Source organism: Arachis hypogaea, chromosome 7 (genome assembly GCF_003086295.3).
Source record: "Arachis hypogaea cultivar Tifrunner chromosome 7, arahy.Tifrunner.gnm2.J5K5, whole genome shotgun sequence".
NCBI lineage: Eukaryota > Viridiplantae > Streptophyta > Magnoliopsida > Fabales > Fabaceae > Arachis > Arachis hypogaea.
In genome coordinates this window covers 53,436,683-53,560,568 of record NC_092042.1, presented here as the reverse complement: position 1 = coordinate 53,560,568, position 123,886 = coordinate 53,436,683, and the positions used below count along the sequence as shown (strand labels likewise).

The window sequence follows — 123,886 nt, the reverse complement described above, 5'->3', positions numbered from 1 at the left end:
TAATTCAATGTGAAAAATGAGTAAAAAATAATTTAAATATGATTAAAATAGTTTAAATCATAAGCATGGATAATTATCTTATCCATAAGCAAAATAAACATTTTGGAACTTAAATTCAAATACCTAAGTTAATAACTATATGATAGAAATATTTTTGCACTCAAATTTAAATATCTAGTTAATTTTTTGCCACAACTGCATTCCACCATCGATCTGTGCTTATTTGAACGTCTCGCTTCCTTTCGTTGCTCTCAGATAATACAAGCTTCAAGGTGCTACTCATGCGGACCTTCTCATCCTTGAACTACATATTCACCAAATTGGCACTTTAATAATACGATGATTATAAGTAGAGCTAAGACAACTCAAGGTGTGTACCCTTACCACTCCGAGGACAGATGGGGTGAAGTGAGATTCCATATTCAGCCATTGCATAACCCAACAAGCAGAATTTTTACTGTGTCAGATTGTTAAAGTTTGATTAAAACCTGAATGGAAGGATGTGCATTGACAAGAGAAGCGAAAACATACTAATAAATGGTCTACCTTGATTCCAGTTGCGGTAATCCATATCCTCTGAGTATATCCCATTTTTCAAAATGGTTCTTACTTGGCATTCCATGTTTGACATAATCCTCTGATAATATTATTTGAACAAGCACTTGTCCCTGTAACCATGGCTTTATGAGACACAATGGACCTTGTTTTAGCATATCATGTTACTTGCTATATTGAGATACTTACTATTACTTTCATGTCTTGGAGCCTTTGTTCCTCGCCATGTTTTGGTGATAACACATCGAAATAATAGGTTACCTTGTCTATGATGCTAAAGACTATAAGATACCAATGACCAACCTTCTCCTTAACTGGTATATATACCTAAAATTTGAAAATTTCTTTGATTTAAATATCATGTACACAACAAATGATATATATACCTAAATTAGTTTTGTCCTCTAATTTTAAATATTTAAATTAGTTAAGGTCAGTGGACATACCCACTTAATATTCTTGTTGGGTTGCATAAAATCTTTTCCATAGTCTCTGAGCAAGTCATCCAGTGTTTTATCTCTAAAGATGTCCTCCTGGAATTTGATAAATAATGTATAGCATAACACACAAAATATGAGACTAGTCAATTCAAATTGTATTAAATCCAGTTAATCATTCACACAATTGTACAAGTTTCTAGACATAACACTCATATTAGACTTACTATATGCTACATTGTTACACATATTTAGAATTGTTATACTTAATAATTGAGATTACCGCAAATAATGGTGGTAAGCTCCACAGTATCCTTTTGTTACTCTGTTCATGTGTTGTTCTAATAGCCATCAGTGTAAACACCTGCAGTTTTAAGGTAATTTATATTATTGTTTCGATATGTAAATCACCGAAGAATTAATGAGTTAGTGTTGTTAATTTTATGAAATTTTAATTCTTAAATGCAAACCTCTTCTGAAATCTCATGCCCCGGGCACATGCATGTTAGCTGCGCTCTAGAGATTCTGCAGTCCCCATGCTTAATGATCTCCTCTCTGCAATAGAGTTCAGTGAATTGGATAAACAAATTTTAGTTCAATGTCATCTTCATGTAAGGTTTCTCATGGAGACACTTAAAAAGCAACAACTTACTCCCCATCAAGTGATGAACAAAAGATATATGCTCCGATTTTCTCATGTTCTTTTCTTAAATTCATCTCAGGGACTGGTTTGAAAGTGAATGATAACCCCGCTAACGATGCAACATCATGATTGACTTTTTTCCCTGATAGGATTTTCCCTCTTGGTGCAGCAGCTTGGAGATGCAGTTACGTACTTAGTGTTTCACCGAGGGTGCTGCGATGGTTATTCTTTGGTGGGACAGTGCTTGAGGCATTTTCATTTGACAGCATATGCTATGTTTTCCCCATCCATCAACATTAGTAATGGAACCATATCACAAGATAAAAAATGATATTACAAATCAGAAAATTCATGAGATGCAAAGTGTTACCGGTGTTCGAAATCTTGCCGTGCTACCTATTGCCACTAAATTCCCTTAGAATTGTTGCCAGCGGGAGCTTTCTGGGTTGGCTTAATCCTATGCGGTGGCTGAGACATGGTTGTAATCACGTGACTCCTTGGAGTTACCACCCTGTTAATGGATTTTGGAGGTGGCATATCAACTGTATTGACTTCAAAAACTTCCTTTGGGTCCTCATCGACATCAGTAAGCAAGGTAATCAGGTCCGTTTCTTTATCCGTGAGCTTAAAATTTTTTTCCTGTGCATTGAGTTTGGTAGTAGATGCTGATTTTAGTTGTTGTTGGACCCTCTCAGTGACACCTTCACTGAACACACCTGGATGAGGTGACCTCATTCTCTGTTTCTTCCTCTGCCCTCCTTTGATCCCACTACTTGAGTCACCGTTGGCAAGAAGGATAGACTCAACGTGAGCCAGGGCGTTTATCTGTGTATCAATTTTTTTTTCAATGTCGTCAACTTTTTCCCGGAGTAGTCGTATCTCAGACAGCAGAATATCCATCAATGTGTTATTCCCCTCCATATTGAAAATGGCTGAATCGATGATCCTTGCATTCTATTGCGTACGCATTCTTTTGTGGGGGTGATTTACTACTGAGGAGTGTATGTGTCTTTTTGACTTCAGCCACCTTATTTGCTTACACATGGCTACACAAATTCGCCAAATTAGAAAAGCACATATGTAGACACTAATGTCCTACCACTGCCAACGAGTGTGACATAATTTTGTCTCTTTTGTGAGTCTTAGCAAATAGTACTGCATGCTCTCTCTTTTTAAAGTGTGTTTGTTGAAGTTGTACCTGTATACCAGTCGCCCAGGCTGTATTGGCAAAGTTGTGGACATATATGTGGTCTGGTTTGTCCTTGACATATAAGCTTTGGGTGGTGATGATATGAATTTTTGATTAAAAATCATGCCTTTTCTTAGAAATTTATTCTAATAACTGTGTATGGTAGTGAAATTAAAGAATTTAAATGACCTAAAAAAGCTTATGTGGAAGTGTATAAACTAAGGTGTCGTTAGCTTAATTAATAGTAAGTTTAGACATTAGATAAAATTACATTAAAATAAGACAATAAAATTAGATTAATTAACAGTAAACAATTTGGCAAGAGGTGAACCCTTTCAAAAATACTAAATGACAATCAAAATTTACCATTTTAAACAAATATTTAACCAATTATAAATCTTAAATACTAAATTTTAAATTATAAACTTATAAAATAAATTCTTGTATGATATTATTTTATTAGTAAGAAAGATTTAGCAAACTTTTTCTATATTACTTTATTTGATCTTCATTTAATACTCCCTCAATTAAAGACAGGATCAGATGTGTGGGATACTGGTATCACATAGGCTGTATAGTAATCCGATAGTAAGTAACTATTATAATCAAACAATAGGCTATTTTCATTATGTAATCATATACTATGACAACCATAACTCATGCGACCATCTCTCGCATTTGTCCTCCCAACTGCATTGCTCGATATTCGTACATGATCGTGCCTTGTCCAGAAATTTTCTGCACAACCATATTTTGGCGCCAATATGAGTCCATACAACTTCCTATATCCCATATTATTCCCTATATAACATATGTTTCACAATTCAGTATTACACACAGAAGGAAAATCAGTCACAGAAAAAACTCTTCAATGGAATTCCTGAACTTGGAGGCATTTGACATCACCGGCTCTGTTTCACAAGTTTACGGCAGGTAACAACATTAAGATTGCAACTTCAGTGTGTATTTTAATATAAGTTTTCATTTGTTGGGTCCAGGTATACTAACTTACCTAACTATATTGTTCACCATATGCTTGTAGTGATGCTTTTGCCAAGGTTGAAAGCAACCATGACCATGCTGTCCCAGAAAAATTGGTGGACGTTGGACAAGTTGACAACACCAATGGAACAGAGTCTTTGCGTGGAGAGTCTAAAGAAGGGACACATGCAAACTTCAATTCTAATGGAGTTTCGATTGAGATCCCGCATGATGCACAACAATTGAATGAAGTAGTTGGAGGTGGACAAAACATGCTCTTCGTAGGCTCGCAACAGCTGGATCCTTCCCAACACGGCTTTCAGATGTTTAAGGAGAGTTTGGCCACTGGGACGTGCCAACAAGTGGATATGGAGACAAGGCAATTCATGCGACAGCTGATAAGACTCTTTGAGGTAAAAAATTCAAAATAAGATTATTATTATTATTATTATTATTATTATTATTATTATTATTATTATTTAATGGCCTGTCATTCACAATGCTCTCTGAAGTTTTTTAAACATTTATATCAAGCCAAATGCTTCATTGTCTTGTAGGAGCAACAAGTTCAAATTAAAGAGCTGAAGGGATCAGTTGAGAAATTACAGGCTGAAAAAGAACCAAAAAATGATCTTATTGAGAAGCCTGCAGAGGATTTAATATATATTGATTCTGATGACAATTTGGTTTACACAAACAAGGAAGAGAAAACCCCAACTAACTTAGTTCCTTCTGGAATTCATAACATCTCTCCTATAGCTCCCAATACTGAAGAGAATTTAGTGCAAGCTCCAGCCTACACCAATATCATAAGGAATAGATTGTTCAGGACCCCTTTTACTAGAAAACTAAAAAATGATAAGGGAACAGGTTTAGCTACAGTTAACAGTGCAGGTAATCAGGGGCCAACCAGGAAAAGCCCTCCATTGAAGAGGTGTTGTGTAGGCCAAGGCTCTCGTCGGACCAATGCTACCACAAAGGTACCTTGTTTAATTTTGTGCTAAACTCAATCACAGTCAATAATATAGTTGCATTACTTTGTCTCCATAACTTGTATTAAATATATTTTTTGTGCAGAGCGGGAGAAACAAGTTCAAGGTAACACCTGCAATGGACTTCAATGATGTGCAAGCTAGGATATTTGCATACATCTTCAACAGCGGAGTGTATCAAGAGTAAAAATCTAAACTTTATGTGTTTGCAATATCATAAAAAAAGACAATAACCACATAGTCAAATTATAATTATTGATTAATCCATGTGTTCTTGTTGACTCTACAAAGGGAGTATCTGGTGAAGATGGGCGAAATGACAGCTACAAGAAAAATCATGCATAGCCTTCTTCCTGAAAATGATATAGACGAATTGGTCGTGCAAATGCTATGCAAAAATGTGACACTCGCTCAATTTGCTTACCCTGACCCCTACATTTGGTGTCTTCCTCCCACTTTTGCGGTTAGTTAGTCCAATTGCATGAAATATTATGAATATTGTGATCATAACAGCATATTTTAATAGAGTTTATCAACTATACTCCAATAATTTATTTAACATGAATTTTGATTGATAGGAGGATGTGCATGAGAAAAAGAGTCAAGCACTCATGCAGATGGAGTATATGGACACTTGGATCAAAGCATCAACACAACTGCAATATGTAAAATGATCCTCTCCTTTAAATTCTACAAAATCTTTAATTTGGATACAGTATTGTTTATTGTTACCTTTAAGTTTAAAGGCCCTGTGTATTAAGAGTAATTATGATATGTGAATATTCTATATGCTATCTAATTAATCCAAATTTCAAGATCTATGTGCCAATTGAGGATCTCGGTGCCAATTGGTTTGCGATGGTAATTGGAATGCACCAAGAGGCTTTATATTACCTTGACTCTAATCCACAACCGTACTTGGTTAGAGATAGAAAGGCTCGGATGTGCGATGTTGTAAGGCTTCTTTTCATAAGATCAAAAATTACAAATTAGGTGTTTGCTATCAAATAATTTAACCACTCAAAAATTCTTGGTAATTTGTAGGCCAAAATGTTGTTCAAAATAACAACTGAATGCTTTGACACGGATGAGAAATTTCTACCCCATGGCTTACCGGATTGGCCAATTATTGATGGAAAGGGCATACCAAATTGTCGCAGCGGGTAGTTGTTAAGCCACCAAAAAATATTTAGCTGATAGTATAATTAAATAACATTGTATAGTAATTGTTTGTTATTATTGCAGTACCAATTCTGCTAGCTGGGTTATTTCATGGATCAACATGGAAAATCAGTTTGATTATGATCTCCCAGGCATGGTGAGCTACTTGGCTTTGATTACTAATTCTTATCACTATATTAATCAAGGAAATTTCTTTTATTATTTTATTTAAAAAGATAATTGAGTTTCTCGTGTAAAGAAAAACATTATTCATTGGATTGCAATGGGGAGGACATTAAGAATGTTAGAAATTATCCTATCATTTATCCAATCAAATATATATACTAATAGATAACCAAACTCTAACAAAATATAAATTTCATGAAACAGTTGGAACACAACTTGCTTCGTGCTAAGTTAGCGGTGGACTTGGTTACTAGTCCCTTCAATCAGTTGAAGAATGAGATTCTTAAAGATGCAATTGAGTGGGAGAAGCACCAGGTGGGAGCATGAAGGACCAATACCTAAGCATTTTCTTTGTGGCATATGTAGCCCGTATTATGTAGTTTGCTTTAATTATAAACTAGATTTATTTTCAAGCTTTAATTATCATCTAATTTTATTTTATTTGTGCCAGTTTGAATATTATGGGTGTACTTACAAAGGCCTTAACTTTAATTATTATCTATATTATGGATGAATCACTTATTTATCTTTTTCTTTTATTTTATGGCAGTCAAAATATTGGTTGCTCAACATTCATTATTCTTAGAAATTCTTTCATAAAAATGTTATTAAATGCATGCTTTTAATTTTGTAGTTTTATTATATGACATTTCTCCAAATTTATATCTATTTACTGACTAAAAGACTTGTATGTGAAGTCCTGACACTATTTATTTTTAGAGTTCATGAACATACTTTTACAAAACTAAACATGTATTGATTGTCAACTATTTATGTTACTCAGTGACACAATCATATAATTATAAAAGCATTAAGTATTAATTTATGCACAATAGTACATAACATGATATTACATCACAATCCAAGAGTATTAGCAACATGAAATTGTGGTCTTTAAGTTGGACATAAAGTGAAAGATACTAATTATTGAGTCTTAATTGGCTGCATAACAATGTCAGTTACACAGAATTATGAAATTAAATTAAATAGCATAACATAACTAATCAAGCTCTAATTAATGGTCCTTTATTTTGAGACTCATAACTAGTAGAAGAAATGGATATCTACATTAGTGATCCAAAATTTCAAACTGTGCAACCTGGGAAAGAAGATAAAGAAAAAGATTTTAGAAACATAAATCTAAGTCACAAAGAACAATGTAACAGTTTCAAATCAGATGTTATATAACTTCAGTGTTGATAATCTATATTATAGCATTAAGAAAAATATAATATTTATTTAAATTGATTTATTTATATTAAAAGGAAGCTCATTTAAGCTTTACATATTATGCAATTCAAAAGAATTTTACCAAAGCCCTTCAATTTGTCTTTAACACAATGAATGTTAAGTATTATGAGCGAAATTTACTTCATCAATTCACTAAACTCAGAATCATTTACCTTCAAAGAAGAATGCATTAATTAATGTAAAGTACTTCAGCGAAGCTGATAATTATATGCACAAGGAGATTTGAAGCCAACCCCTCCTCAAGATTTGTATAAGTTCAAAAACAATTGAAGATATATATGAATGCATAATGTATTCTTAGTTAGGTTTTTCGATAAAGTGGAACTAATTTTCAATTTGCAGCATAATAAGCAACACACAATCTTTATCCTTTTCAACACATTATTGCAGAAAGTTAAGTTGCAGTAGTTACTTTAAAATCAAAACCAGTTTCAGTTGAAGTCACAATTACAAATAGAATAATCAATAAAAATCATAAGTTAAACATGAAGTGACAAAATGAAAAATACAAAGAACAGGGTTAATGTTATCTCATAGAGGTGAAGCTTTTTTTGGTCTACTGCTAAGTCATGGAGATAGAGGAGTTTGCTAGATTTGGTCCACCACTGCAATGTAGCAAAACTATCTTCTCGTCCACCACAACAAAAACTACAAAATTAAAAAATTTTGTGCCAAAATCGAACAGGGGACATTCAGATAATGGGATCGGGTAGTGCAAAAGAGAGCATTTCTAGAACAATCAATGAGTCAACAATACTCGTCGCCACTATCGTCCCCATATAGGTGACTGTCTTCCACCGATGCTATGCACCCAACAAGAATACAGTTTCGACAGTTTTCTCCTTATCTAAAGTCGTTAATAATTTAACATTGCTTGCAGTTGATAAATAATAATCTAATTAAATAAGTAAATAATGCTAGAAATAACCTAATTTTAGGCTAGGTATTTGATGGTATGATGCAAGAAATCTATCAAAATTAATCCTAAGAGTGTGACTTAGGGTTTCAGATTATCCCATTGTGCTTTCGCGTCTTACTTTTTCGACCACTAAATCCCTTTGACTTGGCAAATGCATTGTAGAAATCAAAAGCCACTCCTAGATCACTGAAATGATATCTTTTTATATCAACATCTACAATATTCAAGAACTCAGTCTTTCCTATGTCCTCCCACCCGTCAATCTTATAAGATTCATCCAATTGATCAAAATGGGTACCTTCATTGGATTCAGAAGCACCAACTTCTGCATTTGCCAAGTTAGCATCCATGAAGATATCGTCGTCCAGGAGCTCATCACTGTTTCTCAAGGGATTCTCCAAATTCCCGTGAAACCCGTCAACATTATTGGTGTCATCTACATAATCCTACATGAACAAATTAATTTAGGCTAGGTATTTGATGGCATGATGCAAGAAATCTATCAAAATTAATCCTAAGAGTGTGACTTAGGGTTTCAGATTGATGAAAAACCTACCTCATTAGACATTGGGATTCAGATTACTTCCTCGCAGGGATTGAGAGATAAGATATACGCTGTAAATTTGATAAAGAAAAAAGATTGTAAGGGTGTAAAATATGAAACTTAGGAGATGTATAGTTGAACATCAACAGAATTAATATTAGAGTGAAGAAGATAATGATGTTGATGTTGACGAAGGAGACAATTGTGTGTTTAACTAGTTGGAAATTATGAAATTCAATTTTGTGTGTGGGTGAAATTTAGGATTCAGTAAAATTTTTTATGGAAATAACAAATTCTATTGGGCCGTAGTTCATATACCACTAATTGCAAAAAAAAAAATTGATTATAATTGACAAAATATAACCCACCGTTGGATCAAATTTAATAATGATCTAACCGTTGATTTAAGTTTTCACCACACTTGGTGAAAAAACAAGTGAGGACCACTGAATCATTCACCTAAAAAGATTGAATTAGAAACATGGTTTTATTTTTGGGATACTCTTTTAAGAGAGGTAGTGAATATTTTGGTTGAAGATGAACAAGAAGTTACTCCTGACCAAAAAAAAAAAAAACACAAGTTACTCTATCCTGTATACTTCGCATGTAGGTCTCTTCTTGGGACTTCAAACCCCGTTTATATACGGAAAAAATAGGTTAATCTAATTGTTAATTATACTAATTTACTTAAGTAAGTATTGAAGATTTAAATTCCGTCTATAATAAAAAATTATTAAATAGAATTCAAATTTACAAGAAATTAATTTTTAGTCTATAAAATTTAAAAATATCATGAAAAAGAACAAAAAAAAAAAAAAAGGCGATAATGACTAGCTGACTACTCTCATTGTGGTAAGCCATTTACTGAAGAACAAATAATTAGTCATTTAGCTATGAAATCACAGCCACATGTGATTTAATCACCATGTTTTATTTGTATGCACCACATATATACACGCAAAAGTGTGACTTTGTTGCAATATATCATCGTCAAAGGCAAAAGTCCAATTGTTTGACAATTCCCTACTTCACATTAAATTCCCTGATTTATAGTATTATACATGCATATATACCCTTTTTCTTTCTCTTTGGTTCGATGTACATTACGCGTGTTCTATATACGATGATGATGTAAGTTTAACATTCTCAATAACTGAATAAACAACACAAAACAAGGTATGGTGATGATCAGAGATTATCATCATGTAAGTACTAATAGTGTTCACCACAAAATTGAGACACGTGTGATGCCAAAGTTGAGTTCTAATTATTCATGAATTTTGAGGTCATTAGAAGAAAAACTAAAAAAAAATAATAATAATAGCTAAAAAATTTTGTTCACACAAGTATATATATGAATAATGATTATAACAGTCTAATTAATCAACTTATATTAGAATTGAGATATATGGAGTTAACTCAACTCAAAAAAATTAACTGATAGTGCAAAAAATATCTCAGTCTCATATTTATAGATTATTTAAAATTTTTTTGTTTAAGAGATGTGAGACTTGTAATAAATTATCTTAAATTTTTAGGTTTTACTTGAAATTAAAAAAACTTATTATTATTTGAGTATTGTATTTTACGTATACCTGGAATCAAATAACAAGTCTTATTTCTAATTTAAGATTTGGACTTTTATTTTTTATTGTTATTATACGTGTTGGATGTTAATAAAGTGAATAAACACTTTACTTCTACTTGTTTAAATTTCAAATAACATCTCTTTCTAAAATAAAGACAATGATGCAGCTCTTTCATCCGATCCCTTTGAATAATATGCATGCAAATTATTAAGGAGCAATTACTCATCCTCTACCCTCTAAGGTCAAAATAAACTCATTTATTTTTCTATTGTATGATTAAATAATAAATATTTATCTTTTAATTTTAGCAATTATTTTTAATAAAAAATAATATACATAAAAATGGTGCATATAGTTGTTAAAATATTAATGTACCTTATTCGAAGCTAGTGTACATTTCTATTTGTTCTAATGTGATAGTTCACTATTGTTATTTGGTTTCATATTATATTATTATATCTATAATTGTTATTTGGTACATGATGAGGTAGCTAAACAACTTCAATATCAAACAATAATAAATAAAACAGATATGGATGGACTGCTAACAAATTAATTACATGCAAGTAGGTTGGAGATTTTGAAGAAACGATCAAAATATTAAACAGCCGAACGACTGCACAATTTTTTATTTAAAAAAATAAAAAATCAAGTTTGATTATAAATATAAATTTAATTTTATTATAAATCAAACCATCAGACCATTTCCATATTTTTATATTAATAGTTGGTTGTTTCTGATAAAAAAAAAAGTTCTATTTCTACCAAATTATATTAGTAACTAAATAAAAAAAAATTCACAAATATTATGAACGGATGAAAAATCTATATATATAAGATATCTTAATTGGAATTTTTTTAAAAAAATAAATCATATCAATACTAATTCATTTTGAAGTTTAAACCAAGATAAATAATATACATGCAAAATTATCCAAAAAAGATTACATATTAAAATATATGAAATATTAGTCTCATAAACTAATATTAACTAATTTTTTAACAATAAAAATGTTAATCTTCTAGTATTTTTTAATACATTAATAATTTTTTTTTTCAGTTTTACAAGGACAACAAGGAGAGAAAATCCCTAATAATGTACTCCTAAGTCCTTAGTCTTAGCTTAGTCAAACTTATTGCTTAATCATTCATAGATTCCTCTAAGCTGAAGTATCTTCTTTGGAATCATAATTTCTATGAAGAGTTTAATTTTGATAGTGTAAAATATTTTACACAATCGTATAATTACATTCGCTTTTTTATGATCATATACGTAATTAATGTAAAAGATAATTATTTTTATTAATGTGACTTTACTTAATTAAATATAGAGTAAAGCTAGGGAACCAAAAGCATATCAGCCAAAACCCAGCCAAATACTTTTGGATGAATTCAAAATCTCTACGAGTTAATATATATGGATGTTTCTTCTACTAAATATCAGAATGTTTTTTTTATATTAAATGGATGTTCTTTTATATATTTTTTGAATTTGTGATTGTTAGAAGTTGATAAGTTAATGTGAGAGAAAAGAGGAAAGTTTTTATAGATTTTAATTAGGTTTACTTAATCAATTTAAATTTTTTTTAAATTTTGAATTTAAAAAATTAAAATTAATTAATTATTAATATAAATTAATGTAGTTTTGTTTAGTTTTTAGTTGATAAGCTTTTGGTTCTTTATACTTTTCCTTAAATATATGTGTAAAACTACTTTATACTACTGATAATGTATCAAAATTAAATTTTTTTTATGAAATTAAAACTTCTCTGCCTTGGGGTCTTGGCCAATTGGCCATTCTTGCTTTGCATTTGACCAATTCTTCCCATAAACCATCCATCCAAACAAAACAAATCATACAAAACAAATTCTACCAACATCACACGACACTTTCCATGTTTAAGTTTTAAAATTGATCTGTTCTCTATGTATATACAAAGCTACAAGAAAAGTTATAAGTATCTAAACATATTTAACAACAATCAAAACCTAAGCATGCCTCTTCTAACGAATTGGTCAATTACCAAGCTTGTAATTTCACTATTATTATTAAAGGATATTTATTACATTTTAAAAAATCGTTTATCTTAATTTATAATGATGAAGAGAATTTGTAAAAGTTAAAAAATTTAAGTGATTATTTTAAAAAAGTATTAAATGTGTTTTTAAATCATATAATAATACTTGATCGCCTCGGTGTTCCCTCTCTTTCTTTTCCTATCAATTCATCACTTTTGTATGCATCTATAATTTATTTATTATAAATAAATATTCATTAAGACTTTGAGTCCAAGTCGTTTGTCATTTGAAGTTGTTTGTGAAAACAGAAAAAGCATGAGAAAGAAAATAAGAGGCAACACATTCTCTAAGAAGGAAGTACTGTTTCAAACTAGAAAAGGCCACACATAACTTTTCTAGTTTCCAACTCTAACAAACTAAACCTTCCCTATATTAACCACACAAGACATTACTTCTCTATCTCCTTCTTGTCTTCTCTTATTCCAATTCAAAGTATGTATTCTCACTATAAATCTTCCTATTCTGTTATTTAGTTATGCTTGTTTTGATGTGAATCATGAATAAAGTAGTTTTTATTGTTATGTATATATAGGTTCTATACTTCAACTCTGTTTTCCCCTGCTTCAAAACAGGGGAAGAAACAGGACAACTCTGTTTTAGGACACTAACTCTGTTTTTGCTGTCTTCCATATCGAGTTAAGAGGGAAAGGAAGCAAAATGGAGGGGAAGTTAACAAGAACCATAAGCAGGAACTTGAGTAAAACAAGTTGGAGAATGGAGGAAGTGTTTGCGAGCGGCCGATATTCGCGAAGGAGCTCGAATGTTGATGAAGATGAAGAGGCTCTCAAATGGGCTGCCATAGAGAAATTGCCAACCTATGATAGGCTTAGAACAAGTATCATCCAAACTGCTTTGGAAGAGAATGATGATGCCAAAATGTGGCACAGGGAAGTTGATGTTCGGAAGCTTGATATGAATGAGAGGCAACAAATCATTGACAAGATTTTCAGGGTTGCTGAAGAAGATAATGAGAAGTTCTTAACAAAGTTCAGAAACAGAATTCAAAAGTAAGCTCTGTTGCTATCTTTTACGTTTAATGTTCAATATAAAATTATTTAATTTGTATGTAGTCCATATAAAAGAGTTTTAGATGTATAATTAATAGTAAAAATTTGATAGTTGAAGTCATTAAATGATAATTTAGTCAAACCTATTAAATTATTTATCAACTCTCATCTATCAATTTCACATCAAGTTAACTGTATTTGTATTTATACCATAATCAATATCATATATTATTAGATAATATAAATAATTAACTTTTAAATTTATTATTTAAAAAATTATTTAAACTATGATTATTGTTAAATAATTATATTGTCAATAAACCAAAATTAAATTCATTAAAATATTAATAATCTTAAAATACTTATTCTTAACTAGAGAAGTTTTTCAACGAAGTACACATGAACATTGAGTTTCGTGGCAAGCTTACAATCTTACACCATTAAAAGTCTTAAGAATTATAGTTTGAGACTTAAAATTTCAAACTTATGGGAACAAAATCCACATAGATGACCGTGAAGTCGTGTGAACTCTTTTCAACTAGTTTCTGACTTGCAGAAATATAATACGAGTTATTAAATTTTCAAAATTTTACCTTTTTTTACCACGTGTAAAGAAAGACAACAACATTGAAGATTTGTTTATGATTTAGATTTGACTTTGAGTGTGCACGTGACTTGACTTATTAGTTATTACCAGATAGATGTCAATTGCATGTGCATGATTTTTTCAACATGAATGGAACATAAAAGAATATGTTTTCAAGAAAGATATATATCTTTATTCATATGATCGAAAATAAGAATTATTAAATAATTTAATATAACTGATTAAATATATCAATATCTTAATTACTAATGGCAGGGTTGGAATCAGACTTCCAACAGTGGAAGTGAGGTTTCAGAATTTGACAATTGAGGCTGATTGCTATGTTGGAAGCAGAGCCCTCCCAACACTACCAAATGTTGCATTAAACATTTTGGAATCTGGCCTAAGTTTATGTGGGATTAGAACCACAAAGAGAACAAAGCTCACTATTCTTAAGAACGCTTCTGGCATTATTAAACCTTCTAGGTATGATCACATCATTATTTTTGTTTTGGAATTATATCATCTAGAATTTTTTTCAAGTTAATATTTTTGTTGTTATTGTGTGTAGGATGGCCCTTTTGCTTGGTCCCCCTTCTTCAGGGAAAACGACTCTATTACTTGCATTGGCCGGAAAATTGGACACTCACCTCAGGGTACCTTCTTATCCCATCATTTTCATTACCACACAATATAACTTTATATATATTTTTCATAAAAATGCTTCTTATACACTAAAAATCACAATATATTTATGTATATTTATACATATTAATGAATATAATTTTCTAATTAAATAAATAATTACCAAAATAATTAAATATTTTATAAAAGAATAATTAAATCTGCAAAGCTGCCTTTGGTTTTGAAAATAGAACAAGACAAACACTGAAAACAAGACATTAAAGATAGAGCTATGAAAATTTAGCGTTCTTATATTTTGTTTGGTGATAAATTAGAACAAATTATGAAAATCTAATTTATTCTTATTTTTTTATTTAAAAAATTTGGAAAGAAAAATATAATAATAAAAAATATAATTATAAAAAATTAACAAGAATAATAAAAAAAAAATTAAAACATAAGTTGTGCCTCTTGTTAGTGTTTTTGTATCTTTTTTGTTAAAATAGACACAAAATACACTAATTCAGTAGTTATAGACACAATATCTCTGTCCATGTCTCATTTGTCAAATACGATTTTATGTTTCTATATCTTTGTCTTAGTGTCTCATGCCTGTAAACAAGCACAACTCAATATATAAACAATTAAACTTGTTTACAATATAGTATACTGATTTTTTAGAAGATGTCAAATATATATCTTTATACATAGTGACTGATTTTTCATGTAAAATAGCATAATTGAAGTGATGTTCGTAACATGATTTTATTGCCCTAAAAAATACTATTTTTTTAACATGAGGAATTGAAGAAGAGTGATGTTTGTATTGGTTTGGATGAAATAGGTAGAAGGTGAAATCAGTTACAATGGACACAAGCTTAATGAGTTTGTTCCTAGAAAGACTTCAGCATACATTAGCCAAAATGATGTGCATGTGGGTGAAATGACCGTTAAAGAAACCTTGGACTTCTCAGCTAGATGCCAAGGGGTTGGAACTCGTTATGGTAACTTAATTAACTAACAAACAATTTCATATTAAAACATGGGTTAATAATGTTCTTTTGTATTAACAAATTTAGCTTTATTGTTTAATTGTTAACATAGACTTGTTATCCGAGCTTGCTCGAAGGGAAAAGGAAGCTGGCATATTTCCAGAGGCAGAAATTGACCTTTTCATGAAGGTGCCATTAATTTGAGTTATGTACTAATTAAATATTCATAGTTATAAATAATTTCATGCATTGTTTCTTACTATATGGAATATATTTTTCATGCTTATGTATTTAGGCTACGGCACTAGAAGGAACAGAAAGCAGTCTCATTACTGATTACACCCTCAAAGTAAGTGAATTCTACTATGACAAATTACATTAAATTCTACCATGCATGATTAAGGATTTGATCATGTTATGCAGATATTAGGCCTTGATATTTGCAAAGATACTATTGTGGGTGATGAAATGCAGAGAGGTGTTTCCGGTGGCCAAAAGAAGCGTGTAACAACAGGTTTTTCTTTTTTTTTTTTAATTTAAAAAGTCAAAATAATATTTTTTATTTTCCGGTTCAACAATTTTCTAGTCATATTTTAGTCTTCTCTCTCTCTGCTATTTTATTTTTATTTTTATTTTTAATCCAAAAGCTTGCCTCTATCCACGTTTGAATAGGTTTAGCTTAATTTTATACACTCATCATCAGATGTAATTATTAATTAAGAAAGAAAACCAAAAGAATTCTTCTTTATTGAAAGGAAGAAAGAACCATTCAAAGGTAATTAGAGCTTGTTGCAATAACTTATATATTAAGAAAATGAGTCCGGCCAAATAATACCTTGATTATGCCATACATTACCTAATCTCTGCTACATTCTAATAATATAAAACAACATTGGCCTGCATGCATTATAATAAGATGCATTTGTGCTTCTAAAATATATATATATATATATATATATATATATATATATATATATATATATATATATATATATATATATGAGAAGGTCTCTGGTGACTAAAATTATAGTGACTAAAGATGACTTTTTGTTGACCAACAAATGCTTTGTTGACATTTGGTGGTGTTGGGTAATGTAATAAGAGAAGTGTTAGGGTCAATTACAAAAGAATAAATGCATGCTCAAAAATTGTTTTTTGTTTATGTGGGTCATTAATTCATTATTGAATCTTCGCTCTTGTTTTGATTAATTTTGTTTATTTTTTTAAAATTGTATAATGATATGTAATTCATGTTTATTTAAAAATAATATAAAAAACTATTTAAAATTATATTTAAATTAAAGTTTAATTATTTTGTTGGTCTTTATAGTTTCACGAAATTTTTAATTAGACCATGTACTTTTTTCTTTTAATTGAGTTTTTGTACCAAAACTTTTTTTTAATTGGATCCCTACATTTTTTTTCTTTTATTTAGGTCCCTGTACCAATTTTTTTTAGTTGGATCTTATAAAATTAAGTCACTTGCTATCAAGAGAGATCTAATTAAAAAAATTGGTACAGAAACTTAATTAAAAAAAATATAGAGAGCTAATTAAAAATTTTGCAAAACTATAAAGACTAACAGAGTAATTAAATCTTAAATTAAATATTATTTTAAAATTTTAAATTTATTTTAAATATAATCAGTTAGATATAGTTTGAACATATATAATTTAAATTTTACATTTATATTTAAAATTATATTTATTAATTTAAATTAAATAGTGTATAATTTTAAATTATAAGTTAGTATATATAAATTATATTAATTAGTTTATTATTAATTTTAAGGATAACTCATTAAAATTAAACTTTGAAAAAATTATTTCTATTAAACATGAAAATTCTACCATAATTTTTTATGAAATATTCAAAATGTAACCTAAACCATAGGAGGTTTTTTTAAATATTTTCTATATAATTAAACTAAAAAACCAAAAAAAAAGTTTATTTTTAAAAGTTTATTAAATTAATAGATTAAAAGTTCTAACGCCGTTAACAACAAAAATAATAAAAAAATAATATAACTAACTTACAATCTTTTAAAAACGAATTTAATTAAAAAAATATTTTATAAACTAATTTAAAAAATAATAAATTTTCAAAACTAATTTGATTATTTTATAAGTTGTTCTTGAGATGTCTTTTAATATGTTACAGGAGAAATGATCGTTGGGCCCACAAAAACACTATTCATGGATGAAATATCAACAGGTCTTGATAGTTCAACAACATATCAGATAGTAAAATGTTTGCAGCAGATTGTACACATAACTGAAGCAACCATATTCATGTCTCTCTTACAACCTGCTCCTGAGACATTCGATCTCTTTGATGATATCTTCTTAATATCAGAGGGTCAAATTGTTTATCAGGGCCCACGTGAGCATATAGTTGACTTCTTTGAATCATGTGGATTCAAATGTCCTGACAGAAAAGGAACTGCCGATTTCTTACAAGAGGTAATATATCAATTATTATCATAATATAACATTCGAAAACTTTTAAATATATCGTTATATTGTTTCAGTAATTTTTAATCATTAATTTTAGGATAAATGATTTGATTAAACCCAATGCATTTTAATATGTCTTAAATGTTCTAAACCAAAAAATACAACATTAAAATTCCAAATTATATTTCTATATAAATTAAATTGAGTGAATTTGATTTAGCATACGTAGTAAATCGAATCTAATTAATTCGAATTAAGTAAAAAACGTAATTCAACTAAAATCGAATTAAATCAATTTGATTTAACGTTCTCCTACTAAATCGAAACAAATGGGTTCAATTTATAAATGAACGTCGATTTACACATGCACCAACATTAGGGTAAATTGAAACTAAATGTTATAAAAACGAGCTCATACATAAAATTTTGTAGAAGAGTGAGATTCAAAATGGTTAGTGATGAGAGTTTTGTAGCTCTTGTGCACTATAGAGGGTCAATTAAGAAGAAAACGCGATCAGGAATTAAATTCACTAACAAAGACCCGCTGAGTATTTTTTTCAAACCTTCGACCAGAGACTAGGACTGCATGGCGTGAAACAGGTGGAGAAGTTATTCTATAGAATTCCGATTTCCGTGTTACGCGATAATGTAAAGTATGATTCATTTGTTATTAGGAGTGACGAAGATATGCAGGTGTTGTTTCATTGTCGCCATCAGTTTCCTGAGATTAGGACTCCGGAGTTGTTGGCAAAGCTTGTGGATGTGACATCTAGTTCTGGAGGTTCGAATAGGAATCTGCACTCCACAGGACATCTAGCCAGCTCTAGTGCCATGCCTGTTAGATCCTCGTCAGCAGTGCCAGTGATTGCACCCGAGCCAGATTTAGTGGCTTCACCATTTTTTGCCGTTAATCTGAATCATAGTTGTGATGATTAGTTGGTGAGGCTAGACCGTTGGGAAAGAGTGCTTTCGCGGCGCCCACTTCTCCTCCGTTTGTTTCGGTTTTCGGAGAGGTTAGAGCACCTGATGGGGTTGAGGATGCATTGCATGATGATGATGATGATGATGATGATGTGGAACCCGCAACGATTGCTGATGATAGCAACAAGGAGACACCACGTACGACTCCACCTGTGGGTGGGGGAGCATCTAGTTTAGGTACTAATCAGTACCCCCCGCACTTCTCCACGACTGGAGGAGCTGCAGTGGACCAGCCAACTTGACGACATTTCTGTTCGTCACACGGCACATGCACCTGTATAGCCATGACAACGTAGCAGAACCCCAATTGTACTGACCCATGTCCTCCAACCTGGCGACGTACGACAGCCATCGGATGTGGAGGCGGGCACCTGACTTGTCCCCAAACAGCTGCATCGATAGGAATATCATGATGTAAGCACGGACATACCTCCTAACTGTCCCCTCATTTGCCCCTGTGGAAGCTCATTAAACGTCTCCTCAAACCATGTGCACTTTACTGTGAACTTGTCGATGCAGTTTGCATGAGGCAATACCCCGAGCAGCTCCTCAAACCACACCCATGGTGGTCGGCCACCCTCTATATATTGTGGAAAGTCTGTCAGGCATCTGCTAACATATTGACCATCGATCGGGAGACCAAGGTGGTACGCTACATCCTGTAGGGTTATCGTGCACTCTCCAAATGGCATGTGGAATGTATGCGTCTCAGCGCGCCACTCTCTACGAAGGCGCTGACCAACGGCTCGTCCAACCGAAACCAACTCTCGGTCAATCTTGCAAGATGGTACAGACCAGTCATCTGCAAGTAAGGAACGATCCTATCATCCAACGTCATACCGTGCTGCCGTCTCATGCTGTTGATGCATCGATGGAGCTGCATAAGAATAGAAGATGACTTCTCACATTCGTCACAAAAAAAACCTCTCAATGAATCAAAATTTCTAGTTATCACAGACATTGCATGCCATCACTTTGCAAACATTTTTTCAATGAATCCCTACCAATCTTTTATAGATAAAAACACTAACCACTACATTATTCACGATCCAATTCTTCGAATTAACAAAAAAAATTACTAATATGAGATAAAAACATGTTTTTTTTATTAACAAATATAAAAACCTGTACTAAATCCTCTTCATGACTCCACAATTAAACTCTATTCTATAGTTAATGACTCACTAAGTCTAACATGAACTAAATTCAAATATCTATTTATGAATTTATTTTAAAAATTCCACACTAACAGTTCTAACTAACTACTAATTTATTTTTTTAAATAAATATTAAAAAACACTAACTTCGAGGTGGACGGCTCCAGCAATATGCGCGACTCCATCTACTCGATACAGACGATTTGGGTCGTCCTCTATGCATGCAGATTCGGTTGTTTCCGGGTTGCTTTCAGAGAATTTTGGAATTGGGTGGTGGGGTTGGGCGTGGGGTATGATGTTTCTAGATTCAAATCAACTGATTTCGATTTGTTTATATAGCAACGATCCAAGAAAATTGAATCAATTAGATTCGAATTATGCTCAACGCCAAGTACATGTAAATCGAAACAAGTAACTTCAATTTACAAAACCATCAAATCGAATCAAGTGGTTTCGATTTGTGTCGGACTTGAAATCCGTTGGCTAAATCGAATCGTATTAATTCGATTTATTCAATTTCTTACCATAAACGTAATTCGAATTGATTTAATTCAATTTTCATTCAAATTCCTTTTTCACTTAATTCGAATCGATTGGATTCGATTTACTACGTGTTAGGCTAAATTGAATTCACTCAATTCGATTTATATAGAAATCATCTTTAGGACTTTAAAGTTGCTTTTTTAGTTTGGAACATTCAAAACATATTAAAATGCATTGAGTTTAATCAAGTCATTTACCTTTAATTTTAATTATAAAAATATATATAATATATATAATTAAGTTTAAATTAACAGATACAACAACCATAAGAATCTGGTATATAAATCAAACAATGTAATTGTGTCTTATACTCTTATCATATTCATATTTAGTGCAAGACTATTTTTGATAAATATTAAATATGTGAAAGTTATTCAAATAGGTGACATCAAGGAAGGACCAAGAACAATACTGGGTAGACAGAAGCAAAGCATATAGATACGTGACAGTAAGCGAATTCGCAAACAAATTCAAGAACTTCCACGTGGGCATGCAACTGCAGAGTGAGCTGTCTGTTCCGTACGACAAGTCAAAGGGACACAGAGCAGCTCTTGTTTTCAAGAAATACTCTGTTCCAAAAATGAAACTGCTGAAAGCATGTTGGGACAAGGAGTGCCTTCTCATCAAGAGGAACTCTTTCGTTTACGTCTTCAAGACGACGCAGATTGTCATCGTTGCTGTCATATCCGCAACTCTCTTCTTGAAGACCACAATGCACCGAAGGAATGTGGACGATGCTGTTCTTTACATTGGTGGAATCTTGTTCACCATGACTATGAACATGTTCAATGGCTTTGCTGAGCTTTCACTCACCATTAAGAGGCAACCTGTGTTCTATAAGCACAGAGATCATCTTTTCCATCCTGCATGGACTTATACTCTCCCTAACTTCCTCTTAGGGATCCCCATTTCTCTCTTTGAATCTGTTGTTTGGGTTCTTATTACTTACTACACTATTGGCTTTGCACCACAAGCTACTAGGTATACTCACTCTCACCTCTCTATGTCATGCATTATGGAGTTTTGAATGTTATAAAATATTTTCTTGTAGGTTCTTCAAGCACTTGTTGTTGGTATTTCTAGTCCAACAAATGGCAGCTGGAATGTTTAGAGTAATTTCTGGAGTTTGTAGAACAATGATTATTGCCAACACTGGTGGAGCCCTCATGCTGCTTCTTGTATTTTTACTTGGTGGTTTCCTCATCCCAAAACGTGGGTAACTTATTATCCAAACTTTAACATAAATGTATGTTATGTGTTTGAAGAAAGTACTCACACACTTATCATATTATCATTAATCTTTAACAGGTGACATTCCAAAATGGTGGATATGGGGCTACTGGATTTCTCCACTGACATATGCTTTCAATGCATTTTCTGTGAATGAAATGCTTGCTCCAAGGTGGAATCATCCGGTAATTAATTAAGTTTCCCCAAAAACTATGAACATTATTTGGTGTAGCACAAATTGTTTCTGACTTTACTTTCACTGCTTTACAGTCCTCAGATGGTTCTCCCACATTAGGTGCAAAAACATTAGATACATTTGATGTTCCAGATGAGAAAAGATGGTATTGGATAGGTGCAGGGGCTCTTATTGGTTTTGTAATTTTCTACAACATTCTCTTCACTATTTCACTAATGTACCTGAATCGTAAGAACTCACATATCCTCATCAATATTTCTAGCGATTCTTTCATTTTACTCACTAACTATTCTTATTGGTATCATTTGGCTCACTAGCTATTGGAAACAAACAAGCAACTATATCTGAAGAAGAAGCAAGTGAAATGCGGGTTGGAGGAGACTCCAAGGAAGAACCAAGACTTGCAAGGCCTGATCCCAACAAAGAACCATTGTTTGTTGCTGATGGGAATAACACAAGTAATAAAACATCAAATTATAATATAACTTTTAACTTGTTAATTATGATTTACCTGATAAGCATGCTTGATCATACTTAATTGTCAGGAGAAGTGGCAATGCAAAGAATGAGAAGCCAAAGTGATCCTGGTGGATTGAAAAAGGTTGATTCATCATCAGTTGAGTTAGCAACTGGAGTTGCTGCAAAAAGAGGAATGGTTTTACCTTTTCAGCCACTTGCTATGTCTTTTGATAGTGTTAACTATTATGTGGACATGCCTGCTGTAAGAATCCCCATTAAACATGTTCATTTATTTTAATAACAAATTTTTCATGGGAATCATGAAGCCAGATTTGATCATAATTGTGATAGGAAATGAAAGATCAAGGAGTAACAGACCATAGGCTACAACTGCTTAGGGAGGTAACCGGTGCCTTTAGGCCTGGAGTTCTAACTACTCTTATGGGAGTTAGTGGAGCTGGAAAGACAACTTTGATGGATGTCTTAGCTGGAAGAAAGACAGGTGGATACATTGAAGGAGATGTCCGAATCTCTGGATTCCCTAAGAATCAAGAAACCTTTGCAAGAATTTCAGGGTACTGTGAACAAACTGATATCCATTCACCCCAAGTTACAGTCAGAGAGTCTTTGATTTTCTCAGCCTTCCTTCGGTTACCTAAACAAGTTAGCAACCAAGAAAAGATAGTAAGAACACAAAGCATTATATCTATTTTGTTATTCTCTTAATAAAGATATTCTTACAATGGTTTAAAATCTTTGTAGACATTTGTGGATGAAGTAATGGATTTGGTTGAGTTGAATAATCTCAAGGATGCAATAGTTGGGCTTCCAGGAGTTACAGGGTTATCAACAGAACAGAGAAAGAGGCTAACAATAGCAGTTGAGCTTGTTGCTAATCCTTCAATCATTTTCATGGATGAGCCTACATCAGGTCTTGATGCAAGAGCAGCAGCCATTGTTATGAGAACTGTCAGAAACACTGTTGACACAGGAAGAACAGTAGTTTGCACAATTCACCAGCCTAGCATTGATATCTTTGAAGCCTTTGATGAGGTACTAATCAACTTCAAATTTTTCACATCTCTTGTGTTTCTCCTTATCTATGTATGTTACTGACATTTATACATATTTCCTATTCCATAAGTTGCTATTGATGAAGAGGGGAGGACAAGTGATCTATGCAGGACCATTAGGAAGAAATTCCCACAAGATTATTGAATATTTTGAGGTATCACCATAATTAGATAGTATATAAAAACATATCTTGTTAAAAAAGGGGCTCAATATCTGATTTCATGTTTAAACATTTCTCAAAGGCAATTGAAGGGGTCCCAAAAATTAAGGATAAGTATAACCCAGCAACATGGATGCTAGAAGTAAGTTCCATAGCAGCTGAAGTTCGTCTCAGAGTGGACTTTGCTGAATACTACAAATCATCATCCTTGTATCAGTAAGTATACAGATTAAATAGCTAAATTATTAGCAACTTGACAGTTGCATATACATTTTTGGAGCGAACATTTATATATATCCTTTATGAGTAGGAGAAACAAAGCTCTTGTAAAGGAGCTAAGTACACCTCCTCCTGGAGCAAAAGATTTATATTTCCCAACTCAGTATTCTCAATCCATATGGGGACAATTTAAGTCCTGTCTTTGGAAGCAATGGGTTACTTATTGGAGGAGTCCAGATTATAACCTTGTCAGATATTTCTTCACCTTGCTTGCAGCTCTCATGATTGGAACAATATTTTGGAGAGTTGGAAAGAAAAGGTTGGAGATGCCTTTTTGTGTTGAACTCTTCACTCATATGTCTTTCATTTCAATTAATATGATTATTATATTTTGCTTGTCATCTATGCAGAGAGACCTCTGGTGACTTGACTAAGATTATTGGAGCATTGTATGGTGCTGTTATTTTTGTTGGTATCAACAACTGTCAAACTGTTCAACCTATAGTAGCTATTGAAAGAACAGTGTTCTACAGAGAAAAAGCGGCTGGAATGTACTCAGCTTTACCTTATGCTATTGCACAGGTCAGAAGATGAATTATTTACATTAAAGAACCATATTGTTATTTATTTATTTTAAGGTAAATACTCAAATACATACAATTATTTTCATATAAAGTTGATAGTTGGAAACCGGTAGTTGAACATGTCAAATTGTTTAATAGTTTTGAACTATCAAGTTCATACTTATTTGAATGTAGTATCTGTTACTTATTATGGTGATATTGATCTCTCATTATTGTAGGTGTTTGCTGAAATACCATATATACTTTTTCAAACTATATACTACTCACTCATAGTGTATGCTATGGTGAGCTTTGAATGGAAAGTGGAAAAGTTCTTGTGGTTCTTCTTTGTGAGCTTCTTCACCTTGTTGTACTTCACATACTACGGCATGATGACTGTTTCCATCACACCAAACCACCAAGTAGCAGCAGTATTTGCAGCAGCTTTCTATGGAGTCTTCAATCTCTTCTCAGGCTTCTTCATTCCAAGACCAGTAAGTATATACCTTTTTCCAATTCGGTAATTCTTCAAAGCATGTTATAATCTTCTTGCTAATCTAACAACTGTGGCATTACAGAGAATTCCTAAATGGTGGATTTGGTATTATTGGATATGTCCAGTGGCATGGACAGTGTATGGATTAATTGTGTCTCAATATAGAGATGTAACAAAAGAAATTCTTGTGCTTGGGACAAATAATCACACTGCTATCAAAGACTATATTGAAGACCATTATGGATTTAAATCAGATTTCATGGGACCTGTTGCTGTTGTTTTGGTTGCATTCACTCTCTTTTTTGCCTTTATATTTGCCTACTGCATCAGAGCACTCAACTTCCAAACTAGATAAGAGAAAAGGATTGATGGAACAATCTAGAATTCTTTTAAATCATTGGCTGATTTCTCTAGCTTTTCTTGCAGAATCAAAATGAAAAATTTAGTTGTCATCTTGTCTAGTGGTATAAATGTAAATCATGTGGACATATGTGTAATTTTGTTGTATTGGTTTGGTTTGCTACACCTATATATATAGAAATATTATGATAAACATGCTTATCTTATATCATAATTGATCAGGAGATGAAAAGTTTGATATATAAAGTGAAGGGGTTACATACAATCATTCTTTTTCTCTTTTATTTAATGAAAATGTGTCATTGTATGCAAACAAAGTCAAACTCTTTTGAGAGAGAGTCTTATAATGTGATCTTCTTCTCTATTTTTCAAAAGGCAATCATAATTCTTGGCTTGAAATTAGTGTGTAGAGCCAAGTCAACAAGACATGTTTTACTGGGCAAGGGTGATGATTTATTATTAATTATTATAAAATGAAATTCTAGATGAATTGTAATAGCAAACGGTTTAATTTGTCAAGGTCAAATTCTAGATGAATTATGCTGATCTGTTGTATCATGCATAGACAAAATAAAAATATCTAATAAAGAGGCTACAATTTTCTTTGGTCAAAGTTTTGAACCTTCAACACTAGTAGTGTATGCAACTGTTCCCTCTTGATACCAACACCGTTTTTAGTATTTATGAACTGTCAAATGGAATATATATATTTGTTTATTGTCGCTGTTCCGTTGTCATAACGCATTTCCACGTTTTGACTTAACAATATTATATCACGAAATGGCAAAAACGTCAGACCATATAATTAATATAGTGAAAATGAAGTACGTAACTGACAATTAATGTGAATTTGACCAACTTGTATATTGCGGTGCTAATCTAAATCATAGGTACTTTAGAACGGGCTACTAGTACTTCATGCTTCATTGAAATTCCTTTAAAGTGGAATTTTCGTTGAGTTCAATTAATAATATCCATATCAAATCCAAACTAAATAGCGGAAACATTCAAGTCATTAATTCCTTAGTCTCTTATCCTTTAATTTGATGAAATATTCATAAATTTTTCTCTTCTTCAAGTTCAACCCACGCCAAAACTACTTAGGGTGTCATTAGGGTATAATATTCCCCTCATCACATGATTCATGATTCATGATGAATATAAAAAGCTATATCTTATCTTATTAATATATAAAAAAAAATTAAATATACACATATTGAATTTATAAAATTGCTACATGTCCACTAACTAGGAAGACCGATGAAGAGGAATTAGTCATGTAGAGACATTCAATGTTCATGACCGAAAACATAAAAATAATTATTATTTAAACAACTATATACCTTAATACTTTAAATTACCTTTTATTATATATAAAATTAGATGATCATAATATCTAAACTAACACTAAATAATTTCATAATTTTAATTAAAAATATTATTAGTCTCTTAACCATTTTTTGGTTCCAACCCACTTGTTGTGTATTATATTCATCCGAACGAAGACCGATATAATATAATAGATAAAATGGGTCCAAGTTTTGCATTTGAATAATATAATATAATAATACACATAAGTTACGGCTTAAGACTATTCTGTGGCACCTCGCTCGGTGTCCTCTCTAATAATATATATTCATATCTATCTTCACAACATGAATGAGTAGAAGAAGAAAACCATGAGAATAACAAAGAGTAGTTAGTGAAGAAGAAAAGGATTGGAGAGAAATTAAAGAAAAGATGGAGGGGGACATAGCAAACTTACCGAGAAGCATAAGCAGGAGCAGGAGCAGGGCGAGTTGGAGGGATGAAGTGTTTGCGAGCGGCCGCTACTCGCGGCGGACCATGAGCGTCAACCAAGACGAAGAGGCTCTCATTTGGGCCGCCATAGAGAGGCTGCCCACCTATGACAGGCTAAGGACAAGTATTTTCCAGACTGCTTTAGACACCTCCGCCGATGACGCTGCCGCTGCCGCCGCTGCCGCAAGGTTGGAGCGCAGGGAGGTTGATGTGAGGAAGCTTGATATGAATGAGAGACAACAGATCGTTGACAAGATCTTCAAGGTTGCTGAAGAAGATAACGAGAAGTATTTGATCAAGTTCAGAAACAGACTTGAAAAGTTAGTTCTACCACTTCATTCATCCTTTTAATTATTTTTTTTATTTTTATAAATATTAACTAATTTTTATTTTAAGGATATATTTTAAAAATATAATAATAATATTTTTAAAAAATTTAATTTTTACCATTTTTATAAAATATTTTTTTTTTATGATATACTTAATATCTGTCTTTAAGGTAGAAGTTAACTTTTCTTAACTTTAATTTGAGTTGGACCTTATTGTTCTTTTCTACACATTATTTTTTACTAACTAGCATGGTTATTTATTACTAAGAGAGCAAAGCTAATTCCTTTCAACTAGCTAGGGTAGAATTTGTATACATGTCATATTCTAACAACAATATAATAATTATTACTAATAAAATAGAGAAACGTAGTTTTATAAAAAAGAAAATAGAAAAAAATTTCACAAATAATAACCGGTGATTATCATAATTCATGGTATTGAACTGCCATCTTCTCTTCCTTCTATATATAATTACAGAACTTAAAAAAATTGCGCTCGCTAAAATAAGTTGTTGTTTTTATTGTTTATAAAGATACCTTTCTTGTAGTCACCAAAAAAAGATACCTTTCTTCTAAAAAGAGAATTTTCTAATATTTAACTAAAAAATAAATGTTACTTGTTCAAAAAAAATTCAGAAAATCTATAAACAACAAAAATGAAAGATTTGGATATCATTACGATTTTGACTTTGGGTTTGGACACAACAAAGCTAAGTTAAAGGTATTCTCATACCAGCGGCTGTTTTTGTCATTTCTTCCTTAATTAATGAACCCTGATAGTGTGCTTAATCGAAGGATCATTAGCCAGCAAAGCAATTATGATTAGATTAAGCATTGACCCTGATTGTTACCTTTGATATAAGTTATTATTTACAACTGTAAAAGTAATGATAGTAGGCTGGTAAAGAAGTTGTCTAAGCAAGAAACGTTATTGCAGGGTTGGAATCAGGCTTCCAACAGTGGAAGTGAGGTTTCAGAATTTGACAATTGAGGCTGATTGCTATGTTGGAAGCAGAGCCCTCCCAACACTACCAAATGTTGCATTGAACATTCTGGAAGCTGGCCTCGGTATCTTTGGGGTTAGTACTACAAAAAGAAGAAGGCTCACTATTCTTAAAAATGTCAATGGCATTGTTAAACCTTCCAGGTATTAATTTAACTAGTATGCTAAGCTTCTCAAGTTTTGTTTCTTATATATATACTTAACCATTATGATGTGTTTGTGCAGGATGGCCCTTTTGCTTGGCCCACCTTCTTCAGGGAAAACCACTCTTTTACTTGCATTGGCTGCAAAATTGGACCCTGAGTTGAAGGTATATTTTTCACTCCTATCATATCATGCCATGACTCATGATGCTACTATATATTATGCTGATCATCAATTAACTATTTGGCTTGATGTGAATGAAATAGGTGGAAGGAGAAGTTACTTACAATGGATACAAGACTAAAGAGTTTGTACCAAGAAAGACTTCAGCGTACATCAGCCAAAATGATGTACATTTGGGTGAAATGACTGTCAAAGAAACTTTCGATTTCTCGGCTAGATGCCAGGGGGTTGGAACTCGATATGGTAACTCGAATCAACTTGGTTTAATGTTTGTATAGATCAGGATCAATGTGCTCATACTTTTGGCTTTCTTTCTCTAACAATGTTATTACAGACTTATTAGCCGAGCTTGCTAGAAGGGAAAAGGATGCTGGCATATTTCCAGAGGCAGAACTTGATCTTTTCATGAAGGTACTATAATTTATATATCAATCATGTTATGTACTCAACACATATATTAACTATTCTTGCTTGTTTTTGTAGGCTACAGCAATGGAAGGAATGAAAAGTAATCTAATTACTGACTACACTCTCAAAGTAAGTGATTTTTTTTGTTAAAGAAAGATGGTTAAATTTCACTTTGATAATTGTGGTGCTTAACAACTTGATCATGTTATTATATATAGATACTGGGGCTTGATATTTGCAAAGATACCGTTGTTGGTGACGATATGCGCAGAGGTATATCTGGTGGACAAAGGAAGCGTGTAACAACAGGTAATAAGATCAAGAATCTATGCTATATATCCTTTGAAAACTTTGCAATCAAGTTAACATGTGTATATATGTGTATATGGAACAGGAGAAATGATTGTTGGGCCAACAAAAACACTTTTCATGGATGAAATATCAACTGGTCTTGATAGTTCTACAACATATCAGATAGTGAAATGCTTGCAGCAAGTTGTGCATATCACTGAAGCAACCATCCTCATGTCCCTCCTTCAACCTGCTCCAGAGACATTCGAACTCTTTGATGATATCTTCTTAATTGCAGAGGGTCAAGTTGTTTATCAAGGTCCACGTGAGCATATTGTTGAATTCTTTGAGTCATGTGGGTTTAGATGCCCTGAGAGAAAAGGAACTGCTGATTTCTTACAAGAGGTATATATATTGGTAACATTTGGATAATGCTTTTAAGAAAGATTGGATCATAGTGTGGTTAATTGTAGTATAATTTGTACAGGTTACCTCAAAGAAGGATCAAGAACAATATTGGGCAGACAAACACAGACCATATAGATATGTAACAGTGACTGAGTTTGCAAACAAGTTCAAGCAATTCCATGTCGGAATGCAACTCGAGCGAGAACTAGCTGTTCCATTCGACAAGTCAGCAGGGCATAGAGCAGCTCTTGTTTTCAAGAAGTACACAGTTCCAAGAATGAAGCTTCTCAAGGCATGTTGGGACAAGGAGTGGCTATTGATCAAGAGGAATGCTTTTGTCTATATCTTCAAAACCGGTCAAATAGTCATTCTTTCAATCATATCTGCAACTGTCTTCTTAAGAACACATATGCACCAGAGGAATGTAACTGATGGAACTCTTTACATTGGTGGAATCTTGTTCACATTGATCATGAACATGTTCAATGGATTTGCTGAGCTGTCACTCACCATTGCAAGGCTACCAACCTTCTACAAGCACAGAGACCACCTTTTTCATCCTACTTGGGCTTATACACTCCCTAATTTCCTCCTAAGACTCCCCATTTCTATTGTTGAGACTGTTGTTTGGGTTGGTATTACATACTACACCATAGGATTTGCACCTGAAGCTAGCAGGTATTGTTCATTTACCTAAAAATGAAGTAATGTTATGTTTTATATAACTGATTGATATATATAATATTTGATGCTAACTGCTAAGTATGCTTTTTCAGGTTCTTCAAGCACTTGCTATTGACCTTTGTTGTTCAACAAATGGCAGCTGGGTTGTTCAGGCTCATCTCAGGAGTGTGTAGAACAATGATTATTGCTTTTACTGGTGGACCTATGATGTTGCTTATTCTATTTTTACTTGGTGGTTTTATCCTTCCCAAACGTGAGTAACTAATCTAAACTAGTTCAACTAACTAGTTAAGTTGAAAGGATTATGCTTCCCAAATTAAATAACTCTTGATTTTAACAGGTGACATTCCCAATTGGTGGGTATGGGGATACTGGATTTCACCTCTGGCATATGCTTTCAATGCATATTCTGCAAATGAAATGCTTGCTCCAAGGTGGAATCATCCAGTAAGTAGTGTAAACACACTATCACTAATATGAACATTTTTCATTAGAAATAATGCAAGAACTATTGTGACTAAAACTTAATTGCCTGCAGACTCCAGATGGTTCTCCCACAATTGGTGAAGCCGTATTAAACACCTTTGATGCTCCTAAACACGCATATTGGTATTGGATTGGTTTAGGAGCTCTTCTTGGTTTCACAGTTTTGTTCAATTTTCTCTTCACCCTTTCACTAATTTACCTTGATCGTAAGACCTCACACTCTAATCAATCTTAATTTCTATTTGATTACTTCTATCACTCACTCACTAACTAACTATCCATTTTTCAAATCTTTTGTTAGCCATTGGAAAGAAACAAGGAATCATAGAAGATGAAAGTGAAATGGAGGTTGGGGGAGACTCTAGAGAAGAACCAAGACTCGCCACGAGGCCTGATCCTAGAAGTAAATACCAAATTAGAAAGCTTTAACTGCACTTTTTTTTTTATGTAAAATGGAGTAATATGCTAAATAACCATGCTTGTCTTGTTTGGCATGAATCATTTTAGGAGAAGTGGCAATGCAGCGAATGATGAGCAGCCAAAGCGATGCTAGTGCTTCTGGAAACATTGAGTCAGCCACTGGAGTTGCCCCAAAGAGAGGAATGGTTCTACCTTTTCAACCACTTGCTATGTCTTTTGATAGTGTGAACTACTTTGTAGACATGCCACTAGTAAGAACCCTGTAACATATTCTGGTTTCTGATATAGCTTTAGTGTCCAGTAATGTAGGCACTTACAATGGCAATTTAACTCTGACAGGAAATGAGAGACCAAGGAGCAACCGAAGATCGGCTGCAACTGCTTAGGGAGGTAACTGGTGCCTTTAGGCCAGGTGTTCTAACTGCTCTGATGGGAGTTAGTGGAGCTGGAAAAACAACTTTGATGGATGTCTTAGCCGGAAGAAAGACTGGTGGATATGTTGAAGGAGATATTCGAATCTCCGGATTCCCTAAGAATCAAGAAACCTTTGCTAGAATTTCTGGCTACTGTGAACAAACTGATATCCATTCACCTCAAGTTACTATCCATGAATCTTTGATTTACTCAGCCTTCCTTCGGTTACCTAAAGAAGTCAGTCATGACGAAAAGATGGTAAACACTAAGCACTATATCACTTTTGTTATTTCCTTAATATTAGTGAAAGATCTTTCTTTAAATGGATTTTATCTTTGTAGAAATTTGTGGAGGAAGTAATGGACTTGGTGGAGCTGAATAGTCTCAAGGATGCAATAGTTGGGCTTCCAGGAGTTACAGGGTTGTCAACTGAACAGAGAAAGAGGCTAACAATAGCAGTTGAACTTGTTGCTAATCCTTCAATCATTTTCATGGATGAGCCTACATCAGGTCTCGACGCAAGAGCGGCCGCCATTGTTATGCGAACCGTGAGAAACACAGTTGACACAGGAAGAACAGTTGTGTGCACAATTCACCAGCCTAGCATTGATATCTTTGAAGCCTTTGATGAGGTACTAATCAACTTCAAATTTTTAATCTCTCATGTTTCTCCTTATCTATCTATGTTACAATATTTTTGACATCTATATACTTCCTATTCCATCAGTTGCTATTGATGAAAAGAGGAGGACAAGTGATCTATGCAGGACCATTAGGAAGAAATTCCCACAAGATTATTGAATATTTTGAGGTATTACAACAAATTAGATATATGTTTTTTTATTGCATTAATTCTTGCTTATTAAAAAGAGGTTTCAATATCTGATTCTTGTTTATACATTGATCAAAGGCAATTGAAGGGGTACCAAAGATTAAGGAAATGTACAACCCTGCAACATGGATGTTGGAAGTAAGCTCCATAGCAGCCGAAGTTCGCCTTGGAATGGATTTTGCTGATTACTACAAATCATCTTCCTTGTATCAGTAAGTTTGCAATACAAGTAATCTAAATTACCAATGTAACAATGTTGTTGTTAAGGGGATTAATTAAGTTATGTGTGTTCTTATGATCGAGTAGGCGAAACAAAGCTCTTGTAAATGAGTTAAGCACACCTCCTCCCGGAGCAAATGATCTATACTTCCCAACTCAGTATTCTCAATCAATATGGGGGCAATTCACATCTTGTGTATGGAAGCAGTGGATCACTTACTGGAGGAGTCCAGATTATAACCTTGTCAGATTCTTCTTCACATTGGTCACAGCTCTCATGGTGGGGACAATATTTTGGAGAGTTGGCACAAAAAGGTTGGAGCTTTTTTCACTTCTGGAGTGAAATCCAATTTTTTCTTAGCTTCTGTTTCAAATAATTTTCTTTTTCTATTGGCATGTTTTCACAGAAATTCATCTGGTGACTTGAGCAAGATTCTTGGAGCAATGTTTGGTGCTGTTATGTTTGTTGGTATCAACAACTGTCAAACTGTTCAGCCTGTAGTAGCTGTCGAAAGAACAGTGTTTTATAGAGAAAGAGCTGCTGGAATGTACTCAGCTTTGCCTTATGCCATTGCACAGGTTAGACTAATGAATTATACATAAATTTTTCAATGTACATTCTTAATAATCTAGTAGAGATTATTATGCTTATGTTGCTATTTCTTGTTTCAGATGCTTTGTGAAATACCATATGTGTTTGTTCAAACTTCATACTATGTAGTGCTAGTGTATGCTATGGTGAGCTTTGAATGGAAAGTAGAGAAGTTCTTTTGGTTCTTCTTCATCAGCTTCTTCTCCTTTTTGTACTTCACATATTATGGCATGATGACTGTCTCCATCACACCAAACCAACAAGTTGCATCAATCTTCGCCGCCGCGTTCTATGGCATCTTCAATCTCTTCTCTGGTTTCTTCATTCCTAGACCAGTGAGTACCCTTTTCAAATTTGGTTACATTTAATACACTGTTAGTATATCAGCAAAAATAACTACTTGATGTGTATATATTTCAGAAAATTCCAAAATGGTGGGTATGGTACTATTGGATTTGCCCAGTGGCATGGACAGTGTATGGATTAATTGTGTCACAATATAGAGATGTAACAAAAGTTATCAATATTGTTGGAACGGGGACTAATGTTACTATTAAACAGTACATTGAAGACGAATATGGATTCAAGTCAGATTTTTTGGGGCCAGTTGCTGGAGTTTTAGTTGCCTTCACTCTCTTCTTTGCCTTTATATTTGCCTTCTGCATCAAAACATTGAACTTCCAAAACAGATAGAAATGCCAGGTTTTGGAGGATCATTAGTAATAGAGATACAGTGTAAATCATGTTGTAATTCTTGTAATAATGTTTGTTTGTTTGCTACCACTTCAAACAATAAATTACTCGCTTTTTATTTTGCAGTTGTAAGCAAATTTAGTTTCGTCAAACTATTTTTTTCTCTTCTTTTTGGTCAACTTTATAATTAATTTATTCATAATATTTGACAAACTATTATTACTTATAAAAAATGTCTTGTATATTTTTCAACTCTAGTCCACAACCTCACTACATTTACACACATAATACTTAGAATTCTATCCACTGTTTAGTCCTCGAATACATTCATTATAAGACAGAAAATAACCACTAGACCAAAGCCTTGTGTGTTTGTATGATAGGAGATTAAATTTTCTAATTCAAGTTTTTTTTTTTTTTGTGGCTTGCTAAAGTTGGAAAAAATCAACCAAAAATACAAAAAAGATTTAGTTAAAATCAGCAAAAATTTGTTTTATTTAACATTTATTAATTACTGTAGCAATTAATAAATCATAAATAAAGTAAATTCTCACTATTCTTTTTGTCTCTTTAATATTACCGAAAATCAACCCACACCAAAAAAAAATCATAGAACAGAGCGGGGAGTGAAGAAGAAACGAATCTCACATACTCTCTAATACCTACAGCTACCCCTAATGCACCAATTAATTATTGGGTTACGCTAGTTCATCTGGCTTGCTGAAATTGGGCCTAACTGACTACCAAATTAAGCCCAATCAGGCCCAAAAGAAGAGAAATGATAATTGACACCTCCTAATTGATATATTTTTTTGTCTACGGTATCTCTTAATCTGACAGTTTGTTCTGAATTTCATTTAAGGGTCTGCCGCCAATCAATAGATTACTGTATGTATAAGAGCAGAATTTAGAATTCCAACACTTGTTTAAATAGACAAATAAATTGATTACTTAACCAACTCAAATTGATTCGAAACTAATATATCTAATATCTAAAATGTTTCACTCATATATATTTATTGAATATGTTTTAGAAATTGAGTTAAATATGATAAGAGAATTGTTAAGTCTATATCTAGCATTGACTAATAGAGAGTTATGAATTAGTTGAAGATGAAAGGAGTGAGGAGCACTAAAATGAAGAATGTGAATTGATAATTGAATGAAGAAAGAAAAGCGTGTGGTGTGCATTTGAATTGGCAATTGGCATGGCTCAGGAATGATGAGTGAATCAGTGAACATTGATGACCCACTTTTTCTGACGTTGCTTTTTAGGACGCAGCCACTTGAACGTGGTTTCTCACTGCCCACAAATCTTTTTCTATTAATATTAATGGATTTATTAAAAATATTTTTATAAAAATATATAACATTTAAATTTTTAACATATTACTTATTAAAAAATTAAAATTCATGTTAATAACAACCTTAACATATATATATATATATATATATATATATATATATATATATATATATATTATAAATACATATATTAGATAAATTCTAATATTAAATTATTTTACAATTTTAAAATAGATCAAGTTCTTTAAATTATTAAAGTAGAAAAGTAAGGGTGTGGTTGCTTTTAAATTAATATATTGCTTTTCATTTTATCAAGTTCTTACTTTAAAACATCTTATTTTTCTTTGCAATTAAGCGCAGCATTTTATTCATGGACTTTTGCAATTGCTTGCTTCGCTTTTCAATTAAGAAATATCATTTTGTTTTAGACAACACGTGATGGGAATTTTTACTTCTTTACTTTCAAATTTCAAGAAATCAGTCAAAACCTCCACCGGATGCACCTTTTAATTAACATAACTTTGTATACATTATATTTGAAATTAAAAATATTAATAAAAAACAAAAAAAAAAAGATTGTACAAATATAATTTCACTTTTTATTTTTAATATTAAAGAAGAAGGTGTATTTTGTTATATCGTAAAAATGACGGATATATTACAAAATTTTAAAAGAGAAATAAAAAAATTTTAAAGGTCAAATTTGAACATAAAAAATATGAAGATTAGTATTTGCATTTATAATTTTTTTATTTTTAAAATCACAAATCTAAAAATTAGAATTTGTATTTAAATTTTTTTTTATTATTTTAAAATTACAAATCTAAAAACCAAATTTGTATACTTATAAAATCTCATCATAAAATTTCATTATTAAATTTTTTATCTTCATATTAAAAAAAAAACACTCAACAACGAGCCATTTTAAATAAAATTAGCCCTATAATTTATCCTGATTTAGCTGAGACACAATTTTTAGTAAAGTAGAATATTGTCATTAATTTGTACTAATTTGTACTATTTGTTAGTTAAAAGGTTTGTGTTAATGATTCAATACTCTCACTGTTTTCTTTTAATAACTTTTATTCAAATTTCTTTATAAGGATTCAATAGAAGACATTCATCAGATGTTGAATGAATATGTTAATTTAATTTTTATATATAAACATTCATGTACTGCCTTCATTCATTAGTAAAGGAGGGGAGGAAAGAAATAAACAATTGTATTGAAAAATAATCATGCCATTATTCAGATTTTTCTTATTCTTATGAAATTAATTAAGTCATGTTCATTAGTAGTTATGTTAGTGTGCCCCCTTTAAAAAGAGAGAAACCTCCACCAGATACATCTTCTAATGGATTGACAATAAAACCCTTGGACACTAGTACCAATCTATCATTGCAAATAATAATAATAATAATAATAATAATAATAATAATAATAATAAATTTCAGTGCATTATTAATATAAAATAATTTTATACGTATATCTAATTATATATCTAATATTATATTTATAAAAATAATTATTTTTTTATATTAATAACATAAATAATAATTATTTAAAAAATAAATAGAATAAAATTATTATTTTACACTATAAATACATGATTCCAATAATAATGCAATCATTATTAAAGCAAAGAAGGGTGGGTATTAATAGCATTGTGGATAGGAGTGTTTAAATTTAAACCAATCTAAATTAAACCACTCGTTCAATCCGATTTAAATTGAAAATGAATTAAAATTGCATTAATTTTGATTTGATTGGATTCTATTTTTTATAAATCGTTGGGTTAAATCGGATTTTGCATCTATTTTTTATAACCGATCCAATCTAATTCAAACCACACCACACATAATATTATTATTTTATTATTATATTTACAATTATACTTATAACATGTTCAATTTGTTATATATTTTTTTATTATTCATGTATTATTATTATTTAATAAATATTTTATGTTCAAAATATTATTTATTTATTTTAACTAACTTATAAATTTATTTTTATTGTTATATTATCGTTGGCTTTTTAAAATATTGTTAAGACTTGTTATATCATTGTTGATTATTTAAAATTTGGTGTTGAAACTTGTTATATGTATTTAATTTTTTTATTTAAAAAACCGCAAATCACCGATCCAAACCGCTTGTAATCGGATCGGATCGGATCGGATCGGATTTCAAAAAAAAATTTATCCAATTCAAACCGCACCGCACATAAATTAAGCATTCGAATCGGATGACTTTTTCTTTTAAAATCGAACCAAACCGTATCGCGAACACCCCTAATTGTGGATGTGATTAGCCATGTTAAATACATAACATACATGCATGATGCATGTGTTGATTAGGTCGCTTTCAGCCATATATCTGGTTCTGAATAATGAATAAATAGCATGAGGTTTTGGTTGGAAGTTGGAACATGAATTCAAAAGTGAGTCATTAGTAGCAATAAAATATGGTAGCCTCGATTGAATGGCCTACAAAAGTGGCCAAACTCCTCTGTTTAACGCTAATTTTAGAATTACTTGTCAAATTGCTATGAATTGAATTAAAATATCTCTAATAGTTGTATTCTTAATGACCACGTAAATCTCTGTACTTAAAACGTTAAAAGTTAATCCTATAAAAATATTAAAGGTGTTTGATTTTTTCTAAATAATGGTTGTTAATATCAATTTTAATTTGTGGGAAATTTGCATGTGATAAATGTTATTACCGCAAGCTGAAAATTGCACTTTCATTAGAGAAACATGGTGCTAAAATAATGAGGCTAATTAACTCATCGAAGGAAAGGATGACATTTACGAATAAAAGACAGTGTGACATATATATGAGTTACGACATACAATGTTTTAGGATTATACTCATAAAACAAGGTGAACCACTTTCAACCACCATTGTTATCACCTACAATTATATTTGGTCATGCTCATCTCTCACCTACCCAATTTTATGCCACAACATTATTCTCTCCTCTATTTCTCAGTCTTGGATTTTAATTCCAGGATGATTCTTTCCTCTAACCTTTCCTTTCGGGTTAAATTATGCTTAGACAAATCTTAGTATTTTGAAATGTTTAATGTTTAAACCCACTTGTTAGCAATAATATTCCATTACATATTCTATTCTCAAAAATTTAGAAGTGCATATATGCATTCCCCATATAGTAAATAACAATTTTTTTGCTCATTTTAGGAATAGCTTTAATAATATTAAAAGTAATTTTCACATTAGCACGCATATTGTCCATTATTAAAGATTAAATTATTGACAGGTCCGCTAGGGAATGTTGTTTGTTTGTAACTTTTATGTTCCGGTAATCACTATTATTATTATTATTATAAGTAACTTTACATTGATGGAATAAGCATAATACACGACAAGATTAAGATGGCAGGGAAACCAAAACACAGAACATTGTATTTTGTTTGCAATCTAAACCCAAAACCCTGACCGATTGATACGAAAGCTTTGCTCATTGATTGAATCTTATGTGAAGTTTTGTGAAAAGGACCTCACTCTTACAGTAAAATTCAGAATAATAATAATTAATTATTCTATTAGTATTTATAGTTTAATTAAAATTTTTAATTAGGTCTATATTTTTTTTAATTGAGTCTTTATATTATTTTTTATTTCGTAATTAAGTTTTTTTCATATTAAACATATTAAAATTAGTAGAATATTTTTCTTAAAATATATACAGTTAAAGATTTAATTAAATTTTTAATTATGAATATTTTTAATTTATAAAAATATATTTAATTAATTTAAAATTTTGTATATTAAAAAATATTTAATAATAAAATTAAAAATAATATAAAATTTAATTAAAATATATATTTAATTAAAATTTTGATAAAATTGTAAGAACTAAATAATTAAACCTAATAATAATAATTAATCTGAGGATGGTTGCTAAACCAATTTGCATTAGGAACATATATATGGGTAAAAAACGTAAATAAGTCAAGGGAGCTGAGAAATTACGCAATCTGCTAAACTGAAAATTGCTTCACGAATGAGCCAAAGCACATTATATATAATTCGAACCAGGTTGGTTCGAATTACAAAAACACATAATTCGAACCAAGGTAGCTCGAATATTGATGGAACAAGTGATGCATGTAATTCGAACCTAGTTGGTTCGAACTAGGATTGAGAGTAATTCGAACTAGCTGAGTTCGAATTACACGTTTGGACGCTTCAGCAAGTAATTCGAACCTATTTGGTTCGAGTTAGTCAAAGTTTGCCTCGAATAGTAATTCGAATTATGCGGTTAAAAAATTAATAATTTATTAAAAAATTTATTAAAAAAAATAATAATTTAAAATTAAAAAATATATATTTTATTTCATACGTTAAAAAAAAGCTAACAAAATATTTAATTACGAGACTTTTTTAAAATATTAATGAGCTATCAATTCGAATTCCATACAATACTTTTTCGTCCATTTTTAATTGCTCATGAATATTTTTTAATATTTTTTTAAATTATACTACAAATAATATTTTATCCTATGCAAAATAATTTTAAAAAAATGGCTTAAAAAATGTTAGGAGTACTATAAAAATTTGTAATGTTCTAATAACTTAGGTAAATACATGAATGTACTCAAATTTTAAATAAAATATTCTACAAAGTCAATAATAATTTAGAAATGAAAGAAAATATTTTATTCCATACAAAATAACTAAAAAATATATTTTATTCTGTACAAAATAATTTTAAAAAATGGCTTAAAAGATGTTATGAGTACTATAAATGTTTGTAATATTCTAGTGATTTAGGTAAATACAAGATAAAAATATTTTTTCTTTAATTTCTAAATTATTAGTGACTGTGTAGAGTATTTCTTTAATGTCCTAAGTCATTAGGACATTATATATTTTTATAGTACTTCTAAAATTTTTTAAGCCATTTTTTAAATTATTTTACATAGAATAAAATATTTTTTGTGGTATAATTTAAATAAATTTATTAAAAAATATTCATTAGCTATAAAAAATGAGCAGAAGAGCATTGTATAATCAGAGTGATTCAAACTTCCACATGCGTAATTCGAATCATGTAATATCTCACCATATAATTTAAATAATTTTATTAAAAAATTATCATGAATATTTTTTAATAAATTTATTTAAATTATACCACAAATAAATATTTTATTCTATGCAAAATAATTTAAAAAATAGCTTAAAAAATGTTAGAAGTACTATAAAATTTGTAATGTCCTAATGACTTAGGACATTAAAGAAATACTCCACATAGTCACTAATAATTTAGAAATTAAAGAAAACATATTTTTATCATGTATTAATCTAAATTAATAGAATATTACAAACTTTTATAGTACTCATAATATCTTTTAAGCTATTTTTTTAAATTATTTTGTATAGAAAAAATATATTTTTTAATTATTTTGTATGGAATAAAATATATATTTTTTAATTTTTAAATTATTAATTTTTAATAAAAATTTTTAATAAATTATTAATTTTTTAATAGCATAATTCGAATTACTATTCGAGGTAAAATTTGACTAATTCGAACCAATTTGGTTCGAATTACTTGCTGAATCCTAGTTCGAACCAACTAGATTCGAATTACATGCATCACTTATTCCATCAATATTCGAACTACTTTGTTCAAATTATGTATTTTTGTAGTTCGAACCAACCTGGTTCAAATTATATAGTAATATACTTTGACTCATTCGTAAAGCAATTTTCAATTTGGCGAATTTATGTAATTTCTTGACTTATTTACGTTTTTTACCCATATATATTGTTTTCCGACATGATTCATAGTAATAATGGTGGTTCCTTAGTTTTTGTTTGATTGGGCAGATGTCAATCTAGTAAGAGGCTTTAACCTTGGATACTGCCACTGCATGATACACTTGCCGCTACTCATTCCCACCTGTGATCACAACCCATTACATCCCCATGCATGGGAACAAATGTTTCATATCTTTTTTATCCTTTTATGAAAACATCAAGAAATTTCGTATAATCAATACCTTTTAAGCAATATTAAATTAACAACTCTATATAATTGATTAATTGATTTATTTTATATTAAATGCAAAAATATTTATTATATAACATACTTTTTAAATTTTTCATATACCATTAAATAACTCATCCATATAAAATATGAATTTAATTAATGTGGCTTAAAAATATATAATAAAATTATTAATTTAAATATTTTTTAATAAATACAAAATAAATATATTAAGAATTCAAACTTTTGTATTTATAATTTATTTTTTTATTTGTAAACTTAATATATGTCACTAAACTCATAAAATACATTAAATATAAAATGTATATAGATTAATGGTTAAATTAATTTTTAAAAATATAGATCGTTCTCTAATTTTATTTTTTTAAAATTTTCTCAATTAAATTAATCTTTTAAAAATTATAAATTAATCATTTTTATTCTTTTGTCATTCAATTAATAGTTTCTATCAACGATTGATAATATAAAATATTAACTAATAGCATATATGAGTACATAACATCTAGCATGTCTAATTAAATGTTGAACAAATATCTTTACAAAAATCTATTAATTTAATCTATTTTTTAATTAAAAAAATATATTCATAATATAACCTAACAACTAATTCTTCCGTGTTCTTCTCATTTAATTGATAAAAAATATATTCATAATATAACCTAATAACTATGCTCCACTTCAGATGTTGAGCTTTACTTTAAAAAAAAAAACTAATTTAATTGATAAAATCTTTCAACAAGTCATTTTTTATGAACTAATTTAATCATTAACCCAATACATATTAAAAATAAATAAATAATAAATATATTTATATTAAAATATATATATTTTAATATATACATACTATTTTAAATATTTTATTATTATCATTAATAAAAAGGTAAAAATATGGCAAAGCCAAGAAATCACATTGTGATACAAAAGTTCTTAATTAGGAAGAGCCAAATTTATTTTTTTTTCCTCTTTAATTTAGTATTGAAATTTTCATACTCTAATAAATTAGAAGTGTGTTTGAATTAGTTATTAAATTAAATTTAGGTAATAATTGATGAAAAATATACATCAAAATAGAAATAAATTTGACATTAAATAATATTAACCAAATATTATTATAAAAAAAAAAAAGAAGAAAACAGGAGAATTAGTTGTAGTATTTGAACAAGTGGAGGGTAGTTCGGTAATGAAATGAAAACGAGTTGGTCGTGCTCGTGCAATTGGACCTCCAAGCTGCCCTTTTTATTTGAGAGAGAGAGAGAGAGAGAGGAGAGTTGTACATCACTTCCATTCTCTTCTCTTCTTCTCTCTCATTCATTCATTCATTCATTCAGAGAGAGAGAGAGAGAAAGGAAGCTAAGGAAGGACGGACACACTGAAAAGTGAAAACAGAAGCGAAGCTAAGTGAAGAAGAAGAAAAAGGGGGCGAGAAAAGCAAGGGAACCTTCCCTTAAGACTCTCTCTCTCTTATATACATTTGTCTCTCTTTCTCTTCTCTTCGCTTATACACTCACCTCACCAACCAGCACCGCACCGCTACAACTCTCTCTCTCTCTCTCTCTCCTTCCTCCATTTCTTTCGCCACCATGATCTCCTCCAGCTCATGCTCCTTCCTGGTATTGTATACCCATTTCTCCACATCAGCACTACTAGATTTGCATCACTTTGTTTTTCCTTCTTAGTTTTTTTTTTACCTTTCTAAATCATAATGGCTTTATATTCCTTGTTATGACAAGAATCTAGAGTTGGTATAAAATTAAGTATATTTCTGGGTTTATCGAAAAGTTTGATTTTTGATTTAAGTTCTGATGAGATCAGCTGGTTTGTTCATCTGGGTATCGAGATTTCATCTTGTTTTGTTTTGTGCAGAGCAACTCAGCTGTAGCTGGGTCTCGCAGCTTCTGTGGTGGTGCGAGGAAGGGTCATTCGAGTCCTTTCAGGGTGGTGTGTTTGGCTCCAAGCAATGACAGAAACGGAAGCGTTGTGTTAGATTCTCCCGCGAAGAAAGAGCAGATAAGAAATGAACCAACATCGCCGCCTGCTGAAGAGGAAACAGTCTCTTCCGGTGGCCCTCAGGATGTCTACGGCGAGGATAAGGCCACGGAGGATCAGTTTGTTACCCCCTGGAATGTCTCTGTTGCTAGGTGAGATTCAATCACATTACTCATCTCTTAATTTATGACCCTTTTGGGTTTTCACAAATGCATGTGCCTTAAAACTTTCAACTTGTTTCGGTTTAGATTCAAGTTGGATGATTTTTATTTGCTGTTATCTGAATTGTGGTGTGCCGTACTGAATTTTGTTTCAACAAGTTCTGATGTTATGAAGGAAGGATAAATAATCTTTTTTTTTCCTTCCCTCCTTGTTCATGTTGCTGATTTATCTTATTTTCCAAGTGTTTCAAAAGCTGGCAGCCGAGGTTGATGGTTTCAGCTTCAGCCTGTTAAATTTGTGGTTGAATTTGGAACATGTACTGTTCATGATCCAACCAGTTCAATTGGGAAAATCTCGTACGGCTTTTAAAACAATTCTCAACTTGTGTGGTCAAAGAATACGGTGTGTTAGTTGATTTTTATTAAGAGAGCCAAAGATGTTAAAAGGTGATATTTTTTAATATGAAAATGAACAGTCATCTTCATAGTTTATAATAATAATAAACAATAAAGTGATCTTTTGGGCGGCAAAAAAGATGAAGCAAACGCATATGCGTGTAGTGCATGTTGATTTGTGTGACATATGCTCCTTATGTTTGTTTCTTGTTGAATTTTAAATAAATTAAATAAACAAGTTATACTAAGCTATCCTGTATATCCATCTTTCAACATTTTACTCCAGTTGTATAGTTTTGTGTTTCTTTTGGGGCGAGTCTGTTATATGTGATCATTGATCATACATGGGCTTAACCTCCATTTCTTAACAGTGTTTTTTCTCATTGTGGTGTTGGTTGATAATGGCCTTGATGGCACAAATCTATGTTCCAAACAGAGAAGATTATATATATTTAATGGGCTAAGTTTTGTGGCATGATAAAAGTTCTTACATTTTATGTCTTTTGCTTTTTAGCGGTTATACATTGTTGCGAGATCCCCACTTCAATAAAGGGTTGGCCTTCACTGAGAAGGAGAGGGATGCTCACTACTTGCGAGGTCTTCTTCCCCCGACAGTTATTCCGCAGGAAACTCAGGTCGAATATCTGATTAGAAGACATTAATACTACTTTTTTTTCTTTTCATACTTACCAAACTATTGGATTGTGTATATGAACATTAGTTAAATGCTTAAAAGTTTATTGCCACTTAATTGTGCAGGTGAAGAAAATGATCCAGCACGTTCGTCAGTATCAAGTTCCATTGCAGAAGTACATGGCAATGATGGATCTTCAGGTGTGGCCAAAATACTTGTGATCTTGGCCTTTTTTGCCCCATTATTTTTATATAGAACTATGAAATTCATCTTTAATGTGAAATTATATCTTGGGGCAAGTTTCTTCAGACAGTTTGTTTTGTTAGCTTGGATTCGGCTTCTAATGCTTTCACTTCAATATATTCCTTATTGCAGGAGAGGAATGAACGGTTGTTTTATAAGCTTCTTATTGAGCACGTCGAAGAGTTACTCCCAGTTGTCTATACTCCAACTGTTGGTGAAGCTTGCCAGAAATACGGAAGCATCTTTATGCGTCCTCAGGGTCTTTATATCAGCTTGAAAGAGAAGTAAGCTTGACTTTGTCTTGGAATTATTGTTGATGAATATTTCCTGTGTTATTTGTGTTGATTACGTTGTATATTGTTTGGCTTTGAACTTAAAGGGGGAGGATTCTTGAAGTACTAAGGAATTGGCCTGAGAAGAACATTCAAGTCATTGTTGTAACTGATGGAGAACGGATCTTGGGTCTTGGGGATCTTGGTTGTCAGGTAATTTCTTCTGTACTTGTTGAAATTTATGAATCATATTGTTTTATGAATCAGGTCTAATGTTGCAATCTAATCTTTGGTATCATGTTGTTTCTTCAGGGAATGGGAATACCAGTTGGAAAACTTTCTTTATATACAGCACTCGGAGGAGTTCGTCCGTCTGCCGTAAGTATATCCTATAAATTATCACTATCATAAACTCACAATGATTATGCCTTCCATTTCTTGTCATGCCTATAAATATAATATAATCTGATAAAAATTTTCAGTGTTTGCCTATCACCATTGATGTGGGAACAAACAACGAGAACTTGTTGAATGATGAGTTATATATAGGGCTCAAGCAAAGACGGGCGACTGGGCAGGTTCGTGACTAGTTTTCTTTTCTGACTCATCATAGAGTTAATCATTTTTAAATTCAGCTATCACTTATCTAATATGTCATAATGTTAACTTCAGTTTAATTTTTCTGAATCCAGGAATATGCTGAACTTATGCATGAATTTATGAGTGCTGTCAAGCAAAATTACGGGGAGAAAGTCCTCATTCAGGTATTAGGCAATATGACAAGCCATCTTTTTTTATTTGATGTGAAGTGCTTACTAACTTGTCCTTTTTTTATGAATCTGTTATAGTTTGAAGACTTTGCAAACCACAACGCATTTGATCTACTTGAAAAATATAGATCAACCCATCTTGTTTTCAATGATGATATTCAAGTACGGAATACCAGTCATCAATACTTAATTCCTATACTTTGGTAACTATAATATATCCAGCTCTGAAACTGTTTCGACAATGTTCCAGGGTACAGCATCAGTCGTCCTTGCTGGACTAGTTGCAGCTCTGAAATTGGTTGGGGGCAACTTGGCTGACCACAGATTCTTGTTCCTTGGTGCTGGAGAGGTAGGTCCATGCAGTTCCGTGACTGTGCTAATGCTTCCTTCATTGGTTCTAAGATGAGGATGAAGTTCTAATGGTCTTAAACTTTTAATTATATTGGTGATTGTAGGCTGGCACTGGAATTGCAGAACTTATTGCACTTGAAACATCAAAACAGGTTCCTTTCTGTTACTGAGATGATGTTTGAAACATTGAAACACTTTCATTAATGTTATGATATTCATTTGATGAGTACTTCAGATTTATTAAGAAACTACCCTTCTTGATGCAGACTAATGCCCCACTAGATGAAGTGCGCAAGAACATTTGGTTGGTGGACTCGAAGGTTAGTGTTGAATTCATCCAAGCTTCTCCACTTATGCAAAGTAGATTCTGATTTTCTGTTAGTAACATTCTTGATCCCGTTACTTCTGCAGGGATTGATTGTCAGTTCCCGAAAAGAATCGCTTCAACATTTTAAGAAGCCATGGGCCCATGATCACGAACCCGTTCATCGACTCGTAGATGCTGTTAATGTATGATTGATCTTTCTGTCCATTACACACGTGCGCACGTGCGCACACAGCAAAAGTTTCAATATTCTTACATTATCTATGTCTATGTTACCCTCTCAGAAAATCAAACCAACAGTGTTGATTGGAACCTCTGGACAAGGAAGAACTTTCACTAAAGAAGTTATTGAGGCAATGGCTTCAATCAATGAGGTACTACTACTATTTCAATCTGTTTTTCCAACTACTATGACATAGTTCATGTCGATTTAAGCTAACAAGTCTATTACATGATAATGCATGCAGAAACCTATCATTCTTTCACTTTCCAACCCAACTTCACAATCAGAATGTACTGCTGAAGAGGCTTACAAGTGGAGCCAGGTAATAAGATACCCCTAGTAGTATTTCTATAATTAAGTTCGGGTTTCAAGTTTAATTTCGATGTTCTTACCTTGTACATGTTTGGTATCATCAGGGCCGCGCCATTTTCGCTAGCGGAAGCCCATTCCCTCCGGTTGAGTATGAAGGAAAAGTTTTTGTGCCTGGCCAGGTTTATAGTCCTTCAGAATTCATATGTAAGAAAAAGAAATGTTGCATAGAACAGTGCCTAATTTGAATATTTTCTTTTATGACAGGCCAATAATGCATACATATTCCCCGGATTCGGTCTTGGTTTAATAATGTCCGGTACCATTCGGGTCCACGACGACCTCCTTCTCGCCGCATGTAAGTGCACCAGAACCAGCCTTAGAACATAAATTTCAATAATAGATGAGAAGTGAATGTGTGTTATGTTAAGCAGTTTAGTCAAACATGTAAAATCATTTAACGCTTCTGAGTTACCAAACATGACTTTTTGTGGAAACAGCGGAGGCTTTGGCTGCACAAGTGAGTGAAGAGAACTTTGAGAAAGGACTGATATACCCTCCATTCACCAACATCAGAAAGATTTCAGCACACATTGCTGCCAGTGTTGCTGCCAAGGCTTATGAGCTTGGTCAGTTCTTTCACCATTACACTCCCATTTTTTTAAATGCTTTTTTTTTCTGATTATTTCTAACAATATTATTTATTTATTATTCTTATTATTATTGTCAGGGTTGGCCACTCGCCTTCCACAACCCAAGGATTTGGTTAAGTTTGCTGAGAGCTGTATGTACACCCCAGCCTACAGAAGCTACCGGTGAATCATAATAGCCCTTCAATCTTTTTTTTTCTTTTTTAAAATTATTACCTTTATTTTTGATAAAATCACTTTCAATTTTTTAATTTTTTTACCCCCTTGTACTTGTTCTGTTACTGTAAGTTATCATATATTGTATTGGGTAAGGGTTGGAATTAGGTTTGAGTAGGTTGGTGGTGTTAGTTTTAGTTGCCTAGTTGGACTATAAGGGTAGCTTGGTAATTTCTCATATCCATATGCAATGAAATTTATTTCCAAATATTTGAAAAGTAAGCATTCCCATGTGTTGAATATTTCATACAAGTCATATATATGATCATTTATTTATTTTTAATTGGAAGAGTAAAGTGTGTGTGGGTATATATAATATAAGAAAAATCATCGGTGTTTCACTTGGTACACTTGAAACTCTTTCTGTAATATATAGATATGGTTGGTGTTGAATTAATAAAATAAAATAAAATGAATCATGACTGTGCAGACAACAGGAATGAATGAGCATCCAATCCTTGTGATGAATAAAGGAGGCTTTCTTGGAAATACTGGCAAGAATTAATTGTATTACGCGTCATGATAAATTAAATATGTTTTGACTTGTATGGGAATAATAAATAATTTGCAACACTTGTGTTCCCTTGTGATGAATTAATAGTAATTACTAATTAGCTTTCTGTTCTTGCCCTTCACTATTCTCTAACCTCCAAGTTGCCGTATGATGTGCATCTCAATACATGAATTAATCATCCATTTCTTGCACGTCACACACTCACACTTGCTATGTGTTCAATTTTATCATTAATTAAGAAGGCTGGATTTAATTATCTGAGTTAGTCACGTAGTTAGCTTATTTGTTAGATTAAACAAGTGTCCATAATTTGGATTCTATTTTGTGTATGAAGCAATTTATTAGTCATACTTAAATAGAGTTTAGATCTGTCATTGATTAGTTTTTGGGATGTCAAATTGAGAGTACCATGGGAAAAAAGAGGTATGATTATTGTAAAAAAATGTATGGAATACTAATATATTATGTCAATTTATTGTCAACAATAATTAATATTAAAGACACTTATATTAGAAGACATATATATAGAGATATATTCAGGAGACACATTTACAAAGATATTTTTATTGAACACAGTTATAAGTAAGAGTTATAAGTAAGAGTTAGCAGAAGTTAGTTAAATCCTTATTGGTTATGTAACGGAATTGTTATCATAAGCAATTATGTTATGTATACACTAAAATTAGAAATTAGTTATTAGTATAAATTATATATTAGAATGCAAAATATACGTTGTAAATGAATTAAATACATGTATTTAACTATTTATATACAAATATATAGAGTATATAGAGATTTTAGTAGCAAATATTTTTGTATTGTAAATCACAATAGTAGGAGTATCTAATGAATTGTGAGATTTTTTATAAGAGGATTTGCATTGGGGCATTTAAAATAGCATTTATAGTTGGGCTACCTTTCAATTCAAAATAGTTGTTGGTTCAAAAGTGTTATCATGGTCCTTAACATTGTGAGGTGGATAAGACATATAATTTGGGCCCATTACATTGGAAGAGGTTAGCATAGCCGAGGTTGTCACATCATGGATCTAAGACACCCTTAGTTGGGGTATGAATGCATCGCTTCCACAAAAATCCCATGATTGAATATCAAGTACACTCGATAGGATGGGTCACACGTTCTTTGAAATTTCTCACTAAGCAAAAAAGATTAAAGATCAAAGCCATCATAGACTTGTGTTGTCTTAATCTCTTACCATGCGAAAAAATCATGGATGCCATTAATAGACAACAACCAAAAGTACTACTATGCAATATATAGTTGCATTTTGTCTTCTTCTACATGTTTCATAGCCTAACATAATAATATGATGTGAATGCGCCATCTTATTCTAAAAATTGCATTAAATATATGATGAAAACTTATGTGCAGTCGACTTCACGTGAAGTTGATAGTGAGAGCCGCTAGATAAAAATTTAGTCAAATCAGTTAAATCATTTAACGACTTTCAGTTATCAACTTCACGTGAAATCGACTACAGCTGAGTTTTCATCTAAATATATATATCCTCATTGCTATTTCAACTTGACGTGTTAAAGAATGATTAGTTAAGTGTTAACAAGCGTGATTAATTATCTGATCTGGCCCTAAGTCTTCATTTATCATGTGTTGCCATGGACACATGAAAACCTATTATTAGGAGTGTAGACTGTAGAGAGATTAAAGAAGTATATAACAAAATACCGAAAGAAAAAGGAAAAAGAAAAAAAAAGAGAGACGTAATCTTAATATCTGAGTCAAGTCTTTGCTGTTGTGTGAATTTCTTCGTTGTTTATCGGAAATCACCCCAAAATTTCTTATATCCTTTCCGTCCATTCATGAACCTAGCTAGCTACTCTCTATATTCATGAACCTAGCTAGTTTCCTTTCATCTTATAAAAATATTTACTATTTTTTTCAATGATCCTTGTAAAGTGTAGTTTTTTTGTTTGGTGTCTGATTGTAAAGTGATTATATAATAAAATAACTATATTACGTAGTATATATATACTAAAATCAGTGTCTAATATATAATATACATTAAAATATAAAATATATTAAAAATAAATTAAATTATATATATTTATGACTAATTTTTGTATATAAATAATATTTTTAATAATAAAAAATAAAAATACTATACAAATAACTAGTTTTAATAACAGAGACAGATTCGCTCCTTAGAATGTGGGGCAAGCGCTCCTATTACAATTTGGAATTTTATTGAATAGTATATAATAATAATATTTATTTACTCCTACTAAATTATTAAATTTGACTCCATAATAATTTTTTATTCAACTTTCGATACTTGATAGCCAATTTGAGAACTTCATATTAGATATTCATTATAATGATCAAGTTTTAAATTTAAATAAGATTGATGTTCTTTTTTAGAAATTGACTCGAAAGAATATTATCTATCCATTTGTATTTCTTCTTTTAACTATGAATATCATCAAGAGCTAATTGTATAAAAATTGAATTTTAAATAATTGTTTAACGACATATACAAAAAAAAGATATTTTAATTATATTGTCAAGGTTTTAAAATATGAAATATAAAAAATTAAATTTTAAATGATATGTTATTATTTAAATTACTATTTTAGTATTTTAATTTGTAATTAGATATTTTGAAACCTAATCGTATTTTATAATAACAAAATATAATTATAACAACAATTATGCTGCGTATACATAAAATAATCACTTGTATAGAATAAATTTTAAAATACAAATTTTGAAATACAAAATACACATTAAAAATAAGTTAAATGATATATATATTTATACATAAATTTATAATAAATAATTTAATAGCTAATTTTTTTATATAAACGTAATATTTATATTTATTATAAAAATTATTATCATGTTATATATATTTCGTCTCTACTATCAAAATTTTTTAAATTCGTCACCGTTAAATAATAACAAATTATTAACAGCGTAGCTCTCTTGCTTTTATGGAATTATCATGTATAGTCTTAAAATTATTTAACTCACTGATTCTTTAACATTTATTTATAATTTCATAAAAAAATTATAAATAGATAATAAAAATATTAAATAATGTAAATAATAAATATATTAAATATTTAATTTATTAGATGTATAAATAATTATTCTAACATTAAATTTAAATAAACAATTTAAGAATATGATATATTTTATTTTATTGAACTAATTTTAAAATTTATTGTTCATGAAAATCATGATCTTCTTAATAAAGTCCTTTGATAAATTTATGCTAGGCTCAGGTATTTTTGGAAGTTACTCACCGAGATAACATATTTTATTAGTACCTAATATGCGTTCGGTGCATGTGATATTATAATTTTAAAAACGTAAACGATTACTTATGGAGATGTTTTTATATGAAAATAATAATTAAAACATATGAATAATGACTTTAGAAATAACATATTATTAGTTACACTTACTAAAGTATGAGACAGTGTGTGTGTATATATGAGCAGTGTATGTGGTGCAATTTGAAAATGTTCCCTAATCCATGCCTTCACGTGTCCGTACAAATCATATCAGATCTTTATCACTGGAGATAATCTTGTTTAGTAATAGGACTGAATATTTTGAACACAATTATTAGGATCATAAGCTATCTATGCCTACCACTCCATATGTTTTGTCGAGTCAATGAATCTGACCTATAAAATTTGTATGCCTCGATTGGAATTAGATATATATATTATACACGAAAAATATTATAAAATTATTAAAATTTATTATTTATTATTATTAATTAATTAATAATATTTAAAAATATAAACTAAAATATATTATTAAATTATTAAACTAAAAAGGTTAAATTAATAATTAAAAAATAATAATCTAAATTAATAAATTCTAATAATTTTCTAATTTTTTCTATGCTCAGTAATTTTTTCCCTCATGGTTAACCGAATCATTTTGTGGAAACTAGATTTCTATCTTTTATTTCTTTAAAAATAATTATTATATAATTCTTTTATAAAATTATTTCTTTAATATATTAGTATATTATAATTCATATACTATAATACATTATTAAAACTGTTCATATCCTGGCCCAATGCAAAGGCCCAGGTCCAATTAAGAGGCCTAATCTAAAGGATTAGAACCTTGCTAAGTGCCGACCTTCACATAAGAAGTCGGTGACAACCACGACTTGGTCTGAAGAGGTCGGATGTGAGATTAGCTGGCAGACAAACACTCATTCAAATGAGTAACCGCCCCTAAAATCTCTCTAACCGCCTCATAAATCCATATCTTAACCTCCCCAAGATAATAGGGACGGTTACCACCCTAAAGATACGGCACTACACCAACGGTGGTTATTGGCTCACCACTATAAATACACTGACACCCCTCAGGTATCTCTAAGTCCAATACTCTCTAAGACCTGCTTACACCCTTGCTAACTTAGGCATCGGAGTGTCTTTGCAGGTACCACCCCCCATTCACGCGCGAGCACAAGTCGGACGGAGCCTCCAAAGTTGCGGACCTTTCCGGAGATCTCCTCCATCACATACTTGGGCCGCCGAACGCCATCCGTCGAATTAATCTCTGGTTACCCACCGTAACATTGGCGCCGTTGCCGGGGACCCAAGAGATCATCCATCGATGGCGGAAAGATCCCACGAAGAAGGCCATGTGGAAACAGATTCTGAACAAGAGAATCTGGACGTGGGCAATGACAACGAAGACAATGACCAACACAGAGAGGGTACCTCTGGAGTAAAGAATCCGAAGGTAAATTCCTCAGATGGGCGCGAATCAGAAAAAGGCGGACCAGCTCACGTAACTGAACTAATGGGATTGGTCCATAGCCGCCTGGAGCAATTGGAACAAGAGCGGGAGAGGCAAAAGGAAACCGAAAGGTACCTTAAAGAGGAGATGGAACGGCGAAAAGAGTTAGAAAGAAAACTCTTGCAGCTAGAATCCTCCCTCAAGAACTCCCGCGATGAAGGAGAAGATCAACTCCCAGGCGGAGAAGATCCTTTCAGCGAGGACATAATGAGGGCAAAAGTTCCAAGGAACTTCAAAAGCCCTGATATGGACCTCTATGATGGAACTACGGATCCAAAGCATCATCTTAGCAACTTCAAAAGTCGGATGTATCTAGCTGATGCCTCCGACGCTACGAGATGCAAGGCTTTCCCGACCACTTTATCGAAAGCAGCGATGAAGTGGTTCGATAGCCTCCCCCCGAGATCCATCACTAGTTTTGAAGACCTCTCGAGGAAATTCTTGATGAGGTTCTCAATCCAAAAAGACAAGGTAAAACATGCACCGAGCCTCCTGGGAATAAAACAGGAGGTCGGAGAGTCTTTGCGAGCCTACATGGAAAGGTTCAACAAGGCATGTTTAGAGATCCAAGACCTGCCCACAGAGGCAGTAATAATGGGGTTAGTCAATGGACTTAGAGAAGGTCCCTTCTCACAGTCCATATCTAAAAGACACCCCGTTTCCCTAAGTGATGTACAAGAAAGGGCCGAAAAGTACATCAATATGGAAGAGAACGCAAGACTAAGAGACCCGAGTTCACGGCCTGGACCTACTTCCTCCTCTAGGGAAAGAGAAAGAGAAGTCAGGAAGAAGGAAGAACCCGATCTCGAAAGGCCCAGAAAGTATCACTCTTATACTCCTCTAAAGACTTCTATAGTGGACGTATATAGAGAGATTTGCAACACTGAAAGATTGCCACCCCCAAGACCTATTAAAAATAAAAAAGGGGGAAGCCGCAGCGAATATTGCGAGTACCATAAAATATATGGTCACTCCACCAACGACTGTTACGACCTCAAAAATGTGATAGAAAAGTTGGCTAGAGAAGGTCGGCTTGACAGATATCTCATGGAGAGGTCGGACACCCATGGAAAAAGAAAGCGAGACGATATGGACAGAAGAGATCCACCGCCACAGACTCCTGAGAGACATATCCATATGATCTCAGGAGGATTTGCGGGAGACGGAGTCACTAAATCTTCTCGCAAAAGACATCTCAAGAGAGTTTATCAGATCGGGGAAGAAACACCCGACCTCCCCACTATCTCATTCACAAAAGAAGATGGGCAAGGGATAATTCCCGGGCATGACGATCCCGTGGTAATAACCATGATCCTAGCCAACGCCCATCTCCACAGAACCCTAGTAGACCAAGGAAGCTCGGCGGACATCCTTTTCAAGCCCGCCTTCGACAAGCTAGGGTTAGATGAAAAAGAATTGAGAGCTTACCCCGACACCCTATATGGGTTAGGGGATACGCCAATAAAGCCACTGGGATTTTTACCCCTTCACACCACCTTTGGAAAAGGGGAAAAATCAAGGACTCTGAGCATAGACTTTATAGTCATCGATGAAGGGTCAGCCTACAACGCCTTAATCGGCAGAACTACCCTTAATCGCCTTGGAGCAGTGGTATCAACTCCTCACCTCTGCATGAAATTCCCGACTCCAGGAGGAATAGCAACGGTGAGGGGAGATCAAAAATTGGCAAGGAAGTGCTATAACGAAAGCCTAAATCTGAGAGGGAAGGGCAAAGAAGTCCATACCATAGAGCTAGGTGGCGCAAGAACCAGAGAAGAGCTACGACCCCAGCCGGGAGGAAAAACCGAGGAGATACAAGTCGGTGAGGAGGAAGGAAAAAACACCTACATAGGAGCCAACCTAGGGGAAACCCTAAAACAAAGGTTGGGTGAACTCCTAAGAGCTAACTCCGACCTCTTCGCCTGGAAGGCTTCCGACATGCCCGGGATCAATCCCGAGCTCATGTCTCACAGGCTCTCGGTTTACCCAGGGTCCCGACCTGTACAGCAAAGAAAACGTAAGCTCGGCCCAGAGAGGGCCTCAATAGTAGAAGAGCAAGTACAGGCGCTCCTGGAAGCCGGCTTTATTAGAGAGGTCAAATACCCAACGTGGCTAGCCAATGTAGTGCTAGTCAAAAAACAAAATGGTAAATGGAGAATGTGCGTCGACTATACCGACTTGAATAAGGCATGTCCTAAGGACCCTTATCCCCTACCGAGTATTGATACCCTGGTGGACTCCAGCTCAGGGTACCAATACCTATCGTTCATGGACGCCTACTCGGGATATAACCAAATTCCGATGCATGAACCCGACCAAGAGAAAACATCGTTTATCACACCAAAAGCCAACTACTGCTACGTGGTCATGCCATTCGGACTAAAGAATGCAGGAGCCACGTACCAAAGGCTGATGAACAAAGTGTTTTCCCCACATTTAGGGAACTTAATGGAGGTATACGTCGACGACATGTTAGTAAAAACCAAGCAAGAAGTCGACCTCTTGGCCGACCTCTCACAAGTCTTCAACACTATAAGGTTGCATGGGATGAGACTAAATCCCGCAAAATGCGCCTTCGCAGTAGAAGCAGGAAAATTTCTAGGCTTCATGCTAACACAAAGAGGGATTGAGGCCAATCCCGACAAATGCAGAGCCATCCTAGAAATGAAAAGCCCGACTTGTTTGAGAGAGGTCCAACAGCTTAATGGCCGACTTGCAGCCCTCTCCAGATTTTTGGCAGGATCGGCACTAAAGTCCCTTCCACTATTCTCCTTATTAAGGAAGGGATGCCAGTTTGAATGGACTCCGGAATGTGAGGAGGCGTTCCAAGAGTTCAAAAAACTCTTAAGCCAACCTCCTATCTTGACCCGACCAGTACCGGGAAAAGACCTCGTCCTATACCTATCCGTCGCAAACAGGGCTGTCTCGTCAGCCCTGATCAGAGAAGACGAGGTCGGGCAACACCCGGTCTATTTCACCAGTAAGGTTCTACAAGGTCCTGAGCTAAGGTACCACAAACTAGAGAAGTTTGCTTACTCCTTAGTGATAGCCTCACGAAGGCTACGACCTTACTTCCAGGCTCACACAATAAGAGTCCGTACGAACCAACCCATGAAGCAAATCCTTCAAAAAACGGACGTTGCAGGGAGAATGGTTCAATGGGCGATAGAGCTCTCCGAGTTTGATTTGAGATACGAAACTCGGACTGCAATTAAAGCCCAATGCCTCGCCGACTTCATTGCAGAATACGCAGGTGAACAAGAGGAAAAACCGACTACGTGGGAACTCTACGTAGACAGATCCTCCAACAAAACAGGGAGCGGCGCAGGCATAATATTGGTGGATGGAAAAGGAACCCAGATAGAGGTCTCCTTAAAATTTGAATTTTCGGCTTCAAACAATCAGGCAGAATATGAGGCCTTGATTGCCGGATTAAAATTAGCAGAAGATGTTGGCGCTACAAAGGTGATGATCTACAGCGACTCACAAGTGGTGACGTCCCAAATAAGTGGAGAATATCAGGCGAAGGACCCCAATATGAAGAAATACTTGGAAAAAACCTTGGAATACCTTGGGCACTTTGCGAAAACCGAGGTTAAGCACATAACTCGGGATCTAAATAGCAGAGCTGACGCCCTGTCCAAGTTAGCAAGTACCAAACCCGGAGGGAACAACAGAAGCCTGATTCAAGAAACCCTCCAAGAGCCCTCGGTATCAAAAGTAGAAGATGAACAAGAGGTACTTGAGGTAGTCGGCCTAAACCTCGGATGGATGAATCCCTTAGTCGAATACCTGAAATTCGACATTCTCCCCAAAGAGGAGAAAGAAGCCAAAAAGATCCGAAGGGAAGCACAACATTATACTTTGGTGAGAAATATCCTTTACAGAAGAGGGATATCAACACCATTGCTGAAGTGCGTACCGACCCCAAGAACCACCGAGGTGTTGGAGGAAGTACATAGTGGGATCTGCGGAAACCATCTCGGAGCAAGGTCGCTGGCCAGAAAAGTGATCCGAGCAGGATTCTATTGGCCGACCTTGCAGAAAGATGCCACAGACTTTGTGAAAAAATGCCAGCCATGCCAGATGCATGCGAATTTCCACGTGGCTCCACCAGAAGAGCTCATTAGTATAACTTCCCCCTGGCCTTTCGCAAAATGGGGAATGGATTTGTTAGGTCCTTTTCCCCAAGCACCAGGGCAAGTCAAATACTTGATCGTGGGGATAGACTACTTCACAAAGTGGATAGAAGCAGAACCATTAGCCACCATCACCGCTCAAAGAAGTCACAGGTTCCTCTACAAAAACATCATAACAAGGTATGGGATACCTTATTCCATCACCACAGATAATGGAACCCAATTCACCGACGCCACCTTCAGAAGCCTAGTAGCCAGTATGAAAATCAAACATCAATTCACCTCGGTAGAACACCCACAAGCCAATGGGCAAGCCGAGGCAGCTAACAAGGTCATACTGGCAGGTTTGAAGAAGATATTACAGGAAGCAAAGGGAGCTTGGGCTGAAGAGCTCCCTCAAGTGCTGTGGGCCTATAGGACAACCCCCCAATCCGCCACAGGAGAAACACCCTTCCGACTAGTATACGGCGTAGAAGCCATGATTCCCATAGAAATCAGTGAGCAAAGCCCAAGGGTAATTCTCCATGATGAGGTCGGGAATGTACAGGGGCACAAAGAGGAGCTCGACTTGCTCCCCGAAGTCCGAGAGAACGCCCAGATAAGAGAAGCGGCATTAAAGCAAAGGATGACTACCAGATACAACAAGAAAGTCATTCGAAGAACATTTGCTGTGGATGACTTGGTCCTAATCAGAAACGACATTGGGGTCAACAAATCAGGAGAGGGAAAGCTCGCCGCAAATTGGAAAGGGCCATACAAAATCAAGGAAGTGTTAGGGAAAGGTTATTATAAAGTAACCGACCTGGATGGCACTGAGTTACCAAGGTCGTGGCATGCTTGTAATATGAAAAGGTACTACAGTTAGAAGCGAACTTTACTCCCTGATGTACTCTTTTCCCAGCTTTATGATTTTTTCCCAAAAAAAGGGTTTTTTCTGAAGAGGGGTTTTTAACGAGGCATCATAGTAGAGGCTAAGGGAAAATATGCTGTCAAGACCCTTAGTAGCAAAAAGGTACCTTCCCGATTAATAAAGATCTTTTTTACAACATCTCTTTTAATATCCTCCTTTATTTTTTAAGCCTTTCTACGAAACGCGCCGACTTAAGCTCGACAAAGCGTGAAAATCCCATGAACCGACCTAACATGGTCGTCAGGATGAAACGACGAGGTACAAGTCGGCGTAAAGAGGTTATATGAGTTGATCGTATTTAACTCGGAAACTATCCGACTCTTAAGTCGAAAGGAAATCCGAGTAAAGCAAACTCGAAAGAGCTCCGAGTAAAAGAAAACCGAGCTCCGAGTAGATGAAAAACGCATCACAAAAGTAACCTAAGTCATAAAAACTCACTAAAGCAAAGTTGAGTATAAAGGATAACAAAAGAGATATGAAAACCTGAAAAGTTTAAAGTTTGCATACAAGCCTTTGCACGAAAAAGGCTCAAGAAAACAATGCAAGCTAACAAAAGGTTTTTCCGAAAAGATCAAACATATTCAAAACAGAAAAGCATGTACACGCGCAAAGTAACTTAAACCCTTATCCAAAAAGGGGCACCTACTTCGATTAGAGAACCCTTATCCAAAAAAGGGCATTTATTTTGTTTAAAACCCTTATCCAAAAAGGGCACCAAACAGAATATTTTGTTTACGGCCTTAAAAGGCCAGAAGGAAATTGTTCACAACCACCAACAAATAAATAAGTTTAAAAAAGGGGGGACCCACAGGCCGGGCCCCCATATAGCCATAAAAATAAAGAAGTTATTTCTTGAGTGGAGTAGAGGAATCACCACCACCAGGAGAAGCACCGCCAGGACCGGGAGGAGGAGCCGAAGAGGAAGTCGGGGCAAGGATTGAAGAACTCGGAGCGTCTTTGGAATGAGGAGGAGACTCTATAATCCTCTGTCCCCGAGTCTTTAGGTCTGACTCGGAAAGGACCTCGGGGGCAGGAGGATAAACAATGGCGCCATCAATAACCACTTTGTCAGGATGTAGTGGAGAAAGATCCAAGTCGGGGGCTATAACCCTGACCTGCTCCAGGAAAATTCTCCAAGACTCCTCGGCGCCTTCGGCGATAGAGTCCTCCAAGTCAGCATAAGCATTCCGAGAGTTCAGCAAATCCTTCTTCACCTCCACCATATCTTTAAATAGGCTTTGATAACTCTCCTGGGCTGCCTTCCTCAGATTCACCTCCATAGTACATTGGGCTCGCAGCTGGCTCTCCTTCTCCCGGAGGTCATCTCTCTCCTTCCTCAACTTATCCCTCTCCTCCTTCAATTCCCCTTGATGTTTTTCAAACAAAAGAAGCCTCTCCTCCAGCTCCGCAACCTTCGAGGTAGTCCCCAAGGAGCTGAGGGGAGTCTTCTCGAATATATCCAAAAGTTGCCACAAACTCCCGCCGCCCTAAAGCTCTCCTCGGCCAGAGCGGTAAGGTGGTTCCGAACAGAAACATCATCCATACTTATAAGAGGATAGATGTTCTTTCGGACGAATGCAAGAGCATCCGCCTTAACACCACCTTCCCAAGAAGGGCCAGACTCTGAAGTCTTACGCTTCTTCTTCTCCGGCTCGAAAAGTAGTTGGGCAGAAGGGAGTGGTCGAGCCAAACTTGAGGAGAAGGAAATAATAATAGGTTGAGAGGGAGTACCCACATTTCTAGGAGGAGGAGGAGGAGGAGGAGGAGAGACGACCGCCTTGGCACCCCCGGACCTAGCCCGGGACTTCGCCTTGGCCTCCTGGACCCTCTGGTAGGACTCTTGAGCATTCTTTTTTGCCATATCTACAAAAGAAACAACCAAGTTACAAGTCGGCAAATTACAAGTCGGCAAAATACAAGTCGGCGAAAAACAACTCGGAAATAAGAAATGCATGCACTACCTATGCAAGATTGAACAAAAGTCGACGTCCCCTGAAGGATTTTTCTCGTATCTAAGTATGGGGCCCTCCTCCATGCTTCTCGGAAAAACCCCACAATGGCCGCTTCCACCTCGTCTAGGTCATCTAGACCAATCTTTTCGCAAGGGGAGGCCGGCAACCAGTAAAGGGGAAAGCGGGGGGAGGAATGCTCATCCAGAAAAAAGGGGTGGTGACCCTCTACAGCTTGAACTTTGAAGAAGAAGTTTTTGAAATCGTGGAAAGATTCGTCAAAAAGGGTGAAAATCCTCCGACCTTGAATGGCTCGGAAGGATACCCATTGTTGTTTGTTGTTTAGCCCACTGAAGGGCTTAGTCATGTGAAAGAGAAAGAAAAAAATCCTCAAAGAGGTCGGGAAGTCCAGAGCATGGCTTATAAACTGATAGATCTTCAAAAAACCCCAAGAATTGGGGTGGAGTTGAGTAGGGGCAACCTTACAGTGGTGCAAAACGGATATCTCGAAATCTGAGAAAGGAAGAAAAACACCCAAACGGGTGATCATACATTCATACATGAAGAAAAAATGAGGGGCCGCCTCATTAACTCTCCCAAAACAGACCCGGTCTTCAGGACCCGGGATTATCAATTCATATTTGGGCTCGTCCTCGTCTGAAGTACAGAGCCTATGATGAGTACGAAGGTGAGTGATGAACTCAGCGTTGACCAACGGTTCCTCCCCAAGGACCGTATCGTCAACCCACTGAGAAAGAACGTCTACAGAAGCCATTTTTTATACAAAGAAAAGTGGCAGAAACCTACAAAAGGGAAAAAAGAAAAAGAAAATTAAAAAACACGGCCCCTAAAGAAGAAAGACTCGAAACTAGAATCTACGGGTCAACCTATCTACTCGCAAAACAAAACATGCAAACAAAAAGCATGACATGGAAAAAGCAAACTAACCTTTATCCGAAAATGAAGGTTGGAGAAGAACTGAAATCTTCGAACACAAGGATGCAGCACGAACAAGATAAGGAGAAGTTTGAAAGATTGCAGAAACGGAAAATGGAAAGAGAGGGAAAGTATTTATAAATAGGCTAAGGGGCATAATGGTAAAAAACGCGGCAGTCATTAATGAGACTGCACCGTTACCAAAGCCCTCAATCCCTAAATGATCCCTCAACGGACACGACGCTTGAATTGACGTAACTGTCAGAAACTAAAAGTCGCGAAAATCACGTCGGTTTCCGAAATCCGTGTTCTTTCAAACAAGTCGGCTACGCACCCGAGTTAAATACTTGAACCCAAACTTTAAAGAAAATTTGGGCTCAAGTAGGGGCACTGTTCATATCCTGGCCCAATGCAAAGGCCCAGGTCCAACTAAGAGGCCTAATCTAAAGGATTAGAGCCTTGCTAAGTGCCGACCTTCACATAAGAAGTCGGTGACAACCACGACTTGGTCTGAAGAGGTCGGATGTGAGATTAGCTGGCAGACAAACACTCATTCAAATGAGTAACCGCCCCTAAAATCTCTCTAACCGCCTCATAAAGCCATATCTTAACCTCCCCAAGATAATAGGGACGGTTACCACCCTAAAGATACGGCACTACACCAACGGTGGTTATTGGCTCACCACTATAAATACACTGACACCCCTCAGGTATCTCTAAGTCCAATACTCTCTAAGACCTGCTTACACCCTTGCTAACTTAGGCATCGGAGTGTCTTTGCAGGTACCACCCCCCATTCACGCGCGAGCACAAGTCGGACGGAGCCTCCAAAGTTGCGGACCTTTCCGGAGATCTCCTCCATCACACACTTGGGCCGCCGAACGCCATCCGTCGAATTAATCTCCGGTTACCCACCGTAACAAAAACATTACAAGAAAAATAAATTATCTATAATATAAAAAATTATACAAAATCTAGCATATACACAATTAGCAGGGATATTATTTAATAAAAATGATTTTCACAACTACTCCAATTGTTTAATTCAAGAAATTAAAAACGAATAAACGTGTATGAGAGAAATCCACGTTTTTATTATCTTGAATAAAAATTCCAACCACCTTAAGATCTAAACTTGGTAGAACTAAAATAACCGATTAGAGTTCTTACTTCTTGCAAGTTACATATATATATATATATATATATATATATATATATATATATATATATATATATATATATATATATATATATATATATATATATATATCCTCGTGTGACATTCATTTTAGATTAGATGAGAAAATAATGTGACATGTAATGGATTATTTGAACCCACGTAAAGTAGAAGTGGAATCCTTGAGACACGTGGCATTTTTAATCCTTATTTCTTAACTACATCAATCCAAAAGTATTAGTATTAAAGATGATTAAATTATTTTTGCAGTGGTTAGTAGGATTTTTGTGTAATTTTAGTTTCTACATTTTCAAATGAATAATAACTGAAAAGCATTCATTCTTTGAGAGGTGTCTCTAAGAATCCAACAAAATTTTTTCCTTAAATAATCAAACACTCATACGTTATCCAAAATGAATCATATCTCTTGTGAAACATTATCTATGAAATTCTGTTTTCATTTTAAGATAACAATTAACAACCACTAATATACCTGTCAGTAAAATACTAAAATTCGAATGCATTATTATTAATTTAACTTATGTTATGTGTTATACAGTAAGAAGGGGTAGTAAAGTAAATGCACAAGAAAGAAAACGAGCGATGGAGCGCGTTCTGCTAACATTATATCGAAACACTAAAATTAGAATGCCAATTTTGACCTCCAAAGTTTGAAAAAATCCCAGACTTATCCATCACCCTCGTTTTCTGCCATAAACAAACACATGCAATCTTTCTTTCTCTTTTCTCTCTCTCTCATTCTCTCTCTCTCTCTATCCATTACGAATCACCAATCAATCATCACGTAATCTTCATCTTCTTCTTTTTTTTTTTTCATTTTCTTTTTTTCTCTTCCGTGTGATTAGTCCTTCCACCGAGTCAATCGGCATGACTCGGCGGTGCTCACACTGTAGCAACAACGGCCACAATTCCAGGACATGCCCCAACCGCGGCGGCGGCGGAGTGAAGCTTTTCGGTGTGAGGCTGACGGATGGATCAATCATAAAGAAGAGTGCGAGTATGGGGAATCTGATGACGCTTCACCACCATTGTTCGTCTCCTTCTTCCTCGTTTGTGGCCACCGCCGGCGATAACCCAGGCTCGCCTGATCCCGTTGGTTACTTGTCCGACGACCCTGCCCACGCCTCGTCCTTCGCCAACCGCCGTGGCGAAAGAAAGAAAGGTATAGTTATCGCAGTTCACGGAATGCAACCAAAAAGATGAATTTCTTATCGCAGTTTAATTTCAAGCTAGGAACTTTCTCCTTTTTCTTAGTTGTATTTCCTTTTATTTAAAGAAAGAACATCTATTTCGGCATTTTTTTGTGATATTTGATATGCTAAGGAGAATTTAGTTTTGTTTGTTGCTGATGATTGTTAAGGTTAAGGTGAAGCTGCGCATTTTACTGGGTTAGGTTTGCTTTTTAGATCTCTGGATTAATAGGGTGCATGAAATCCGTTTATTTTGTGGAGGAAGCTGGGTTCTTTTTTGTTTTCCCCCAAGATTATTCTTCCTCCAAAGAGTATGTTTAAACTTTGCGTGGTGCTAGAAAAAGAGAAAGAAATTAGTGAAATGGTGGGCATTTATGATTTCAATATAAATGTGAAGCATTTAATATCATGGTACGTGTATCATAAGCATGCTGAATTTATAGTGCCAACAAGAGAATGTTGAAATCTGTTTTCAAAACCATTTTGATATTTATGGTTACTTCTTCCTTGGAGTAGGAAATGTCGGTGGAAAATATTATACTTCATGCCTTCTGTTAAATATATTTCTGGCAGTTTAGGTTGAGATTAAGTTTTTGAACAAAAAAAGGTTAAATCTATATCCTATTATTTGAAAATTACTCTTCCATGGAGTAGTTTTTTGCTTGCTTGATTTGAGTCAATTTGCTTTTCTGGACTGTAAGCAATGCCCTTATGTGGCTTAGCTAGTTTTAGCACATTTGTGTAGACATGTGTTGGCTTAGCTAGTTTTAGACACTAAGGTTTCTTTTGGAGAATGCATATGTTTTTTAGTGATTAATTTAGTTAGCAAGCCATTTAAGGTTGTAGTGGTGTGGGCCGAGGCATGTATGTATATGAGCCATGAAGCTCCTCCAAGAAAATTTTCATCCCAACCAAACGTACCGTAATGTCATTAAGTCATTGATCAAGCACACTTGCTTATTGGATTACTCTGTTTTCATGTGTTTTAGGTGTTCCATGGACCGAAGAAGAACATCGGATGTTCTTAGTTGGTCTGCAAAAGCTGGGGAAAGGAGATTGGCGTGGAATATCACGTAATTTTGTTGTATCAAGAACCCCTACTCAAGTAGCAAGTCATGCCCAGAAGTATTTTATCCGACAGAGTAATGCTACCCGGAGAAAGAGGCGTTCCAGCCTCTTTGACATGGCTCCAGATATGGTAGGTCTTGACATATTTGATATGCGAAAAATATCTATCTAATTAAGGGAAAATATCTTGGCATATTATTATTTCATGTTTAAAATCCTGTAATTTTTTCTCCATAACATGTTTCTTGCTCTGTAAAAAGTTTAGTATTAATGTGATTAATGGAAGCCAATGGGACCATTCCATAGTTGTAGCTGGACATTGATTATGGTTGATGAGTATTATATTGGTGTATCTTTTTCCACTGCCTTTCTCTGTTTTCCTCCCCAGCTAACATATTTTTTAAAACAACCATATGGCAGCCTACGGAACCGCCTTCGGTGCTGGAAAAACAAGTACTGCTTCTGACCTCTGAGAACTCACAATCTCCCAATGTAAAATCACAACCTTCATTAAATCTATCTCTCAAATCTGAAGTTGACCCCATGGAAATTGCTTCTGAGGAAAATGTGAAAGAGAACAATGTAGCTAATGGGTTGAAAACAAAGGCTCCTGAATACTTCCCAACTTATGTACCTGTCCAATTTTCCATATGGCCATCACTGGAAGCTTCCTTTCAAGAAAGTAATGGAGTAGAGACATCTCATCATGAGGTTGTAAAGCCAATTCCAGTCGTTCCCAAGAATCCGGTCAATGTTGATGCACTTGTGGGAATGTCTAATCTGAGCATTGGAAACACACAGATGATTCTTGAAAGGGAGCCTTCCCCACTTTCCCTGAAATTGTTAGGAGAGCCATCGAGGCAGTCGGCATTCCATGCAAATACTCATGCGCCTGTTGGCCGGTCGGACCTAAGCAGTGGCAAGAACAATCCAATCCAAGCTGTTTGAGTCTATTGAAGACAACAGTAAACTAAGCCTTTTTTTGGTCATCTTTTTCATTTGTAATATCACATATAATTTTTTTTCTCCTTTTCTTTTCTAAGTCATAGTGTTTTAATGTTTGGAAGATTATCTTCCAAGTAGTATGAAAGTTACATGATGGTATGTAGCTCAGGTTAGATCGATTCTTGACAAACATATATTCTTTCGTTCTAAGTGTAAACAAATGAAGCTTAAATAATCATATATACGGCCAAGAGGTTTCTCCTCTTCCACTAGGTTTGGTTAAAATCATTGGTTACCTAGTATCTCAGATACTTTTAATATCAAAAATAGAAAGCGTACAAGCAAAATATACATACAAAAATGATGAATGTAACAAAATAGAAAATCTCTTGTGCACTCAATAAGAAGCTACATATCTAAGTATTTTGTTTAACCAGATGTCTCTATGGACACTTAAAAGTCATCCCTACATAACAAAATCTGAATAACTTGATTGCATCTACTATTAACCAAAATGTGAAGTTAATGACATCCCTTACTACAAACCAACATTGAAATTCTTTGTTAAAACCTTGAGTAGTTGGCAACCTTCAAGCAATAATGAACTAGTGAGAGATTTGTGAGATCAAGAACAAAGAATATGTATACTAAAGATATCAGAGATTCATTAGTGGAAGCTAGCAGTAATATCAGTGAGAGAGAATAAAAAACAAAACATATTTATTTAAACAAATTAGCAGATATATATTTCACTTTCACATAAAGCACTGTACATTTCTCTTTGCCTTCAATTAATTACTTAGCAAAAATATCAAAGGAAGCTAAGTATATATATATATATATATACATACATACACATGCAAAATATTTTCCTTGTTTTTCATAAAGTGGCATGGAACAGTAAAGTACTAAACTTTATGGATAGTAAATCAGAGATGAAAATGTAGCGAAGCAATACATGACACTATGACAATATGACATGGTATGAGTATGATACTATGATTGCTCGCAAAAGCAAAAGCAAGAACGTTCCAAGGGAGAACATAATCTCACCACTCAAAACACACAAGCTCGTCTTTTTTCACTCTCCACAATTACTGCTAATAATATCACCGATCTATGCTCTCTGCACTTGCTGCTTTTCCACTTAGGTTAGGACTTATGTGCAGTCATTCGGGTACTGGAATCTTCCATATCAAAGGCTCTGTTTTTACGGGACCCTTTTCTGAAAAGTTTGAAACTTCGGTGACCGTATCACTTTATTATTATTATTTTGTATGAGAACTGTTTTGATCTCCGAAGACTAGGTTTTGATAGGTGACTAGAACTTTTTTCCAATTAATGCCTGGAAGGGTTTCGGGTTCTACTATTGAGAGGGCGTGATCTAGGACTAGGAATAAGTTTGGATTATTTAGGGTTTAGCTCTGTTCAGCTTGTATATTGTGGAAGGATACGAAAATAGAAATAAGGTAGCCCTAAAATTTATGATTTAGGAATGGCTTCTTACAGGCCTTTTCTTCCTCAATCTTCGTTTCGTCCACCAAGTCAAAGTCAAAACCCTGCTGTGTCTTCTTCATTCCCTCCAAATGCTGGTTATGGATCATCAGCTTCACACCATTATCAGCAGTATCCATATCCACCACCACCACCACCACCACCACCACCACCACCTCCACCTGCACCTGCACCTTCAATGTACTATCCTCCTAATCAATACTCTCAGTACAATCAGCAGCAGCCACCACTGCCTCCTTCTTCGCCACCGCCCAGTGCATCTATGCCACCACCACCTCCCCCTAGTTCACCACCACCTCCTGCTTCAGCTTCTTTGCAAAGTCAAAGGAACGAGGAAAGGCAATCGCATGATCGCAGTAAAGGGAAGTCCGCCAGAGGCATTCCTCATAAACAGCAGAAGCCAATGCCAATGAAGAAATCGAATGGGCCTCCTGGGAGAGCTGAGACGGAGGAGGAAAGGAGGTTGAGAAAAAAGAGAGAATTTGAGAAGCACAGGCAGCAGCTGAAGGATTCCCAGAACAGTGTTCTGCCAAAGACTCAGGTATCTGGGAAGGGGCATGGTTCGGTTATAGGGTCACGGATGGGAGAAAAGAGGACTACTCCTTTATTGAGTGGTGAAAGGATTGAAAATAGGTTGAAGAAGCCAACTACATTTCTATGCAAGATGAGGTGAGTATGTTGAAATCACTTTTCATTTTTTGGTTTTCCTCAAGACCATCTCTTTATTAGTTATTTGCATTGTATTGGATATTGCTCTCATTAATTATGGGATTTGTTCTGTTTATGGTCTTATTTTAATTCCTCCACTGCGTTATGCTTATGGAATGAGATTTATGTTTCATCAGTTAGTAATCATTCATATTGCAAGCACATGAAATTATTGTTCTAGATGTTTTCTCTCGGTGCTAACAAATTGCGAATTTGCAATCTGTTTCTCATTTAAGGTTCCGAAATGAACTTCCAGATCCAAGTGCACAACCCAAGCTAATGGCATTCAAGAAAGACAAAGATGAGTACGTGGTCGTATTTCATGTTTATTTCAGTATTTAGCTTCCAGTGTACCAAGAGTTATATATTCACATGATGACACAGTCATTAATGGTTAATGGTTTCACACGTTTATAATGTTTTTGCCCCCTTTTATTATTATTATTATTGAATCATTTTGGTTAGGCATGAATGTTCAGGCTTGTATGGAGATGATGATGCTTAGGTGAGAGTGCTGGTTTACTAAGATGTAAGGATATAATGGATTAATAAGATGTTAGTAGGCGGATGTGCTGTTCTGGTACTAAATAAGAATTATGAGATATGTCCTGCAAATAATCAAACGTATTATAAGCTACCAATAGCATAGATAGAGTGTATACTGAGTGAACCAAGTGATTCCTGAGTGCTGAACACTAGCTTTTGCAAGAATATTCATGGTTGAAGATCATTTAATTATAACCTGATCACTTTACATTAGTTGTGTGTTTTTATCCCTTTTCATGTTGACTAGCTATGCTGGATTGAATTGCTAGCTCATACTTATCTTATCCCTCATATTAAAGGATATATACTACTGATAAGTGACATTTATTGGAAATATTACAGTGGCGCTTTCTAGACTAATGGCTTAATTATGCCTTCCTTTTTACCTGGTAATTTCATGATGGTAGATATGCAAAATATACGATCACATCCCTGGAGAAAATGTACAAACCCAAGCTTTTTGTGGAGCCTGATCTTGGGATACCTTTAGACCTGCTTGATCTCAGTGTTTACAAGTATAATCTTCATACCCTTTTATAAACTTGAATTTGAATGTATCATTTATGCTGAATGAGCTGGTTTGATGATTTTTTTCACTTGTCATATACTCTTACAGTCCTTCCAGTGTTAGACCACCCCTTGAACCAGAAGATGAAGAACTGTTGCGAGACGATGAAGTTGTTACTCCAATGAAAAAAGGTGGCATAAAAAGAAAAGAAAGACCTACTGACAAAGGTGTTGCATGGCTTGTCAAAACACAGTATATATCTCCTCTAAGCATGGAATCGACAAAACAGGTATTATACATTTATGTCAATATAACAATGCATTACCCTCTCAACACAATCAATAGCTTATGAAGATATTGTTGTAGTCTTTTACTGAAAAGCAAGCAAAGGAACTGAGAGAGATGAAGGGTCGCAATATTTTGGAAAATATTAACAACAGGTAGAGTGGTGTCCAACTAGCTTATCTGACGTCATTTTACAAAGAATTATTATTTGACAGTAATTATAACCTTCTAACTATAATCAAATGATCTCATTTAGGGAAAGACAAATAAAGGAAATAGAAGCATCATTTGAAGCGGCTAAATCACATCCCGTTCATGCAACTAACAAAGATGTGTATCCTGTTGAGATTCTGCCGTTGCTGCCTGATTTTGATAGGTATGACACCCTATATACATTGAAAGAATAACTTATCCAGCTGTATCTTATTCATCAGCTGGTTCTTATTTTTGTACACAAAAGTCGAATCATTTGGAACTAAGAGAGTCATACTTTGTTGTGACATTGGAGTTCATATTAATTAAGCTGACATTTGCTGCCCCACTATGCAGGTACGATGATCAGTTTGTTGTTGCGGCATTTGATAATGCTCCTACAGCTGATTCTGAAAGCTACAATAAGTTGGACAAATCTACACGTGACGCCCATGAGTCGCAGGTAACTTATGGTTCTACGATAATTGAAAGTGATTTTGTTCGGAGACTCATGTATATCCATGTTTGCAAGTGCACAAGAATACATGAATATCTATCAACTTTATTCTCTCTCTCCACACACACACACACACATACACAGTTCCAAAAATAGTTGCAGTGTTTGCAATGTGAATAACTGTCTTGGCACTGTGATGATTAATGTTGCTAACTGCTGTATGTGTTTGAATCGTAGTCCTACTTATTTATTGGTTCATGTCCTATTTATTTTTTGCCCGCAGGCAATTATGAAAAGCTATGTTGCATCGGGTTTGGATCCTGCAAATCCTGAGAAATTCTTAGCTTATATGGTCCCAGCACCTGGAGAGGTAGATTTGCCTCTTATTCAATTTGGCTTCGGTTCTGAAGCACAAGTAATTAGAATTAATACTGTGATTAGCTGCTGGATTTATCTAAACTTTGTGGTGGCAGATGTCAAAGGATATATATGACGAAAACGAAGACGTCTCATATTCTTGGGTCCGCGAATATCACTGGGATGTATGTTGCCATGGATTTTTCTGTTAAAACACTTTTCCAACTTAGTTGTTCATTCATGTATCATCTAGTAAACAATTTCCCTTTTAATACTCCTGGAATCTTTATTTTCCAACAATAGGTACGGGGTGATGATGCACATGACCCGACGACGTACTTGGTTTCGTTTGACGAGTCAGAGGCACGCTATTTGGTATTTCCCTCGAAACACATTTACATCTCTTCCAATGTGATAGCTCATGATTTATTGATTACTCTGTCAATTTGTTAATTTGATATGCAGCCCCTTCCTACAAAGCTTGTTTTAAGAAAAAAGAGAGCCAGAGAGGGAAGATCTGGTGATGAGGTTGAACAATTTCCAATACCTTCAAGAGTGACTGTAAGGCGACGGCCGAACGCAGCTGCAATTGAACTGATGGATTCTGAGGTATGGCATCGTTAATGCATCAAAACTCTTATTTGCTTTTGCAGTCGTAAAATCGTTCCATCTAATATTTTGATGCTTTTAAGGCTTATGCAAATACGAAGGGAGGGGACGTAGAAATGGATGATGACGACGACATGGAAGAGCAACATAGGGTTGCTAATGCTATGCAGCAGCAGGATAATTATCAGTCTAGTGGAGCAGAAGATGACATCTATGATTGATTGATTCTTTGATGCAAATTTTGCTGCTGCACCTTCATGATAATTTCTCCACCAATTTGTTTTTGTACTGATGGTGGCTGGTAGCTGAATTTGAAGTGACTTAAGATTCTCCATTGAAGGATGAAAAATGAGATGAGAATCGCCATGTTATATGCCCATTTCAACTCATACCTTGTACTTCCCAATTGTAGGCAGTTTTAAAGTTATAGGTTTTTCTGTTAAAATAGAAAATAATGAAAAATAAGAAAATGTAAAAATGTGTAAGGTAACATGTTTTTATTTATTCGGTATATTTGTTGGCCAAATTTTTAAGATCTTAAGTTTCTTTGGAACATGCTAGTGTTTCTTAGAAAGAACAAATGATAAACAGCATATTTATCGAACAAACTCGATGAAAACTAGCATATTACATTCATGTCAGTGTCGAAGGTCATTTTGCTTCTTTTTTTTTCCCCAAATGAACATTCAGATTGCCAAACTCGCCTTTTTACAAGTAACTATCCACCATGCAACGAAATTGATATTTACAAGTGTTAATATCCACCATTTCAAAAACTTGCAGTTGATTCTTTTGGTGGAAAATCATACTTCAAGTTGGACGGGAGGACCTTCCAGTAGCTTGGGAAGTTGATTGTGAACTATATCAATGATGGCTCCTGGATCAAATGATTAAAAGAAGCAATGACAGAATTTGTTGCATCAAACAAAATTGTTCATTTTCCCGAAACTAAAGATGATCAAGTTACCAACCATGCACGCCGACATCTGATAGCTTCGCACCGAACACTTCTCTTTTTGTCATCGAGAGCTTTTGCTATTGACTGCAGTACCTGGTGTAATCAATAGGATTAAGATGAATAATACCTGTTAGACGTGGACAACGCTGTGCATTAAGGGTATTCAACACTTATGGGAAAGTGAATCAATTCAAGTCATAACTGTTACCAAATAGAATATTAGTCAAGAGATGATAATCATCTATTCAAGCTGAAAGATTCAAACCTGTGTTCTCATAGGATAGATTCGGGCATGTGGCAGCTCAGACATGGCAAGAAGACATTGGATAGCTGTCTCTCGAACAAGCTGCGTAACAAGAAAATGAGAAACCAACATTAACACCATATATGACATTGGAATATTGGATCTTTCTACAAAATATTTCTTTCAGCTCTGTCAGCGAACTCCAGTGCCAAATGATATTTCTACAAGGAAGTTCTGATACCGTCTTATTAGGATAATCTACAAGTCTAGTCAGACAGCTGATGATAATATGTGCATTCTCGGTTACAGCTTCTGTTCCTGCATACATAAGATACATAAAAGTGCAGAGTGATAAACATATCCCACAGATAGCATGCTATATCTTATCCTTTCTATAAACAGCCACAACTGCATGAGCAAGGAACAGGGACACAGGTAATTAACTAATTACAAATTTATAAATACCAGGTATGACGCCAGAACTTAGCAACCGGTATAATGGTCTAATGATCAATGTTCTTATGAAATTAGCAATTTGGAGTTGATCAAATTTCTTTCTCAAGGAAATGACTAAAAGCAATTAAGGGCAGCCTGGTGCACAGCATCCCAGGAAAAGGCCGCACCCAAAGAGTGTAACTAGCCTAATGTAAGTATAAGTGACTAATTCCATGGAGAGAACTCAATTGTTGCTTCAAGGACTACCCTTTCAAATGACAAAAAGTAATAACAAATGAAAACCTACTATACACACACCTCTTGGCCATCAAAATTCAGATAAGAGAATATGAATTCTATAGGCATTGTAATTACCATTTTTATTGGTCAATATCCCAGATAACAAAAGCAACAGGCCATATAAAATATCTTTATCCTGGACATCCTCTGTTAATATTGACATGCAATCCAGGAGAACTGGTATGAGCTGCAAATTATTGCAAAGAAAATTACTTTAATCAATCATTGATAGAGAAAGTAATGACTAGAATCTAACAAATATATAATTTCGTAATTTTAAAATTTCCCATACTAACCTTGTTAGCGTCATTTAATATAACAATTAGTGGAGTATCAGATATGATATGTGCCATGGCTCGATACAAGAAAGATCTGAGAGTATAAACAAAATCAATTTAGACATTCGAAGGAGAGAAAGATAAAAACACCAAAGTCAAAACACTCATTAGTAATATGATGTGGTGTTCGCGTATATAGGGTTCTAGCAGACAATTCAAGTCTCTAAGGCATCAGAATAATAAAAAGAATACTAAAAAATTACATTCCATTGGGAAAAAAACACCTACCTGGAGAATGAAGGGTGAGATTTTGTGATCAACTGCTGAAAAACTGGCATCATTGAAGAGAAAAATCGCTGCTTATAAAGTGGCCTAATTATGGCATGAAATTTTTTGTTCAAACAGACATCAGAATCACTCATAAGAACATGAAATGCATCAGCAGCACATTTCATTACTAAAGGATCCAATGGTTGCACTTCAGTCTTCAAGCACCCTATAAAAATCATAGCGATGTCTTTAATCTTTTCCTGACCACACATAAGCAAACCTTTTCCAATCCACGAGAGCCCACAAATGGCATTGATTTGAAGCAGTCTATCATTTGCACCACCCAGGCATAAATCAGTAATAACCATCGCACTCCCATTTGTTCTATTAGTTCTCTGCAACATATCAGACGTGGAAAACCATAATTTCGTGCAGAATATAATATCCAGAGCTTCTTCCAAGGTAAGGTCACTTGAACTTTCTGCACTGCTGGATTTTGAAGCCAATTTATTTATTATAGAACCCAACGCCTGCGCAGCTGGAACAATGCCTCTGAGATGCATTACCATAAATAGATCCAGAAGTACTCTTAAATTTGGAATGTGTGTCTTGGAGCAAACTGCAATAATTGCTGATGCAAATAATGAAAGTATCCACTCATCTCTATGGGAAATGTCATACTGTCCAGGACTAAGTGGCATTCTTTCAACTTTATTTAGCTGAAAGTTAGTATGCGATGACAATACTGTATAAGCTTTTAATATTATCGTGTTTTGACTGTCCACAGAGCAACTTGCTACAGAAACTTTCATAACTTTCATTAATGCATCAAGAAGACCCTGAAGTAAAGGCAGAAAATATTTAATATTACTGCTTCGTAGTATTTTTCTTGCATGTAAATGATATCACCTTTGGGATTTCAACAAATATCAACATAGAATATTAATCCATAAGAGTTGCAGGAATATTTACCTTTTCCTCAAAGGGAGCACAAATATCCATGCAATTTCCTGCATGAGCCCAAATATCCACAGCAAATTGCTCTATGAACTCCTCCGAACATCTGTTCTCATGGATCCTGTCCAAATATGTGCAATTCAAAATATCAGATTGCCAGGAAATTCTACCAGTGTAGATCCTCCTTGTTCCTTGAACATTTTAATTTTAGTTGTAATAGATTGAAATTGTTCTGTTGTTTTAAGTTGTGTACCATTTTGAAACTTTATCATAACAATGTTAATACCATTGTTTATGTTAATACAACTTTAGCCTTTTATTTCCAATGCAAAATCTCAGATAATTTCACATCTAAGCTGTTAGTGAAGAAAATTCAAATAGGCACAACAAAGGAAATGTGGTATATAAGCTCTGCTGAGGGGAATACCATGGAAGCAACTTGCAAGAATAGCACTCCAAAAGCTGAACAGCAGTTTCAAAAGACCTTGAATTTCTACTGGCCTGCATGAACCATGCCAGAGAATTACAGCCCAAAATCCAAAAGTAAAGCTCACAATATTATCTAAGGGATTAATATGCACAAATGTTAAAATAACCAATAAGAAAATAAACAAACCCCTGGACTTCTAAAGTGAAACAACATATTCTACGATTCCTTGAAAGAAATATTTGCAGAAGAGTATTACATACACAAACATCAGATACATTGGCAAATACAACTCCTCTCAACCCTTGAAGAACGGTCAGCATATTTATCTTTCCAGTCATTCCTATCTCAGATAATGCTTTTACTTTGAGTGAAAGAGGTAGATTAATATCATTGATAGAAAGCAGTTCTGCAGCTTTTTCTACGACTAAACTCTTGTAGCTCATCGCCTTTTCAGATTCATCGAACTTTTGAACAAATGAACCAATATGAAACAATGCTTTTAGTGCCGCTTCCCATAGCGTCATTTTATTGGAATCCTCTATTATGATTGACATTAGTTTCTTCAAAATATCCTCAAATAGTAACATTGGTACTGGAAAAACATCTGAACAAAACATAGCCAGTATCTGCAAACCCTTCACTGCATGTCAATACCAAAAGCCAAAAAGGAGTCAGCAATGAAAATATAAAACAATAAATTCAGAAGGCATGAACCAAAGAAAGACAAATTTGCATCGGAAAGTAACTTGTATGCATGTGAAGTGTATACCCTTTGTCGGAATGCTAATAATAGTTTCGAATGTATTTTATATTACTGATATGCATGTTCTCAAGTTTTGCTGTTTAGACCCACTTTGCCTGTTGTTTCTGTTTTGTCCGTTAGAAGGATGTCTATGTCTTTTCCTCACAAATGTGATCCTTCCTTTCCAGAAAGTTTTCATCTTTTGTTACACAGAACACACTAGGAGTTCAATGCACACTCATAGTGAAGAACCAAATAACAAGAGTAGCAATACAGTTAGAATTCTGGATAACAAAGAATTAGCATTTAGGAGGGGGGGGGGGGGGGGAGTAAAAAAGCATTCACCTGCAATGTATATCTCTGGATCAAGGGGGCATATCTCATTACTTAATGCCAACACTGAACAAAAGGCATTAAACAACGGAGTTGAAAACCTATGAAGCTCAGTGCAGCATGTTTCATGCTCAAGAACATACTGCAAAGCTGGGTGTTCAGACACTGAAAATAATTTCCTGCATCCTTCAAGTAGTTCAATGCAGAGATAAAGTAATCCAAACTTGACTCTCTGAGAGGGAAAAACTTCACCATTTTGTGGGTTATCAAGATTTCCAACAGAAACCACATTATCCATTATTCGGGAGAAATGATTCTGAAATACTTCATTGCAGGAAGGAAGAGAAGTCTTCGCCATGACATGGAGAATACAACCGACACAATGCAGTTTCTTCTTTTCTTGGACAGGAATATCGTTGTATTTCTCATAAGAGGCAGTTGTCTTGATACAAATGTTGACATCTTCATCATCAATTATTAAGCTAACTAATAAATTGCTATTTTGCAAAATAAGTTGCTGAAGGAGGGATAGAGCTTCTATTACTAATTCATTCTTTGAGGGGCCAAAACCATTCAAAGGTGCTAGAGTAAAAGAAAAATCTGGGTCCTCCAAATAAGTAGATATGATGTCCTTTATTAAAGGCCAAATAGCACGTACATATTTTGTGATTCTCTCTGCTCCATACTTGGAAGAGCAAGCTCTCAGATACCTCAGGGAATCAATCTGAATGCATAGAAAACAAACAAACAGAAAATCTATAATGTTATAGTGTAACACAAATGATAGAATGACATTCCATTAACACAACCTTTGCTGAATGTAGCGAGGAAGAAAGCTTATCAAGTAACAAAGGGATGAGATATGGCTCGAAAAGAGGTGTGGAAGAGAATGCAGCCTGCAGGAAAGTAATATAATATTATAAAGTACAACTGAAATAGCATATCCTAGCCAGTTTTTGAATGGAAGATATAAAATATTACAAACATTCCATTATTTTTGGATGACAAGCAACCAAGTTGCATGAAATGAAGACTTAGTATAGATAGTTATAATATAAATGCAAGAAAATTTGCATTTCCTCTTTTTGGGTAAAGCAAACATAACAGGACCAAGGGTTCTCCCAAAATAATTAAAAATCACAAGTACTGTGAGAAAATAAAACAGGAAAGACACCACAAACTTCGAATGGAAGTTCCACATACCATCAAAGCTCTTGACAGATCATCTCTTTGAACATGAGCATCATCACCCACTGGCTGGTAGAGAAACAGAAATCCAGATTACAAATAAATAACAGTCAGAATACAAATAGAATGTGCATCTTGTCAGTCTCCAATGTAACACGATATAACCATTCATATTAGTACTAAAAACATTTTCTGGAACATATATGCTTAATGATGTATGGAAATGAGTATGCATTATAGAAGATATTCAATTGGGAGAAATATGCAAAAGATTAGAGACTTACATGTGTAAAGTGAATAGGAAAGTAGGCTTCTAAAATATCAAAAATTTCTTCAACAAAGTTTGTATTTGGACCAGATGGATCAAGATATAATTTTCCGACAGTCTCAATAATATGAAAAATGAGCATTAAACACTCTGGATCCTTTTCTATATCCACAGCTTCACAAATTCCATAAATAAGTTCCTCGCCCTGCAAGAGAGTGAAGAACCAATGCCTTGTAATTACGAATTTAAATAATACTTGCATAGATTAATTTGGGATTGCAGAATTTAAGTCGCATATTTGCCATCATATGTTCATTCCATTTAGTAGGATATCCTATCCTCTCCTATTGAACTTGAATATTTTGTATCTCAATGTTTTCAGTATATTAAAAAATATTGAATTAAGTAAATACCAAAATTCATCCACCACTCAGAAAAAGGAAGAGTCTCATATATACAAATTATACAGTACATAAAGTCCAAAAACAATAAAATAACCATATTTTAAAACACATCAATTGACACTCAATTATAAAAAACAGTTACTATATAATGAAATGGGTGGTAATATACTTTGGTTGCAAGAAGCAACAAACCTAAGCAATTAGATATAAATCAAAGAAATTTGTCTAGTCTGCCCTAAATGGAAGAAAACGGAAGTATAATCAAAGAAGGGTATAAATATAGCCGATTCAACATGGTCAATTTAATAATTTATATAATATTTAACTATATGTTGAGAAAAGACCAGTCCAACTAATATTTTGCTTCAAAAATTATGCTGTTTAGATTTAGTCATTTATTAGAAACTGAGTAAATAGCCATTTTGGCACCCGAAAGATTCATTTTTTGACAAAACGGACCTCAACATTTATTTTTGACAAAATGACCTCCAAAAAATATATTTCGTTTGACAAAGTGACCCAAATGTTTGGTCAATGGTTAATTTACCTAGTCAACTTCAAATTTTTCATGAAAGTACTAATTTATCCTTCACTTTTCTTATAAAATTACAAATTTACCCACACTCTCTCTCACCATTACCTACCACCATTCCTCCATCCTTCACCTACATCACCACACATCCTCCCCCTACCCCCACCTCCGCTTTCTCCACCACCATAATCGATCTCCAATTCTCCATTGCATTAACCAAAATGTGTAAAATATTAACCTAATAATCACTCCTAAATCAACCAGAAAACTCCCAAATAGCAATGAACAAAGGAACAAAACAAAGTCTCAAAAACTGATTTCACAATAATCAAATAATGGATGATCAAATCTAATTTAATAATCAAATAGGGGAAAAACACAATAAATCCTAACAATAAAGAGTAGTGTGAGGTGTTGTGAAATTAGATATCCATAATCGCAGGCTACAGAGAAACCAAGAACAGATCTTGATCCAGAATTTCAATAGAGAATGATGAACAATTCAAAGATGGATAGAAGATGAAGAGGAAAAACAAGAAAAAAGAGGGAGAAATTCCTGATAAGAAAGAAAATAAGGTTGTTTTGTGGGTGGAATAGAAAATGAAAAAAAGGTGTGGGTTTTGAAGAATTTAGTTTCAATCAAGTTCGCTCTATAACATTCTCAAAACGAAAGTGGGAGATGATAAAACACGAGGTGACAACGAAGCACGGCGATGCGACTGATGATTAGAGAGAGGCGACGATGAGTCGCGAGGAGAGCCTGCCAATGAAGTGGAGGTACGCTTGCAGGACCGACTATGGTGACGACAGATGAAGTGGAGGTCCTCTTGCAGTGGTTGTGGTTGGCAGCAGGAGAGAGAGAGAGAGAGAGAGAGAGAGAGAGAGAGAAGAGGTCACGGCAGCCGCAATGGGAGAAACAAAGAAAATGGGATTGGTAGTGGTGTTTTTCCGTTTTGGGAAGATTGGTGTCGGTGTTGGGTTGTTGATGGAAACTGTTGCAATGGTAATAAGATGGGGTAGTAATAAACTGATAAGTGGAGAGAGAGAGAGAATAAATGGTAGATTAGTAATTTTATAATAAGTTAACAGTTGACTAAATAAATTAACCATTGACCAAATGTTTGGATTACTTTGTCAAACGGAATATATTTTTCGGGAGTCATTTTGTCAAAATAAATATTAAGGTCCATTTTGTCAAAAATTGAATCTTTCGGGTGCCAAAATGGCTATTTACTCTTAGAAACTCCGGTCATATATTGCCTTATAGAAGTTTATAGAAGCTAGGACTACCAGTGAAGCAAGCACGTCGGAGTAGCGTTCTAGCAGACAATCAAGTAGTTCAAGGGATAGCTGCAGGAGAAAATAAAAAAAGAGGTTAACAGTGGAGTGCATTTTAAATATAGCTTAGATGCAACTAATAAAGGAGAATCACGGAAAAAATCCCAATAAAAATAATTAGCATTAGAAAAGGGTTTTGCACCCAATATAAAAAAGGTTAGTTATCAAAATTTAAGCCAGTATATGATCAGTTTGACTTCATTTCAACAAGAGTTCTTTTTCTGGAATTATTCCAAAGAGAATTTACTGTATTTTTTGTCTTTGGAAAATTCTAATTCATACTGCAGAAGGAAGTATTTGCTTTCTAGCTGTAACAATAATTTACCTTCCTGTCATACTGTCCTAAGGACTGAACTTGAATGTAGTCTAGAAAGGACTGAACAATGGCTTTGGCATCAGTACCAGTTACCATCCCCACCACACTTTTTCTCCTTATCAGTGACAAGCAACCAATAAGTGCACCTCGTAGTGCTCTCCAATCTGCCTGATCATGAACAATATTATATTGTTCATGGCAATTAGAGAATACCATGAAAATTTGTCTCAGTAATTATATAGCTTATAATCAAAGCATCAAAATCCCAATCAAAACCATGAAATTGTCTCAATCCAATCAACAGATGAAGTAAGAAATCCATTGACAGAAACAAATTAGAATAATTTTGACAGGGGAAAAAAACTCAATTAAAAAGAAATTCAAACAAAAAACTTTAAGAAGAAATATTCATACTGACCAGCCTGTCCTTGAAGAACACAACCAAGGTATGTATATTTGCACTGCCAAGAGGTTTCGACTCAATACGCTTAAGCACCTCACCTAGAAGCAGGATTCCTGAAGTTTTCCAAGAGACACAGACATGTACTGAAGATTATTTTGAAGATTAAACTAGTAAAAGATAATGCACATCCATACACACACACACACACACGTTCGTCAACGCTACCTGTTAGAATGTGTATGAAATACACACAAATATACAGAAGTGAATTTCTACAAAATCATAGCATATATATTAAGATAGAGAAAAACTCAATCAACTGCCATATCAGTTGTTGGGGCAGTGATCAGAATGCAGTAGCTTCCTACTGGAATCCTATTCAGAAGAATTGCTTGCTACGCTGCATGCAAAAAAAAAAAAAAAAATAGCAACCAGGAAAATTAAGCAAAAACGCACCTCTTGCACGAATAACATTATCTGTTGTTGTCAAATAAATCTGCAACTCTCGAACCTGAATTTTGAAACAGACGGAAAACAAGAAAAGACACAAATTAACTGATGCATGAAAAAATGTATATTTTTTATTTTACTTTCATTTGTTAAGGAAGTGAAACACACCAGAGCTTCCAGAGTTAAGGAATCAGATTTCACAAGACACCCAACTGAGTCCAAACTAGCAGCCTGCATTGACATGAGCATCATCATCATCATCACCAACAATTCAACTGTTTTGATTAAAAAGCAGAGATGAAATAATTATTAGCTGAAAGGAATTGAACCTGTTGAGCTGGAGTCGAAGAAGAATCGACGTATGACTCAATGTAGCGACTCAACTCACTCGGTTCCGCCATTCTCAACCACTGTTACTTTAGGGCTTTAGAATTCACACACGAGAAAGAAAGAGTTTCAGTTCGTTAGGGTTTAAACCTTAATGATTCTGCAGCTGCGGCAAAAAAAAACGACCAGCAAATACGATTTAATTATAATTTGTATTTTATTAATTTAACATAATTAGATTTTTTTTTTATTTTTGGTCAAGAACATAACTAGATTATGAACTGTTTTTGGCATTGAAATGGGCCTTTGATGAAGAGAGGCCCAATAGCCCAATTGTTATGTTACGTACTTACGTTATCCGGTGACTTATGAGTTACGATGAACCTGGTTGCAATTTCCGTCCACGTGGAGGATTATTATTTTTATTATTATTATTTATTTTATTAATAAAACTACCCTCTTACCTAACTAACTAAGTAGATCGCGGGAACGAAACCATGGCAGTGACGGCTGCAGAGTCGTTCGTAGAAATTAAGGTTCCTCAGCAGAAGCTTTTCGATGGAGTTTCTTTCCCGGCTGTACTCTCTCCTCCTTCTTCTTCAGCAACTGTTCTTCCACTTACGCGCTCCATTAAAGCCCATAAGCCCTACTTAGAATCGTTGCTTCTGAAATCGGGTGCTCTGCTTTTTAGGGGATTCACCGTCAACACCGCCTCCGACTTCAACGACGTCGTCGAAGCCTTCGGCTATGACGAGCTTCCCTACGTTGGTGGCGCCGCCCCTCGCACCAACGTTGTTGGTCGTGTCTTCACCGCCAATGAGTCCCCACCCGATCAGAAAATCCCTTTCCACCATGAAATGGCCCAGGTAAGATGCTACTTCATTTCACGTGAAATTCAGTATTTTTTTATATATATATAAAGCTGCAATCTTTCTCTTAATTGGTGGGGTTTTGTGGAACAGGTTCCGGAATTTCCTTCAAAGTTGTTCTTTTTCTGTGAAGTGGAGCCTGCGAGTGGAGGGGAGACACCAATAGTTCTGAGCCATGTTGTGTATGAAAAGATGAAGAAGAGGTACCCTGAGTTCGTTGAGCGGTTAGAGGAGCATGGATTGTTGTACATAAGGGTCTTAGGTGAAGATGATAACCCTTCTTCAAAATATGCCATAGATTTGCCTTATTTTGTGGAACATGCATAGCTCATATGAATGAAACTCTTGCAGGGCTACTAAACTGGGAATGAAGTTGGAGTGGTTGGAAGATGGGGTGAAAACAATCATGGGTCCAATCCCAGCAGTGAAGTATGATAAGAGCAGAAACCGGAAGATATGGTTCAATAGCATGGTGGCTGCATACACTGGCTGGGAGGATGAAAGGAATGATCCTGTGAAGGCTGTTACCTTTGGTGATGGCCAGCCATTACCATCTGATGTAGTCTATGATTGTCTCAAACTACTTGAGGAAGAATCTGTTGCTATTCCATGGCAGAAAGGAGATGTTCTCTTGATTGATAATTGGGCAGTTCTTCATTCTCGTAAATCATTCATTCCACCGCGCAGGGTGTTAGCTTCACTTGTTAAATAAGGTTGTATTTTGATATTAGCTATAATGTATCACAATATTCCACTATCTGTGACACCCATTAATGTATTTAATATTTGTAGTCTCACGTCAATACGAAGGTGTATTATTTACCAAGATCCTGGAAAATGGTGCATCAGTATTGCATTTTAACTTAAAAAATTGTCAAAAACAATTATGAGATCAGTATGTAAAAATTGCAATGTTACATATTCCTGCCAAGAAAAGGATCATGTGTGACAAATTATAAGACTTAACTCAGGGCAATGGACAAAGGTGTTGAACCACCAAATCCCTGACAAGTCGCTGATCCAATGGATATGAGGGTGTAATGCAAGATATGAGAAAAAAGAAAGCCTTGCTTTGTAAATTATCTCCCAGAATTAGGCCATCTATGCAAACAACAAACTTGTGGGGTGAGATTTTGAGAAATTACAGTTTTCTGGATCATAATGAGATGAAGAACCTTCAATTTTCTAAGGTTTTGAAATAGGAGAAACACACTTACCTTAAATACATTATCATAAGGGTACAGATTCATCATGCTAAGATCAATGTTGTCTCTCAGGCTTGACGTGCTCCTAAGAATGGAAACCATCTGCAATGAGTGTTGAAGAAGAAGAATTGGTATAAAGTGAGAGAGCTCAGATTACATCAGAACCTCAAAGAGGGAGAGTGAGGTTTTCTTTTATATCAGAAACTCTAAACTAAATTCCACAAAAAAGGAATGAGACTCTGCTATTAGTTATACATATAAGCCTAGCAATCCTACTTCAAACTTTTTGTGCAGGTTAAGTTTCTATGATAAGAATGAGACAAATGCTAATGAAGTTCTAAAAACTAAAGCTGAAAAGCAAACACACACCTTGAAATGTCATGTTGTGATTATTGAGGTACACTATCTTTACTTAATAGTTACATCTTCTGAAAGCAGAACTTACAACAGATGCCAATGGAACGTCTGTCAGGATTATTTGTCGCCACACCTTCAGTTCCCTGATATGATCTCGAAAAGAACAACTCCAAATGCGAAGACATCACTCTTGGTCATTGCAAGGCCATCTCCCAAGTATATGCACAATATTAAGATTTTAAAAGTTGTAATCATTTCAATTCACTTTGAATGATTGTGCCTGTTGAGTGTCTGGATGTAAATTACTTAATTACTCTGGAGCAAGATATCCATATGAAGTAGCAATTTTTCTTGTTGCAGCTTCTCCAACATTTCTTTTAGCTACAAAGAGAGAAGGAGAGATCTGACAATTAGAGAAAAGAAAATCATATGGCATAGAGAAATGTTTTGGTTTTACCTTGCCTCTAAAGGAAGCATCAAGTAAAATGTTGCTTGTGGTGATATCTTGATGGACATCATGAGCTTTTGTATGCTCATGTATGTATTCAAGGTCCCTAGCAGCATCAAGCGCAATCTGAGCCCTCATGATCCAAGAACAAAAAATGAAGGATCTTTAACTCTATATTTTAGAGGAATGTTTGGTGAATCATTTTCAATTTGAGGGTGAATTTATATACATGACAAACATCAAAGCATCTTCACGATGTTACCCTTATTTTGAGGATCATGTAAATGGCTTCTGAATAAACCCCTTTCGAGCATATTCATAAATCAAGAAAATCTCGTCACCATGACTAGCTGCATAACCGATAAATTCTACCTTGAACGAAGTAACAAAAATATGGGACTCAACCTTCAAATGCCAAGCATTTAGCTCCAAAATCAGAGCATATAATTTACTTTGAACAACAGTGAAATGACCAACATGATGAACCCTGCACATAGCTTTCAATTCTATCATAGATTCTTTACTTTGTGTAGTTGTCATCCTTTTAATAGCAACTTCCTAGAAGGATTTACATGCATATCAGAAACAGTATGAAAATCATAACTTCCCTATGAACAGATTTAGTAACTTAGCCACAAACCTGGTCCCTGAATAGACCATAGTAAACAGAACCATCTGTTCTGTGTGCAGATTTGAATCAGCGAAACCATTAGTTGCGCCAAAAATCTCTTAAGTATGCTAAAACAATAGGCTTCTCCATGCCAAATATATCAGGTCTTGTAGCTGCAGTAACAAATATAAGTTATGCATAGCCTCCTGAACATGTGTATAGTGGAGAATCTAATGTGAGGTTGATTACTTGAAGGTTTTGAAACTGTAATTTGGAGATTGCTGGATTCACCATCGTCTATCCTTCCTCATCATCGTTTACTTGATTACTTGCTTCAGCAATACATTTTGATGATCTTAGGGTCAGAGTAATACCCAGAATAATGCTCAATATGATAAGAAAAATCCAACCATTATGATTGACTTGATCAGCTGTAAAAGAAAAAGTGCATCTTTACAATTACTTCACAGACAATCATATTGTATGGTTCGAAATTCAGACAGTTAAAATACACAAGTTATTCATTATATCCTTACTTAAACTATACCTGAAAAATTATCAAAAATGTTCATTACATCCAGGAACTGCAATGCAGTAACATGGAATACAAAAATGTTCATTACATGAATCAATCAAATAAAGGTGTCTGCTCTATGCAGTTGAAGGAGAATCATCACTCACTTGAATTGAGAGGTATATAAAACAGACAACCAACAATGACATTATCAGGATTGTCAATGGCATTCACTGCTTCAATGCTATCCCCATCTCTGATTACATAACTCACCACTTGAGCAGCCACAGAACAACCTCAGTGATATAACAGAAGCAGTTCTTGCCCAGTGATTGGTCTTGGGCAATAGAGCATCCATCACCAAGTCATTGACAAAGCCACCGTGAATGGTTTCACTCTAAAACTGGTGTTGGATACATAGTTCTTGGTAGCAGCAGCACAAGAACCGTTCCAAATTATGTGTTATTTTTTTATAGAAATGTCTAGAGGCCAGCAGTTTTATTGAATTTTGGCCAGCATGTAACCAGCAGAGGAAGGTGAGCCATTGGATAAAATTTCACACCAATCTCACACCATCAAATCATCATTGATGGCTAATTGATGGCTAACAATCACAAAAATTGCTACCCCTAGCATTGCTCTTTTTTTATTTTTGCATATTGCAACATGTTTTTATGTGTATGAATTATTTTTTTTTCTCATTATATTTCCTAAACGAAGAATTAATTCTTATCAATTTTTTTTGTTTGGTAAGATAATGGGCCTAAGCTTTACGTATCCAAATTCTATTTAAGAGTGTGGATGAATTATTGCTCATTAAGTAGGAGATTTAGCAGGCCTTCTTAACCCAATCCAATCACGGAAGCATGCTGGGCCGCCTCGTTTATTAAGCCCAATTTAGGGGATTGGCGAGAATCTCTCTCATTGGATTTATTTAAACATTTTAAAACAATAGATATTGAATCCGACAAGACACCAAAAAAAAGAGGACATTGAATGCGATAAATTTCTTGATGGATAATCGGGTGGGGTGAGGTTCGAGAATAGTGATGGATGAGTGAGTGAGTATAAAAGGCCAAGGTTGTAGGCCATTTGGATTGCGTTTGTTTATATGGACACAACACTTAGAAATATACAAATATAAAAATAGTATTTAAAAATATTAAATTAATATATTTGTATTTATTCTAATAAAAAAAACATAGAAATATTAATAAAGAATATAATTTATTTTTTATTTTTTTTATTATTTTTGTTAATTTTTATAATTTTATTTTTTATTTTTTTTAAATTTTTGGGATAAAAGATAAAAATAAATTAAATTTTTATAATTTATTTTAATTTATCACCAAATAAAATATAAAAACACAAAATTTTATATCTCTATCATTTATATCTTGTTGTTCGTGTCTTGTCTTGTTCTAAAAAATAAACACACGTGATAAAACTTTTTCAAAAAATGTTTGTCTTTTAAAAATATAAATTCCTATAAAAAATGTGTTTATGCTTACTGTTCATACCCTGGCCCAATGCAAGGGCCCAGGTCCAATTAAAAGGCCTAACCTGAAGGGTTAAGCCTAGCTAAGTACCGACCTCCACATAAGTAGTCGGTATAAACCACGACTTGGTCCAAAGAAGTCGGATGTGAGATTAGCTGGCAGGTAAACACTCATTCAAATGAGTAACCGCCCCTAAAATCTCTCTAACCGCTTCATAAAGCCATATCTTAACCTCCCCAAGATAATAGGGACGGTTAACACCCTAAAGATACGGCACTACTCCAACGGTGGTTATTGGCTCACCACTATAAATACACTGACGCCCCTCAGGTATCTCTAAGCCCAATACTCTCCAGACCTGCTCACACCCTTGCTAACTTAGGCATCGGAGTGTCTTTGCAGGTACCACCCCCCATTCACTCACGAGCACAAGTCGGACGGAGCCCCTCGAGTTGAAGACCCATCCGGAGTTCTCCTCCTTCACACACTTGGGCCGCCAAACGCCATCCATAGCATTAATCTCCGGTTACCTACCGTAACACTTACTATTTTTTAAAAATAAGTATTTTTAAAAATATTTAAGATAACAAATTTTAAAATTTATATAAATTAAAGAAGAACGAAAATCATGTAATATTGATTTTTTTTTAATTTATATATGTAAAAAAGCCTAGAGTATCATCGGTCCTTCAAGGGCTTTTCGTGTTTTGTCATATTGTAAATTAAAGAATTAAGTTGGTAATTTTGATAAGTCTAAAACGAGCTCAACCATTATGTGCTTATTGAATGAGCTATATTTATATAGGCTATTAGATTTTATTAGATGAAAATCAAAGGCTAATATAAAATAAGAACATTGATGGACTCTAATAAATATAGAATATCCTAGTATATAAATAAATACTTTAATACACAATACTTTAAACGGCAACAAAATCTTTTATTCTTTAATAATTAAATATAAAATATATAAATACAAAATATATGAGTATTTTTTATTTAATAAAATTAATTATTATGCAAAACTTTTTTATAATATTAAAAAATTATATTAAAATAATATTTTAAACAGTAATATAAAAATATAAAATCATTAAAATTTATTTTATATTACTTGATAAATAATTAGATTATTATATTCAAAATTTATTAACTAACTATTTTTATTAAAGATATTATTATATAATATAATTTTTTATAAAAATATTTTTAAAAAATAATTTATTTAAAATATTATATATAATACATGAAAATATTATTTTTTATTTTTTTTAGAATAATTTATTTATTCTAATATTTTGTACTCACTTTAGTTGGAGGGGCGCGCCGGCCCGTCCCGCTTAAGGTGCGGGCCTAGGTGAGGCGGGGCGGGTTGGGGCGAGCCGGCCCGCATTACCACCCCTAATATATATATAGAGGGGTGGCAAGCGGGGAAGCCTGCCCCGCCAGAAGCCCGCCCCGTCCCGCCTAGTGAGGCAGTCCCAAAATCCTAGCCCTCCCCGTCTAACGGCGGGTTAGCGGGCCGGAGGGCATAACCCGCCAAATATCCTCTTTTTTTTTTACTTTTAAATATTAAATAATATATATAAAGGCATAAAAAATCTCTCCTATTTTTTACTTTTAACTATTATAATTTCTAAAAGTATAAACAAATTATAATTTTTATATTCACAAATATTAAAGTCTTTGTAATTATAAATATCTAATAAATATAAATATAAACCAAGTTTTCATCCAAAACATAATTATAAATATTGTTTCCAAAGCAAAATAAACATAATCCAAAATATGATTATAAATATTGTTTCTAAAACAAAATAAATATAATCCAAAACACTCAATTTTCATCTCATTCTCTTATAAGTTAGGTTGGAGGAAGTTGGGTTTTGGCAAAAAAATTGTAAAAATATCCATTACTAAAAAAATACTAAGCCCGCCGGGGAAACCCGCCCCGTTCTGCCAAAGCCCGTGGTTTAAGTGGTGTGAGTTAGGCAGGCTTTTGCTATTTGGCGGTCCCAATTTTTCAACCCAACCCGCCTTTTTTGGCGGGTTACGCGGGCTGACTCGGCGGGTTTAGGCCCATTTGCCACCCCTATATATATACTATCTAGTAATTTTTTTATATATTAAATAATTATAATCATATAATAACATTGAAATCAGAAAACATATTAAATCTGTTACAGTATAACTATTTAAAATATCATTTTAATATAATCTTTTAATATTATAAAAAAAATTTTGCATAAAAATTTTGCGGGTTTGGCGAATTCTTTTAATTTGACCGGTTTCAAATCCTAATCCGACCCACCTTTTTTAGCGAGTTCGGCGGGTTGGCCCGACGGACTCGACCCATTTTGCCACCCCTAATATATATTAAGAAGATTATCACATATTTTACTATATAAAGGTAGAAACTTTTTGTTCTAAAAAATATAAATTAAATAAATACAAAAAATATAAAATTTTTTTATTGATTAAAATTAATTATTATGCAAAATTTTTTTATAATATTAAAATGAAAGTTTAAGCTATAATATAAAAATATAAAATAATTAAAATTTATTTTATATTACTTAAAAAATAATTAGATTATTATATTTAAAATTTATTAACTAATTACTTTATTAAATATATTATTATATCATATAATTTTTATCAAAATATTTGTAAAAATAAAATTTATTTAAAAAGTTATATAAAATATATGAAATATTAACTTTTTTATTTAGATATGTATTTAAAATTATATTATTTATTCTGTTTTTATAAAAAAATGAAAAAAATAAAAAAGTTAATATTTTCATGTATTATATATAATATTTTAAATAAATTATATTTTTAAAATATTTTTATAAAAAATTATATTATATAATAATATCTTTAATAAACTTAATTAGTTAATAAATTTTAAATATAATAATCTAATTATTTGTTAAGTAATATAAAATAAAATTTTAATTATTTTATATTTTTATGTTTGTTATAATTTAAAATGTTGTTTTAATATAATTTTTTAATATTATAAATTTTTTTTGTAATAATTAATTTTAATAAATAAAAAATACTCATATATTTTATATTTAATTATTTAAGAATAAAAAATTTTGTTGCCGTTTAAAATATTGTGTATTAAAATATTGCTATTTAAAGTATTTATTTATGTACTAGAATATTCTATATTTATTAGAGTCCATTAATACTCTTCTTTTATATTAGCCTTTAATTTTCATCTAATAAAATCTAATAGCCTATATAAATATAACTCATTCAATAAGCACATAATTGTTGAGCTCATTTTAGACATACCCTGATAACACCACCTACATATAAGAACATGAAAAGAGGACAAGAGCTATGTCCCACTAAAAGGATTTGCCAATTCAAGCGAATCATTCTCAGATCTTCTTTAGTGTAAGCAAATACACGTGAAAAAGAAAAGCTACTTTACCCACTCTCCTTGATATCAGTATTATATTACTTTCTCTTTCCCAAAGCATGTGTTATTTAAAAAAAAAATTACTAATTAAATGTTATTTTTTAGTTTAACAATTTATTACTTAATTCTTATTTGACTCTTCTTATTAATTAGATTTTATTTTAAAATTTAATAATTTTAGTAATTATATATAACTAAAAGGAAACAATTAATTTAGAAAAAAAATTTAAAAGGCTAAAATTTTCAGTTATAAACGTGAAAAATGTTTAACATTAGTTTAACCATAAACACATTAATTATTTAAATTTTAAAATATTATGAAAAAAATTATATATACACTAAAAATATTTAAAATTTTAAGTGATGTGATAGGTAAAGATAAACAATTTTAGCAGTCAATATCATATACCTACCTATAACTAAAGTTAGTAGTGTGTTAGAACAAAAAATGGTATTGAAAATGATTTTCGGGTGCATCTCTATTAATTTGGGGTGAAATATATACACATATATATATCAGGCTAACAAACTCCTAACCTAATAGAAAATATTTCTCTCTAAATAAGGTTAACTAACTACAGTAAATAAATAACAATCATAACAAGTAAAACAAGATATCTGCTAATACTCTCTCTCAAGTTGGAAAAAAAATGTTAATGATTCCCAACTTGCTGATCAAGTTTTTAAACAAGGTAGGCTGCACAGCTTTTGTTAAAACATCGGCAAGCTGATGTCCTGACTTCAGGTGCACCAGCTTTACAGTACCGTCTTGTACATGTTCTCGAACAAAGTGACAATCCATTTTAATATGCTTGGTACGCTCATGGAAGGTGAGATTCTCTGCAATATGTATTGCAGCTTTGCTGTCACAGAAAATGAAAGGCGGATTAACTTATATCTCAAAATCCTGAAGCAGCCTCATAATCCACACAACTTCAACAGTAATATTGTCAAGTGCTCGATACTCTGCTTTAGTCGTGGACCTCAAAACGGTATCTTGTTTCTTCGACTTCCATGAGATTAGAGAATCACCAAGGAAGACGCAATAGCCGGTAGTGAATCGTCTAGTTTCGGCACAACTTTCCAAATCAGCATCCCTATATGCCTTGATCGATAAAGGAGAAGAAACCGAAAAAAGCAAGTCCTGCCCAGGTGCAGCCTTCAAATATCTCAAAACATGATAGACAGCATCCAAATGGATAGTGCAAGGAGAAGACATGTATTGGCTCTGCTTGTTCACAGGAAAGCAAATAGCAGGTCTTGAAATAGTGAGGTAAAGCAATCTGCCAATCAACTTCCTATATTGTCCTACATTCTCGAGCAAATCCTCATCAGTGGCAGTAAGTTTTATGTTTGGATTCAAGGGTATAGAGGCAGATTTACTATCCGAAAAATCAGTGTCTTCAAGCAAAGAAAGGGTGTAATTTCATTAAGACAAACAAACGCCTTCCTTAGATTTTGCTATCTCCAATCCAAGGAAATGCTTTAAGGAGCCAAGCACCTTAAGTTTGAAAAGACCTTGCAAAATTTGCTGAGTTTGGGCAACCATATCACTAAGTTTACTAGCAACAATGATATTGTCGACATATACAAGCACCAAAACAAGTGAATCGCCTATTCCTCTATGAAATAGAGAATAATCTGATTTGGACTGAGTGAAACCAGCACCAAGCAAAGCAGTAGAGAACTTGGTAAACCATTGCCTCGAAGTCTGTCTCAAGCCATAGATTGACCTGTTTAATTTGCATACAAGCTTCTTCCCCTGCTCCCCCTTGCTGGCATATCCCTGAGGTAGTTGCATATACACCTTATCATCAAGATCACCATTCAAGAAGGCATTATTAATGTCTAGCTGCAACAATTTCCAATTCTTCACAGCAGCAACAGCAAGGAGTAAACGAACAATGGTGAGTTTGGCAATGGATGAAAAAGTATCCTTATAGTCTACACCAGCTTGTTGAGTGTTTCCTCTAGCAACCAAACGAGTTTTGCATCTATCAACTAACCCATCTTGTTTGCGCTTCACCTTATACACCCATCGATAACTAATACAATGTTTTTTGATCGGAAGCAGAACCACCTCCCATGTACGGTTATTCTCCATAGCTTGTAATTCCTTAGCCATAGCCTGTTACCATTGGGGATACTTGACAGCTTGGTGATAAAATTAAGGTTTATAAAAATAAAAAACTTGCATACAATAATCCTTGTATGCTGAACTCAATCTCTCATAAGAACAAAAATGCACCATTGCCAAAGGATTCACTGCATTGTTGCAATGGTAGCCTGTAAGATAAGTAGGCACCCTATAGAGTTGTTGACTTTTTTTCAACGGCTGTGGATTCTCAGCTTATGACTGTGTCACAATAGGAACAGGTGTAGCCAGAGAAACGAGTTGAGGTGTATTAAGGAAAACTTCGACTGGCTTAGGAAGGACATGATCATCAAAAGGATCAGGTAAAGAAGAATAAGTGCTGCCAGCTTGAAAGGAAAATTCAATTAATGAAAATTCACATCCTTTGAAATAAAAAAATTTCTATTCTTGAGATTATAGAATTTGTACCCTTTGTAACCTCGTGGGTAGCTAAGAAAAACTGCTGGAATGGCTTTTGGTGAAAAATTGTTCCTAGAGGAAGGTAAAGTCGAAGTATAGGTAAGGCATTCGAACACCTTCAAGTCTTCATATGCGGGTGCCTTATTGTAAAGTAACTGATAAGGGGACTTCCAGCCAAGAGTAGAGGAGGGAAATCTAATGATCAAAAAAGCTGCAATAGCAACACATTCACCCCAAAAATAAATTGGGACATCGGATTGATAATACAAGCTCCTTGCCACATTCAAAAGGTGTTGATGCTTTCGTTCCACCACCGAGTTTTGTTGTGGTCGCTCAACACAACTGAATTGGTGGAGAGAACCTTTTGATTTTAAAAAATCAGTAAGAGATAACTCAGGTGTATTGTCGGACCGAATCTTCTTAATCACACAACCAAACTGAGTGTGAATCATGGCAAAAAATTCTTTAATATTGGTCGTAGCATCATATTTGGCTTTCAACAAATAAATCCAGGTATATCGACTATGATCATCTACCAAAGTGAGAAAATACCACTCTCCGTAGCAACATGATAAGGACCCCAAGTGTCACAGTGTAACAATGAGAAGAATTCGGACTCCTAATTATTGTTGGAAACAAAAGACAATCGTTTTTGCTTGGACAAAGAGCATATGTCACACAGTGAATTTTTATTAGGAGATGAAGAATTACAATTCAAAGGCAAATGTTGCAAAACAGGAAAAGAAAGGTGGCCTAATCTATGATGCCACAATTTTTCACTTATTGCATTACAAGAATCAGAAATGGCCAACGTATTGTCACAATCGGCATTATTACATGTAGGTTCAATAACATTGACACCTTTAGACATAGAAATTGGTGTGTGTGTGTGTGTGTCAATCCATGTTTCAATTTACCTTTTCCAATTATCTTGGAGTTCAGGTGGTCCTGAATCACAAAACCAACATCAGAAAGAAGAATATAAAAATACTGCTTTAACAACAAGGAACTCACTGAAATCAGGTTAATTTTGAATGAAGGCACATACAAAACTTCAGTGAGTGTGAAGGTTTGAGATAAGGAAACAGAATCAGAAGCAAGTACAGGTTGCGAGTATGATCAGGGAGAACCACAAACTTATTTGCAAACCAAATTAAAGGTTTAAAATTGTCAAAAGTACAGGTCACATGGCAAGTAGCCCCAGAATCTAAGATCCATGATTTAACTCCAAGTGCAGAAATTAAAGCAGTAGAGAAATATTTACCTTTCCCTGCGCTTGAAGCTTCAGCAGTGATAATAGGGGGCATTGTGGATGAAACCTGTGTAGATATATAAGAGTGATATTAATTGTTGATACTGTTGAGGAGTGAGCTGAAGAGGAATGTCCTGACTTGTGTCCACATGGTTGACCCGAATTGTGGCTAGACTTTGCTTCTTGTAATTAGGTGGATAACCATGTAACTTGTAGCATTTATCCTTGGTGTGGCCGAGTAAACCGCAGTGAACATAGAGCAGCTTATCTTTCTTCCCTGGACGGATCTTAGAGTTATACTGTGTGTTCTTCACGGCAAAAGCCAGCTGCGTCTCATTGCTTGTTGGAGGAGCAAGAGTTAGTCCTCGTTGCCGCTTTTCTTGAACGATTAGCGAAAAAACTTCAGAGATGCTAGGCAAAGGCTTCATCAACAGAATTTGGCTCCGAACTTGATGGTACACATCATTCAACCCCATTAAGAAGACGAGAACATATTCCTCATCAGCATGAGCTAAAAATTCACGAGCACCACCACAATTACAGCGTACTGAAGGTCAAAAATGGCATAATTCCTCCCACACACACTTCATCTTCGTAAAAAACTGAGAGACAGCAAGAGAATCTTATTTCAAATTGATTAACTCTTTTCGTAGTTCATAGATTCGAGGACGGTTCTTTTGCTGAAATAAGTGACCTAAATTTATCCAAATCTCATGAGCAGAACCAGCAAAGATCAAGCTCGATGCGATCTCCTTGGAGACATAGTTGAGAATCCAGGTGCTGACGATGTTGTTCAGACGATGCCAGCGGAGCTTGGAAGAGTGAGACACACCTTCCTCAGGTGGCGGAATCGTGCCGTCAACGAATTCAAGTTTGTTTTTGCCATTAAGCGTCATTTCCATCGATCTCTTCCATGAAGGATAATTGTCGTCGGTGAGCACTTGCGTGACCAAGGCAAGGTTCGGTTCATCGGAGGAATGGAGCAGAAAAGAATTGGCTTCATCGATCGCCGCCATTGCAGAAAAAAATTGAAGGTTGGAGAGAAAGTAAAAGGGGAAAAGAAAGTTCGAGAAAGAGGGAAGAGGATCAGAGAAGAACGCAGAAAAGTATGAAAAATTCTTCTGATACCATGTTGGAACCAAAAATGGTACTGAAAATGATTTTTTGGTGTATCTCTGGGTGGAATATACACACATACACATATCAGGCTAACAAACTAACAAACCCCTAACCTAACGGAAAAGATTCCTCTCTAAATAAGGTTAACTAACTGCAGTAAATAAATAACAATCATAACAAGTAAAGCAAGATATCTACTATGGGATGCTCCCATAAAGACGTTTAGAACGTGTAAAGATGTCGCATTATTATTGGACGTATTAATGAATCGGTTATTTTTAAATTTCTTAACAAATTAGAATATAATTGATTTTTTTTATAATAATAACAATAAACCTATTTTTTTAAGGATTTTATTGTATTTTTAAATTTTTAGATATTTAAATGTCTGCAAAACAAAAAATTAGAGATATATTTATCTTTTTATAAAAAAATTTAAAGATATTCAGTTTAGATTGTATAATTTAATCGGATCAAATTGGGTCTAGTAATTATAATACAGACAATTGAATTTATTATTGTTGCTATAATAAACTAATTTTGTTCTGATTTATTAAAAAATAAATTATTAATTGATTTAATAAGAATGTTCAATAATAACATGACACGTATAAACGTCTTAAAAAAAAGACATTTTTAATGTCTTTATTAAAGTGTAAATGAGAAAGTATGATTAAACAAGTTGGGAAACACTTTAATTATCCATTCATCAACTAATATCTTTTATTAAAAAAAATTAACTAAGAAAGAGAAGCATGAGGTTTTCAGAGGGATTGGTGGTGGAAATTGAGGTTCCACAGCAAAGGAACCTTCACGGCGGAGCTCGATTCCCAGCCGTGGTGACTCCTTCTTCTTCTCCTTCTCCATCTCCGCAGCAACTCATAGAATCTCATAAACAGTTGCTGGATTCGCTTCTTGCGGAATCCGGTGCTCTGCTTCTGAGGGGATTCCAGCTGAACACCCCCTCCGACTTCAACGACGTCGTTGAGGCCTTCGGCTACGACGAATTCCGCCTGGCCAGTATCTCCGCACCACGCTCCAAAGTTGTAGGGCGTGTGTTCACCGCCAATGAGTCCCCGCCGGAGCAGTACATCGCTTTCCACCACGAGATGGCCCTGGTTCCTGAGTTTCCTTCCAAGTTCTTCTTCTTCTGTGAAGTAGAGCCTCAGGCTGGAAGTGGCGGCGAGACTCCAATAGTTCTGAGTAACCTTGTGTACGAAAAGATGAAGAAGGCGCAGCCTGAGTTCGTTGAGCGGTTAGAGAAGCATGGCTTGTTGTACACAAGGTTCTTAGGTGACAACGACGACACTTCTTCTCCGATTGGCCGTGGCTGGAAGTCAAACTTCAACACCACAGACAAAACCCTAGCCCAGCAGAGGTAATTAACTAGTTTCACAGTTTTCATAGTCATTCAAATTGAATTGCAATTATTGAAATTGGAAAAATGCAGGGCGAATGAAATGGGGATGAAGTTGGAATGGTTGGAGGAGGGAGGAGTGAAGATGATAATAGGGCCAGTGGAAGGTGTGAGGTATGATGAGAGGAGGGGATGCAAGGTGTGGTTCCATACTATGGTGGGATGGGATGATCCATCAAAGCCTGTGACCTTCGGTGATGGGGAGCCACTACCGGAGGGTGCGGTGACTGAGTGCCTCAGAATAATGGAGGAGGAATGTGTTGCGATTCCATGGAACAAAGGTGATGTTCTCATCATTGATAACTTGGCTGTTCTTCATGCTCGAAGACCATGCAATACACCCCGCAGAGTTCTTGCTTCACTAGCTTCTTAATAACTACCCTGCATGCATTCCACTACATTAATAACATTACTAAGTTCCACTTATATTACAGTGTATGTATTTCACAATAAGCTTGTTTAATTACCAACAATGAATTCCTATGATTTGTTTGCCTCCCTTTGATCTAACTTTTTGTCTTGGATGGTTATATGCTTTTGGAAACTTGTGAGGTCTTTAAGCCTCTCTTTGTTTAACAGAATATTGACACACAAGATTTTGTTTGACATAATAGACCAATTAGTATATTTTGTATAAGATGGATACCAAAAATATTAATAAGGGATTTATTTTATTATTTTTATTAATTTTTTATTATTATATTTTTTATCTCAAATTTTTTGATTGAAAAAAAATTAAATTTTTATTATTTGTTTTAATTTATCACTAAATAAAATACAAAAATATAAAATTTTGTATCTTAGTCGTTTATATCTTATTTTTAGTATTTTATTTTATTCTATTTTAAAAAGTAAATGTAGTCTAAATATAAAAAAAATCAAGACAAGCATCATCAAGTGTTCCAAATGTAAGAGATTATTATAGAGTTTTCACTCGTTTGGAATTGGAAGGGTCTGCATTTAACCAAAAACTGTACTAAAGTGAATATTCACCTAAAATTGATAATTAAAAAGTATTAATTAATAATTTAATTATTTAATAATGATATGTAATTATTATTTTCATATAAAAATTGTGAGCAATTATTTTTTAATTTATATTTTTAAACATTATTGGTTAATTGTTGAATAAAAATAATAAATTTTGTGAGCTTTTTAACATTTTTTTGGTAATTTATTTCAAAAAATGTAAAAAAAAAAAAAATCAATAACTGTTATTATTAAAATAAAAAATTTAGAAATTATAAATTTTATTATTTAAAATTGAGTAAATATTAATAAAAAATAATAAATTTATTGACCATATATATAATATTATTCTTTTGTAAATACATATCTAATCCCACCACGGGGATCGGACAATCACCCACCATAAGGTTCAGCACCAACGTGGACGTATTGCTAACATGTATTTTTATCTGATTCCTGGTATATTTTTCTTAATTAATCAAAATACTTTCTTAATACGGGAATGACGAATTCGCATTATTAATGGTCTACTATTTGCCCAATATGATATGAGAGATGACCAAACATTAATTCTACTCCTACTTTTTGTCTCACGAAATGTGTAATGGATGAAATTATTTATGTTCTTTTTGTCTCAAATATTAAATAGGGTAAATATAAATATATAATTCTATTGTTATAATTCTATTGTTATAACTCAAGAATTGTCTAGCAACTTTAATTATAATGAAATATAATAAAACAGAAGTACATTTGGAAAAAAATACAAAATCCATATTATACTTTATCCTAAAAAATATAATAAAAAATACAAGAAGATGACAAGATTTACTTTTTTAAACTTCTTCCACTAATAAAATCATATTATATTTTTATTATATGTAAATTTTAAAATCCACAACTAATTTGTCCAAAATTTCTCACTTACATGACTACCACTTCAACAATAATATAGCATAATTTTAATGAATTCTTTAATAACATAACAACAAAGAGAGACAATAATACTAGTAACAATATACTTGCATTTACTCTCTATCACACTTTTGTAATAGAAAAAAAAAACACTTGATATAGCTAATTCTATTTTTTTTTGAAAATTTCGAGTAAGAATAAAGTTTTACATTTAAATAAAATTTTTATCTAAATTTATCCAAATTGTTGGAATAATTTTTAAATTATGCACTATTTTTTTTTTACTTCTCCTCTTTCTTATATTTTTTCTTTTTTCAAATTTGCAGATTCTTTTTTTTTCCTTCTTCTCCTCATTCTTTTTTTTTCTTCTTCTTCTCCTTATTCTACTTCTCCTTTTTTTTCTTCTTCTTCCAAATTTGCACACAGATTTTTTTTCTTTCTTTCTTCTTCTCCTTCTCTTTCTTCTCCTCCTCTTATAAATTATCAATTCAATTCAATTCAGAACACATGCATCTATTCAATTTAAAATAATTCAATTCAATTCATAATGAACTGAACATGTTATTAAGGTGAAACAATTGTATAGTACGAAATGAATGAAACATTGTCCATTATATAAAATCAAATTCAAAACAACTTTCTGCACAATGAACCGAACACGTTATTAAGGTGAAACAATTGTGTAGTACTAAATGAACAGAACATTATCCATTATATAAAATTAAATTCAAAACAGTTTTATGCATAATGAATCGAATATGTTATTAAGGTGAAAAAATTGTATAATACTAAATGAATAACGGAACATTATCCATCATATAAAATCAAATTCAAAACACCTGTGTCTACAATAATTTAGAGATTATCAATTCAATTCATAATGAACCAAATATGTTATTAAGTTGAAACAATTGTATAGTACTAAATGAATGGAATATTATCCATTATATGAAATCAAATTTAAAATAATTTTCTGCATAATGAACCGAACATGTTATTAAGGTAAAACAATTGTATAGTACTAAATGAACAGAACATTATCCATTATATAAAATCAAATTCAAAATACATGTGTCTACAATTTAGAGATTATCAATTCAATTCAATTTAGAACACCTGCGTCCATTCAATTCAATTCAATACAATTTAGCAATTGTATTATATTCAATTCGATTGAAAAAATAATTCATTAGCAAAATATTGGTGTTGTTGGTAATGACGATAACAAAAGAGGGAAAGAAGAAGAGGAGAAAGAGGAGAAGCAAAAAAAGAATCATCGTATGTGAATAAGGAGGAGGAGGAGGAAGTATGCGTGAATTTAAAAGAAGAAGATAACGTATGTACGTATTTGAAAGAAGAAGAAAAAGTATGTGTAATGATGCTCTTTTAATAAGAGTGATTTTTGTTAGTGTTGGATCAACTTGAATAAAATTAAATAAAAAGATACTTAAATGTATAGCGAACTAGCATTCCTGTTCTAATAATAAAATCTTAGTCAATCCTTATATATATTTATTTTTTTTTTATGAAACTTTTACTCTTTACTAATTCTTATCAAGTTGAATAAATAATTTATTTTGTAACTTTTGAGAATTCTATAAATTTCTAATAGCTGTATTCAACTTGAATCTTTCCATTTGTTTAAAATAAATTGATAAATTAAGTTTAGTTTTAACATACTTTAATATATTACATGTTATTATTTATGTGAACTTAATTATTGTGACTTATAATAAGTTAAATTGAAACAATGAGATTGTCCATTTTAATTTGCTTTGATTTATGTAGTTTGAAGCAGGTAAGTTCGAACTCAACTAACATATAATTCGAATAATGTAGATTTAAATTATACACTGACACACAAACTAACATAATTCGAAGTCACCTAATTCGAATTACACACTAATAGTAATTCGAATCATGTTGATTTGAATTACTCACAATGACGCAATTTCATGTAATTCGAAATAAGTTAATTCGAATTACACAAAGTATAGTTTGAACCAGGCTGGTTCGAATTATAAAGGATCAATCGTGTATATATAGGGTGTGAACGTGAATTGATTTTATTAGAATGAAAAAATGGCTAGTGAGGAGAGTTTTGTAGTCTTGGTTCACCATAGAGGATCGATTAAGAGGAAAATACGATCCGGTGTGAAGTTCACTGATAAGGATCCTCTCAGTATTTTCTTGAGGACTACGACTAGCTATGATGACCTTGTTAGTTCTGTTCTACGGAAACTTGGTCTAGAAGGCGTGAAACGGGTTAAAAATTTCTTCTATCGCATTCCAATCTCGGTCCTCCAAGAAATCGTGAAATATGATTGTTTCACGATCGGTAGTGATGAGGACTTGCACGTCCTACTTTATTGTCGTCGGCAGTTTTTCGAAGTCAGAACACTAGAACTATTGGCAAAGTTGGTTGATGTGATATCCACCTCAGGGGGTTCGAATCGGAATACCCCCACTGTAGCCATGGTAGCCGGTTCTAGCTCCAGACCTGCCGGTGCATCTTCCACCGTACCTGTGTATGAACCTTTGGTCTAGCCTGTCGCCTCCCCTTCATTCGCAGTGGATCTCAACGGAAGTGGAGGCGGTGAGGTTGGAATGGAGGATTATGTGCCGACCCCTTTATAGTGTGCTGCACCAGCTGGTCTTGGAGATGCATTGTTGGATGATCGAGACGACGACGATGTGGAGCCGGATATCATTGCTGATGACAGTGGCGATGATATTGGACCGAGTGAGCCTGCTAGTGCGGGAGGTGGTTCTAGCTCTGGCACACAGCTCTACCCTCCATATTTTTCATCTTTGGACTTGGATGCAATGAGGCAGGAAGGGGATCCTGGGGAGGCTGCTGGTTTTGGCGCCAGAGATGCGGAAGGGTCTGCAAGTCTAACAGAGTTTCAGGTTGGTCAGTAATTTCAGGATAAGGATGAGGCCGTGTTAAGTGTGAAGACTTACAGCATCCGACGCGGGGTATAGTACAACGTGGTGGAGTCTGACTATCGCCAGTATGTTGGAAAGTGTATTGAGTTTGGGAATAGGTGCACATGGTTTATTCGGCTTAGCCTCCGGCAGCGTAAGGAAATTTGGGAGGTCAAAAGGTACAACGGACCACATACGTGTCTAGCAACCTCCATTCCCGGACTAACCCATGGGGTACTCTCTTGAAGTGTTTGGTCGGCACCGGGAACACCAACGAAGTAGTGTGTGTTTGGATTTCAGTTTGCAAACGAGAGTTTGCATAAAAGTGATTTTGCAAACTTACTTTTGATGAAAAGTAAGTTTGTGTTAACGTGATTTATGTTTGACAATTTTTATATCAAAATTGATTATAGTAAAATAAATATTGTTTGGGTTATACTATTCAAAATCACTTTTAGATCAACGAAGTAGTGTGTGTTTGGATTTCAGTTTGCAAACGAGAGTTTGCATAAAAGTGATTTTGCAAACTTACTTTTGATGAAAAGTAAGTTTGTGTTAACGTGATTTATGTTTGACAATTTTTATATCAAAATTGATTATAGTAAAATAAATATTGTTTGGGTTATACTATTCAAAATCACTTTTAGATGAAAAATTACTAAAAAAGACATCAATTAAAATAATTTTTTATATTATTCTATTATTTTATTTTAAATATTTGAATAGATCTTATTAATTCATTGTTATTCATTATTCTATTAAAAAAATATAAATTTTATATATATATATATATATATATATATATATATATATAAGAGTATTTAATCAAATATGTTATCTTTTTATACCATACTCTCAATAATTTCAAATATGTTATCTTTTTATACCATACTCTCAATAATTTTATTCTTATAAGACTTTTTTGACATCCAACATTCATAATTTTATTAATACTTATGAATATTTTTTATTTAGTTTGTCTTTTTTGATGGATCAATTAATCTATATTATAAAAAAAGTTACAATAAAATATAATATATAAAAATTATAATTATAAATTTTACATAGTTGAATAAAAAATAAAAAATTTCAGCCAAAACAAAAATAAAGTATAATAAAATATAAAACGAGAATTCATGTAAATAAAAAACGATAAAAATTTTATAAAACCAACAATATATATCATATGAATAAAAGAAATATAATAAAAGGGAAAAAAATAAAATTCATATAAACAATATATATCAACAATATATATCATTGATGAGCGGATAATTTGTACGCTTTTTGGCATTGTTTTTAGTATGTTTTTAGTATGTTCTAGTTAGTTTTTAGTATATTTTTATTAGTTTTTAGTTAAAATTCACTTTTCTGGACTTTACTATGAGTTTGTGTGTTTTTCTGTGATTTCAGGTATTTTCTGGCTGAAATTGAGGGACCTGAGCAAAAATCTGATTCAGAGGCTTAAAAGGACTGCAGATGCTGTTGGATTCTGACCTCCCTGCACTCGAAGTGGATTTTATGGAGCTACAAAAGCCCAATTGGCACGCTCTCAACGGAGTTGGAAAGTAGACATCCTGGGCTTTCCATTAATGTATAATAGTCCATACTTTGCCCAAGATTTGATGTCCCAAACTGACGTTCTAAATCAGCTCAAAACTGCCCGGCGTTAAACGCCGGAACTGGCACAAGAATGGGAGTTAAACGCCCAAATTGGCACAAAAGCTGGAGTTTAACTCCAAGAGAAGTCTCTACACGAAAATGCTTCAATGCTCAGCCCAAGCACACACCAAGTGGGCCCGGAAGTGGATTTTTATGTCATTTACTCATCTCTGTAAACCCTAGGCTACTAGTTCTTTATAAATAAGACCTTTTACTATTGTATTTGCATCTTTTGATCACCTTAGATCTCTAGATCATCTTTTGATCATGTCTTTATGATTGAACCCTCTTTGGGAGGCTGGCCATTCGGCCATGCCTAGACCTTGTTCTTATGTATTTTCAACGGTGGAGTTTCTACACACCATAAATTAAGGTGTGGAGCTCTGCTGTACCTCGAGTATTAATGCAATTACTATTGTTCTTCTATTCAATTTCGCTTGTTCTTGTTCTAAGATATCACTTGTTCTTCAACTTGATGAATGTGATGATCCATGACACTCATCATCATTCTCACCTATGAACGTGTGACTGTCAATCACCTCCGTTCTACCTTAGATTGAGTAGATATCTCTTAGATTCTTAACCGGAATCTTCGTGGTATAAGCTAGAATTAATGACTGCATTCAGGAGAATCCGAAAGGTCTAAACCTTGTCTGTGGTATTCTAAGTAGGATTCAATGATTGAATGACTGTGACGAGCTTCAAACTCCTGAAGGCTGGGCGTTAGTGACAAACGCAAAAGAATCACTGGATTCTATTCTGACCTGATTGAGAACCGACAGATGATTAGCCGTGCCATGACATGGTGCGTTGAACATTTTTACTGAGAGGATGGGAGGTAGCCAGTGACAACGGTGAAACCCTACATACAGCTTGCCATGGAAAGGAGTAAGAAGGATTGGATGAAGACAGTAGGAAAGCAGAGAGACGGAAGGGACCAAGCATCTTCATACGCTTATCTGAAATTCCCACCAATGAATTACATAAGTATCTCTATCTTTATCTTTATGTTTTATTCATCATTCATGACCATTTGAGTTTGCCTGACTAAGATTTACAAGGTGACCATAGCTTGCTTCATACCAACAATCTCTGTGGGATCGACCCTTACTCGCGTAAGGTTTATTACTTGGACGACCCAGTACACTTGCTGGTTAGTTGTGCGAAGTTGTGTTTATGCCATGGTATTGAACACCAAGTTTTTGGATTCATCACCGGGGATTATTTGAGTTGTAGTGATCATAAATCTGAAAAGGAGTTTGATAAAAAATAAAAATTTCTGTAACAAAAAACATAGAGAGAACTATTACTGTGTGAAATTATGTGGTTATGGGCATCCTTTTTATAGAAGAAAGGAAGGGTACAGTTGGTAGATATGAAATAAATTTGTTACCTAACTCTTCCAACGGTCATTAATTTTCCAAACGTGAACGCAGAAGCTTGAATTTTTAGCTTCTCGTGAACGTACATTCTCAGGTGAAAGCAATTCTGGGTTAGGGGTTCCAAAAAATTGCCAAACATAACAATATGACATTCAAGACGTTCAAACGAGCTTTTTTGTTCCCCAACGTGAACCCCAAACACACCCGTAATCGCCTAGTGGACCTAATCCAAGTCTGCCGTCACGATCGCCAAAATCATCTCCCATACTAGACCCGTACCACTCTCCACCATGCTCGCCATGATGGGGACTAACACCCCCTACTCCAGCATCGCCTCCAGTATCTTTCCCGCCAGGACCCTGATGATAACCGTCGTCATCATCGTAACCATGATCACTGTGATCCTGCCCCGCAGCACGCGCTCTCTGTCTGCCTTTACGCCATCGTCGTCTACCTCTACCTCTACCCGCCGCGTCACCCTCGTCCAAGGCCTGGTCTAGCCACCTCCACTCACGCTGGCTCCGTCGTGTCCCGACGCGAGCTCTCTTATCAACCTGACGCCTATCCGGAACGTCGTCAACACGGTCCATATCAGGAACTCAACCAGCACCCCTCTGCGTCGCCTCAACAGGAATAAGAATGGCTCTCGGATCCCCCAGGTACATCTCTGATGACAAGAACCTCTTTCCATGCTGACTCCACCAGTCCAAGAAGTCATGTGAGGGTCCCGAGTCAGCAACAACATCGAACCGGAGAACGTAGTCCGTGCGTCTCTCCCAATGAAGATGCCAGAACTGCAAACTGTACGGGAACCAACGATCACCTCCTCTCCCGTCCTTCAACATCAAGAAGTCAATGTTCAGGGCGGGCTGAGGGCGGGGCTACACTCCACTGAACTGCGGTAACACCCTATCAATCTGATACCATTCTATCACCGCAAAATATATCAGTGCCATCATACACCGCTATAACGCCGTATGATGAGGCTCCAACACCTCCGGATGCACAACCTAAAGGACGTCGGGAGAGCTATAGGACATCCAGATAAACTGAAACAACATATGAATATTGTAAGGCGAAATCGTAATCCAAATGCTGAAACTATAATTAACTAGACAAATGAGGTTAGTATACTCACATCCCTCGCCTGTAACATGTCTATCCTCAGTCTCCACATCTGCACTCGAACTCCCTTCTCGCTACCGGAAGGATTGTGACCTGACCACCTGCATATCACATCGGTGTTATAGAGTTTTAAAGGTATGAAAAAATAGTATAACATTATACGCGGACATGATATAGGCGCGAGCAAAGCGCCTCACTGTTCCTCATCAGCTCCCGCGGGGCACTCTCCAAAAGTCTCCTGAAACCAAGTGCAGTTCATTGGAAACTTCTGAATTTGGTTCGCAGGAGGTAACACGCCAAGCAACTCCTGGAACCACACCCAAGCCGGACGGCCATGCTGGATGTATATGTAGAAATCTGTCAGGCAACCACTGACATAACGCCCGTCCACTAGCAACCCCAACTAGTACGCTACGTCCTAAAGTGTGATCGTGCACTCTCCGAATGGCATGTGGAATGTGTGCGTCTCCGGACGCCACCGCTCGACGAAGACACTGACAAGGGGCTCATCTAATTGGAACCATCTATCGTTCAGTCTCGCAAGATGGTATAATCTAGCCATCTGCAAGTACGGAACATATCTCTCATCGAGTCACATGTCCTACTTCCGCCGGATGTTCGAGATGCATCGTTGGGGCTGCGCATTACATGGACCACATAATTAGAACCACTTACAAAACCATTAACAAAAACAAGTAACAACCTAAACCACGTATGGAAACCACTAACAGAATCTACATGCAAAACCAACATAATAAACCACTAGCAAAACCAAATGCTTAAACCGCTAACATAAACCACTAACATTCACCAATTCCAAGACCACCAACATAAATCGCTAACATAAATCGCTAACATAAACCATCAACAAAACCGTATACAAAACCACAAAAATCAATCGCATGTAATACCACTAACAAAAATCACTGACAAAAATCACTAATATAAACCGCCAACAAAACCGCATACAAAACCTCTAAAATAAATCACTTGCAATACCACTAACATAAACCACAAACAAAACCAATAACTAAAAGCACAAAACTCAACCGAATTCAAAACCACTAACATAAACCACATCCAAAACCACTAACAAAAACCACATCCAAAACCACTAACAATACCACATGCAAAACCACTAACATAAATCGCCAACAAAGCCGCAAATAATACTACTTCAATAAACCACATGCAATACCGCCAACAAACACCGCATGCAGAACCACAAACATAAACCACTAGCAAAAAAAATTAACTACTAACCTCGTCGTTGATGACCCCAGCAATATGAGCCACTCCATCCAAGCGATATAGTCTACCTGGATCGTCCCCTATTAGCTAACTATCCTGCTCGAGCCTTTGTCAGAGCGAATTTGGGTCATTTTTTCTGGGATTTGGTGGGGTCTGAGAGTGGGGAAGTGATTCGAATGGGGTGAATTCGAACTCCTTTTATAGCCAAATCTAGTGTAATTCAAAATAGGTTAATTCGAATTACTACTAGTGGCCAAAAAGAGTAATTTGAATCAGGTAGATTCAAATTATGTAGTGTTTCGTTTCACAAGCTAATTCGAATAATCTTGCCTCGATTTATCCAATGTGTAATTCGAATCCATCCGATTCGAATTATGCTATGTTCATGTGCTAAGGTAATTCAAACCAACTTGTTTCGAATTACATGCAAAACTAGTTCGATGTATCCTGATTTGAACTATATGATTTTGTACAATGGTGGATTCCTGAATCAGCTTTCTATTTAGTTGATTTGCGAAAAATTTACTTCTCCTTGACTTATCTTAGTGTTTTGCCCTTTTCTATAATTTGTACGATTAAATGAGTAATACCAAAAATACTACAATCAATAAATATAATAGCAGAAAGTAAATAATCAAATATTATAATTTTATCGTAAGAAAATTTTTAAAAAAGGACAAAAATCTAGAGGACTTAGTCCAATACAATTTTCTACTATTAAAATAATGGATTCATAATTTATATTCTTAGTGACACTAGAACATGTCAACAATTAACAAAATATATTATCAAAATTCATAGAATTAACATAAACTTTTTATAAAATAGATATCTTAAATCAGACAAAAAAAATAATACAACTAACAAATTATATTCTAATATTTATTTTTATACCAAAAATAACATATTAAAATTTTATAAAAAATAAAATAAATTTATTAATTTAATCAAATCAAAATAACATAACCTTTTTTCTCCCAAATTTCTTTTTCTCTTCTCCGTTGAAGCCCTGCTTGTGCTTAGTTTGCTTTCATTCAAAATGAATAAATCTCTTCTCTCTCTCCCGTAACTTATTAGCTACTTTATTTATTTATTTATTGTTTTTAAAATTTTATAGACTCCACTTGAAGATAGAGATTAGAGACCCACCAACAGATTGTTGATCCAGAAGTAAAGGATGAAAGAATGTTATGCATAAATTGAACTTAATAGTTATTAGAAGCTACTTAAGCTAATTATTGTTCGATTCAGCGAGGTTTTAGCTGATTTGAATATTTGATGACCTAACAATCAATTAAATTAATCGTCTAAACAACTATTTAATTAGTTGGCTTGATTAAGATTGATTATCCGCTCCCTTTTCTTTTTACTGGTCTCTATTTATTTATTTTATTATTTTTATTTTTTTATGTTTCATATATATGTATAAAAAATATATATTTAATTATCTTGTATCTACTAGGATAATTTTTTTGATATTATAAACGGAGGAGTCTAATACATTTATATTATATTAAGTTGTAATAATGCACTGCTACGAAGATTGTTAATATCATAAAAAATAGTAATTAACCGATTTTAGAAATGAACAAAAAATAGATAAAAATGAGGCTAATGATTTAAAGTAGAACAAAAAAAATTAAAATGAGTAAAATTAATAGTCTTAGTTTTTTAAATTGATCTCAGCTATTGATTAATTATCCAATAGTTCTTAATTATTCTTTTATTTTTTTCTCTTTTCAATGAAATCGTCAACAATGATTTCTTTTCAAAACGTAAACAACGATTTATGTAGGCACAGTTATAAAATTCATATATATATATATGAACTACACATCCAAAATCTCATTTCGTCGCATTACACAAATCTAATTATAATATAAAAATAATTAATGTATGGTTGAATTGGATGATTTTCTTTACAAAATTTAATTCAATTTTATTCATGGGATGGATGTTGAGATTTTGTAAATAGAAAAAAATTAAATATACATGACAAAATTTAATAGAATATTAAAAAATAAACAATAATATAATAATAAAAATTAAATTATAAATTAATTAAAATAAACATTTTTTAAATTTATAAAATATTTACTAAATAATAATATATAAATAAGATAAAAAATTTTGTGTAATACGATGAAATGAAACTTTGGATAATTAGATGTGTAATCTATATATATGAATTTTATAACGGTGTCTATAAAATTGTTGATCAAATTTTGAAAAGAAATCGTTACATGACTGAGATCAGTTTAAGAAATTAAGACTATCAATTTCATTCATTTTATTTTTTTTATCATACTTTAAATCATTAGTCTCATTTTAATTTATTTATTTTTGTGTTATTTTAAATTATAATCTCATTTTTATTTATTTTTTAATCTTTTTTAAAATCATTAATCACGATTTTTTATGATATTAGCAATTTCCATATTAGAACATTACATCAAATTAACATAATATTAATATATTACACTCATCCGTTTATAATATCTAAATAAATTAGCTCCAACCATATTAATGATAAAATTAATGTTCGAATTCAACGAATCTTTTATCTCAAAATTGTCTAAACTACTATGTGAATAACACTAAAATTGACAAGTGCTTAAATGGCTTTTCCCCTGCAACTTTGGATTAATTAGAATAATTCATTCCTCTGTCTTTGGGTTTTCTCTATTAGCACCGACTTAACAGAGTTGCTCAAAGAGAATAGCGCTTTTCTCCATTTTCTTGCCAAATCGAGATCGTCTCGCTTTAATTGTTGTTTTTCTTCGCTTTGTGCGGTTTGTCTCTTCATCTGTAGATGGCGAAAATTTTTTCACAATCATATTATCAAGATATCACTAATAACTCCACCACCGACACAACCTTGCAAACCAATAGAGACCAGGCTCTAGTTTCTAATGAGGACCCAGAAATTATAAAATATGAAGACTGTGATGTACATGCGGGGGTAGCAAAATGCAATCTAAGTCTCGTTAGAAAGTTCATTACAGAAAAATCCATTTTTTCTACTGCCATACAGGCAGCTATGAACAATGTTTGGAGGAAACCAGCTGACTTTAGTATGATCGAATTAGCACCACAAATCTATCAGTTTTTCTTTCAAAATGAAACTGATTTAACACGAGTTCTTCAGAGTTCACCATAGCTGTTCCATAATGAATGGTTACTACTTTCTAGATGGATCAAGAATTTTAACATTAACACACCAGCCTTCAATAGTGTAGAACTCAAACTACAACTCTGGACCTGCCAGAACATTGCAAAACCACCACACTAGGAACCAAAATTGCTGAACGCCTTGGTAAAGTGAAAGAGTGTAAAATGTTTACGGCAAAACCAGGTCGAAGGAGTTTCTTGAAAGCCAGGATACGTATGGACATATTGAAACCAATCAAAAGTGGGGTATTCCTGGGAAATAAGATTGATGGTCGTACATGGATTAAGTTATGCTATGAACGGCTGCCCACTTTTGCTACTATTGTGGTCTAATTGGTCATAATGAAAATAATTGTGCCCAGTCAAATCTTAAGGATCCAAATCAACCCGACAAAAAGGAGCTTGGACCATAGATACGAGCTAATACAATTGGATCTATAATGGAGCATCGGGCAACAGAAGATTTTCAAGGAGATGGGCGTTTTGATCCAAAAATAGGTAGGGCTGATGTTTTAGAAGGATTTGCAAAGCTATTTGTGAAAGATACTAGGGATTCTGCTCTATCAGGACAAGTAGACACCGTAAGGGGATGAATCCAGTCAATCATTCAAGTCAGAACACCCCTAATGCGCTAACAAAACAGAAAGACAACACTGAACATACGCTAGATAAACAAACGCAAGAACAAGAATTGGAACCTATAGAGTACCGACTGCCTTGGACAAAAAAATTACACCAACATACGACATGGGGAAGCATGCACTAAATATTTTACAAGAAAACGCAGGCGCACAACGGAATGAGGACAGGAGCAGCAACCAAGTTCCACCTATTCATTCCTCAAGGATTACAAAGTGAAAGCAGATGGCTCGAGATTCACTCACCCATCCTAACTCCCATCACCAAAGTGTGTTGCTTATAGGAAAGAGGAAAACTGGAGACATTCAAAAAATAGAGTGGGATGAGAATGACCACCTTATGAAGGAACACAACCGGACAAACCCGGAACATTTAAATTCGGCAGCGGCTACAGAGCAGCCCTGCCAGAACCAATGAAATTCCTTAGCTGGAACTGTCGTGGGCTTGGGAACCCATGGGCAGTGAGAGCTCTCAACAAACTCTTAACACAACAAGTTCCCAACCTTGTATTCCTTATGGAAATAAGGAAAAAAAATGGTTGAGTTAAATCGGATTCGTGGCAGAGGAGGTTTGCACAATAGTTTGGGAATTGACTGTGAAGGAGATGGGAGACAAAGATCAAGAGAATTAGCAGTTATGTAGGACAATTCCGTAGTGTTGGAAGTATCATCGATGTCGCCAAATCATATAGATCTTGGGAGCTTCTTAATCGGTTAGGACAAGTACATCAGATGCCTTAGCTAGTTTATAGTGACTTCAATCAGATTTTTAAATAAAAGGAAAAATTGGATGGGCTATCTGTCACCTATGCTCATGTTCGAGGCTTTCAAGATTCGTTGCAACTTAATGAACTATTTGATTTGAGATTTGTGGGACATGCCTTTACATGGTCTAATAATCAAGTTTGCGAAGTTAATATATAAGAACGCTTAGACCGAGCAGTAGCGACTATCGATTGGAAAGAGGCATTTTCGGAGGTGATTGTACGTCATTTGAATTGATATAGCTTAGATCATTGTCCTATTCTAGTTGACATGGACGGGCACGAAAGCAAAAGAGAAAGCGGCCATACTTGTTTCAGTTTGAAGAGGTTTGGTTACAAAAAGGAGGAATGCAAAGAAGTTGTTAAGCGAGCTTGGATCGGGAGACAAGGATACCTGGCAACGACTATAACAAACTGTGGTAGTGTACTTCAGGAGTGGGGACGACATAATTTCAACTAACTCTCGATGGAAATACAACAGAACCAACAAATTTTGGCTCAACTTATAACTTTTCCACAAACAGAAGATATTTTATAGCAAATAAGAGATGTCCAGAACAAGTTAGATGAACTACTACTTCATGAAGAAATACGGTGGTCCCAACGCTCTAGAGCCACGTGGTTGAAAGTCGGTGATAGAAATACAAGGTACTTTCACTGAAAGGCATCTCAATAAGCAAAAAGGAATCATATTGACAGAATAAGAGATGATACCGGGATTGTATATGAAGAAGAAGCAAAAATTGAAGAAGTAATGGTTAATTTTTTTGAAATCTTCTTTAGGACAGAAGGATTCTCGGAACTACAGAAGGCAGTGGAAGTAGTTCGGGATAGAGTATCTCAAGCAGATTATTAGATTCTCGAGGCATCATTCACAGGAGAAGAGGTAAAAATAGCACTGTTTCAAATGCATCCCACCAAGGCTCCATGACAAGATGTTTTGCCAGCACTTTTCTACCAATAAATGTGGGACATAGTAGGTGATAAAACCACGCGTTGGGTTTTATATTTTCTGAATGAAGAAGGAGACCCGTCAGATCTAAACAAAACTTATATTTGTCTGATCCCAAAATCACAGCAACCGAAGCATCCCAAAGAGTTTAGGCCTATCTCATTGTGCAGCGTGGTGTTCAAAGTAGCAACAAAGGTAATCGCTAATTTTGTCAGGAATTGTAGGCGAATATCAAAGTGCTTTCGCTCCAGGAAGATTAATAACAGATAACGGTTTAGTAGCATTTGAAACGTTCCACTTCATGAAGAAAAAAGAACAGGGACTAACAGTTATGTCAGACTCAAATTAGATATGGTTAAAGCATATGATAGAATTGAGTGGCCTTTCCTTTTTAAAGTATTACATGTTTTCCTCACACTTGGATAGGATTAATTCGAAGATGTCTCACCACAGTATCCTTCTCAGTCTTAATTAATGGTATACCATCTAGGCCTTTTATACCTACAAGAAAAATTTGTCAAGGTGATCCTCTCCCACTCTATTTGTTTATACTATGTGTGGAGGTTTTCTTAGGGTTATTATTAAGAGCCCAGAGAACAAAAGCAATTCAGGGTATCCAAGTTTCTAGGCATACGCCAGAAATCTCACATCTTTTGTTTGTAGATGACAGTATTCTTTTTCTTAGAAATTCGGATCAGGTTATTCGGGAGGCTAAGGAGATTCTCCAATTCTACTAATTAGCATCTGGACAAAGGATCAATTTGGACAAGTCAAAAATTACGTTTAGCCGAAATGTGCCACATCTCAGACAAATGATTATACAAGATTGGTTAGGAGTTTAGGCAGTAGAACATCATGCAAACTGCAAAGTACCTGGGGCTACCCACTTTTGTGGGCAGGTCCAAGAAGAAGATTTTCAACTCTGTCCAAGAGCGTGTCTGGAAAAAACTAAAAGGGTGAAAGGAGAAGAGTCTTTCAAAGGCCGGAAAAAAAGTTCTAATTAAAACTGTGGCCCAAGCAATTCCATCATATATAATGGGGTGTTTTCAACAACTTAAGAGCTCCTGCCAACAGATTGAGAGTTTAATACGTAACTTCTATTGGGGCAGCAACAGGGGAGAAAGAAAAATTCATTGGGTCGGCTAGACAAAACTCTGTAAAGCTAAAGAGGAAGGTGGCTTGGAATTTTGGAGTTTTGAGGCTTTTAATCAAGCTTTGTTGGCGAAGCAGGGCTGGCGGCTTATCCAAACACCAGTATCACTAGCTGCTAGACTTCTCAAGGCAAAATATTATAATCGGACAACCTTCCTGAGATCAGCTATTGGATACCATCCAAGTTATACATGGCGCAACATATGGTCTTCAAGATGGGTACTAAATTTAGGAGGCTTTTGGCGGATAAGATCCGATACAACTACTCGTATTTGGGGAGATTCGTGGCTTCCTAACCAGAATGGTTTTAAAATTTGGAGTCCGTGTTCTTATTTTGATCAGGAAGCAACAGTCGACAATCTTATTGATAACGATTACTTTGTTTTGGAAAGAGAGCCTAATTAGACACATATTCTATGACTTCGAAGCAACACAAATCCTAAGTCTATCCATTGACATCAATCAGCAACAAGATAGTTTTGTATGGAAAAACACAAACACCGGGCTATATGTAGTAAAAAATGCTTACCATCTTATACGATCATAGTTGCAACATGCTGCAGAATCTAGTGAACACCATTTCAGACCTCAGTTCTAATGAAAAATATTATGGAAGTCACAAGATCCAAGATGCACACTTACTTTTGTTTGGCAATTACTCTTACAAGGTCTACCCACTAAGAAAAACCTACAAAAAGGAGGTATTTGTAATTCCAACCTATGTTCCAACTATTACCTTAAAGAGGAAACTGAAACTCACATTTTTAGAAACTGTGAATGGTCTCGCTGATTTTGGTATCTTTTTCACTCTCCGGACAGTACACTATGTAGATCAAACAATAGAAGAATGGATTAATTCACTACTTCATCGTTTTGATAACACTGAAAGGAAAATTTTTTGGAGTGCCTTCATGCTTTGTGGTGGAATAGAAATCAAACAATTTTTGAAAATCATACCTCCAATCCAATAATCTGTTATGCAATGCAGTGCGCAGGGCCACGGATTACGCTGCTGTTCAACAACGCCAACACCTCTCTTCCGCAGCACCTGGATCTACCAGGAACAACCGCACTACCTGGGAACCACCTCCACCGCGTATATATAAAATCAATTTCGATGCCTCTTTTTTCATCGACAAAAATGCAAGAACAGGGTTGGTGGGAGGCGATACCAGGGCGACGGCGGTGATTTGCAATGATGACGGTAACATCATGGTCGTCGCAACATGATTCCTCTAAAAAGTTGCATCGGCGAAGGAGGCAGATGCTTCTGCATGTTTCCTGGCACTCAAATTAGTTTTAGACAGTGGCTTCACCAACATCGTGATAGAGGGAGATAACCTTCAAATAGTGTAGGTCTTAATGCACACTCACCTCCCAAACAATTATTTTGGATTCACTATTTCTAATTGCCAAACTATTTTAAGAAATTTTAGTTGTCATCATATTTTACATGTAAAAAGAAAAGGTAATTTAGTGCCGTAGAGGTGGCAACGGGATGGGTAGAGGCGGATTTTTACTCTATCCAACTCCGTTCCACTCTACAATAACTTGTATAGAACATGTCTTACTTCTATCTACGGATAATAAAAAGGTAAATCCTAACCCGCTCCATGAGTACCCGTCTCATAATTATTAAAATTTAATAAATAAAATAAAATTTTAAAATTTATATAACTATTATCACATACATATACATAACATAAATTAAAGTAAAATTTTAAATATAATACAATATTATTAATTATTTTATTAAATATTTTACATATATTATACGTATTATATATTAATATTAAAGAGCGAATAATCCTATTTAAGAATCTGCCCCAAACAGATAAAAACAAAGTAGATATCCATAAATTTAAATGGTGTTACTATTCTTAAATTAGTGGCCATAGATTAACATCATTGACTTTCTCTATGCCCAGTAAAATTTGCAGACAAACAACCTCTCATGATATTCGTAATTTGATCTACTTAAATCTATTGAGTTCTTTGACTCAGTACTATTAAGAATACATATACTTTCAAACAAAAAAAGTTGACAAGTGCTTAGGAGCACGTGACTGTAATTATGAATTTGTATTGTGATTGCATCGCAACCAAAATTACAGAAGTACCCCTGGAATAATGTAGGAGGGGTTAGGTAGCCGGAATGATTGGGACTTTGGGAGACATGTGATTTAGCAGACGGAATATAGTTCACACAAAGGAAAAATAAAAATTATATTTATACTATTAATTGTATACTTTTATAAATATAAATATGTATTAAATATTTGAATATTAAAAAAAATACAGATATAGGATATAACATTTATGGCTACGACCTACCAAGTTAAAAGCAGATTAAAGCATAGCAGAAGTGGATGTGGATGGAGGCACTTGTGGCAAAAAAACATCTCAGTAGTGATCACTTTTATTAAAATTTAGTATTTAACTATAAAAAATATATAATTTTATACTATTAAAAATATTAATAATAATTATAAATTATAAAATGTATTGACTTCTAGCACTACTACACTCGTGGCACTCGTGGCGTGATAAATGTGAGTTATGGAAAAAATGAGAATCTGAATATTCAGAATTTTAAATTTTTCAATTTTCAATAAGCTTCAACTTGGACATAGAAATTTACTAAACAGATTGAGTAGGTATATTTTTCCTTTTTTATTTTTTTCCTTTTAAAATTAAATTGGATTATTGATCGTGTATTGGATTTGGAGTTGGGAAATGATTTTTTTTAAGAAAAAATGGTAAAAATGTTAGATACTTGTCTAAAAGGGCCAAAAAAGTTAAGTTCAAAAACCATTAATACCACTAACAAATAAGTGAAATAACACACACAGAAAAAAAAGAGTCTCGGGTAATGATTTCTCTTGCTAGTTTTAACCCCTTTTTTTTCTAAAGTTATACAATATATAAGAGAAGAGTAAATGAAAAGAAAAGAATTATAGGCTGCGCCATCGGCATTTTTGTATTCTTTTAACTTTAAAACTTTTAATTATTATTTTCTTACTTTCATTTAGGAGTGTACCATGCATCAGAATGAAAATATTAAAATTTTGATACGATCAGTATTAAAATGATGGGATCAGAATTAATATCTATATATTTTAGTTTAAAATTTTATTCGATCCGTATATTTACAGATTGAGTTAGATTAGATTTTAAATATATCTATAAAATATAAAAATATTTAAAAAATATATTTTTATTAAAAAATATTAATAAAATATATTTTTTATTTTTTTAAATAATAAAAATAAAATAATATAACATATATTATAATTATTAATTAAAATAAAATATAAAATTTATTTATTTATTTATTTATTTTTTGTAAATCCATAAATATACGAATACCTATCTAAAATCTATAATTCAACAAGTTTAATCACCCGTGTCATGCACGTGATAAGATTAAAATTATAATTTTAAGTTGTTATGTTAAATTTTATTTTAATTATAATAATTTAATTAATAAAAAATAACTTGTATGCGTTGTTTTTCTTTTCTTAATATAGTGTTAATTGTATTAACTATAAAATAGTTATTTAATCTACTTTTTTCAATAAATCAGGTATATATACTCAATATGACCATAAATAATTTAGTAATACTTAAATCTACCAACAAAGTTTTATATGTTAGTATACTGTGAAGTAAGAAAATATCAAAATCAGCTCAAAATGAAGAACAAATTAATAGAGAATTCTAATGCAGAAAGTTTTGTAATAAACAATAAATAATTTAAATCTACTGAATAACAATTCAATGCTATCCTTTGATACCTGCAAAATATATACATGAAACAACACTGTATCAATGTTTGTATATAAAATTATATGATTAACGTAATTATAAAATTATTTGTCAAAGAATAAAATTATACAAATTTTTATGATAATTTTAATATTCTCAAACTATTAATGTACAATAAGAATTCATCTATTAGTTCCTAGAATTTCTAAATTTTTTTAAGTGATAGTAATAAATTTTAATAAATAAATAGATTTAGTAAGACATTTTGTTACTACCTTTTTATTATAGGCTCTCAAAAACTTCTCTATATACCACATTCATCGTGCAGTAATTTTCAAGTGTATTAACCCGTGTCATGCACGTGATAAGATTAAAATTATAATTTTAAATTATTTTGTTAAGATTAATTTAAATTATAATTATTTGATTAATAAAAATATTAACATGTTATGTATTATTTGTTTTTTCTTAAGCTAGTGTTAAATATATTAACTCTAAATAGTTATTAATTGGTTTTAGTAATCTACTTTTTTCAATAAATCAAACATATATACTCAATGTGACGATAAATAACTTAATAATACTTCGACCCACCAACAAATTTTTATATGTTGTTTTACTGTCAAATAAGAACATATCAAAATTAGCTCAAAATAAATAATAAATTATTAGAGAATTCTAATGCACAAAATTCTCTAATAAACAATGAATAATTTAAATCTACTAAAAAATAACTCAACACTTTTCTTTGATGCCTGCAAAACATATACCTAAAATAATATTATATCAATGTTAGTATACAGTTTTACAATCATCGACCGTATTTACTATATATGACTCCTTCTTAAAAGTTATTTTATACACGTGTGCAGTCGGAAGATAAATTACTGGACTTTATTTTATTTTTCTAAATTATTATAATTATGCATTATTCATTAAATACTAATTGTAATATTGTAATATAATTATAATAAATATATTTTTCTAAAATAAATTTAGAAGAGAGAATAGTACTTTTGGAGGGAAAATGAATTCATGAGAAATTGACACCTCATTTTTATTAGTTGATAATGTATTAAATATTGATTTTATATAATTATAATAAAAATATTTCTCTAAATTAGTATAATCATGCATTATTCGTTAAATGTTAATTGTAATATAATTATAATAAATATATTTTTTAAAATAAATTTAGAAAAAAAATAGTAATTTCATTTTAGAGAAAAAATGAATTCACGAGGAATTAACACCTCACTTTTAGTAGTTTGAGAAAAAATTCAAGTTTTAGTATATTTTGTCATTATTATACATTTTTCTCTAATCATATATCCACTGTTTTCTTTTCTTTGTTTCAGCATTTTGAACCTGGCTTTAACTTCTCGTAGTTCTCACTTCTCAGTCATTCTATTAGATGTAGTTGATAACTATTGAAATTCTTTGATTAATATAGGAGAAAAATATATTATTATATGATAGAATTAATATGAGTATATTTTATTATTAAATAAACAAAGTTAATATAAAATAAAATTATACATAAAAAAATAAAGAAAATAAAATTAAAATAGCAAAAGTGATAAAAATATTATTTTTATAATTTTGTTTTGTCATTTTTATGTATAGAAGATTAGAAAATAGTAAATTTTTAACTAATATTTATTGTATTCAATTTAAATAAGTAATAAATTATCTTATTTTAATTTATTCCTTAAATTTATATATCATAAAAATTAAATCAAATAATTAATATATATAATTTTAAATTGTGTGATACTTAAATATCTATTCAAATTAATTAGTTGATATAATTAATTCATCATAATGAATTGACTTTAATGAGTTAAACAAAATAATACAGAAACATGCTACGTTGATTCTATCATTAAAGGTAAAAATTCGATTTTTATATGATAGGATAGATAATATAATAGACGGCGAGAAAGAGAAAGATAAACATTTTAGATCCTAAGTTGTTTCATTTGAATGTTACAATGTGGGTATCACATTATTTTACTTATTCTACCCTATGGACTCTTTTGTAACTTTATTCAGTATCAATAGAATTTCACTACCTTTGAGTACTAAATTAAAATTCAAAATGAAACTAAAAAAAAAAGTAAAGAGTATAAAATTATTGATCGAAAAACACTCTAAATAATAAAAAGCCAAATTAACTTTAATATTAAATTCATTAATACGATTTTAATTTTATATAATAGTTAGAAAATATATTAGTAAAAGCAAATGAAAGAATAGCTTTAATTAGTATTTGATAAAATATTCATTTAGAATAATTAAAAAATATAAAATATGATATTATTAAAAATAATACATTTTTATGTTAAAAAAATTATATTTAAATAAAATATTTATAAAATATAAAATTTAGAGTAATATAGCTTTATAAACATTAATCATTAATCAATTATAAACTAACATAAAATTATAATATAATTTATTTATGAAAAAATAATCAATAATTAATATTAATAAATATAAAAATCATCCAAACACTTTAATTAAAAGTATGAATAGTTAATTATTATTCATTATTAATAATATTTTGTTCATAAAAAAATTAAAAATATAATTATTTAGATTTAGGTTTTAGAAAAATAAACGTATAAGTAACAAATGATCTATTTTATCATGTATATTATAAATTAATAAATTAAACTAACTGATATAATGAATTATAATTAATTAATTGGTATAAATTATAATAAATTATATGATATTTAAAAAGAAAATAAAATGAATAAAAGAATAAAAAATAGAAGAATAGAAGACTACAATAAAATAAATTGAATGTAAATTTTTTTCTTTTTACAAATTTTATATCACATCTGGTTCAATAATAATAAATAAAAATACATCAACTTAATATCTAAGAAAAAAGGATGAGATAAAAGCATAACACAATTCTAAAATAAAAGTTTAAATTAAACCATAATATCATTGCACAACACAAATTAAAAGTAATTTCACACTACAAAATACCACACAAATAGATAAATGACTTAAGCTTAACTATGAATTTTTTATTTATTTATGCAAACATGATAACACCATGGTCTATAAATGCTTAATGGATAACATATCATATATTGCTCTAAATGATGAGCACGGGAGTTGGAGAGTGTGTGCTGATTTGTGTTCATGATAGTTGCCTTCTTGTGTCGGCGCCTCAAAGGAAGAAAAAAAATTGTTGTAAAAGCTACCCAATGAAAGAGTAATTGGTAAATGAATGATATTTTCTTCTAGCATATATGGTCTTTTATAGCGGTAAAATAAAAATGGAATGAATAAAATTTGTATTTTTATATTAGAAATAGAATTTGATATTTATCCTAATAAAATTAAATAACTAATTAGTTATATTTAAATAAATAAAATAAATTAAATAAAAATATTTTTAAGAATTAATCAAATCAATTAGTCAATACAAATAATTAGTATAATTAATTTTATTTGATTCATTAAATTCAAAAAATAAATTAGAAAATAATTGATTGAATTAATTAGTTGATATAATTAATTTATTATAATTGATTGGATTTAATGAATTAAAAAATAAATAGGAAAACATAGGAGATAGTGATTTTTTTAACTAAATTAATATGTATTTATTGTATTTAATCAGTATAAGTAACAAATCATCTATGTTATTATATATCTTATTTAATCTTGCATGGCACGGATAATTATAAGTTATATTTTGATTTCTAATTATTTACGTACATTAATGATTAAAATATATAACATAAATATTGTAATTATTATAATTCTATGATATAATTATAATTAACATATTTTATCATAATTAAATATTGATTTGATATAATTATAATGAAAATACTTTCCCAAAATAATATAATCTACTATTATTCATCCACTAATTATTTGGCAATAAACCTTAATATGATTTTTTACATCTCCGCTATGGGAAATAACTACTTAGATATAATATGTAATATATTACTACCTTAATAAGTTAAGGTACAAACACATGATTTAATTAAGGTGATTGAAACTTTCATCAAACAGAATATGACCTCAATGAAATAAAAAAGGGTATTCGATTTTGCATTGATTAGCTATTCGAAAAAATAACATACTCATTCATTATTCATGTTTCATTATATTTTTTAAATAATATATAGAAAACATATATCCTGTGTATAAAAATGTGACTATTAGTAATTTTATTAATAAACTTTTTTTTAAACTATTACTAATTTCAATTTTAATAGAAAATATGAGGAAATAATTTTGCTTGCCATAAATAATATACTAAAACTGTTAGTATATTATCTTCTATATGGTTAATTGAATTTATCAATGATTTTTTCGTGTAAATCGTTATTACCCAGTTTTTAATAACTACTTAATATACAAAATTTGAAATTGAAAATTGTTATTACTAATTCAATTAATTGGTTAATTGAGTAATAATTGTCAAATTATTAAGGTGCAAAATCATTGATTTACTCAATAGATTTTCATATGTTATTTATATTTCAAGTAATAATTTGAAATTATATTATTTACCCAGTTAATAATACTATTATTAATAGTTATTTTTTGCATTAATTTTTAAATCAATTATTAAATAATTATTTTTGTTAAGATAATTGTTTATAAATTATTTCAAATTATATTTTGTTAAGATATAATTATTTAGATTATTACTCATGGCACGGGTATAATTTCATTTTATACCAATTAATCAATTATAATTATATGACACGGGTGTAATTTCAATTTTATCCACCGATTATTGGAAAATAAATTTTATTTCAATTATAAATAAAATCTGTTTTTATAGGCAAATAAATTGTCTTTAGGTCAATGATTTAATATATGTGTAGGTTCATTTTTTTGTCAAATATAATGAAAATACAAATAAAGAAATAAAGGATAAAAATAAACTTAATAATATCTGACACTACTTCATTTTATTAAATTATTTAAAAATATCAAATCTACAAAAAATAATTGTAATATATAAATTGAGGCAATAATTTAAAATTCTATAATTATAATTTAATCAAATACTAATAGTAAAACCAAATTACCTAAACAATATTGAACATATTCTAGTCCTTAGTCACGTATAGTATAGAATCATTCTTGTAACGACAACCAACTGAAATAACATCGTAAGTTTCAATATTTAGAATTCGTGCAAAATCAGACCATCCTCTTGTTAGATAAGCTTCATCATCTGCTATCCATGCAATGCGGCAAGGTATATAATTGTCACACCAAGAAATCAAACTAACTCTTATTCCCCTCAATGGCATTGCATGCATGCAAAAGAAAGCTGATAATTTCTGAAAAAAATCAAAATATGTTAAAAAATTATTCTAATAATGAACAGCTTAAACTAAGAAAATTTAAATATATTACCAATAGTTGAAATTGCATATTTGAATTTGTCACGAATTTAGCAAAACTGAACTGAAACTGGGGGAATTCAATTTCATTATGTGCTTTACTTTGAAGATTTTCGGGCAGACGTAAAAAGCATGGAGGGGATGGAACTTGAACTTGCCCTATAAAATTTCGTGGATGCAATTCCTCAATAAAAAATCGAGCTCCTCCTAAGAAATCTAACTTTAACCACATTCCATTGGGTTAGTCATAATATGTGAGTAGATCCAACCATCCTTCGGTAAAGTAGAGACTATTGCCTCTTCTTTAAACGCTTATATCCATGTAGTTGGAACACGAATCAGTGAAGACAACTCGATGAGGTATTTCATGGATGTGATGCATTGTAAATGATTGTGGCAAAAGACAATCGAACTGGAACATTAGACGATAAGAATAACTTAGAGTAACAACAAATAAAAAATTATCAAAAAATAATATAATAGAATGAGTATATGAAAAATATTATAAAAAATTATAAATTGTACCTTAAAAGGATCAACTTCAATAAAAAACGAAGAATACATTCTTATTCTATGAAGTAGTAAAAAAAATACTAAATATAAAATTATGAATTGACTCTCAAATTTAGATTCATGTATCACAGGAAAACACTATATATAGACTTTAGTAAAATAAAAATAAATATGTAAATTACCTATTGTTAAGGTAATTTTTTAATAATGCATTAAATTTTGATTTGATACCATTATAATGAAGATATGTTTATAAATTAGTATAATTATATATTATTCATTAAATATTAATTACAATATAATTATATTAAATATATTTTTTATAAAATAATTTAAAAAATTATTTGATATACGTGAATCGAGTAACAAAGATTTTTTATTATTATTATTATTATTACTATTATTGATATTATTATTATCATTAAAATTATTAAAAGTATTTTTAATTGATAATTGATAAGTAATTTAATAGTGCATTAAATATTGATTTGATATAATTATAATGAAGATATGTTGCTAAATTAGTATAATTATATATTATTCATTTAGTATTAATTATAATATAATTACAATAAAATAAT

At 33.3% G+C, this 123,886-nt stretch overlaps 11 protein-coding genes and 1 pseudogene across 14 annotated transcripts; 8 read left to right on the top strand and 4 right to left on the bottom strand.

The window, feature by feature from the left end:
* Positions 1-12,738: 12,738 nt before the first annotated feature.
* LOC112703099 (ABC transporter G family member 29) lies at positions 12,739-25,822 on the top strand. Of its 2 annotated transcripts, none has more exons than XM_072199487.1 (23): positions 12,739-12,958; positions 13,168-13,533; positions 14,396-14,605; positions 14,691-14,775; positions 15,588-15,747; positions 15,848-15,924; positions 16,031-16,084; positions 16,159-16,249; positions 17,896-18,197; positions 21,255-21,853; positions 21,924-22,084; positions 22,181-22,287; positions 22,373-22,526; positions 22,616-22,756; positions 22,844-23,019; positions 23,109-23,441; positions 23,520-23,810; positions 23,902-23,985; positions 24,074-24,207; positions 24,302-24,529; positions 24,621-24,792; positions 25,013-25,267; positions 25,352-25,822. In XM_072199487.1, the coding sequence occupies exons 2-23, from the start codon at positions 13,184-13,186 to the stop codon at positions 25,622-25,624; spliced, it is 4,437 nt and encodes a 1,478-aa protein (XP_072055588.1). In that variant the 5' UTR covers positions 12,739-12,958; positions 13,168-13,183; the 3' UTR covers positions 25,625-25,822. The 2 variants fall into 2 exon arrangements, with proteins under 2 accessions (XP_072055588.1, XP_025610200.1); XM_025754415.3 differs by having other exon boundaries at positions 13,163-13,533.
* A 989-nt stretch (positions 25,823-26,811) lies between these two features.
* LOC112703100 (ABC transporter G family member 36) lies at positions 26,812-35,036 on the top strand. Its single transcript, XM_025754416.3, has 22 exons — positions 26,812-27,749; positions 28,696-28,905; positions 28,987-29,071; positions 29,172-29,331; positions 29,423-29,499; positions 29,572-29,625; positions 29,715-29,805; positions 29,891-30,192; positions 30,275-30,873; positions 30,972-31,132; positions 31,220-31,326; positions 31,418-31,571; positions 31,667-31,768; positions 31,873-32,036; positions 32,125-32,457; positions 32,541-32,831; positions 32,927-33,010; positions 33,110-33,243; positions 33,338-33,565; positions 33,658-33,829; positions 33,923-34,177; positions 34,263-35,036. The coding sequence occupies exons 1-22, from the start codon at positions 27,370-27,372 to the stop codon at positions 34,533-34,535; spliced, it is 4,416 nt and encodes a 1,471-aa protein (XP_025610201.1). The 5' UTR covers positions 26,812-27,369; the 3' UTR covers positions 34,536-35,036.
* An 8,028-nt stretch (positions 35,037-43,064) lies between these two features.
* LOC112703098 (NADP-dependent malic enzyme) lies at positions 43,065-49,039 on the top strand. The gene is made up of 21 exons (XM_025754414.3): positions 43,065-43,493; positions 43,747-44,021; positions 44,941-45,061; positions 45,186-45,260; positions 45,436-45,587; positions 45,683-45,788; positions 45,888-45,953; positions 46,058-46,153; positions 46,268-46,339; positions 46,424-46,507; positions 46,596-46,694; positions 46,801-46,848; positions 46,963-47,016; positions 47,108-47,206; positions 47,306-47,395; positions 47,489-47,566; positions 47,661-47,735; positions 47,821-47,911; positions 48,054-48,182; positions 48,284-48,368; positions 48,850-49,039. Exons 1-21 carry the CDS (start codon positions 43,464-43,466, stop codon positions 48,860-48,862), a joined length of 1,938 nt encoding a protein of 645 aa, XP_025610199.1. The 5' UTR covers positions 43,065-43,463; the 3' UTR covers positions 48,863-49,039.
* A 14,470-nt stretch (positions 49,040-63,509) lies between these two features.
* Positions 63,510-66,365, top strand: LOC112703095 (transcription factor MYBS3). Its single transcript, XM_025754412.3, has 3 exons — positions 63,510-64,039; positions 65,057-65,265; positions 65,556-66,365. Exons 1-3 carry the CDS (start codon positions 63,745-63,747, stop codon positions 66,081-66,083), a joined length of 1,032 nt encoding a protein of 343 aa, XP_025610197.1. The 5' UTR covers positions 63,510-63,744; the 3' UTR covers positions 66,084-66,365.
* Positions 66,366-66,749: 384 nt separating this feature from the next.
* LOC112703093 (protein PAF1 homolog) lies at positions 66,750-71,893 on the top strand. Its single transcript, XM_025754411.3, has 12 exons — positions 66,750-68,264; positions 68,540-68,608; positions 69,257-69,364; positions 69,466-69,646; positions 69,724-69,797; positions 69,899-70,018; positions 70,192-70,297; positions 70,575-70,661; positions 70,765-70,833; positions 70,952-71,023; positions 71,114-71,257; positions 71,341-71,893. Exons 1-12 carry the CDS (start codon positions 67,576-67,578, stop codon positions 71,476-71,478), a joined length of 1,857 nt encoding a protein of 618 aa, XP_025610196.1. The 5' UTR covers positions 66,750-67,575; the 3' UTR covers positions 71,479-71,893.
* On the bottom strand, positions 71,853-82,031 carry LOC112703092 (MMS19 nucleotide excision repair protein homolog). Of its 3 annotated transcripts, XM_072199485.1 has the most exons (21): positions 81,895-82,031; positions 81,433-81,596; positions 81,272-81,334; positions 81,110-81,164; positions 80,669-80,766; positions 80,260-80,418; positions 79,887-79,946; positions 77,677-77,865; positions 77,408-77,461; positions 77,014-77,100; positions 76,217-76,928; positions 75,390-75,769; positions 75,127-75,200; positions 74,715-74,820; positions 73,761-74,581; positions 73,491-73,566; positions 73,270-73,381; positions 72,701-72,777; positions 72,481-72,561; positions 72,229-72,308; positions 71,853-72,134 (listed from the first exon to the last, which is right to left on the bottom strand). In XM_072199485.1, exons 2-21 carry the CDS (start codon positions 81,502-81,504, stop codon positions 72,122-72,124), a joined length of 3,369 nt encoding a protein of 1,122 aa, XP_072055586.1. In that variant the 5' UTR covers positions 81,505-81,596; positions 81,895-82,031; the 3' UTR covers positions 71,853-72,121. The 3 variants fall into 3 exon arrangements, with proteins under 3 accessions (XP_072055586.1, XP_025610194.1, XP_025610195.1); XM_025754409.3 differs by lacking the exon at positions 81,895-82,031 and having other exon boundaries at positions 81,433-81,631; XM_025754410.3 differs by lacking the exons at positions 77,014-77,100; positions 81,895-82,031 and having other exon boundaries at positions 81,433-81,626.
* LOC112703096 (clavaminate synthase-like protein At3g21360) lies at positions 81,928-83,125 on the top strand. Its single transcript, XM_072199486.1, has 2 exons — positions 81,928-82,296; positions 82,393-83,125. The coding sequence occupies exons 1-2, from the start codon at positions 81,928-81,930 to the stop codon at positions 82,624-82,626; spliced, it is 603 nt and encodes a 200-aa protein (XP_072055587.1). The 3' UTR covers positions 82,627-83,125.
* LOC140174368 (clavaminate synthase-like protein At3g21360) lies at positions 82,667-83,011 on the top strand. The gene has a single exon (XM_072198812.1). It carries the CDS (start codon positions 82,667-82,669, stop codon positions 83,009-83,011), a length of 345 nt encoding a protein of 114 aa, XP_072054913.1.
* On the bottom strand, positions 83,099-84,447 carry LOC140174367 (lysM domain receptor-like kinase 3). Its single transcript, XM_072198811.1, has 5 exons — positions 84,319-84,447; positions 84,176-84,264; positions 83,950-84,004; positions 83,517-83,606; positions 83,099-83,161 (listed from the first exon to the last, which is right to left on the bottom strand). Exons 1-5 carry the CDS (start codon positions 84,445-84,447, stop codon positions 83,099-83,101), a joined length of 426 nt encoding a protein of 141 aa, XP_072054912.1.
* LOC112703097 (uncharacterized) lies at positions 83,699-85,791 on the bottom strand (annotated as a pseudogene).
* Positions 85,792-92,721: 6,930 nt separating this feature from the next.
* Positions 92,722-95,193, bottom strand: LOC140174366 (uncharacterized). The gene is made up of 5 exons (XM_072198810.1): positions 94,872-95,193; positions 94,336-94,688; positions 94,190-94,244; positions 93,843-93,873; positions 92,722-92,845 (listed from the first exon to the last, which is right to left on the bottom strand). Exons 1-5 carry the CDS (start codon positions 95,191-95,193, stop codon positions 92,722-92,724), a joined length of 885 nt encoding a protein of 294 aa, XP_072054911.1.
* Positions 95,194-95,835: 642 nt separating this feature from the next.
* LOC112703091 (clavaminate synthase-like protein At3g21360) lies at positions 95,836-97,223 on the top strand. Its single transcript, XM_025754408.3, has 2 exons — positions 95,836-96,674; positions 96,747-97,223. Exons 1-2 carry the CDS (start codon positions 96,052-96,054, stop codon positions 97,084-97,086), a joined length of 963 nt encoding a protein of 320 aa, XP_025610193.1. The 5' UTR covers positions 95,836-96,051; the 3' UTR covers positions 97,087-97,223.
* The last annotated feature ends 26,663 nt before the right edge of the window (positions 97,224-123,886 follow it).

Bases quoted from the DNA above. Each gene is read 5' to 3' on its own strand.
- LOC112703091 (XM_025754408.3), top strand. From the start codon at position 96,052: ATGAGGTTTTCAGAGGGATTGGTGGTGGAAATTGAGGTTCCACAGCAA. The intron at 96,675-96,746 runs GTAATTAACTAG...GGAAAAATGCAG, and splicing joins AAAACCCTAGCCCAGCAGAG to GGCGAATGAAATGGGGATGA.
- LOC112703095 (XM_025754412.3), top strand. From the start codon at position 63,745: ATGACTCGGCGGTGCTCACACTGTAGCAACAACGGCCACAATTCCAGG. The intron at 64,040-65,056 runs GTATAGTTATCG...CATGTGTTTTAG, and splicing joins CCGTGGCGAAAGAAAGAAAG to GTGTTCCATGGACCGAAGAA. The intron at 65,266-65,555 runs GTAGGTCTTGAC...ACCATATGGCAG, and splicing joins TTGACATGGCTCCAGATATG to CCTACGGAACCGCCTTCGGT.
- LOC140174367 (XM_072198811.1), bottom strand. From the start codon at position 84,447: ATGAGGGCTCAGATTGCGCTTGATGCTGCTAGGGACCTTGAATACATA. The intron at 84,265-84,318 runs GTAAAACCAAAA...TCTAATTGTCAG, and splicing joins ATGCTTCCTTTAGAGGCAAG to ATCTCTCCTTCTCTCTTTGT. The intron at 84,005-84,175 runs GTAATTAAGTAA...AGATCATATCAG, and splicing joins TATGGATATCTTGCTCCAGA to GGAACTGAAGGTGTGGCGAC.
- LOC140174368 (XM_072198812.1), top strand. From the start codon at position 82,667: ATGAAGTTGGAGTGGTTGGAAGATGGGGTGAAAACAATCATGGGTCCA.
- LOC140174366 (XM_072198810.1), bottom strand. From the start codon at position 95,193: ATGGCGGCGATCGATGAAGCCAATTCTTTTCTGCTCCATTCCTCCGAT. The intron at 93,874-94,189 runs GTAAATATTTCT...TTTGTGATTCAG, and splicing joins AGCTTCAAGCGCAGGGAAAG to GACCACCTGAACTCCAAGAT. The intron at 92,846-93,842 runs GTAAATTGAAAC...TCAAGCTGGCAG, and splicing joins CTCCAAGATAATTGGAAAAG to CACTTATTCTTCTTTACCTG.
- LOC112703093 (XM_025754411.3), top strand. From the start codon at position 67,576: ATGGCTTCTTACAGGCCTTTTCTTCCTCAATCTTCGTTTCGTCCACCA. The intron at 70,662-70,764 runs GTAGATTTGCCT...TTGTGGTGGCAG, and splicing joins TGGTCCCAGCACCTGGAGAG to ATGTCAAAGGATATATATGA. The intron at 71,258-71,340 runs GTATGGCATCGT...GATGCTTTTAAG, and splicing joins TTGAACTGATGGATTCTGAG to GCTTATGCAAATACGAAGGG.
- LOC112703092 (XM_072199485.1), bottom strand. From the start codon at position 81,504: ATGGCGGAACCGAGTGAGTTGAGTCGCTACATTGAGTCATACGTCGAT. The intron at 79,947-80,259 runs GTAAATTATTGT...TTTCTCCTGCAG, and splicing joins TAGGACAGTATGACAGGAAG to CTATCCCTTGAACTACTTGA. The intron at 72,562-72,700 runs GTATCAGAACTT...CTTGTTACGCAG, and splicing joins TAGATTATCCTAATAAGACG to CTTGTTCGAGAGACAGCTAT.
- LOC112703100 (XM_025754416.3), top strand. From the start codon at position 27,370: ATGGAGGGGGACATAGCAAACTTACCGAGAAGCATAAGCAGGAGCAGG. The intron at 29,626-29,714 runs GTAAGTGATTTT...TATTATATATAG, and splicing joins TTACTGACTACACTCTCAAA to ATACTGGGGCTTGATATTTG. The intron at 32,458-32,540 runs GTAAACACTAAG...TTATCTTTGTAG, and splicing joins TCAGTCATGACGAAAAGATG to AAATTTGTGGAGGAAGTAAT.
- LOC112703096 (XM_072199486.1), top strand. From the start codon at position 81,928: ATGGCAGTGACGGCTGCAGAGTCGTTCGTAGAAATTAAGGTTCCTCAG. The intron at 82,297-82,392 runs GTAAGATGCTAC...TTTGTGGAACAG, and splicing joins TCCACCATGAAATGGCCCAG to GTTCCGGAATTTCCTTCAAA.
- LOC112703098 (XM_025754414.3), top strand. From the start codon at position 43,464: ATGATCTCCTCCAGCTCATGCTCCTTCCTG. The intron at 45,261-45,435 runs GTGTGGCCAAAA...TCCTTATTGCAG, and splicing joins TGGCAATGATGGATCTTCAG to GAGAGGAATGAACGGTTGTT. The intron at 46,508-46,595 runs GTACGGAATACC...ACAATGTTCCAG, and splicing joins TTTTCAATGATGATATTCAA to GGTACAGCATCAGTCGTCCT.
- LOC112703099 (XM_072199487.1), top strand. From the start codon at position 13,184: ATGGAGGGGAAGTTAACAAGAACCATAAGCAGGAACTTGAGTAAAACA. The intron at 23,811-23,901 runs GTACTAATCAAC...CTATTCCATAAG, and splicing joins TCTTTGAAGCCTTTGATGAG to TTGCTATTGATGAAGAGGGG. The intron at 24,208-24,301 runs GTAAGTATACAG...CTTTATGAGTAG, and splicing joins AAATCATCATCCTTGTATCA to GAGAAACAAAGCTCTTGTAA.